Raw genomic sequence first — 144,179 nt, 5'->3', positions numbered from 1 at the left:
ACAACCACAAATTTATCCGAGAACTCCACGAACACGTTGTTCATCATATTCATGAAGTATGCATGAGCGTTAGTCAATCCAAATGACATAACAGTATATTCATACAACCCATACCTCGTAGTAAAAGCAGTCTTTGGAATATCTTGCTCACAAATCTTCAATTGATGATAACAAGAATGAAGATCAATCTTAGAAAACACAGTAGCTCCCTCCAACTGGTCAAACAGATCATTTATCATAGGCAAATACTTATTCTTAATGGTTACCTCATTCAGAGAACGATAATCAACACACATCCTCAAGGTCCCATCTTTCTTCTCCACAAACAAAACTGGAGCTCCCCAAGGTGATGAACTTGGGTGAATAAATCCTTGTGCCTGCAATTCTCTTATCTGCTTCTTCAATTCCTCCAACTCTTGAGGAGGCATTCTATACGGTCTCTTTGTAATAGGTCTAGTGCCTGGTATTAAATCAATAAGAAACTCAATATCCCTATCCGGTGGCATACCTGGCAACTCCTCTGGAAACACATCTGGATAATCTCTCACAACTGGCACCTCTTCCAGGCTACCCCCCTTAAGAGAGTTCACCTGCACCTGATGACGCTTATACTTACATACATATTTGATCCTCTTCCCTGCTGGTGCACTGAGAGTAATAGATCGACTGGCACAATTAATAATACCTTGATATTTGATCATCCAATCCATTTCCAAAATAATATCCAGACCTTGTGACTTCAATATAATCAAATCTATAGGAAAAACGTGCTTCCCAATAGACAAAGGCATCTGAAAACAACCCAAGCTTGCTGCCATCTCAGCCCCCGGAGAACTTACTAGAATAGGTGACTTAAGTACTACGGCAGGAAGCTTATGTTTATCCACAAATACCCGTGATATGAATGAATGTGATGCACCAGAATCAAAAAGAACAAGCACATGTATTGAATTGATCAAAAACTTACCAATCACTGCATCAGGTTCATTGTAGACCTCCTCCACATTAACATGGTTGACATGACCCCTTTGGATGGGGTTTGGCTTGCTCACTCCTGAATTCCCATTACCATTCTTGCTCTCTGGACAAGCATTGGAGTAGTGGCCCATCTGCCTACACTTATAGCACTGAACCTGGCTAATATCCCTCTGCACAAGTATACTCTGGTGGCTCTGGTTATTATTCCCTCCATTACCATTACCATTACCTCTACCGTTGCCATTGTTACTCTTGTGCCCATTGTGATGATGGTGGCCATTATGGTTGTGGCCATTCCCTCCATGATGATTATGTCCATTACCTCCATGATGATTATGCCCATTACCTCCATTACCATGATATGAAGTGCGTGGCTTCTGCTGTGGTCCTGAATTATACCTGTTATTGTTGTTGTACTTCCTCTTGCGATTCTCTATGGCTTGCTGCTTTCCCTCCAGCACAATAGCCTTATCAATCAAATCCTGGCAATTCCTAAAAGTGGCCACTGTCAACTGAAGGCTCAAATCATCATTTAGGCCCTCCAAGAATTTCTCCTGCCTAGCAGCATCAGTGTTAACATCATTAGGAGCATAACGTGCAAGATTATTAAATCCCTCCACATAAGCATTAACTGTGCGACCTCCCTAGCGCAAACTGCGAAACTCCTTTTTCAGATTCATAGCATCAGCAGACACATGTGCAGCACGGAAATCATCCTGAAACTGAGGCCATGTGATAGTAGCAATGGGATAAGTGACCAAGTAGTTGTCCCACCAAGCTGCAGCAGGACCCTCCAACAAATGTGAGGAAAACCTCACCCTCTCTGCATCAGTGCATCCAACCATCTCCAGGTTCCTATTGACTGCACGGAGCCAATCATCAGCCACAATAGGTTCAGGGGAACTGGAGAACCTCTGAGGATTCAACCTCAAGAACTTGGTAAGCATATCCACAGGTGGTAGTGGTGGCGGATTGTTGTAGTTATTGTTGTTGTTCTAGTTATGGACAAGCAACTAGATCAACTGAGCCTGTCCCTGAAGCAACTGCTGCATGTATGGCGGTACGTCATTGTTATTGTTGTCTCCTCCTGCAGTAGTGCGTCTAGTGTCACGCCTCGGCGGCATCTGGTGGGCAAGCATAGATGAGTTATAGATATAATAGGGACAAAGACTATGTATATATAAATGTATTCTACCCATATGCATAATATGATCAAGCCAACAAAACACAACAAACAACAAACAATATTATATATATATAGTCGAATAAATTCGACAAGATATAATTTAGCAAACAAACTACCAACCAAGCAAACAATCTAGTATGTTCATACCACGAAAGTGGGCATAATCAGATACGCTAACACGATAACGTTGCAACATAAAACAAACATGAATGGTGGTCTCAACACTAGTTCCTACTTAACTGTTCGAGATACTTGAGGGGGTTAACTAATAAACAACAAGAAGTATAACTAGTTTATAAAATAATTTACACTCCTATGGCTTTTCTAATCCATTTTCTAGGGTCACGTCCTACAGTCAACACACTGCTCTGATACCATCTGTAACGACCAAATCTCGAAGGGTTTGAGTCTCTGTGCTTACCGTGCTAGTCCCTGGATGAAACTCGCTAGCACACACAGTATAGATGAATACCAGAATAGCAAGTGCATCATTTATTACAACGTATGATCCAGAATGTATAAAATAAAACAATCTGCATAGAACTTGGCTAGCTTTATTCAATCAAATAGCGAAAAGTAGCAGAAAATAACGATGAGTCCCATCATAGCCCACTCGTGATGCTGAGTGCAGACTCGCAGCCCTAACGGTACCTTACTGTTCGTCTGAATATCATGCAACGTGAGACGTTGCAGCCATATAGGTCAATACTTGGAATGTATTGGCAAGTTACACAGGAGTAATAATAAAGCAGACCTACATGTATACGCATAGTATAACAAAAGGAAGGCTTGAGGGTTTATTTTTGCAGAAAGCTGATTTTTTCCTAATAACTACCTAATAGTCAAATTTTTATTTAGTTCTTTTATTACTACAATTAAATACACAAGGTTGAGTTGGCAAAATCAACTCCAACCTACCCTTTATTAAGTTTTCCCACAAATATTATTAAGTGTCACATCTGTCAAGATCATCCAACAACTGTAATGGCAAAGTCGCTCAAAGTTGCCCATAACTGGGGACACGGCTAATAATGATTAGTTTTAATACTCTGCAGAGTTTTGCACACTTTACCCACTAGACTCAACCCGAAGATTGAGACGAAGTCTTTCAGAAGCAGTCACCTCCACCCCTGGCAGCCGGTACACCTACTCATATCTACATCTGCTAGCTTACCTGGGCGAGGATCCCACAACCTACTCAACTAAGCCAGAGCCCATTTAGCTAGTGGTTGCGCATGGAAGCTACTAGTCACTAAGTCTGTCTGATCTTTTTGAGCCTGGGCGGCCGTCCACCTACATTCAGAGGGTATAAACCATGATGTTCTTGAAACCACCCATCAATACCAGTTCCGCCCAGAGGTGAGTTAAATCCTTAATTACTACTCAATTTGTTATATATATAATCCTCACATAAGCTCAATGAACACACGAACCACCCCCGTCTACAAAGCATAGCAAACTACAACTATCACGATTTGCAAAGATGGGAAGATAGCTCAACAGCATAGCTCAAAATATAACAATCCTATAATGCATAAAGTTATAGTGTGATATATACTACAATGCATAGAAAAACAATAGGTAAAGGATGATCAACATGTAACTTGCCTTGGTTCTAGTTCAAAAGGTCACACTCCTGACAATAGCTCGCGTCGCACTCCGGACAATCTACACATTTCACACAAAGAACAAATCAATCACCGAAACATGAATAGAACCAAAACAAAACCAACAGCAAGAAAACCATTTTAAAACTCAACAACAGAAGCTTAACAGCACCTAAATTGCACTATGGTCACAACGCAAAAAGAAACACTCGATTCCGATAAACGCTTTGAAAGTTACGGCCACCGGAAGATTTAATTCAAACTCAAACGAATTCAAATTTGAAAAGTGCAAACATGTGAGATTTTGGTACTGTGATAAAGTGCTGGTTTTTGTGAGTGCATAGGAAAAAAATTACCTAAATTGGAGCTTCAGACTAAAAGATATAGCTAGTTGAAAATCTGAAAATAAAACAAAAAGAAAAGCAACAGAAAACATCTCTACTGTAGCGACTTCTGTGCGTGTCCTGTAGCACTGCCACGTGGCAGCACGGGATTGGTGGAAAAATTCCTGCACGTGCATGCTCACCGGAAATAGAGGAACAGTAGTGGCGGTCTCAGGCGTCGGCGGTGGAGCTTCTCCGGCGGGTCTCCGGCGAAGTTGAGGGGGTGGACGGGTGCGGCATTGAGTGGCGAAGGCGGTGGTGGTGTTCGGCGATGGCGATGACCTCCTCTGCGGCTGCGGTGGCGGGGTCAACCGGAAGAGCTCCGGCAGCGGCAGACGTCGGTGGCGGCGGCGTCCTAGTGCTCTGCAGGGTTTCCCGGGGTGTCAAAAGAGTTCGGCGTTGAGTGGGGAATTGAAGGGTGCAAGCGGCTGAGCTCTGCGAGTTCTTACGCCGACGGCAACAACCGGTGAACGGCGGCGGTCGGCGGAGCTCCAAGACGAGATGCGTTTCGCCCTAACCAGAGCGTGCGGCGACGGAGAAGATCGAGGAGGGGATGTGGGGTCTCTCGAGCAGTTGGGCTCGCGTACGACGGGTCAGTGACGCTCGAGGTGGACTAGGACGCGGGGTCGAGTCGGGCTCGGCCTCGGCGTGCACGCGGCGCGGTGTTCGGCTCGGTGAAGAAACATGGGTGCGGGGTGGGGTCCGCTGGCAGCGGTTGAAGGCGCGGGGCGTGCGCGCGTGCAGCGTACCGCTTCGGGCGGTCGGCTGGGTGGGCCGCGCAGGTGCGCTGCTGCGCTGGGGTGCTGGGCCGCGGGCGTTGGGCTGCCCAGTGCGCTGCGTGCTGTGTTTTTTCTCTTTAACGAAAACTACATCACTAAATAACTAAAAATAAAACAACAATATAAAAACTAAATAAAAATACATAGACACATAGTAAAATGTATACTACTAACATAAACTACAGGAACACTATTTCCTCACCTAATGCAATATTTGAAAATTCATTTTATGCAATAGGCCACACAACAGCAACAAAACAGTCAAATAAAATACTTTGGCGACTTTAAAAATTACCAGAGAATATCAGATGAACTGGAAATAATATTATGCACATTATGAACATTTGTAAAATAGGGGAGAAGTCATGTTATCTCCACTCCAATAAATTGCCTTTTTGTTGCATAATGATTTGAATATTCTGAAAAAGGAAAAATGCATAGAAAAATATGAGATGCATATGTATGATCTATTAAGATCCTAATTTAGGAAAATTGGGATGTGACAGTGAAAGACTTCATATAGCAGAAGATGGGCACCGGAGGCCTGCCAGGGGGCCCACGAGGCAGGGGGCGCGCCCAGGGGGGTAGGGCGCGCCCCCCACCCTCGTGGATGGTGGGTGGCCCCCCTCTGGTTGATTCTTTCGCCAGTATTTTTTATTAATTCCAAAAACTGCCTCCGTGAAGTTTCAGGACTTTTGGAGCTGTGCAGAATATGTATATTTGCTCCTTTTCTAGCCCAGAATTCCAGCTGCCGGCCTTCTCCCTCTTCATGTAATACTTGTAAAATAAGAGAGTAGGCATAAGTATTGTGACATAACGTGTAATAACAGCCCATAATACAATAAATATCGATATAAAAGCAGGATGCAAAATGGACGTATCACTACATCACTCTGAAATTCTTTGAACTTTTCAAATGTTTTAGACTTGTTTTTCATCAAGTAAATATATCCATATCTACTTAAATCATCCGTGAAGGTCAGAAAATAACGATACCCGCCACGTGCCTCAACACTCATCGGACCGCATACATCAGTATGTCTTATTTCCAATAAGTCATTAGCTCGCTCCATTGTTCCGGGGAACGGAGTTTTAGTCTTCTTGCACATGAGGCATGTTTCACAAGTATGAAATGATTCATAATCAAGTGATTCCAAAAGCCCATCTGCATGGATTTTCTTCATGCATTTACACCAATATGACCTAAACGGCAGTGCCACAAATATGTTGCACTATCATTATCAACTTTGCATCTTTTGGCATCAATGTTATGAATATGTTTATCACTAGAATCGAGATTCAACCAAAATAGACCACTCCTCAAGGGTGCATGACCATAAAAGATATTATTCATATAAATAGAACAACCATTATTCTCTGACTGAAATGAATAACCATCTCGCAATAAACAAGATCCAGATATAATTGATAACCCACAAGTATAGGGGATTGCTTGTAGCCTTCTTCGATAAATAAGAGTGTCGAACCCAACGAGGATCTAAAGGTAGAATAAATATTCCCTCAAGTTCTATCGACCACCGATACAACTCTACGCACACTTCACGTTTGCTTTACCTAAAACAAGTATGAAACTATTTTGCATGAATAAAACTACGAGTACTTTGCGAGAATAAAACTACGATTAAATTGCAAGGTAATAAAAGTGGATAGCTTTGTTAACAAGAAAGTTTTTTGTACCTAGGCAATCGATAACAAGTACTGGTAATCATTCTTGTAATTTTATATGAGGTAGAGGCATGAGCTAACATACTTTCTCTACTTGGATCATATGCACTTATGATTGGACCCCTAGCAAGCATCCGCAACTACTAAAGATCATTAAGGCCGTGAAACGCAACCATAGCATTAAGTATCAAGTCCTCTTTATCCCATAAGCAACAACCCACTTACTCGGGTTTAAGCTTTTGTCACTCTCGCAACCAACCATAAGCGAATCATGAACATATTGCAAAACCCTACAGTGGGGGCCCCTCACGTTTGAGCAAGACAGAGGGCACCATAGGACAACACCATAAATAAAATATACAATCATACCAACCAAGATCACGATTAACCCACAGGACCAAACGGATCTACTCAAACATCATAGGATAACCATAGATCAGTGGGGTGTTACACCGCTTCATAGAGGGGGAGAAAGTTGGTGTTGACGGTAGTAAGCTTGCTGATGTAGATCGCCGTCACGATCCTTGCCCTGGCAGTGCTCCGGTGCCACCGGGAGAGAGGCCCCCTCCTCCTTCTTCTTCTTCTTCTTCTTCTTCTTCTTCTTCCTTGGCCTCCCCCCTAGATGGGAGGAGAGTTACCCCTCTGGCCCATGGACTCCATGGCGGCGAAGGGGTGGGAGCCCCTCCGAGATTGGATCTCCCTCTCTGTTCTCTTCTGTTTCGCGTTCCCAGATCTGGCCCTTCACCGTTTCTTAAATTCCTGGAGATCTGTAACTCCGATTGCGCTAAAAATTTTACACAATTTTTTCCATAAATTATCTTTCTTGCGCCAGAAGAAGGGCCCCAACCAACTTTCGAGGAGGGCATAAGACACCTGGACGCGCTAGGGGGTGCATAGCGCGCCCTGGTGGGTTGTGGTCACTGTGGGCCCCCGTTTGCGTTGGTTCCAAGTCCCAAAAATCACATATATTCCAAAATAATTCTGCATAAATTTTTATCACGTTTGGACTTCATTTGATATGGATTTTCCGCAAAACAAAAGACATGCAACAAACAGGAACTGGCACCGGGCACTGGATCAATATGTTAGTCCAAATAAATCATATAAAATGTTGCCAAAAGTGTATAAAAGTTGTATAATATTGGCATGAAACAATAAAAAATTATAGATACGACGGAGATGTATCAGCATCCCCAAGCTTAATTCCTGCTCGTCCTCGAGTAGGTAAATGATAAAAAAAGATAATTTTTGATGTGGAATGCTACCTAGCATAAACTTGATCATATATCTAATCATGGCATGAATATTAAGACATAAGTGATTCAGAGCAATAGTCTATAATTTGACATAAAGACATTAATACTCAGGCATCCCAACAAACAATATGTCTTGCAAAATATCAATGCTAAAGAAAGCTATCCCTACAAAATCATATAGTCTTGTCATGCTCTCTCTCTTAACACAAAGTATTTATCATGCACATCCCCAATGACAAGCCGAGCAGTTGGTTCATACTTTTTAACGCGCTTCAGCTTTTTCAACCCTCACGCAATACATGAGCGCAAGCCATGGATATAGCACTATAGGTGGAATAGAGTATGGTGATAGGGGTAAATATAGAGAAGATAAAAAAGTAGAAAGTCTCACACCGACGCAGCTAACCAGGATATGGAGATGCCCATCAATTGATATCAATGCGAGGAGTAGGGATTGTCATGCAACAAATGCACTAAGAGCTATAAGTGTATGAAAGCTCAATATGAAAACTAAGTGGGTGCACATCTAATCCTATAATGAAAAATTCCCACTAGTATATGAAAGTGACAACATAGGAGACCCTCCATATGAAAAACATGGTGCTACTTTGAAGCACAAGTACGGAACTAGCATGCCCCTTCTCTATTTTTCTTTTCTTTTTTTCTTTTTTTTCTTTTTTTCTTTTTTATATTTTTTCTTTCATTGTCCGGAGTCTCATCCCGACTTGTGGGGAATCATAGTCTCCGTCATCCTTTCCTCACTAGGGCAATGCTCTAATTATGAAAACTGATGATCATCACACTTCTATTTACTTACAACTCGATACCTATAAAAATATGACACTATATGAATGCCTCTGGCAGTACCAAGATGTGCAATGATCTAGCGTAGCATGTATGAAAAATGATGAATGGTGGCTGAACCACAACTGCTATGTCATCTATATGATCATGCAAAGCAATATGACAATGAATGCTCAAGTCAATCAAAACAGAAGCGGTGGAAGTTGCATGGCAACATATCTCGGAATGGCTATGGAAAGGCCATAATAGGTAGGTATGGTGGCTGTTTTGAGGAAGATATAATAAGGCTTATGTGTCACAGAGCATATCATATCACGGGGTTTGGATGCACCTGCAAACTTTAGACTGACTCTCGAGGTGAGAAAGGGCAATGCACGGTTGTAACATCCCAAATTTTCAATTTGGAATGTTATACATTAGATCATCATTGCATATCATATTTTATTCCATTTTGGTTGATCCTAGAAATTCTACGCAACTCAAGGACCCACACAGAGAGTTGCGGATTTCATTATTTTCATATTCGAGTTTTTCTCGAATTTTGAAAAGAGGATCGTTTAATTTTAATTATTTTTCTTTGAAATATTTCTTTTATTAAAATAAAAGAGAGAGGATAAAATGACTTCCTCAAAATAAAGAAATATCAAAGATTTAATATTAAAATCAACTAAGTTTTTTTATTCAGAGTTTTGTCGCTATTTTATTTGAATTAGGAAAAATATGTGTTTTTCAAAATTGTATTTTAGGCCCAAATAAATGTTCACCGTCCGGCCTATTTTTAGAGGACGGGGAAAATTTATTTCGGGATTTTTGGAGTCCGTTTAGTATTTCTTCTCTTTCTTTTTCTACACGTCGGAATTATTAAAAAAAAAGTCAAACCGACTTCGGGCCGTACCCGGCAAGGAGACCTCGGGCCGGCCCCTTTATAAGCCGATGTCCGCACCCCGCAGCCCAACCAGCCCCGTCGCCACCCAAACCCTAACCCTAAGCCTCCACCGCCGCTGCTGCCGCCCGCGCCGCCCCGCGCCGCACGCCGCCGCTGCTGCCGCCCGCGCCGCCCCGCGCCGCACGCCGCCGCCGCCCGCGCCGCCGCCCCGCGCCGCCGCCCGTCGCCGCCGACCACCGCCGCCGAAGTCGCCGCGCCACCGCCCGCTGGAGTTCGAGGTAGCGCCAGTTCGTTTTAAAAATAAATAAATAAATAAAACCGATCGGTTTTACTTCGTAAACCCTAGTTTTGGTTTTGTTTAGATTGGTTCGGTTTATTTATTTAGCGGACGTTCATCCGTACGTTCATTTTAACGAACGGTTTTCACCGTTTAGCCGCAGACAGTGAACGTTCGTTCGTTAGCCTGTTCGTCAGTTTTCTTTTTCTCGGATTTTCCGCGATTATTTTCGACCGTGATTTCTGATCCGATTTTCGTTCTAGTATAACTTTTTGCTCGTTTATCGGAATCAGGCGATTCAAGTGCCGAGAGTGTCGTCTTGAAACCCTCTTTCCTTTTAGACAACTTAAACAAGTTTTTGCTACTGTAAAATTTGACTTAAGTCCAGATTAGTAGATGAAGCTTGTTTCTTTCGCCGTTTGAGTTTTGTTGCTTCGTTTGATTTGATTCTTTTTGCAAACCGGAGTTCCTAAGTTGAACTTCTGGTTAGATCTCTTATTTGAGTTTTACCCGTGCCCTTGCTTGATTGATTATCGTATGTTTGTTTGTTTGCGATAGAGTACCCGGAGTGCGAAGCGTGCTACTACGAGTCTCTAGGTTTCGCGGATCATCAGCAAGGCAAGTAACACTTTGATCATACTTCTTTACTACCCAGTTTTATTGCATTAGATCAATCCTCAAACATTTGCATGGTTAGGATCTGAATTAAATTGTGGATTGGGAAGTAGCTGAGGTAGTATCTATTCACCTGTTTATTATCAAACCTTGGGAGTTACTTCTACGTTGCTTATACTGCTATGCTATGCCCGTAGACGTGGATTGGGTTTGAGTGTATCCATGACTGATGTGAGATCATTAAATTAATGGTTAAACTTAAGGTGGCAACTTAACTACACATCTGGGTGGATTGAGGTACCTAGGTATTCCAGTGATTGCCTGTATTTTATGGAAATCTCGGGGTACCGTGTGATTCTCCTATGGACCGCCACCCAGGCTCAAAGGGATCATGAGATTATTCATACTAGAAACTTCCGTGTGCAGCCACAAGCTATTATGGGATCTTGCATAGTTGATTAAGTCGTGTGAACTCTTAAAGTGGTAGACTAGCAGATGTAGGGGATGTAGGTGTACCGGTCTACCCATCGTAAGGTGCTAACGCTTCTGAAAGACTGTGTCTTGGTCATCCGTTTCTCAAACACCATGTAGTGCGAGAAATCCAACGGAGGAGATCGAGTCTTGTGGGGAAAAGTGCGCAAACCTCTACAGAGTGTACAAACTAATCATGGTTAGCCGTGTCCCCGGTTATGGACATCTTGAGTATCTGGTTCTTGGATTATCATGTTGATCTCATCACTCTTAAGATAAATTTGATTGGGTTAATGATTACTTTTAATTGGGATTGAGAGGGGGTTTACCTTCTCAATGTTTTCAACAAACTTGGTAGTTAATAAAATATATTCCTTTGCAGTAGGGAAAAATTGGCTTTCCGCAAAACATATTAACCATACAGCCTCCATCAGCCATATATGCATGTAGTGATAGCATTATTCTGTTCATTACTCTCTTGTGTTACATTGCCAGCATATTCCATGTGCTGACCCGTTTTCGGGCTGCAACGTATCATGTTGCAGACTTTTCAGACGACGAGTAAGGAGCCTTAGGTCGTGGTCTTTCACTCAGTGATGCAGTTGGAGTTGATGGACTCACTTTATCTTCCAAGCCTTCCGCTGTTATCGTATTAGATGGCCTTAAGCCATATTTATTGTAATAAGTTCTCTTTTGAGACATTCGATGTAATAAGTGTGTGATTGCTACTCTGTTATAAATCCTTCAAGTACTGTGTGCGTCAGCATTACCGATCCAGGGATGACACTTATGCACAGAGATCAGACTGTCTGAGGTCTGGTCGCTACAAAGATGGCATCAGAGCACATGCTGACTGTAGGACAGGACCACTAAGCTAAAACCCTAGAGCACTACTCTCTTCTCATTTCTAACTCCTCTCCATTTTCTACTCTTTAGGATGGCGGATGCAAGGATCAAGTTCACGCAACCGGATGAAGACACCCCTTTTGGATGCCACTTGAAGGAAGTCACTAGGTACCTAAACATTGGAATACCAAGCTTCACCGGGACTTACAACGCCACTTTACTAGAAGAGGAGCATTGGATGATTAAAGTTCAAGTTCCAGGAAGAACATTCACGCCAGTCACTGAGCCCATAGAGTTTTCCTTCGATGCACCAACCTGGAGTCTAGGAAAGAGTATGGCAGCTCAAATCACCATGGGACGCATTGGAGAAGTTTACCGCAATGATCTCAAGGATACTATTTATCAGATTTGCGGGCGCCGAGATGAGCAATGGGAGATGATCAGCACCAGGAAGGATAGATCGATGGCCTCTTTCATCCAGGAGTTAAACCAGCACATTCGACACCAGGAGAACCAGATGTGCGCAGGCATGGCGGATTTGAAGAAAGCAATGACAAGGATCACGGAACTGGAGGAAGAACTCAAGGCTACACGCGAAGATTATATGGAGGAAATTGTCGTACTAGTAGAGAAGAATGACGACCTGACCAGGAAGCTAGGAGTTTTCATGGGAGACCCTGCGCCAGGAGGAGGAGATGACGATTCCACTTGCCCGGAGAACTACATCATCATCGACGACACCGACTCGGACCCTGACGATAGCAATGATGACTATGTTGATGAAGCTGGAGCAGATATCATGGAGTCTTCGACCGATCAATTCTAGTAGACCACCATATCAGTAGTAGTATTCCACCATGTATATAGTATAGTCCAAGCACTTTTGTAACGATAGTTCTAGACCGATTGTATCCCCTTTGTTTGATTGATTGAGTGATATGTTTGTGTTTGTCTCATGTGCATATGGGTAGTGTTTTCCCCCTAGACCTCATTCTATTCTGTTTTCTCATCTTTTCTAAACCCAGCAGATGCCTCCGAGACACGACAATGGATTTGCTTTCCCACCGGAGCTCACTCAGTTGATCCAGCAGCAGGATGCTTTGATGCAGATACTAGTCCAGAACCAGAACCAGGGGAACAACAACAACCCACCCCCACCCCCACCAGTTGACCACTTAGCCCGTTTTCTTAGGCTGAATCTGCCGGTGTTCTCTAGTAGCACCGAGCCGATTGTTGCAGATGATTGGCTCCGCAAGATTGAGAGGGAGCTGACTACTTCAGGATGCACAAATGTGGAGAGAGTGTGTTTGCCGCACATCAACTTGATGGACCCGCAACATCTTGGTGGGAGAATTTCATAGTCACTTACCCTATTGACACTGTGACATGGGACCAGTTCCAGCAGGCTTTTCGCACTGCCCATGTTTCAGCGAGAGCTATGGCCATGAAGAAGCGTGAGTTTCGCAACTTACGCCAAGGAGGGCGCACTATTGGCCAATATGTGGATGAGTTTAGTAAGTTAGCACGTTATGCCCCAGATGACGTTGCTACAGATGCAGCTAAAAAGGAGAAGTTTTTGGAGGGACTAAATGATGAGCTGAGCATGCAGTTGATGGTGGCAAATTTTAATAACTATCAGGAGTTGGTGGATAGAGCCCTCATGCTTGAAGGGAAGCAGCAGCAGATTGACAGCCGCAAAAGGAAGTATGGTCAAGGGAAGTACAATTCTGGAGCCCAGAAGAGACCCCATTACACCCCGAACTCGGGAGGACTCGTTCATAACCATGGAGGCCACACCCATAATGGAGGAGGTTCGCACAATCATAGTGGCCCCAAGAATGGTAATGGTAATGGAGGAAGTAGCGGACAGAACTGTTCCAACCCGGCAACACCCGCCAAGAAGGATCTAAGCCACGTTACTTGTTACAAGTGCCAGAAGACCGGACATTATGCCAATGAATGTCCTGAAGCTAAGAATGGAAATGGCAATGGAAGCTTTGGGAAGAAGCCCAACCCTTTCAACAGGGGACAAGTGAACCACGTTAACGTGGAGGAGGTTGAAGCCCAGCCAGATGCAGTAATAGGTAAATTTCTGGTTAAGTCATTTACTGTAGTCGTACTTTTTGATACTGGTGCATCGCATTCATACATATCAAGGGGATTTGTGGATAAGTATAAGTTGCCCACTAGAGTTCTTAAGACACCCATGCTAGTAACCTTACCCGGAGCAGAGTATATGGCAAGCCATGCATGTTTTCAGATGCCATTGACCATAGGTAGGCATGTTTTTCCCTCAGATCTAATATATTGGAGTCGCAAGGTTTGGATGTGATACTGGGTATGGATTGGCTATCGATGTATGGAGGGAACATTGATTGCGCCAGTAAGACGATTTTGCTCACCACCCCAGAAGGAAGAAGGATCAAGTATGTATCCCGGCATGTGCCGAATAGGACTCAGGTAAATTCATTATCAGGAGTTGTACAGGAGGAAGTACTAGTGGTGAAGGATTTTCCGGATGTATTTCTAGAAGAGTTGCCAGGCATGCCACCGGATAGAGACATTGAGTTTTTGATTGAGCTTTTGCCAGGCACAGGGCCAATATCTAAGAGACCATATAGAATGCTCGCAAAGGATTTGGAGGAAATTAAGAAGCAGATTAAGGAGTTACTGGATAAAGGTTATATACGCCCAAGTTCATCACCTTGGGGATCCCCAGTACTTCTAGTGGAGAAGAAGGATGGATAGTTGAGGATGGTTGTTGATTATCGAGGACTGAATGAGGTGACGATCAAGAACAAGTACCCACTGCCGATGATCAATGATTTGTTTGACCAGCAGCAAGGAGCTAAGGTGTTTTCCAAGATCGATTTGCGATCAGGGTATCACCAGCTGAGGATTCGAGAGCAGGATATACCTAAGACAACTTTTACAACGAGGTACGGGATGTATGAGTATACCGTTATGTCATTTGGTCTGACTAACGCACCTGCCTATTTTATGAACATGATGAACAAAGTGTTTATGGAGTTTTTGGATAAGTTCGTTGTGGTGTTCATTGATGACATTCTGGTCTACTCGAAGAATGAAGAAGAACATAAAGAGCATTTGCGTTTGGTACTTGGTAAGCTCAGGGAACATCAGTTATACGCCAAGTTTAGCAAGTGTGAGTTTTGGTTGAAGGAAGTTGGATTCCTTGGGCATGTTATATCCGGGGAAGGAATAGCAGTAGACCCCACCAAAGTTGTCACTGTGACAAATTGGGACTCACCCACGTCAGTTGGAGAGATTCGGAGTTTTCTTGGACTCGCGGGATATTACCGGAGGTTCATTGAGAATTTCTCAAAAATTGCAAAGCCCATGACAGAGTTGTTGAAGAAGGACACCAAATTCAATTGGACTGAGGAATGTGAGGCCAGTTTTCACGAGTTGAAGAGACGCTTGGTTACATCACCAGTGTTGATTCTGCCAGATCAACGTAAGGATTATGAAGTGTATTGCGACGCTTCTCGTCGAGGACTTGGAGCCGTACTTATGCAGGAGGGAAGAGTTGTTTCATATGCCTCACGACAGCTTAAACCCCATGAGTTAAATTATGCTACGCATGATTTGGAGTTAGCAGCCGTAGTGCATGCATTGAAGACATGGAGACATTTTCTCATCGGAAACCATTGTGAGGTATACACGGATCACAAGAGTTTGAAGTATATCTTCACGCAAAAGGAGTTGAATCTCAGGCAGAGGAGATGGTTGGAGCTTATAAAGGATTATGATATGAGATTGCATTATCATCCCGGAAAGGCTAACGTAGTAGCCGATGCGTTGAGTCGAAAAAGTCATGTCAACACACTCATGACCGGAGAGTTACCCAAGGAGTTAGCAGAAGAGCTTCGCGAGCTATGTTTGGAGATAGTTCCAAGAGGTTATGTAGCAGCCTTGGAGATTCAGTCTACTTTGATGGATAAGATCAGAGAAGCTCAGAAGGCGGACAAGGAGATTGCCGAGATAAAGGAAAGGATGAGTAAAGGAAAGGCTAAAGGATTTCGTGAGGATGAGCACGATACCTTATGGTTTGAGGACCGCGTATATGTGCCAAATGATCAGGAGATCAGGAAGTTGATTCTGCAAGAGGCCCATGATTCGCCATATTCGATTCACCCAGGAAATACCAAGATGTATCTGGATTTGAAGGATAGTTTCTGGTGGACCGGAATGAAAAAGGATATTGCAGAGTATGTAGCAGTTTGTGATGTATGTCAGAGAGTGAAGGCAGAGCACCAAAAGCCATCTGGATTGCTACAACCATTGCCCTGAATGGAAGTGGGATAAACTAGGCATGGACTTTATCACAGGATTACCCAGGACTCGTTCAGGCTATGACTCGATATGGGTTGTAGTCGATCGTTTGACGAAAGTAGCTCACTTCATCCCAGTGAAGACCACTTACACCAGTGCTAAGTTGGCAAAGATATACATGACCAGGATCGTATGTCTGCATGGAGTTCCGAGGACCATTGTATCAGACAGAGGAACCCAGTTTACCTCAAAGTTTTGGAATCAGTTGCATGAAACTTTGGGAGCCAGGCTAGAGTTCAGTACTGCTTTTCACCCACAGAGGGATGGACGGACTGAAAGAGTCAATCAGATTCTGGAGGACATGTTGAGAGCTTGTGCGCTAGACTATGGATCTAGTTGGGACGATAATTTGCCTTATGCAGAGTTCTCTTATAACAACAGTTATCAAGCCAGTTTGAAGATGGCCCCTTTTGAAGCCCTGTACGGAAGGAGGTGCAGAACACCGTTGTTGTGGGACGAAGTTGGAGACCGACAGTTGTTTGGACCAGATTTGATTAAAGAGTCTGAAGAGAAGGTTAAGCTGATTCGCGATAGACTCAAGGTAGCCCAGTCCAGGCAGAAGAGTTATGCGGATTCTAAACGCAAGGAGACATTTTACGAAGTTGGAGACAGAGTGTATCTTTGTGTATCCCCACTTCGAGGAGTGAAGCGCTTTGGAGTTAAGGGAAAGTTAGCGCCACGATTTGTGGGACCATACAAAGTTTTGGAACATATGGGAGAAGTTGCTTACAAGTTGGAATTGCCCAAAGGATTGTACGGAGTTCACGATGTGTTCCATGTTTTTCAGTTAAAGAAGTGCCACGCGGAGATGGCTGATATTCCTCTAAGAGATACAGTGCCGTTGGAAGCGATACGGTTGGATAGTGACTTGACATATGAGGAGAAACCAGTCAAGATACTCGAGTTTGCCAGCCGAGTTACGCGCAACAAGGTTATCAAGTTTTGCAAGGTTTAGTGGAGTCACCATACCGAAGATGAAGCCACTTGGGAACGAGAGGAAGACCTACGGAAGGATCACTCTCACCTATTTTCTAGCCAACCCGAATCTCGAGGGCGAGATTCATCTTAAGGGGGGTAGGTTTGTAACATCCCAAATTTTCAATTTGGAATGTTATACATTAGATCATCATTGCTTATCATATTTTTTTGCATTTTGGTTGATCCTACAAATTCTACGCAACTCAAGGACCCACGGAGAGAGTTGGGGATTTCATTATTTTCATATTCGAGTTTTTCTCGAATTTTGGAAAGAGGATCGTTTGATTTTAATTATTTTTCTTTGAAATATTTCTTTTATTAAAATAAAAGAGAGAGGATAAAATGACTTCCTCAAAATAAAGAAATATCAGAGATTTAATATTAAAATCAACTAAGTTTTTTTATTCGGAGTTTTGTCTCTATTTTATTTGAATTAGGAAAAGTATGCATTTTTCAAAATTGCGTTTTAGGCCCAAATAAATGTTCACCTTGCCTGGCATATTTTTAGAGGACGGGGAAAATTTATTTCGGGATTTTTGGAGTCCGTTCAGTATTTTTTTTCTTTATTTTTCTGCACGTCGTAATTATTTAAAAAAAAATCAAACCGACTTCGGGCCGTACCCGGCCAGGAGACCTCGGGCCGGCCCCTTTATAAGCCGCCGCCCGCACCCCGTAGCCCAACCAGCCCCACCGCCACCCAAACCCTAACCCTAAGCCGCCGCCGTCGCCGCCGCCCGCGCCGCCGCACGCCACCGCCACCCCGCGCCGCCGGAGCCGCCGCGCCGCCGCCCGCCGGAGTTCGAGGTAGCGCGGGTTCGTTTTAAAAAAAACGATCGGTTTTATTTCGTAAACCCTAGTTTTGGTTTTGTTTAGACCGGTTCGGTTTATTTATTTAGCGGACGTTCGTCCGTACGTTCGTTTAACGAACGGTTTTCACCGTTTAGCCGCAGACAGCGAACGTTCGTTCGTTAGCCTGGTCGTCAGTTTTCTTTTTCTCGGATTTTCCGTGATTATTTTCGATCGCGATTTCTGATCCGATTTTCGTTCTAGTATAACTTTACGCTTGTTTATCGGACTCAGGCGATTCAAGCGCCTAGAGTTTCGTCTCGAAACCCTCTTTCCGTTTAGACAACTTAAACATGTTTTAGCTACTGTAAAATTTGACTTCAGTCCAGATTAGTAAACGAAGCTTGTTTCTTTCGCCGTTTGAGTTCTGTTGCTTCGTTTGATTTGATTCTTTTTGCAAACCGGAGTTCTTAAGTTGAACTTTCTGGTTAGATCTCTTATTTGAGTTTTACCCATGCCCTTGCTTGATTGCTTATTGTATGTTTGTTTGTTTGCGATAGAGTACCCGGAGTGCGAAGCGTGCTACTACGAGTCTCTAGGTTTCACGGATCATCAGCAAGGCAAGTAACACTTTGATCATACTTCTTGACTACCCAGTTTTATTGCATTAGATCAATCCTCAAACATTTGCATGGTTAGGATCTGAATTGAATTGTGGGTTGGGAAGTAGCTGAGGTAGTACCTATTCACTTGTTTATTATCAAACCTTGGGAGTTACTTCTACGTTGCTTATACTACTATGCTATGCCCGTAGACGTGGATTGGGTTTGAGTGTATCCATGACAGATGTGAGATCGTTAAATTAATGGTTAAACTTAAGGTGGCAACTTAAATACACATCTGGGTGGATTGAGGCACCCGGGTATTCAAGTGATTGCCTGTATTTTTTGGAAATCCCGGGGTACCGTGTGATTCTCCTATGGACCGCCACCCAGACTCAAAGGGATCATGAGATTATTCCTACTAGAAACTTCCATGTGCAGCCCCAAGCTATTATGGGCTCTAGCATAGTTGATTAAGTCGTGTGAACTCTTACAGTGGTAGACTAGCAGATATAGGGGATGTAGGTGTACCGGTCTACCCATCGTAAGGTGCTAACGCTTCTGAAAGACTATGTCTCGGTCATCCGTTTCTCAAACACCATGTAGTGCGAGAAATCCAACGGAGGAGATCGAGTCTTGTGGGGAAAAGTGCGCAAACCTCTACAGAGTGTACAAACTAATCATGGTTAGCCGTGTCCCCGGTTATGGACATCTTGAGTATCTGGTTCTTGGATTATCATGTTGATCTCATCACTCTTAATATAAATTTGATTGGGTTAATGATTACTTTTAATTGGGATTGAGAGGGGGTTTACCTTCTCAATGTTTTCAACAAAATTGGTAGTTAATAAAATATATTCCTTTGCAGTAGGGAAAAATTGGCTTTCCGCAAAACATATTAACCATACAGCCTCCATCAGCCATATATGCATGTAGTGATAGCATTATTCTGTTCATTACTCTCTTGTGTTACATTGCCAGCATATTCCATGTGCTGACCCGTTTTTCGGGCTGCAACGTATCATGTTGCAGACTTTTCAGACGACGAGTAAGGAGCCTTAAGTCGTGGTCTTTCACTCAGTGATGCCGTTGGAGTTGATGGACTCACTTTATCTTCCAAGCCTTCCGTTGTTATCGTATTAGATGGCCTTAAGCCATATTTATTGTAATAAGTTCTCTTTTGAAACATTAGATGTAATAAGTGTGTGATTGCTACTCTGTTATAAATCCTTCAAGTATTGTGTGTGTCAGCATTACGGATCCAGGGATGACACATATGCACAGAGATCAGACTGTTGAGGTCTGGTCGCTACAACGGTACCGTAGAGGCTAGCAAATTGCGGAAAGGTAAGAGTGCGTATAATCCATGGACTCACATTAGTAATAAAGAACTCATATACTTATTGCAAAAGTTTATTAGCCCTCAAAGCAAAGTACTACTACGCATGCCCCTAGGGGGATATATTCGCAGGAAAAGACAATCGCTCGTCCCCGGCCGCCACTCATAAGGAAGACAATCAATAATAAATCATGCTCCAACTTCATAGCATAACGACAGACTATACATGCATGCTTCGGGATTCACAAACCTTAACACCAGTATTTCTACTAACCACAACCATTTACTAGTACCTCCCACATATTCCATCTCTATATCGCAAAACTATTGCAAGGAATCAAACATATCATATTCAGTGATCCACAAGTTTTATGTAGGATTTTTTGACTAACCATGCAAATGACCAATTCCTGTTGACTCTCTAAATAGATATAAGTGAAGCATGAGGGTTTAATTCTTTCTACAAAATACCATGCTCTAATAAATATAAGTGAAGCGAAAAAGCATTCTACAAACAACGGTTTTCTATGTGAAGAGAAAGAGGCAATCCAAACTTCAAATAATATAAGTGAAGCACATGAAGCATTCTATAAAGCCATACTCAGAAGATATAGGTGAAGTGCAAAGAGCATTCTATAAATCAACCATGGACTATCTCATACCAGCATGGTGCATACAATAAAAATAAAAAAAACACAAAAGACGCTCCAAGATTCACACATATCATGTGAACAAAACAAAGACGAAAACATACCGATAATGTTGAAGAAAGATGGGATGCCTTCCGGGACATCCCAAGCTTAGGCGCTTGAGTCTCCTAGGATATTTACTTGGGGTGCCTTGGGCATCCCCAATCTTGAACTCTTGCCTCTCCTCCTTGTCCTCACATCGGGACCTCCTCGATCTTTGATCACTTCATCCACACAAAACTCAATAGGAAGCTCGGTAAGATCCATTAGTATAATAATACAAATCACTACTCTAAGTACTGTTGCAAACCAATTCATATTTTGTTTTGCATTGTAGCTACTGTAATGTAAGTTTTCCGTGGCTTATACCACTGATGTGGCTTGAAGCTACGTCGGTATTTCCCCAAAGAGGAAGGGATGATGCAGCACTGCGACGGTAGGTATTTCCCTCAGTGATGAAACCAAGGTTATCGAACCAGTAGGAGAACCAAGCAACAATACGTAAATGGCACCTGCACACAAATAACAAATACTCGCAACCCGACGTATTAAAGGGGTTGTCAATCCCTTTCGGGTAACGGCGCCAGAAATTGGCAAACAGGCATGAATAAATTGGAGTAGATTGATATATCAAACGCCAAATAAAATAAATAAGAATAAATTGCAGCAAAGTATTTTTGTATTTTTGGTTTAGTAGATCTAAAAATAAAAGCAAAAGAAAATAGATCGCAAAGGCAAATAATATGAGAAAGAGACCCGGGGGCCGTAGGTTTCACTAGTGGCTTCTCTTGAGAAAAATAGCAAACGGTGGGTAAACAAATTACTGTTGGGCAATTGATAGAACTTCAAATATTCATGACGATATCGAGGCAATGATGTCGGGGGAAACGACACCTACGGGATCATGAGGAATCCCTTTTGCTACAGTTGGCAGGCGCGGGGCTGTGGAAAGAGCGGGATTGAGAGATCAACGCGGGGGGATTATCCAGGTTCGGGCCGCAAGTGATGCGTAATACCCTACTCCTGCTGGTTTCTGTTTATCTGGTGTTCTTGGACTAGCTACAAGGCGTGCAGGGTCCAAAAAGTCCGAATCCTCCCCAGTATGCCACGGGCCTCCTTTTATAGACAAAGGGGCTGCCACAGTGGCACACAGGAGGTGGAAAGCTATACAGTGGTCGAGTCTATCCTCTGGCACCGTAGGACAAACACATTTAATGCGCTGCCGACGTGCCCTTCTTGCTTTATCGGGGACGGCAAGGAAGCTCGTCCCAGCTGTCGCCGCCTCGCCTGGCTTCGACGCGCGTCCGAACTGACGAGGCGGGTAGTGCCACACTGGCTGGCTGGCTGCTGAGTTGGTGCGGTGGCAGAGTCTTCATGAAGATCTGCATGCCACCACGCAGGTGCTTGCTGAGTTGGCCTAGAGGCCGCACGTCGCCACGCGGGTGCTCGCCTAGTTGGTAGGCTGGCAGCTGCATGGGAACGGCGGTGGAATCTTGGCAGATGTGGGCCTGGCTGCGGCCCCGCGGATGTCTTCGGCAAGAGTACTCCCGGGGTCCCGGCAAGGGTCTTGCCGCGGTGTTGTGGGCGTCCCCGGCAAGGGCCTTGCCGGGGGGGCCTCGTGGGTATCCTCGGCAAGGATCTCACCGAGGATCTCCATCTTTTGATTCTCATCTAATCTTGCATGTTCTGGGTCTTCACAAAGATCTGCATGCCACCACGGAGGCGCCTCCCGAGCTTTGGTTCCAATGTGGTTGAGGGCATCGGAACTCTCAGGCTTAAGGGTGGCAGCCCGGTTGGTGTTGGGCAAGTTGCCCCGGTAAGGTTCCTGCCGGGGCTGTGGAGGCCGCCCCGGCAAGGGCCTTGCCGGGGGAGTCCATCTTGCCCTTCTACTCTTTGTGTTTCCGGCTTGGCGTTGGTCTGGTCGTCTTGTGCCTTTGCTTCCACTGCCCCGCCAAGCGTGGTCGGGGGCGTGGGGCTGCGACAGCCCGCGCACAAGTAAAGGGGTGCAAAAAGGGACCCCTACTTTTGTACACCGACAGGAGCCCCCGGGCCTGGGGCACATATAAGCACGGGGCGTTATTGGGCCAGGCCCAGAACAGTGCACGGACGCGCGTGCGGCTGAGTTTTTACCGCAGTAACTCCCTTGCCCGCTGCGCTTCCCCACGACCCGCGTTGAATGCGCGATGTGGGGGTCGTGCGTGATGTGGGGCGCATGCGTGGGGCGGTTGCTGCCCTCATGCGTCACATCGTAGTAAATGGTAAAGAGGCGGCCCGCGCCTTCCCCATAAAAAAGGGAAAAACCGCAGGCGCGCTGCTCATTTACCCTCTGCGCCTCTTCCAATATCGAGACCGCCGTTCCTCTCTTCTTCTTCCTCAGGCTCTTGCTGCCCTTTATCCTTCGTCCCCTTTCAGCCGCCATGGCACCGAAAACCAGCAATGCCAAGGGAGCGGCTAAGGACGCCGGGGAGAAGGAGGCGCCGAAGAGCGAGTTGGCGGTGCGGCGGATGCAGCTCGCCTACTTCCCTTCGATGGTCGATGCGGTCCACCTCAGGGACTACTTCAAGCCCTTGTGGGGGTGCAAGACGACGGGGCATCCCGCCACGCGCATCAGCCCCGCCGATTTTGCCCGGGCCGGCCCGAATCGGTATCCCTTCTTCGTTGACTACTTTTCCTGCGGGCTCTGCCCCCTTTTTCTGATTTCTTCAACGACGTCATGCACACCTATGGTTCCACCTTCTGGATTTCACTCCAAATGCCATGGCGTGCATGGCCCTTTTTGCCCATCTCTGTGAGGGTGTTGCCGGGGTGCATCCCAGCACGGCGCTCTTCCGCCACTACTTCTATCCTCGTATCCAGAAGGGAGGCACCATCTCCGGATGTGTCGCCTGGATCCCAAGGAACCAGGAGAAGGGTACATATCTGGAGGGCGCCTAGAAGGAGAGGTGGGAGGAATGGCGGGGCCGGTGGTGCTGGATTGAGGAGGAGGACCCGCAGGAGTTCTGCCGGGTTCGTCAGAGCCCGCCGGTCCGCCACCAGGACTGGAGCGACCTCGATGTCAATGAAAAGAAGCTTACGATTGCCACCACCAGGATCCATCATCTCACCATGGCCGGGCTCACCCTCGAGATGATCGGGGCTGATTTCATTTGTCGCCGAATCGCCCCATTGCACAACAAGGTGAGGCCGGCTTTGGATTTCAGGAACGCGTCCGACATCATGAGGCTCCGAACCGGCCTAAAGCACAACTTCACGGTGATGGGGCACGCCCACTTCTGCCAGAGGCTCTTTCGGCTCGATGTGGGCTGTGACAGCAGGGCTGAGAGGACCGGCAAGGTCGTCAGAGGGCCCTTGTTTGGGTTGCCGGCGGGAGTGGTCCCGCTGAGCAACAATTCTTGCCAGACCGACATCATCGCCATGATGCCGGACTTCAATGCACATGGTCTTGACCTGAGCTGGGCCGAGCTGGAAGCAGAGCGGGTGCAGGAGTTCTTCGACAACCTGTCGGAGAGGTATATCCGTGATGAGCCACTGCTCATCCAGGATACCACCCAGGCGGAGCTAGACTATATTGCCGCCAGGGCGGCGGAGGCGGCGCTTGCCCGGGAGGCCAGCAGCACCGGCCATATGGAGGACGAGGCCGACTCTGCCGCGGAGGAGAAGGAGCTTGCCAGATGGGCGGAGTCTGCTAGGAGGCCAGCAGCGCCGGCGCTGGGGCCCCCCTTGTCGAAGACGCGGGTGACGAGTCGTCTGAAGAGGAGGTGGAGGCCGACGAGCCCCCGACCACAGGGAAGAGACGCGTCCTGTGCCGGGCTGGCTCCGGCGAACCAGTTCGGTCCGGTAGGGCCGCGCAGCGGCAACAGGCCCAGGATCAGTCCGTGCGCCAGACAAGGGCTACGGCGGCGAAGAATGTGGTGAAGGCCACAGTGGCGAAGAAGAAGGCGACCGCCTCTTCTTCGTCCAAGCATCGCCGGACTCCATCCCCTTCCTCTCCTCCCGCAGATGTCGACCTGGAGGTCGACTTTGATCTTGGGTCTCTCAGCCCAAGGAGGAAGAGGAAGGCAGCGGAAGAGGAGGTGGAGGATGAGTAAGTATCCTGCCCTTCATCATCCCCGAACCTTCAGATTGTGCCGCTGTTCTTGACTTGTTTTTATCTTTGTAGGGACAAGGAGGCATTGGCCCAGAGGGTGGCGAAGAAGGCCAAGGCCTCGACGGGCGACAAACCCCCGGCGGGCACTCCGCAGACGCCGGTGCTGGTGTACAGCAGCCCGGACAGCAGCCCCCGGCGTAGCCCTCGCTTCAGCCCCCAACGTGAGTCCATCACGTATTCCTCCACTGATGAACATCGGGGCGTGAGTTCTCGACGCTGACCTTGTCGGGTTCGCAGGAGGAGAACGGCAGCAGGAGGAGCCGCCGAGGGCCACCTCCAACACGCCGCCCCCCTCGACTACGCCGCCCAGACAGGCATCCCCGGCTGCAAGTGCGTTATATCGACTAGAGGGGGGGTGAATAGGCGATTTTTATGAATTCTTCACTGAGGAATTTTCTAGTGAGGAAATTCCTTAGTGAAGAACTACTTGCAGCGGAATAAGTACTCAAAAGTATGCATAGCAGAACACAAGCATAGTCATCATGATGAAATGAAAGCAAGCACAGAGTACAGAAAGCGTAAACACAGGATGAAGACAAACAGACTGAGGAAATTGAACTGAGGAAATTGAGAAAGTCTTCAGTCAAAGTCTTCAAACACAGATATGAACAAGTGCACAACACAGTAATGAGGAAATGAAAGAGTTGAGGAAATAGAACCAGTAGGCTTGGTGAAGACAATGATTTGGTAGACCAGTTCCAACTGCTGTCTCAGTTGTACGTCTGGTTAGGGCAGCTAGGTATTAAACCTGAGGACACACAATCCCGGACACCCAGTCCTGAATACGCAGTCCAGGACACTTAGTCCTCACTGTATTCCCCTTGAGCTAAGGTCACACAGACCTCGCCCAATCACTCGTGGTAAGTCTTCAGGTGACTTCCGAACCTTCACAAACTCAGTCACTCGGCAATCCACAATTTCCTCTTGGATGCTCTAGACCATGACGCCTAACCGTCTGGAAGAAGCACAGTCTTCAAAGGTAACAAGCGACGGATCCACGCAGGATCAATCTCTTCAATGATGCTCAATCACTTGGGGTTTGTAGGTGTTTGGGTTTGGGTTTTCCTCACTTGATGATTTTCGCTCAAAGTCCTCGGAGGATGGGATGCTCTCAATTGACAAGTGTCAGTTTCTCTCGGAGCAGCCAACCAGCTAGTGGTTGTAGGGGGCGGCTATTTATAGCCTAGGGAGCAGCCCGACATGATAAGACATAAATGCCCTTCAATGATATGACCGTTAGGTGGGTAGATATTTTGGGACAGCTGGCGCATAGCACAGCAATGGTCAGAAATTTGAGTATCAAATTCTTCAGGGCTATCATGTTCCTCACTGTGTAGGCAATCCGCACTGGCGAATTCCTAACTCCTTAGTCAGAACAAATTCCTCAGAGACCAGAAGAACTTCGCCTCCGTCACTGAAGAATATGACTGATCTGTATGAGATTTCCAATGGCTTCACTCGAAGGGATTGGTAGGTGTAGGATTTTGAGTTGAGCATCACATGGAAATTTTTCCTTAGTATTTCCTCGACCCCCTTTAACAGTATGGTGTTTCCTATGACTCAAGAAATAGAAAATGAAACTACGAAAACAAAAGTCTTCACGCTTCATGTTCCTCAAACGAATACCAAGTCTTCAAGGTCACACCAATTTCTTCACTTTCAAAGTCTTCAGAAAGTCTTCAGAAATCCAAAGTCTTCAGTCGAAGAAATTCATTTTTAGGGGTCGACTTTCTCTGTAAATATCAAACTCCTCATAGACTTATAGACCTGTGTACACTCACAAACGCATTAGTCCCTTAACCTATAAGTCTTCAATACACCAAAATCACTAAGGGGCACTAGATGCACTTACAATCTCCCCCTTTTTGGTGATTGATGACAATATAGGTTAAGTTTTCAACGAGGATAAACATATGAAGTGTAAATACTGATATTGAGGAATTTGATTGCAAGATATAGAAGAACTCCCCCTGAAGATGTGCATAGTGAGGAATTTGCTTTTGAAGCAATGCACACTTGAAGAGTTGAATCATGGAGATCTCCCCCTATATCTTGTAATTCATACACACATTTGACATATAATATGAAGAATTTGAAATGCATGATGAAATATGGTGATTGATGTAATTCAACATGCGTGCAATAACTTTAACGAGGAATAAGCATGCAGAAGAAACAACAAAAGTATCAGGCCACCATAGAGTTTAAGTTTACAACTCGATCCAACAAAGTCATCAGAAGAACGAGAGTTGTAACTTTAGAAAAAAAATGCCCATAAGATAGACCCGCTTGAAGACTAACTCAAATTTCTCCCCCTTTGTCATCAAATGACCAAAAGGGTCGAAAATGAGGACTAACGCCCCTGAAGAATATCAAGGTGATGAAGGAGCGTCAGCGTTGTTGGGGTCATTTGTTGATGTAGGGCCTGCTGCAGTGTCGTCCAAGTCTTCATGTTCATCAGTGTCACGTGATGAAGAATAGGAGCTAGCCACCAAAGAAGGAACCTTGACCTTCTTGTACTTCTTCGGAGGAGGTGCAGCCCAGTCAAGATCTTGCTTGAGACCCATTTTCTTCAGATCTTCTTCACCATATATGTGCGACAGAACAGCCCAGGTGCAGTTGAGGGTTTCATGAAGGTAGTAGTGGTTTTTCTTCACTGCATTGTGGGTAGCAGTCATGTTGTGAAGAATTGAACCAAACTGACACTTGACCCATTTATGATTGTGATCAACCTTCTGGTGAAGACTGAGGAGAAGCTCACGGTCAGTCATCACCCTGGGTGCTGTGCCTTGAGGATTTTGCCTGGGTGCATTTGCGGCAGAGTCATGGGTGGCAGAGTCATCATTGGTGGAGTAGGATGCAGCCTTGCGAAATTGTCCATCCAATGGACGAATGCCTTCATCAATTACAGCCGTAGCCTTGCCCTTTTCATCAGCTCAGGAAAATGTCCATTTGAGGACTTCAATTGGGGGCATGTAGCTGCAATGGTTCAGTGTATCAGCTTTGTAGTTGAGTGAAGACCTTGTTCTGATGAATCTCATAATCCATGGTGCATAAGGCTTCAACTAAAATGGTGACATTGCAACATTGGCCAGAGTCCTCATGAAGAAATCATGGAAGTTGACGGGAACCCCATGAATGATATTGAAAAGCAGATTCTTCATGATGCCAACGACTTCTTCTTCATTTGAGTCGTGGCCCTTGATAGGACTCAATGTCTTCGTCAGAATGCGATAGACAGTCCGAGGCACATACAGCAATTCCTTCACAAGGAATTTTGTTCTTGGGGCCTGGCCTGGCTTCAAAGGCTTCATCAACACTTGCATATAGTGATCTGTAAGCTCAGGTTCATTGTAGACGCAACAAGCACCTTCAAGGGGCGGACTGAGAGGCAAAGCACGAAGCAATTCAGTAGCTGGTGCTTTGTAGTGAGTGTATTCAGACATCCAGTCCAGCACCCATGAATTCACATCTTCAGAGTCTCCGGTGATGTGCAGAGTTGCATAAAATTGAAGAATGAGCTCCTCATTCCAATCACATATATCAGTGCAAAAATTTAGCAGTATAGCGTCGTAAAGAACACTGAGGACTGGCCCGAAGCACGGCAGAGATTCCATATCCACATGAGGAATGTGCTCATGATCGAAGACTTTGTCTTTGTTGAAAAGCACTGAGGAATAGAAATTTGGCTGGCTGGCAGTACATAAACGCCTCTTCCTAATGCAAGCAGAGTCATATGGGTTGTAATCAGTGAAGAATATGTGCTCGCCGAAGAAATCATCAGCCTTGAATTTTTGCTTCCTTGAGAATGGATCCTTTGGCTTGGGCAAAGGAGTGTGAGTCAGTTGCATGATGACCTCAGGAATCGCAATCTCAGGTTCTTCAGCTGAGGTATTTCTGGTTCCTCTTCAGTGGCAGCATGGTTCTTCAGTTCTTCATTCTCATTTTCTTCAGCACTAGCGGCTGGAATGTCTTCATGAGCTTCATCAGATCCCATTTGAACTGTAGTTGCTGGGGACTGAGGAATTTGCTGCAGTGGAGTGAAGAGTGGAGAATTGGGGTGCTGACTTTCCCAAAAATCATCATTCATCACTGGTGTGGAACAGCCAATGTCTACATATTCTTCTTCAATTTCTTCAACGCCAGCCTCTTCAGCAGTAAACTGAGGCATATGCGAGGAAACTGTGGGGGTTGAAGGGATTTTATCCACTTCAATTTCTTCATCCATCTGCTTTGACGTAGCAGCAGAAGGATTTTCTTCATCAGATCCGCTAGGGATCACATATTCTTCATCAAAAGGGATGATTTCCTTTGATGGCATGGAGGAAACTGGAACAACATCAATTGGGTGAGCAAATGAGCTTGTCAATTTCTTCATCTTCTTCGGTGCTGAAGAATTCGAAGGAGCTGATGCTTTCCTTTTCTTCACTGTTGCACGCTCTGCAGCCTTGGTCTTCTTCACATCTGATGCAGATGGAAGGATTGGAGTTGGAGTAGGCGCATGAGGAGCAGAGGTATGTGGTTGATTTTCTTCAGGCACAACTGATGCAGTTGCCCTAACCTCTTCATTTTCTTCATGCGCACCACTAGTGGGTGCCCTGGCAGTTTCTTCAGCGGCTGGAATGCAGTCATCAGCCCTGGAACTCACATTTTCTTCAGCAGCCTGATTGTCATCAGCGGTGCTGGCATGTTCTTCAGTTGGCTGAGCAGAGGCTTCAGCCTGAGGAATTTCTTGTTGCGATGGGGCTGCAACATTTGAGGTGAACATCTTAGTCAGTGACAAACCTGACTTTGGATCCTTTCCAATCAGCATAGTAAGCATTGAAATCATCGCTGAGGACTTTGATTTCAGATTGGATCTTCAGAAGTTCATCAGTTGTCATAGAGATAACGTTGTTCTTCAGGAATTTCTCCTTCCTGTACTGAGCTTTCTTGAGCTGTCTGGCCTTCTCAAATTTCCATTTTTCTTCTTGGATGAAGGTAGTCAGCATATGACTTTGACCAGGAGTCAGCTTGAAATCAGGCATAGGAGTGTTTGGGTCCTTGTGCCAGAGGTCAATGTAGTCGAGGATCAACTTTGGATCCAAAAGCAGTGGCACATCTGTGCCCTTGGCTCTAGCGGCCCTGACTTGCCTATCTCTGATGATTTTAGCAAGTTCTTCGTCATTAGCTTTGTCTTCTTCAGACGGTACTTGGAAGGCGACCTGCCTCTTGTGAGGACTTGGGCGAGAGCCTCGTCCAGCAGTGGTCTTTGTCTTCAACAGAGATGGTCCTGTTGAAGAATTTGGTGCGGCTGAGGAACTAGCTGAAACTCCTGAGGCAATGGAGATGCCTGTAGTCCTTTGGCACGTGGCAAGATGCACAAGTGCTGAGGATTTGGGCGGAGCAACTGAGGACTTTGGAGGAGCTGGAGCGGCTTGAGGAATTGGCCGTGAGGGCATTGAAGAAGAGGCGCTTGGCTTGTGCGCAGGCTTCTTTGCCATGGATTTCTTCGGCCTTACACAGGCCTCAGCAACAGCAGCAGTAGAGTCTTCGTTGAATTTCTTCACGGCATCTTTTGCCTGTTTGGCCAACTTGGCCTGGCGCTTGGCCCATTCTTCAGGAAAGTCCTCACCGCGCTTGATGCTAGTGGGGATCTGCCTCTTGGCCAGGTGCCAATGGTGGTCTTGAGCATGGAGGAGTAACAACGAATTTCTTCATGTATTTTGGAGTCACATACCTGTACTCCCTCCACTCTTTTGCCCATCTCCTTTCTATCCTCTGAATGTGCACCTTGCGCTGATTTTTATCTTCCTCAGGGGGTGTGCAGTACCCAGCATAAATGTCCTGAGGGATTTCAAAGGCAGTATTGATTTCAGGCCTCTTTCCTCCTTTTTGTGGCTTCTTTCCATCAGCCATTTTCTTCAGTTGAGGAATTTGAACAATTGAACTTTCTGAAGAAGTATGCAACTTTTCTTCGAGGAACGCTGCAAATGAGTTAAGTTGATGAGAACCTAGTGATTCAGCCGCGGACATGAGTACCTGTGAACAAAGTATAGTTGCGAGGAATTTGGAGAGGTCATATGCGTTCTCAGAAGGTTTTTCAAAAAGAACAAGTTTGAGGAATTTGACCAGATGAGTCTTGAAGAATTTCACTAAGCGTTCTTTGTCTTAGGTTCCAGAGTTGTATAGATCGAAGATCCACACAATTGAGGAATCTTGAAGAAAAATGATGCTTAGGGAAACGAATCAAGAATAGATGAGATGTGAGGTGTTTAGTGTGTGAAAAATTTGAAGAATAAACACCTTTGAGGATTTTGTAGAAAACATTTGAATCAAAGAGGGCAGTAAAAGTAACTTTTAATTACCCTGAATGAAGAACACGACGAACTGTGAGGTGGAGAAGTGAAGTTCGTCTATGCAGATCTTCCACGCCCTAACTCGGTGGAGGAAGACGGCTACGGCGGCGGCGGAGTGAAGATTTCCGCGGCCGGCGTGAGTACGGCGGCGACGGGGTCGAGGTAGTGAAGCTCTTCCTCACTGGCGACGATGAAGTAGCAGCGACGCTAGGGTTTGAGAAGCTTGAGCTGGAGAGAGGTCGAGCGGAGTAAAAGAAGTGAGGAAGGGGAGAGGGGGTATTTATAGCCACGGTGAAAAACCGTTCGTCCGAAGAAATTGGACGAACGTGCCCCTGACCCTTCTCATTCGCTTGACATGTGTCACCCACGTATTGAGAAGTGGAGATCGTGTTAGATCGTGGATGAATAGATAAGTATATCGTGGGATGCGGAACGGTTTGAGCGGCAAAGCCGAAAATTTGGGTAAGATAAGTTAAAAGTTCCATTCGCAAATTCTTCAGCTGACAAGGACACACTGAAGATTTTGAACGAGTTTCAAATGGAACGCACATGAAGAATTTGTGAATAGATTGGGTTGAGTATAGCATAGAGGGGGAAGGGTCCGATCACATTCACTTAACAGAAACACCAACTTGAAGAATTAGCCATAAGTGAATGCTGTAGAGGACATAAACTCACATATATATAGCCAATGAAGAAAAATGACGGAAACAGTGAAGACAATGCAAAGTTGAAGAAAATGAACAACTGAGGAATTTCAAAAACTGAGGAAAAACTCAAATTGAAGATTTTCAACTTTTGTGGTGGCGTGACCCACCGTATAAGAATGATGATTTCAGACACCGCGTACAATTGTCGTACGGTTATGAGAATCAAATTCTTCATTAATTTCTTCACCCTTGGAGTGTTATTCTTCATTGATTGAAGGAAAACGTTTCTTCATGTGTTGCACATCTAAGTCATCAATTTTGCATAAGTGTTAGGATGAGTGTCCTTTTCAAAGAACATTCGAAGATTCTAAGATATTTAGCTCACACCGCAACTTGCTAAATCTCTTCTCATCCAAGGGCTTTGTGAAGATATCGGCTAGCTATTCTTCAGTCTTCACATGCTCAATAGAAATGTTGCCCTTCAACACATGATCACGAAGAAAATGATGACGAATCTGAATGTGCTTTGCCTTCGAGTGCTGAACTGGGTTGTGAGCAATCTTGATGGCACTCTCATTGTCACAGAAGAGAGGCACATTCTTCACGTTGACGCCATAGTCCTTGAGAGTTTTCTTCATCCACAGCAATTGAGCACAGCAAGAGCCAGCAGCAATGTACTCAGCTTCAGCAGTAGACAGTGATACGCAGTTCTGTTTCTTCGAGGACAAACAGACCAAAGATCGTCCGACGAAATGACATGTACCAGATGTTGACTTGCGGTCCACACGATCACCAGCATAGTCAGAGTCAGAATATCCAATGAGATCAAAAACCGAGCCCTTGGGGTACCATAATCCTAGTGTTGGTGTGTGAGCTAGATATCGAAGAATATGCTTCACAGCCTTATGGTGTGATTCCTTTGGTGTAGCTTGAAATCGGGCACACATGCAAACACTAAGCATAATGTCTGGCCTAGATGCACATAAATACAATAAAGAACCAATCATGGAGCGGTATACCTTTTGATTGAAGTCAATACCATTTTCATCAGTGCACATATGGTCATTTGTGGGCATAGGAATTTTGACGCCTTTGCAATCTTGCATGCCGAATTTCCTCGGAACATCCTTGAGGTATTTCTCCTGAGATATGAATATGCCATTGCGCTATTGACGAATTTGAAGACCTAAGAAGAATTTCAACTCTCCCATCATAGACATTTGATATTCTTCACTCATCATATAGGCAAATTCATCACTATATCGTTGGTCAGTACAGCCAAAGATGATATCATCAACATATATTTGGCACACAAACAATTCATCATCATATGATTTAGTGAAAAGAGTAGGGTCGAGTGAACCGGGTTTGAAGACTTTCTTCATGAGGAATTCCTTCAAAGTATCATACCACGCCCGAGGGGCCTGCTTGAGGCCATAGAGGGCCTTATTTAGTCTGAAGACTTTGTCAGGATGCTTAGGATCTTCAAAACCTGGGGGTTGAGCAACATATACTTCTTCCTCAAGCTTACCATTGAGGAACACACTTTTCACATCCATTTGATATAAAGTGATATCATGATGGTTAGCATAAGCAAGTAATATGTGAATAGCTTCAAGTCTAGCAACAGGTGCAAAAGTTTCATCGAAATCAATTCCTTCAACCTGTGTGTAGCCTTGAGCTACAAGCCGTGCCTTATTCTTCACCACAAGGCCATTTTCATCTTGCTTGTTGCGGTAGATCCACTTTGTGCCAATGATGTTGTGTTTGCGTGGATCTGGACGATTGACCAGTTCCCAGACGTTGTTGAGCTTGAACTGATGTAATTCTTCTTGCATGGCCTGAATCCACTCAGGCTCCAGAAATGCTTCATCTACCTTAGTGGGCTCTGTGATAGAGACAAAAGCATAGTGCCAACAAAAGTTAGATAAATGTGAAGCTTTTGAGCGTGTGAGAGGACCTGGTGCTTCAATGTCATCGATGATCTTTTCAACTTGCACTTCTTTTGCAACGCGAGGATGAGTTGGTTGTCGTCGAGGAATTTGATCAGCATTTTCTTCAGCAATTTCTTCAGGTGCATTAGGTCGACGTTCTTCACGTTCTGGAATGAATTCTTCAGCATTTTCTTCAGTAGGAATGACATCCTCAGTAGCCTTGAACTTGATAGTTTCCTCAGGTGCTGGTTCATCTATCACAGAGGGTAGGTGCTCTCTTTGCGAGCCATTAGTTTCATCGAACCGCACATCTACAGTTTCAACAACCTTGTGAAGAACGTTGTTGAAGATTCTGTAGGTGTGCGAGTCCTTCCCGTAACCAAGCATAAAACCTTCATGTGCTTTCGGTGCAAATTTAGCATTGTGATGAGGATCTCTAATCCAACATTTAGCACCGAAGACTTTGAAATAACTCACATTGGGTTTCTTGTCAGTGAGGAGTTCATAGGCAGTCTTCTTGAAGAATTTGTGAAGATATACCCTGTTGATGATGTGGCACGCAGTATAAATTGCCTCAATCTAGATGTGACGAGGCGTCTTGTACTCATCAAGCATAGTGCGAGCCATCTCAACAAGAGTTCTGTTCTTGCGCTCCACGATGCCATTCTGCTGAGGAGTATAAGGAGCAGATAACTCATGAGTAATACCAAGTTCATCAAGATAGTCATCAAGACCAGAATTCTTGAACTCAGTTCTATTGTCACTTCTGATGTGCTTGATCTTCACACCAAAGTTGGTTGAAGCCCTCGAGGAAAATCGTTTGAAGACTTCCTGCACTTCATGTTTGTAAGTAACAATGTGTACCCATGTGTAACGAGAGTAATCATCAACAATAACAAGGCCATAGAGAGATGTGTCACTTGTGACAGCTGAGTAATGGTTAGGACCAAAGAGGTCCATGTGAAGCAATTCGAATGGTCGAGTAGTGGTCATGATAGTCTTCGCTGGATGCTTAGCCTTGGTCATCTTTCCAGCTTCACAAGCTCCACACAGGTGGTCCTTGAGGAATTTGACATTTTCAATGCCAATGGCATGCTTCTTCTTCGCAAGCATGTGCAAATTCCTCATGCCTGCATGACCAAGTCGTCGATGCCATAGCCACCCTTCTGAAGCTTTTGCAAGTAGGCACACGGCTGGTTGCGGTCCTCTAGAGAAATCAACAATATACAAGTCTCCTCTCCTAAAGCCTTCGAAGACTTTGGAATTGTCAGCTTCCATAACCACAACACAACGATACTTGCCAAAGACAACTACCATATCAAGATCACAAAGCATTGAGACAGACATGAGGTTGTATCCTAAGGACTCGACAAGCATGACTTTGTCCATGTGTCGATCCTTTGTGATCGCAACCTTACCTAGACCCAATACCTGACTTTTGCCTTTGTCAGCGAAGATGATATGCTTCAGATGCGATGGTGATAAGGGTGCATCTATCAATAGATTCTTGTCACCAGTCATGTGATTTGTACATCCACTATCGAGGACCCACTCAGTGGCTTTGGGTTGATCATCCTGTAGATGAATTAGAGTAGCTTACGAACTTCATATACTTCATCAGTGAATAATATGACATCACAATTCATCAGACGAATTTCATCAAGCAATGCAATAGTTAAAACAGTATGAGGACGTGAGAAATGAAAGTTCATTTCTTCATGATTAGCCTGCGTCCTTTCAGGCACTCTTCAGGTCTCCAGCAAATTCTTCAGACGTTCAAGCACGTCTGGAGACCTGACCCTGCAGAAGAGATTAGTTCTTTTTCTTCACCACCCACATCTGAAGGGGTGGCAAAGAGTTCATCACTCTGCGAGCTCCATACGAGACAGGTGGCATAGAAGCCAATCCATTTTGTTTCACATAAGAGAAGTTAGGGTAAGCATATGAATAAGCAGAGAAATTCTTCGAGGACTTATGAACATAATGATTAGAGGAATAATGCTCATATTCATAGCCCTTGGCTCTTCCCTGCGAAACAGAGTTGTTAGCACGATGATGTTCATATGAGGACTTTGATCCTTTTGAGGAATTTGATCCATGTGAGGAATTTGGTCCGTATGAGGACTTGGATCCATATGAAGAATTTGATCTGGGGTTCATATTCTTAACAGGTGGTGTCATGAGGACATTCACCTGAAGACTTTCAAGGCACTTTTTGGGAACCCGGATTTTCTTCATAGGAGAACCGTCCTACAGTTAGTGCCAACATATCTAGCAAATACTTCACCATTCTGATTTTTGAACAGTTTATAGTTGGATTCAAATGACTCATCAGAAGAATGAGAAGATTCACATGTATAGCCAGGTAAATTAGATGGATCAACAGGAGGTCCCTTTGCAGCAACCCATGAGGTTTTGGGGTACTGCTCAGGCTTCCAATATGTACCATCAGCATTGAGTTTCCTCACAAAGGCAATACCCTCTTTCCTAGGGTTCCTGTTGAGGATTTGCTTTTTGAGCACATCACAAAGAGTCTGATGCCCTTTTAGGCTTTTGTACATGCCTGTCATGTACAATTCCTTCAGCCCCGCATCGTCAGTGATACTAGCAATGTCCTCAGATGAGGAATTAGTGATAGCAGAGACAGTTGAAGAATTTGTAGCATTAGAAGCATTTGAACATTCAGGTGACGAATTAGCAGATTCACGTTCAATGCATTTCAAACATGGAGGAACAAATTCTTCCTGAGTAGCGCTGATTTGTTGAGCAAGTAATGAATCGCGCTCCTTCTGAAGATCTTCATAACTTACTCTTAGCTTCTCAAGATCTTGCTTTCTTTGAAGAAATTCATAAGGAAGCTTCTCATGATCAGACAAAAGAGTGTTATGATGACCTTGAAGGTTGTCAAACCTAGTCTGAAGTCTCTGAAGATTTTCAGTCAAGGTTTTAGTGCGATCCATTTCTTCACCCAACATATCATCACTTTTGTCTAGCATGTTTTGAACTTTTTCCAAAGCTCTTTGTTGTTTAGCGACAAGGGAAGCAAGTTTGACATAACTGGGTCCAAATTCATCATCAGATTCATCATCACTAGATTCAGACAGATAGCATTTAGTTACCTTTTCACCATCTGCCATAAGGCATCGTGAGGAGGATGATGATTCTGGTTCGAATGTCATCGTTTTGAGTGATTCCTTGAAATCCTCAAACCAGGGATCATGACAAGTTCGATGACCTTCATAGACTTCAGAGATACGGTCCCAGATAAGCTTTGCATTGCAAAGATGCATAATGCGCCCGAATTCATCTCTGGATAGGCAGGAACAGATGATATCCTTCACCATGATGTCAAGTCGAGTGTACTTGCGAATATCATCAGCGTCCGCCATCTTGCATAGATCAGTAAGACCAATCTCAGTGACGGTCCACAGCTCGCTGTTCATCGCCATGAGGCGCTTCCTCATCATGGCCTTCCACTTGGGATAGTCATGACCGTCAAAGATGGGGCATGTCACTGTCTTCATACCTGCGGTCGACATAACTAAAAACTCCAGGCGGTTAAACCAAAATCACACAGAACAAGGGAGTACCTTGCTCCGATACCAATTGAAAGTGCGTTATATCGACTAGAGGGGGGGTGAATAGGCGATTTTTATGAATTCTTCACTGAGGAATTTGCTAGTGAGGAAATTGCTTAGTGAAGAACTACTTGCAGCGGAATAAGTACTCAAAAGTATGCATAGCAGAACACAAGCATAGTCATCATGATGAAATGAAAGCAAGCACAGAGTACAGAAAGCGTAAACACAGGATAACACAGGATGAAGACAAACAGACTGAGGAAATTGAACTGAGGAAATTGAGAAAGTCTTTAGTCAAAGTCTTCAAACACAGATATGAACAAGTGCACAACACAGTAATGAGGAAATGAAAGAGTTGAGGAAATAGAACCAGTAGGCTTGGTGAAGACAATGATTTGGTAGACCAGTTCCAACTGCTGTCTCAGTTGTACGTCTGGTTAGGGTGGCTAGGTATTTAAACCTGAGGACACACAGTCCCGGACACCCAGTCCTGAACACGCAGTCCAGGACACTTAGTCCTCACCGTATTCCCCTTGAGCTAAGGTCACACAGACCTCGCCCAATCACTCGTGGTAAGTCTTCAGGTGACTTCCGAACCTTCACAAACTCGGTCACTCGGCGATCCACAATTTCCTCTTGGATGCTCTAGACCATGACGCCTAATCGTCTGGAAGAAGCACAGTCTTCAAAGGTAACAAGTGTCGGATCCACGCAGGATCAATCTCTTCAGTGATGCTCAATCACTTGGGGTTTGTAGGTGTTTGGGTTTGGGTTTTCTTCACTTGATGATTTTCGCTCAAAGTCCTCGGAGGATGGGATGCTCTCAATTGACAAGTGTCAGTTTCTCTCGGAGCAGCCAACCAACTAGTGGTTGTAGGGGGCGGCTATTTATAGCCTAGGGAGCATTCTGACATGATAAGACATAAATGCCCTTCAATGATATGACCGTTAGGTGGGTAGATATTTTGGGATACTGGCGCATAGCACAGCAACGGTCGGAAATTTGAGTATCAAATTCCTCAGGGCTATCATGTTCCTCAGTGTGTAGGCAATCCGCACTGGCGAATTCCTAACTCCTCAGTGAGAACAAATTCCTCAGAGACCAGAAGAACTTCGCCTCTGTCACTGAAGAATATGACTGATCTGTATGAGATTTCCAATGGCTTCACTTGAAGGGATTGGTAGGTGTAGGATTTTGAGTTGAGCATCACATGGAAATTTTTCCTTAGTATTTCCTCGACCCCCTTTAACAGTACGGTGTTTCCTATGACTCAAGAAATAGAAAATGAAACTACGAAAACAAAAGTCTTCACGCTTCATGTTCCTCAAACGAATACCAAGTCTTCAAGGTCACACCAATTTCTTCACTTTCAAAGTCTTCAGAAATCCAAAGTCTTCAGTCGAAGAAGTTCATTTTTAGGGGTCGACTTTCTCTGTAAATATCAAACTCCTCATAGACCTATAGACCTGTGTACACTCACAAACGCATTAGTCCCTTCACCTATAAGTCTTCAATACACCAAAATCACTAAGGGGCACTAGATGCACTGACACCGGCAATGGCTGTTGGGGAATACAGTAATTTCAAAAAAAAAATCCTACGCACACGCAAGATCATGGTGATGCATAGACCGAAAGTGGAAGCGTTATGACAACGCGGTTGATGTAGTCGTACGTCTTCACGATCGACCGATCCTAGCACCGAACGTACGACACCTCCGCGATCTGCACACGTTCAGCTCGGTGACGTCCCACGAACTCATGATCCAGTAGAGCTTCGAGGGAGAGCTTTGTCAGCACGATGGCGTGATGACGGTGATGATGAAGTTACCGTCGTAGGGCTTCGCCTAAGCACTACGACGATATGACCGAGGTGGATTATGGTGGAGGGGGGCACCGCACACGTCTAAGAGATCAATGATCAACTTGTGTGTCTATGGGGTGCCCCCTCCCCCGTATATAAAGGAGTGGAGGAGGGGGAGGGCCGGCCCTCTACTATGGCATGCCCTGGGGAGTCCTACTCGCACCGGCAGTAGGGTTCCCCCCTTCCAAGTAGTAGGAGTAGGAGAGAAGGAAGGGGAAGAGAGAAGAGAAGGAAGGAGGGGGCGCCACTCCTCCCCCTAGTCCAATTCGGACTAGGCCTTGGGGGGGGGGGCGTGCGGCCAGCCCTAGGCAGCCCCCCCTCTCTCTCTCCCCTAAAGCCCAATAAGGCCCATATACTCCCGGCGAATTCCCGTAACTCTCCGGTACTCCGATAAATACCTGAACCACTCAGAACCTTTCCGATGTCCGAATATAGCCTTCCAATATATCGATCTTTACGTCTTGAACATTTCGAGACTCCTCGTCATGTCCCTGATCTCATCTGGGACTCCGAACAACCTTCGGTACATCAAAACACATAAACTCATAATACCGATCGTCACCGAACATTAAGCGTGCGGACCCTACGAGTTCTAGAACTATGTAGACATGACTGAGACTCATCTCTGGTCAATAACCAACAGCAGAACCTGGATGCTCATATTGGCTCCTACATATTCTACGAAGATATTTATCGGTCAAACCGCATAACAACATACGTTGTTCCCTTTGACATCGATATGTTACTTGCCCGAGATTCGATCGTCGGTATCTCAATACCTAGTTCAATCTCGTTATAGGTAAGTCTCTTTACTCGTTCCGTAATGCATCATCTCACAACTAACTCATTAGTTACATTGCTTGCAAGTCTTATAGTGATGTGCATTACCGAGAGGGCCAAGAGATACCTCTCCGATACTCGGAGTGACAAATCCTAATCTCGATCTATGCCAACCCAACAAACACCTTCGGAGACACATGTAGAGCATCTTTATAATCACCCAGTTACGTTGTGACCTTTACACAAGGTGTTCCTCCCGTATTCGGGAGTTGCATAATCTCATAGTCATAGGAACATGTATAAGTCATGAAGAAAGCAATAGCAACATACTAAACGATCAAGTGCTAAGCTAACGGAATGGGTCAAGTCAATCACATCATTCTCTAATGATGTGATCCCGTTAATCAAATGACAACTCATGTCTATGGCTAGGAAACTTAACCATCTTTGATTCAACGAGCTAGTCAAGTAGAGGCATACTAGTGACACTCTGTTTGTCTATGTATTCACACATGTACTAAGTTTCCAGTTAATACAATTCTAGCATGAATAATAAACATTTATCATGATATAAGGAAATATAAATAACAACTTTATTATTGCCTCTAGGGCATATTTCCTTCAGTCTCCCACTTGCACTAGAATCAATAATCTAGTTCACATCGCCATGTGATTTAACACCAATAGTTCACATCACCATGTGATTAATATCCATAGTTCACATTGCCATGTGGCCAACACTCAAAGGGTTTACTAGAGTCAGTAATCTAGTTCACATTGTCATGTGATTAACACCCAAAGAGTACTAAGGTGTGATCATGTTTTGCTTGTGAGAGAAGTTTAGTCAATGGGTCTCCCAAATTCAGATCCGTATGTATTTTGCAAATTTCTATGTCTACAATGCTCTATACGGAGCTACTTTAGCTAATTGCTCCCACTTTCAATATGTATCCAGATTGAGACTTAGAGTCATCTGGATCAGTGTCAAATCTTGCATCGACGTAACCCTTTACAACGAACCTTTTGTCACCTCCATAATCGAGAAACATATCCTTATTCCACTAAGGATAATTTTGACCGCTGTTCAGTGATCTACTCCTAGATCACTATTGTACTCCCTTGCCAAAATCAGTGTAGGGTATACAATAGATCTGGTTCACAGCATGGCATACTTTATAGAGCCTATGGCTGAGGCATAGGGAATGACTTTCATTCTCTTTCTATCTTCTGCCGTGGTAGGGCTTTGAGTCTTACTCAATTTCACACCTTGTAACATAGGCAAGAACTCTTTCTTTGACCGTTCCATTTTGAACTATTTCAAAATCTTGTCAAGGTATGTACTCATTGAAAAAACTTATCAAGCGTCTTGATCTATCTCTATAGATCTTGATGCTCAATATGTAAGCAGCTTCACCGAGGTCTTTCTTTGAAAAACTCCTTTCAAATACTCCTTTATGCTTTCCAGAAAATTCTACATTATTTCCGATCAACAATATGTCATTCACATATATTTATCAGAAATGTTGTAGTGCTTGTCGGTGTCAAAACCGGCGGATCTCTGGTAGGGGGTCCCGAACTGTGCGTCTAAGGCGGATGGTAACAGGAGGCGGGGGACACAATGTTTACCCAGGTTCGGGCCCTCTCGATGGAGGTAATACCCTACTTCCTGCTTGATTGATCTTGATGATATGAGTATTACAAGAGTTGATCTACCACGAGATCGTAGAGGCTAAACCCTAGAAGCTAGCCTATGATTATGATTGTTGTTGTCCTACAGACTAAACCCTCCGGTTTATATAGACACCGGAGGGGGCTAGGGTTACACAGAGTCGGTTACAAGGGAGGAGATCTACAGATCTGAATTGCCAAGCTTGCCTTCCACGCCAAGGAGAGTCCCACCCGGACACGGGACGAAGTCTTCAATCTTGTATCTTCATAGTCCAACAGTCCGGCCAAAGTATATAGTCCGGCAGTTTGAGGACCCCCTAATCCAGGACTCCCTCAGTAGCCCCTGAACCAGGCTTCAATGACGATGAGTCCAGCGCGCAGATTGTCTTCAGCATTGCAAGGCGGGTTCTTCTCCAAATTCTGAGTACCTGTCAAGTACTGTCCGGCTTCCCATGAATGTTGCACTCATTGGCTTCTGCGCCTAATAATGGCTATCCTCCATGTGTCGAGTGAATGCGAGAAGTCAGGACATTTTTACACTTGCCACCCTAACCATGTAAGTAAATCGTCTATTTAAAGAGACGAGGATCCTCAGATCCAGATCACACACCATCCTCCCGCAGCGAGTATCCGTCGGAGCGCGCCCGGAAAAGCCCATCCCATCATGGCCAGCCATCGCAGCTCCTCCTCTCGCTCCCGTAGTCCTAAGCCAAGCAATTGGAAGAAGTGTTCCGTCCCCCACAGCCAATTAGTAGAGTTACAGACCCAGGGATTTCTCCCTCCAGCGTATATGGTCCCCGTTCGAGCCGGACTTGCCACTTACAACGGCGGGGAGCAAGCGGAGAGCTTTCCCAACCCATCCATGGGGGAGCGGGTATGCCTTGTCCCTTACTTATTAAGGGGGCTTTGATTTCCAATCCATCCGTTTCTCCGCGGCTCCTGGAGTTCTACGGTCTCCAGCTGCATAACTTTACTCCCGCCTCCATATTACACATCGCTGGCTACGTCGCCCTTTGCGAGCTATTTTTGGGCTGCGAAGCTCATTTTGAGCTATGGAAGAGGCTATTCTGCCTCGTACCACGTACGCAGGAGGGGTCAATATATCAAGTGGGCGGAGCCGAGATATGGCGCATCGCCGGCACCGGATATCTGTCCGGTACTCCGAAGAAGACATCCGAAGACTAGCCTCCGGAGTGGTTTTATATGGAGGACGTCCCCCTTGCGGACCCTATTCGGATGGGCTTTCCTGAGTTCGACAACGCCCCTTTGAAGAAACGCCGCAGCTGGCGCCCTCGGAGCCCCCAGGAGGAAGATAACGGAGAAGTCCTTTACCTGATGGGCCGGATAAAAACGCTGGCCAAATCTGGATTGACAATAATCGAGGTTATGTCAATATGTATAATGCGTGGGGTGCAGCCACTTCAATATCGGGGACAACCCATGTGGCACTTCAATGGAGAAGACGATGCTACCCGCTGCGGTCATAAGGGACCGGACTCCGTCGCTGCTCTAGCAATAATACTGTCCAATTTATATAAAGGAGAGGAAGAGGAGTTCATCTGCATTAAGCCACGGGATGGATTCTCCATGTAGAAGCCCCCGAACTGGGTGAGCTGCTACTTTTTACTCCGAACCTTCCCGCATTCTTCGTCATAAGTATTTACCTTGCTATTTCATAGCAGGAATTGCGAAAAGCTGTGAGGGCAGCCTGTCTCCACAACCAGAGGACCCTAACCGGGCCCTTGACCCCGGACTCGAAGAAGATCCGGACACATTTGTGGAGCTCATCGACAGGACGTTCTATCAATTAAGTTGCGACAGTGCCTTGGTGGCCATCATAGCCGATTATCCTGGACTGCTCCCTGCATCGCATGTAAGTAAAACCAGAGTCCCAACTTCCGAGAAGGATCCCTTTTTGCACTTCACCTACCGCACACATATGTTGTCTTACAGGGAAGGTCCTCGGGACGCCATGCCGAACCCGCAGTGACTCACCAACAAGGGGCACCAAAACCGGGTAGGCTCAAAAGGAAGGCGGTCAGGACTGAGACGTCGTCGCAGAGGTATGAAAAGGAACCCCGCTCCGTGGTAGTCGTCTTTTAAAATATAATAACGTCCATGGTTCCTAGCAGGAAAAATGCTCGCCGGACCCTATCCGGAGAGCCTGTCGGCCACGCCTCCACCAGCCGAGCTACAAAGTCGGACTTAGAGGCAGATGCTAATGTGGGGCCAACACCGGATGTTCATCCTATAGAGGATGCGGATAGGCTGTCCGCTACGAATTCTGAAGTGGAGAGTGCCATGAATCACATGCGTCGCCGGGCCGTACTCCGCGATGCTTGTTTCTCTCAAGAGGTGTTCGATGCCTTCAACTCAGGAGACGCGTACATCCGAGCTGCTCAAAATGGTCTTGCCAGAGCCACGGACTAGTATGTAAAGGATATACGGGTAAGAAAATCTAATAATTATGTATATCAGTAGCCACTGAGACTTGAAACAGTTGGCACAACTGATTTAAGGATCATTGTTTGCGTAGGTTCTTATTGAGAAGAATACCCAGTTGTCTCAAGAGCTGGAGGAGTGCAAAGCCCAGCTATGGGCCGAAGTTGCCGCAATGAAGGAGTCCGAGAAGGCCCCATCTAGTAACACTTGTTTCTATCGAAAAGAATGACATGTACCAGTTAGTATTCGGCATGCATGCAAATCTAACAATAGATTCTGCAGATGACCCCGGAGTGAATCCGGAGGTCGTGTGGGGGGATGAGCAACATCCTCAACGACAGCTAAAGGCTGGCGAGCGCGTGTTTATGCAGGTTAGGCAGGAGAAAAACGATCTCCAAGATGCCAATACCCGGCTGGGCGTTGAACTGAAAGATGTTCGAGCCCAGCTTGCTGACTCTGTAAAGGAGAATAAGAGGATTCGACGCGGCATTTTTAGTAAGTGCTTGAACGAACTTTTATAGAGTTCGGCGAAGAAACCGGCTAACAGAGTTATATCTGTACGTATGCTGACGGGTCGTCCCGCGGAGGAGATGCCCGGGTCTGCGGGTGATCTTCTGCCAGAGCTCTCACAACTGCACGAACAAGTACGGCAGGTGATGCAGGGCATTGCCCAAGCCTTGTGGCCATCCGCCTCCCTGCTAGGAGGCATGGGGGAGCTTGTAGAGATGCTCAGGGGAGCGCGGCGGCGCTTCCGATTATGGAAGATATCAGCCTGCCGACAAGGTGCAAGGGAAGCCTGGTGTCACGACCGGTTTTTCAATAAAATAATTATTGAGAGACCAATCCCTTTTACGGACCAGCGAGGAAGAATTCCTTCTCACTGGTAGACAATATCTTGGTCATAGAAGAAAAATACCAGGAGTACTAAATATAATACAAGGTTGAGCAGAGACTGCCCAACAATTTATTACATGCGCGCCGCTAAAACAAAACGGCGGATAGGGTGGCAACTACTAACTCACGATAATAACGGTGGTGGAAATATCACCACGAAGCGAGTGATATGATTCCAGAAGACTACAGCTCTTCGAGCGTCGGAGTGAGGCTTGAGAAGACTTATTGCGGGTGGCGGAAGCGTATACAATACAAGTGACCAATATCCGGGATCGCGCAGGACAGACTGGGACTCCTCTAGGCATCAGACGCGCTATCAAACTCTTCATCCAAGAGATCGCCTTCGTCAACATCTGGCCAAATCAACAAGCCAGGTGAGCACTATGAAAGTACTCGCAAGACAGTTCGGACATAAGATATAACAAATGTACACATGAAGCATATGAACAAGTTAACTGGTGCGATTAGACATAACGGTAATAAATACTGGGTGCCAAGCGAGTGTCTGAAAGACTCCTCGAGCGGAAAATGCGGAATATTAATGCGGGTGCCAAACGAGTGTCTGAAAGACTCCTCAAGCGGAAAATGCAGAATATTAATGCGGGTGCCAAACGAGTGTCTGAAAGACTCCTCGAGCGGAAAATGCGGAATATTAATGTGGGTGCCAAACGAGTGTCTAAAAGACTCCTCGAGCGGAAAATGCGGAACAATAATGCCACAGTTGGGCGTCGGGGCGACACCACATAAAGGGCTTATAACAGAAAATAATAGACAGTGCATGCCGCAGTCGGACGTCTGAGCGACATCACATAAAGGGCTTATATTTAAAACAAGTACACGCCACAGTCGGACGTCTGCGCGACATCACATAAAGGGCTTATATCACAACTCATTAATACAATAGTTTGGGAACATAAATTATCACAGGCATGAGACAAAAATAAAGTTAGTCCATCCACAGGAATAACAATAAATCTGGATTTACCACTTGAGCTTGTTCACCGGGGCAAGTTTTGTCACACAGATAGATATGGATATAATTCTTACACTGCTTGATCATGGGTACGATGATTTGGAAAGAATTGACTCTGCAGAGTTTGTACTTGACCACAGCCAACGGATTTCAGTAGTCACGGGGACTAGTTCCGTCTACGGTGTTTTGGAAGAAACACGTCTAACCAGTACACACCCAATTCAACCATCCGAAGCCAGGGATCACCCTCGGCAACTTTCAAGAAAAACCTTGAGACGGGGAGGCTACAACCTCGCGTAGCATGGGATCAAATTTCTATACGCGCGCTATAAGGGGGTGCCCCCCCTCTCGGTCCCAACCGGAAACACCCATGCCCCCTGACCGAATGACTGGCTTTAATCCTGGGCCAAGGTACCATCATTCCGGCCTCTCTGTTTGGTGTGTACACGGAAAGAGGTTACCAACTTACTAAACCGCATCCTGGCAATGAGACATGTGGTAGCACGGAAAGGGGAAAGAACGGTAACGCGGCTCCAACCACGTTAACGTCGGAGAAAGTCGGATGTCGCAAGGCTGGCATGCTACAACAGTACCACCTTGCTGCCATTCATGTCACCACATGATTTGGCCATCTCTCATCAGAGATCATCGCAACTTCGGAACATGCGGAAAAAGATCGATAACGTGGCTCCAACCACGTTAACGTCGAAGAGAGTCGGATGACGCAAGGCTGGCATGCTACAACAGTACCACCTTGCTGCCCTTCATGTCACCACATGATTAGGCCACCTCTCATCAGAGGTCATCGCAACTTTGGAACAACCGGGTCGTTGCCTTACAAGCAACGAGGTATTTACCGACACTCATATGCCACGCACAAACTCTCACGTGAACATGTAAAACATCTGTCATATCAAATGTTCAAAACATGCTTGCCTGGTTCGGAGAAGTCGGAGTCTAGCTCGGCAAAGTTCGCGGCTCCGTCACCTCCCCCGGAACCTACGGCAATCACGAAACGGGTACTAACATGAAAACCAACACATACACAGAGACTTTTCCAAAAAATTCAAATAAATACCATAAAAAACTAGACAAAATTTGAAGATTGTCAGAAAAAGAATCACTCAAAAATACCTTTTTATTAAAAAGTTATAAAGGTTTCTGTCCAGGGACTTATGTGTAATGAAACAGAAAAGTTCCAGGGTTTTAACTGAGAAAACAGAAAACGCTTCGGCTGGGAATGCGCAAGCGCAAAGGAGAAAACGTATTCTGCCCGAAGGCGCCAACAGAAAACGGTTTGCGAATAAAAGAACAGAGGCTGACATGCGGGGTCCACATGTCAGGTTTGAAAAGCTCGCCGGCGCCCGAAGACTGCGGTGGACGCCGGCGTCGAACCACGGCGAGTTAGGAGGAACGGAGGGTACCAAGAGCTTCAGCGTCCTCTTCCGCGTCGGTGGGTGGTGGACTCGTCCAACGGGGAGCACTACGTCGACGGCGACACTTTCTCCGGCGGACGGCGGCTCGGGTGAGGATGGGGAACTCCGGTGGAGGGCTGCAAACTACGAATTGAGGCGCGGGTCAGAACGAGTGATGCAAGGTGAAGCTACTGGCAAGAGAATGGAGGTGGAGGAGCACACACGGGGGCGAATCGGGCTGGATCCCGGGGCGGGTCGCGGCGGCCGGAGTCGAGGAAGGAGACCTCCTCGGGGCTCTTCCAGTGGCTCGGCGTGCTCTAGGGGGAGTGCAGTGCTGGTGGGTGCTCGAGTTGAAGCTCGGGGCCTCTATTTATAGGCAGATCGACGGGGTGGCCGTGAATGGAGAATCTCCGGCGAGCGATTACAGCGGAGCAGTGGATTGGCAGGGGGTTTGAGCGGCCGGGCAACATCAGTGGAGGTTACTGGACTCATTTTGCAGCTAAACGGGGTCGGTCTTGGTGTAATGGCATCGGTCCACGGTGAGGTGACCGCACGGGCTCAACGGCGGCAGAGAGCGCGCTCCGCGCCCTGCGTTTCACGACGAGAGCGGTAGCGCGTTCGGGGGAGTGGAAGGCCACGCGGCGAGCTCCAGTGGTTTGGGCGGCGCTGGGTGGCGTCGTCGGCGCCGTGTCTCCTGCTGGCGTCCACAAAGCCGCCGCCGGCGTCGGTCACGGGGCGGCGCACCTTCTGCGGCTCGTCACCGACGCCCGCAAGGCGCCAGGCGTTCGTGCGGTGCAGGAACAAGAGGGCGGGGATGAGGAGCAAGGCGACGCGGTGGCACTGGCGAGATGGACGTCCGCTTCTGAAGAAAACGACAGCAGCCACTTGACTGAATCTCTGAACTCTGAACTTGACAATGACCATGCACTGCAGGTATTCGACAGGAGGTTTTGGCCATGAGATAAATTTTTCTGGAGCTGTAACTTGGTGAGATGACCACTCAATGCACCCAGAGGCTGCCTGATTTTACTTGGAATTTTTGGAGAAGGTTTGGAATGAATTTCACCAAATTTGGCAAATCTGGTCCAAACTTGCAGCAAGTGTAGTTTGAAAATTTTGAACTGAAGACCAATGGATCTTCATGGTTCTAGGTTGAGGGTACAAGGGACCAGGGAGGAGAGTTGGTTTGGGGACAAAAATCAAAACAGAAAATGGAGTTCCTTTGTAAATCTCCAAGTGGTAGAATAGAGGACAGAAATTTGTTTGAATATAATTTGAATGGAAATAGATACATGGGGAGGTTCAACTTGCTGGATTTGGTGTAACACATGATCCAATGGTGAGGGAAGGGTTAGGAGAGAGCATTTGCACTAGGGTCATGGCAAGAAGGAATTGTTGAAAGTGGCAAAGGACTTTCCAAAAGCCATAGTGCAAAAATTCAAAAAGGTTTTCAAAAGTTATTTTCCCAAGTGAAAAGTATTTTGTCTTGAGTTCAAATGAAAAGCAAGAACCTCCAAGATCAAAGACAGATCTTGGGTGAATCCACATAAAACTTTTTCCATAAAGAAAAAAAATATTTGAGAGGGAGAGTTCTCTTGAAGAAAAATTTAAATCACCTCCCTCAAGTCAAATAAAATCTTTTGAAAAATCCAAATAAAAACTTGGGTGTCACAACACCTACCCCCTTAGGAAAAATCTCGTCCTCGAGATTTCTGCTGATCCTCAAACAGATGTGGATACTCTGCTCGAAGGAAATCTTCCCTTTCCCATGTAGCTTCATCCTCAGTGTGGTTGCTCCACTGAACCTTGAAAAATCTTGTCGTTTTCTGACGGGTCCTCCATTCAGACTCTTCTAAAATCTTTACTGGCCTTTCTCTGTAGGTGAGATCTGGTTGCATATCAATGTCCTCATGAGGTACATGTTTTTCTGGGTTGCTCACACATTTTCTTAACTGTGAGACGTGGAACACGTCATGGACGTCTGACAGCTCCTTGGGGAGGTCTAGTTGGTAGGCCACCGTGCCTCTTCGTGCCTTTACACAAAATGGTCCAATAAACCTTGGGGCTAGCTTCCCCTTAATTTTGAACCATTGCAGACCCCTCATAGGAGATACGCGGAGGTATACGGAATCACCGGGTTCAAAGCTGACCTCACGGTGCTTCTGATCATAGTAGCTCTTTTGTCGGCTTTGTGCTGTCTTGAGTCTGTCCCTGATTTGTTTAACTTTCTCCTCGGCCTCTTTAAGCATGTCTGGGCCGAAGATACGGCTGTCACCTATTTCTGACCAATTCAGAGGGGTACGACATCTTCGTCCGTACAACGCTTCAAAGGGTGCCATTTGCAAGCTGGCTTGGTAACTGTTGTTGTAAGCAAATTCGGCATACGGCAAACTCTCTTCCCAACTGGATCCATAGGTGAGCACACAGGCTCTTAGCATATCCTCTAGGATTTGGTTTACACGTTCTGTTTGTCCATCGGTCTGAGGGTGGTATGCTGTACTGAAAGCCAGTTGCGTGCCCAGAGCTTGTTGTAGGTGATCCCAAAATTTGGAGACGAATTGGGTGCCTCGGTCTGATATTATAGTCTTTGGGACTCCGTGCAAGCAAACTATACGGGAGAGATAAAGTTTTGCCAGTCTTTGTGTGGAGTAGGTAGTCTTCACGGGAATGAAATGAGCAACCTTGGTTAGTCGGTCTGTGATGACCCATATGGCGTCATTTCCGCGTTGTGATCGGGGTAATCCGACAATGAAGTCCATTCCGATTTCGTCCCATTTCCACTTCGGTATCCTGTTAGGCTGGAGTAGCCCTGCTGGCTTTTGGTGCTCGGCCTTGATGCGCTGACATGAATCGCAACAAGCGATGAATGTGGCTATATCTCTTTTCATACCGTGCCACCAAAATCTTTCCTGGATGTCCTTGTACATTTTGGTTCCTCCAGGATGGATCGAGTATGGGGCAGTGTGGCTTTCCGTCAAGATCTGTTGCTTGAGTTCCTCAATGTTGGGTACGCAAAGCCTGTCCCGGTACCATAATGTTCCTTCACTGTCCGTGACGAATTCTGAAGTCTTACTAAGGTTCATTTTCTTCTTTATGCCTTCGATACTGGGATGTCCTTGTTGAGCCTTCTTGATTTGTTCCACTAGGGTGGGTTGTATCTCCAGGTTCGATACGGTGCCCTCAGAGACTAACATCATGTTGAGCCGAGTGAACTCTCGCTGAAACTCAGGCCTCAAAATTTGCTGACCGTCACTGTCCGGGCTGGGGTTTCGACTAAGGGCATCGGCCACTACATTTGCTTTCCCTGGGTGGTAGTGAATACCGACGTCATAGTCCTTGACCAGTTCCAACCAGCGTCGTTGGCGTAAATTCAGCTCTGGCTGTGTGAAAATATATTTGAGGCTCTTATGGTTCGTATATATTTCACAGCGATTTCCCAACAGAAAGTGCCTCCACTCCTTGAGTGCATGTATACTGCTGCTAGCTCCAGGTCATGTGTTGGGTAATTTTCCTCATGTTTTCGCAGCTGCCTGGAGGCATATGCGACAACTTTGCCATCCTGCATTAGCACACATCTGAGACCTTTTCGGGACGCGTCACAATACACTTCAAAGCTCTTGTGTATGTCTGGCACAGTTAAGACCGGTGCGGTTGTCAGCTTCTTCTTGAGTTCTTGGAAGCTCTGCTCACATGCTTCCGTCCATACAAATTTCTTGTCCTTCTTGAGTAACTGTGTTATAGGTTTTGCCACCGTGGAGAAATCTTCAATAAATCTCCTGTAATATCCGGCCATTCCTAGGAAACTCCGCACATCTACAACATTGGTGGGTGGCTTCCAGTCTAGTATGGCCTTGACTTTTTCTGGGTCTACGGCCACGCCTTCTTGGTTCAGTATATGGCCTAAGAAACCAACTTGTCTTAGCCAAAATTCGCACTTGCTAAATTTGGCATACAACTGATGTTTCCTTAATTCTCCCAAAACAATTATGAGGTGCTCATCATGCTCTTCTGGTGTCCTCGAGTAAACCAGAATATCGTCAATGAATACCACTACAAATTTGTCCATGAATTTCATGAACACTTTGTTCATGAGGTGGACGAAATATGCGGGGGCGTTCGTTAGTCCAAATGGCATCACTGTAAACTCGTATAACCCATATCTGGAAGTGAAAGCTGTCTTGGGAATATCTTCCGTCCGTACCTTCAATTGGTGATATCCCGATCTCAAATCAATTTTTGAGAATACCTTGGCCTGTGCGAGCTGGTCAAACAAATCATTTATTCGTGGCATCGGATATTTGTTTTTGATGGTGACCATATTGAGGGCTCGATAGTCTATGCACAGCCTCGGTGTCCCATCCTTCTTTTTGGCAAACAACACAGGCGAACCCCAAGGTGAGGAGCTGGCTCGAATAAATCCTTTGTCCAACAATTCCTTTATCTGCTTCTTCAACTCCACCAATTCTGAGGGTGCCATTCTATATGGCTTTTTATAGATGGGGGCGGTGCCAGGTGCTAGTTCAATGCTGAATTCTATCTCTCGGTCTGGTGGCATGCCTGGTAGTTCTTCCGGGAACACATCAGGGAACTCGCATACCATTGGGACTTTTCTCAGTTCTGCAATGTCCATTTTGTTCAGTTTTGGTTTCTGTGATCGTGGCCTTTCTTGAGCGGAAACTCTTATAGTCTTGCCGTGATGGTGAGTGAGAATCACTGTCCGATTGAAACAGTCGATGAATCCTTTGTTGGTGGTCAACCAGTCCATCCCTAAAATGACATCCAGTCCTTTACTTTCCAACACGACGAGGTTCGCGTGGAATTGTAGTCCTTCGAACTCAATGACCACTCCTTGGCAGTAACCTTGGGTGATTTGCTTATTTCCGGGGGACTTGATGATCATAGATTTTTCCAAGGGAAGTATCAGAAAACCGTGTTGCGAAACAAAACTCTTCGAAACGAACGAATGGGAAGCTCCAGAATCAAACAAAACCGTGGCAGGTACTGTGTTGACAGGGAACGTACCGAGCACGATGTTTGGGGCACTCTGCGCTTCTTCCCTGGTCACATGGTTCAGGTGACCCTTCCTGTGGTTGTTGCTGGGGTTGAAGTTGTTGCGCTTGGGGGCTGGATTGTTCCCACTATTGTTCGGCTTGGGTGCCGAGTCTCTCGGCTTCGGACACTGTTTAGCATAATGCCCTTGTTGACCACAAGCATAGCAGGTGACCCCTGGACGGTATGTGAACTCCTTGTCCCTGGCATGAAACTGTCCGACGGGCCTTGGCTCAGTGGTCGTGGATCTCCTTGCGTCTGTCCTTGGGACCTCAGTCTTGCCTCGGTTGCTGCGGGCAAGAGTCGTCTTGTCCCTCTTCCGCTTACGGATATCTTCTAGACTACGGCGCTCATTCTCCAAGGTGATGGCCTTGTCTACCAGCGTCTTAAAATCCGGAAAGGTGTGCACGATCAGTTGGCATCTTAACGCTGGTGCCAGGCCGTCCAGGAATTTTTCCATCTTCTTGTTTTCTGTCATGTGCTCGTCGTAGGCATAACGAGACAGCTGGGTGAACTGACCATAGTACTCTGTTCCTGACATGCCTCTCTGCTTCAGGTCATCAAACTCTCTCTTCTTGATCTTTAGGATGCTCCTGGGGATGTGTGCCCCACGGAAGCCTTCCTTGAACTCTTCCCAGGTGATGTTGTGTTCCCTGGGATGCATGTGTAGGAAGTTTTCCCACCATGCTGCGGCTGCTCCAGTAAGGTAGTGCGGTGCATAAAGCACCTTCTCATGATCTGAGCACTGAGCAATAATCAGTTTCCTTTCAATCTCACGAAGCCAATCATCGGCTTCCAGCGGTCTGTCGGTGTGAGCAAAAGTTGAGGGGCGAGTCTTCTGTAACTCAGATAACTTGGAATGGGGTTGATAGGGTTCACGGTGGTTTCCCATATTGATGACATGATTCATCATCTCTTGGTGTTGTTGCTGGCTTTGCTCGAAGAGACGGCATACTTGAGACAGTGCTGCTTCGCTGTCTGGTTGGCTGGACTGACCCTGAGTGAAATTGTTGCTGGTCTGTGTCCCGTAAGCCTCTTCTGGCTGATTGGGCATGGAGCGAGTCCACGGGCGAGACATTTTTCCAGTCTGGGGTATTATTTGCAAAACCCATGAGAAAAACTGTGTAGCACAAGAAAATCTTGCCAAGGCGATAATTAACGAGGCTCAAGGTTTTCAAAGAAACAGAAAAGATTTTTCACGGAGAAGAAGTGCTTAACATAAAACTTACATGCGAAAAGCAAACACATGATACAGCACTCAGGATGCGCGTACATATCCTGACATGTTATTTAAAAACTAGCGTACTACTCCGGAAGGCAGCGAACACACCAATACAAACTAGCGCACAGATAAAACAACACATCATACAAGCAGGCATAACACGCGGCTACTCGGTGCTCTCAGTCGGAGATGGTGAAGATCTCCTTCCCCTTGCCGATGGCAAGGCTCAGCGGTCCAGGAGAATCAACCTCCACCTCCTCTCTAGCTGGCTCCTGGCGCGTGACGCTGCGCTGCGGTGATGGTGCGGGGGCGACTGGAGTAGGAGCGATGACTCGGTCGAACTCCTCAGTGGTAGGCAGACGGCGAGCAGTGGCCAAAACGGCCGGTGCATACGAGGCTGAAGACGAGACGAATGTCAGAGGCGGCGCCGTGTGGAGAAGATCCTTCCTGCTGGCAGGACCGCCCCGGACTAAGTCCATGCGGGCAGCCACAAGATCATCTACGAGGTTGTCGAAAGACTTCTCCAGAGCGTTGAGATACTCCACAACCATCTCGAGGGCTTCATCTCGTTCTCCCCGATGGCAGGCGAACGCATAGTGGCTGGTGTAAGGCACATGGCATGGGAGGTAGCGGTAGCGATGAGTCTTCATCGTAGGAAGGATGTCCCGAAGGCGAGCTATCGCCTCGCGGGCAGCCATCTGCATGGCATGCCTCTCCGTAGGCATGGCCCTTCCCATAAAACGGAAGTGACGAGCAACAGAACGTCCTCCCCTGAACTGCACCTTGGCTTGGTGCATAGACACGTCGTCACAGAGCTTGTGCTGATAGAGCGTGAACTCCGGGCGAGCTGCTGGCCCGATCGCGAGCTTGGTGATGGAGACGAGGAGCTTGACAAACCCCTCGGGCACGTTGGTGAACACTCGATTCTCACAGCTGCTGCCAGCCATCTACAAAAGTAGGCAAAAATTCTGAGTAGTCATGTCATAAATTTATGATGACCAACAGAAAATAGCTACAATTGCAAAATGCTAAAAAAGCACAAAAACGCTAATAACCGATTAGCGATCGCACCTAGTGGCTTCCTACAGTCAGCCTGGCTCTGATACCAAGCTTGTCACAACCGGTTTTTCAATAAAATAATTATTGAGAGACCAATCCCTTTTACGGACCAGCGAGGAAGAATTCCTTCTCACTGGTAGACAATATCTTGGTCACAGAAGAAAAATACCAGGAGTACTAAATATAATACAAGGTTGAGCAGAGACTGCCCAACAATTTATTACATGCGCGCCGCTAAAACAAAACGGCGGATAGGGTGGCAACTACTAACTCACGATAATAACGGTGGTGGAAATATCACCGCGAAGCGAGTGATATGATTCCAGAAGACTACAGCTCTTCGAGCGTCGGAGTGAGGCTCGAGAAGACTTATTGCGGGTGGCGGAAGCGTATACAATACAAGTGACCAATATCCGGGATCGCGCAGGACTGACTGGGACTCCTCTATCAAACTCTTCATCCAAGAGATCGCCTTCGTCAACATCTGGCCAAATCAACAAGCCAGGTGAGTACTATGAAAGTACTCGCAAGACAGTTCGGACATAAGATATAACAAATGTACACATGAAGCATATGAACAAGTTAACTGGTGCGATTAGACATAACGGTAATAAATATTGGGTGCCAAGCGAGTGTCTGAAAGACTCCTCGAGCAGAAAATGCGGAATATTAATGCGGGTGCCAAACGAGTGTCTGAAAGACTCCTCGAGCGGAAAATGCGGAATATTAATGCGGGTGCCAAACGAGTGTCTGAAAGACTCCTCGAGCGGAAAATGCGGAATATTAATGCGGGTGCCAAACGAGTGTCTGAAAGACTCCTCGAGCGGAAAATGCGGAACAATAATGCCACAGTCGGGCGTCGGGGCGACACCACATAAAGGGCTTATAACAGAAAATAATAGACAGTGCATGCCGCAGTCGGACGTCTGAGTGACATCACATAAAGGGCTTATATTTAAAACAAGTACACGCCACAGTCGGACGTCTGCGCGACATCACATAAAGGGCTTATATCACAACTCATTAATACAATAGTTTGGGAACATAAATTATCACAGGCATGAGACAAAAATAAAGTTAGTCCATCCACAGGAATAACAATAAATCTGGATTTACCACTTGAGCTTGTTCACCGGGGCAAGTTTTGTCACACAGATAGATATGGATATAATTCTTACACTGCTTGATCATGGGTACGATGATTTGGAAAGAATTGACTCTGCAGAGTTTGTACTTGACCACAGCCAACGGATTTCAGTAGTCACGGGGACTAGTTCCGTCTACGGTGTTTTGGAAGAAACACGTCTAACCAGTACACACCCAATTCAACCATCCGAAGCCAGGGATCACCCTCGGCAACTTTCAAGAAAAACCTTGAGACGGGGAGGCTACAACCTCGCGTAGCATGGGATCAAATTTCTATACGCGCGCTATAAGGGGGTGCCCCCCTCTCGGTCCCAACCGGAAACACCCATGCCCCCTGACCGAATGACTGGCTTTAATCCTGGGCCAAGGTACCATCATTCCGGCCTCTCTGTTTGGTGTGTACACGGAAAGAGGTTACCAACTTACTAAACCGCATCCTGGCAATGAGACATGTGGTAGCACGGAAAGGGGAAAGAACGGTAACGCGGCTCCAACCACGTTAACGTCGGAGAAAGTCGGATGTCGCAAGGCTGGCATGCTACAACAGTACCACCTTGCTGCTATTCATGTCACCACATGATTTGGCCATCTCTCATCAAAGATCATCGCAACTTCGGAACATGCGGAAAAAGATCGATAACGTGGCTCCAACCACGTTAACGTCGAAGAGAGTCGGATGACGCAAGGCTGGCATGCTACAACAGTACCACCTTGCTGCCCTTCATGTCACCACATGATTAGGCCACCTCTCATCAGAGGTCATCGCAACTTTGGAACAACCGGGTCGTTGCCTTACAAGCAACGAGGTATTTACCGACACTCATATGCCACGCACAAACTCTCACGTGAACATGTAAAACATCTGTCATATCAAATGTTCAAAACATGCTTGCCTGGTTCGGAGAAGTCGGAGTCTAGCTCGGCGAAGTTCGCGGCTCCGTCACCTCCCCCGGAACCTACGGCAATCACGAAACGGGTACTAACGTGAAAACCAACACATACACAGAGACTTTTCCAAAAAAAATTCAAATAAATCCCATAAAAAGCTAGACAAAATTTGAAGATTGTCAAAAAAAGAATCACTCAAAAATACCTTTTTATTAAAAGTTATAAAGGTTTCTGTCCAGGGACTTATCTGTAATGAAACAGAAAAGTTCCAGGGTTTTAACTGAGAAAACAGAAAACGCTTCGGCTGGGAATGCGCAAGCGCAAAGGAGAAAACGTATTCTGCCCGAAGGCGCCAACAGAAAATGGTTTGCGAATAAAAGAACAGAGGCTGACATGCGGGGTCCACATGTCAGGTTTGAAAAGCTCGCCGGCGCCCGAAGACCGCGGTGGACGCCGGCGTCGAACCACGGCGAGTTAGGAGGAATGGAGGGTACCAAGAGCTTCAGCGTCCTCTTCCGCGTCGGTGGGTGGTGGACTCGTCCAATGGGGAGCACTACGTCGACGGCGACACTTTCTCCGGCGGACGGCGGCTCGGGTGAGGATGGGGAACTCCGGTGGAGGGCTGCAAACTACGAATTGAGGCGCGGGTCAGAACGAGTGATGCAAGGTGAAGCTACTGGCAAGAGAATGGAGGCGGAGGAGCACACACGGGGGCGAATCGGGCTGGATCCTGGGGCGGGTCGCGGCGGCCGGAGTCGAGGAAGGAGACCTCCTCGGGGCTCTTCCAGTGGCTCGGCGTGCTCTAGGGGGAGTGTAGTGCTGGTGGGTGCTCGAGTTGAAGCTCGGGGCCTCTATTTATAGGCAGATCGACGGGGTGGCCGTGAACGGAGAATCTCCGGCGAGCGATTACGGCGGAGCAGTGGATTGGCAGGGGGTTTGAGCGGCCGGGCAGCATCAGTGGAGGTTACTGGACTCGTTTTGCAGCTAAACGGGGTCGGTCTTGGCGTAATGGCGTCGGTCCACGGTGAGGTGACCGCACGGGCTCAACGGCGGCAGAGAGCGCGCTCCGCGTCCTGCGGTCCACGACGAGAGCGGCAGCGCGTTCGGGGGAGTGGAAGGCCACGCGGCGAGCTCCGGTGGTTTGGGCGGCGCTGGGTGGCGTCGTCGGCGCCGTGTCTCCTGCTGGCGTCCGCAAAGCCGCCGCCGGCGTCGGTCACGGGGCGGCGCACCTTCTGCGGCTCGTCGTCGACGCCCGCAAGGCGCCAGGTGTTCGTGCGGTGCAGGAACAAGAGGGCGGGGACGAGGAGCAAGGCGACGCGGTGGCACTGGCGAGATCGACGTCCGCTTCTGAAGAAAACGACAGCAGCCACTTGACTGAATCTCTTAACTCTGAACTTGACAATGACCATGCACTGCAGGTGTTCGACAGGAGGTTTTGGCCATGAGATAAATTTTTCTGGAGCTGTAACATGGTGAGATGACCACTCAATGCACCCAGAGGCTGCCTGATTTTACTTGGAATTTTTGGAGAAGGTTTGGAATGAATTTCACCAAATTTGGCAAATCTGGTCCAAACTTGCAGCAAGTGTAGTTTGAAAATTTTGAACTGAAGACCAGTGGATCTTCATGGTTCTAGGTTGAGGGTACAAGGGACCAGGGAGGAGAGTTGGTTTGGGGGCAAAAATCAAAACAGAAAATGGAGTTCCTTTGTAAATCTCCAAGTGGTAGAATAGAGGACAGAAATTTGTTTGAATATAATTTGAATGGAAATAGATACATGGGGAGGTTCAACTTGCTGGATTTGGTGTAACACATGATCCAATGGTGAGGGAAGGGTTAGGAGAGAGCATTTGCACTAGGGTCATGGCAAGAAGGAATTGTTGAAAGTGGCAAAGGACTTTCCAAAAGCCATAGTGCAAAAATTCAAAAAGGTTATAAAAGTTATTTTCCCAAGTGAAAAGTATTTTGTCTTGAGTTCAAATGAAAAGCAAGAACCTCCAAGATCAAAGACAGATCTTGGGTGAATCCACATAAAACTTTTTCCATAAAGAAAAAAAATATTTGAGAGGGAGAGTTCTCTTGAAGAAAAATTTAAATCACCTCCCTCAAGTCAAATAAAATCTTTTGAAAATCCAAATAAAAACTTGGGTGTCACACCTGGGCCATGGTGAAGACGCGCTATACCAAGGCTGACCCGAACCACATGGCCGAGGTCGGACCTGTGGGGTCTGATGGGAAAGAGATCCCCGTCAGTTTAGTGTATGACCAAGTGAAATTAGCCCCAAAGTATTCCCAACAGGATTGTAGGCTAGATAGCCTGTTGGATGGTATAGAAGAAGAATTTAGTCAGTCTAAGTGACTGTGTACTTCAAGTGACATATATTGTCCCTAGCCGGATTGTAAATCATTTGTCATGGCGGACCTTTTCGCTTCGACCTCTGGACCCGGCAGTCCGGAGTGTATCCGAATACCCGCTCAGTTAAGTAAAAACCGGGGTACGCGTGGAAACCAGGCGTAGGGGTCATAATTGCTTGAACAGACAAGTACCCAACTAGCTATGTTATATTACATGGATAGTAAGAAACATCTTCCAGGGAGAATAGTTCCATTAAGGGTTCCTTTCCTTGGGTACGCATGCATTAATGTGCATGTCTGAACTGCGAAAAGAGACGCGGGATATAAACATCTGGGGGCATGTGTTACAATAAATAAAAGTCATCTTTTGTTCACCGACTGAATATTCCCTTAAGAACGCTAGCTTTCGGCTTCACCCAGTCTGAGGTACACATCCGGCTGACCCGATAGTAACAATCGCAGAGGTGCTTCCCTTATGCCCTAGCCGAATTAACGGGAACGTAGGGCATAAACACAAGAGCCAGGCAACCCAGCTTGGCCAAAACTTAAGTCATATCGATGCATATAATGGCGAAGAAAAGGTACATGTGGAAAAGTAACACATGTGCGGGGGGCATAGAGCCCGGATCATAGTTATATTAAGCTTCTGTAGAAGAAGCCCCCAGGTATAATGAGCACGCCTAGCGCGTCAAGATTGTGTAGTCAAGACACATTTTAAGCTTTTAAGGTTGTGAAGAAAAAGGGAAGAAAGAAAGAAAGAAAAGACAGATAACAGATATATAAAAAATTGATGGAGGTAAGGAGATGAACACAGAGTCCGGCACTAGGCGTAGAACCTTCCGAGTCTGGCTGCGTTCCATGGGTTTGGCTCGAGTCGATTGTCCGATGCATCCCGCAGATGGTACGCTCCACCGGTCAGAACTTTGTCAATAACGAAGGGACCTTCCCATTTGGGCTTGAGCTTGTTCTTTTTCTTCTCCGGTAGGCGTAGAACGAGTTCGCCAACGTCATAAGTTTTGGCCCGTACTTCTCTGCTTTGATACCATCGAGCCTGTTGCTGATAGAATGCGGAGCGGGCTTTTGCCACGTCACGCTCCTCCTCCAGGGCGTCCAAACTGTCCTGCTGATCAAGCTCAACTTCTTTCTCTTCGTACATGCGCACTCGAGGTGAGTCATGAATTATGTCGCAGGGCAGTACCGCCACTGCGCCGTACACCATAAAGAACGGTGTGTATTCGGTGGTGCGATTCGGCGTGGTCCGCAGCCCCCATAGTACGGAGTCGAGCTGCTCGACCCAGTGCGTATCTGATTCCTTCAAGGATCGCACTAATATGGGTTTAATGCCGCTCATAATGAGACCATTTGTCCGCTCGACCTGACCGTTTGTTTGGGGGTGATAGACGTAGGCATAATCGAGCTTAATGCCCATGTTGCGCACCAAGTTTTTACCTCGTCGGCTGTAAAGTTGGAGCCGTTACCGGTGATGATGCTGTGGGGGACGCTGTAACTGTGTACAACCCCGGATATGAAGTCTATCACTGGTCCGGACTCGGCCATTTTAACTGGTTTGGCTTCTATCCATTTGGTGAATTTATCCACCATGACCAATAAGTATTCTTTCTTATGGCTTCCCCCTTTAAGGGGTCCGACCATATCAAGCCCCCAGACCGCAAAGGGCCAAGTAATGGGGACTGTTTGGAGAGCGGTAGGTGGCATATGGCTTTGGTTTGCAAAAAGCTAGCAACCGACGCAACGTTGAACGAGGTCATGTGCGTCCGCTCGGGCCGTCGGCCAGTAAAAACCTGTACGGAAGGCCTTGCTTACAAGGGCCCGAGCTACGGCGTGGTGGCCGCCAAGTCCAGCGTGAATTTCTGCCAAAAGTTGCCGTCCTTCCTCTCCGGAGATGCACCTTTGAAGTACTCCGGTAGCGCTTTTCTTATAAAGCTCTCCCTCGTGGACCTTGTAGGCTTTAGACCGCCGCACAATGCAACGTGCCTTGTTTGGGTCCTCAGGGAGTTCTTGCCTAGTTAGGTAGGCCAAGAAGGGTTCTGTCCATGGGGCGATGACAGCCATAATCACGTGGGCTGAAGGCATTATTTTGGTGGCAGAGCCTCCGATTATGTCAGAGTGTACGGTATCTGGTGTTGTGGCCAGCTCCGGACTGTTGTTGCCGGTCTCTCCTTCCCATACCACGGATGGCTTAAACAGCCTTTCCAAGAAGCTATTAGGTGGGACAGGGTCGCGCTTAGCACCGATGTGGGCGAGGATATCCGCCGCTTGATTGTTTTCCCGGGCCACATGGTGGAATTCAAGCCCCTCGAACCGAGCTGACATTTTGAGGACGGCGTTGCGGTATGCCGCCATTTTTGGGTCCTTGGCGTCAAAGTCTCCATTTGTTTGAGATATTGCTAGGTTCGAATCCCCACGCACCTCTAGGCGTTGAATGCCCATGGAGACTGCCATCCGGAGACCATGCAACAGGGCCTCATATTCTGCTGCATTGTTGGAGTCTGTGTATAATATTTGGAGTACGTATTGGACTGTATCTCCGGTGGGGGAAGTCAGGATGACGCCTGCCCCCAGACCAGCCAGCATCTTAGAGCCATCAAAGTGCATGATCCAATTGGAGTACGCGCCGTACTCTTTAGGGAGTTCGGCTTCTGTCCATTCGGTGACGAAATCAGCCAGTACTTGTGACTTAATGGCTCGCCGTGGTTGTATGTTATGTCAAACGGGAGGAGCTCAATAGCCCATTTAGCAATCCGGCCCGTGGCATCGCGGTTATTTATTATGTCATTGAGTGGTACTTCAGAGGCCACCATAATTGAACACTCTTGAAAGTAGTGTCATAATTCCGGGATGCCATGAAGACCGCGTATGCTATCTTTTGATAATGTGGGTACCGTGATTTGCATGGAATGAGGACAGTGGATACATAGTATACCGGCTTTTGAAGCGGGAACTTATGTCCGTCCGTCTCTCGTTCGACGACAAGCACTGCGCTTACAACTTGGTGTGTTGCCGCTATATATAACAGCATTGGTTCGCCGACATTTGGCGCGGCCAAGATTGGGTTGGTGGACAAAACGGCTTTTATTTCTTCCAATTCGGCCGTGGCCGCATTCGTCCACTCGAAGTGTTCGGTGCATCGAAGAAGGCGATAAAGGGGTAGTGCCTTTTCTCCTAATCGGGAGATAAAGCGGCTTAAGGCAGCCACGCATCCAGTTCATTTCTGGATTTGCTTGAGGTCTGTTGGGATAGCCAACTGTGATAGAGCTCGGATTTTAGCTGGATTTTCTTCAATTCCTCTGCTGGAGACGATGAAGCCCAAGAGCTTTCCGGCGGGCACGCCGAAAACACATTTTTCCGGATTGAGCTTGATGTCATATGTTTGGAGATTGTCGAACATGAGCCTCAAGTCGTCTATTAAGGATTCGACGTGTCTGGTTTTAGTGACCACGTCGTCTACGTATGCCTCCACTGTTTTGCCAATTTGTGTTTCCAGGCATGTCTGAATCATGCGTTGATAGGTTGCACCGGCGTTTTTGAGCCCGAAAGGCATGGTGTTAAAACAGAAGGGGCCGTATGGAGTGATAAATGCCGTTGCGGCTTGATCGGACTGCGGCATCTTAATTTGATGGTATCCGGAGTATGCGTCGAGGAAACACAATGAGTCGTGTCCTGCGGTAGCGTCGATAATTTGATCGATGCAGGGGAGGGGGAAGGAATCCTTGGGGCAAGCCTTGTTAAGGTCCTTGAAATCGACACATAGGCGCTAGGATTTGTCCTTCTTTGGTACCATCACCAGGTTTGCTAGCCAATCCGGATGTTTTATTTCTCTAATGAATCCAGCCTCAAGTAACTTGGCTAGCTCCTCTCCCATGGCTTGTTGCTTAGGCTCGGAGAAACGCCGAAGAGTCTGCTTGACCGGCTTGAACCCCTTTAGAATGTTAAGGCTATGCTTGGCCAGCCTGCGTGGGATTCCTGGCATGTCTGAAGGATGCCAGGCGAAGATGTCCCAATTCTTGCACAAGAACTCCCGTAGTGCGGCGTCTACTGTGGGGTTTAACTGTGCCCCGATGGATGCTGTTTTTGTAGGGTCCGTTGGGTGGACTTGGAATTTGACTATTTCGTCCGCTGGCTTAAAAGAGGTGGACTTGGGTCTTTTGTCGAGTATCACGTCGTCCCTGTCCACTGTGGAGCGCAACGCAGTTAGTTCTTCGGCCGCAAGGGCTTCGGATAACGCCTCGAGGGCTAGTGCGGCGGTTTTATTTTCGGCGCGGAGTGCTATGTCCGGATCACTAGCTAGAGTGATGATTCCATTGGGCCCGGGCATTTTGAGCTTCATGTACCCGTAATGGGGTACAGCTTGGAAGATCGTGAATGCCTCCCGCCCTAAAAGGGCGTGGTATCCGCTACTGAACGGGGCCACTTGGAATGTGATTTCTTCAGACCTATAATTCTCCAGCGTGCCGAATACCACATCTAGTGTGATTTTTCCTGCACATCGTGCCTCCCGACTAGGGATGATTCCTCTGAAGGTCGTGCTGCTTTGCTCAATGCGTCTCTTGTCTATTTCCATTTTTCGAAGAGTCTCCTCATAGATGAGGTTTAATCTGCTGCCACCGTCCATGAGCACTTTGGTAAGCCGGAAGCCGTCCACAATTGGACTAAGGACCAAGGCGGCTGGTGCTCGGGCTGTTCAGAATTTAGGTTCGTCACTGGCATTGAAGGTTATAGCCGTATCGCTCCATGGATTTATTGCTGCCACGTGGCAGACTTTGGCAAGGCTGCGGAGTGCTCGCTTGTGCCTATTATTTGAGGCGAAGGTCTCGAAGACTGTCAATACTGTATTGTTATTTTCCACGGGATGGTGCTCTGTTGTATTGTTGATGAGGATATCCTCGCCACTCTTGGCCACCTGCCGGAGTATCCAACATGCTCTAAGGCTATGTGTTGGCATGGTATCCGCTGTACTGTGAATTTTGCATGGCCCATTGAGCCATCCCTCCAATACGGCTCCACGCCCTGTAGTGGGCTTTTGTTTCTTTGTAATTGGATCAGGTGACTTACGAGAGTACACCCTTTTAGTTCGGACGGGGGGTTTAGTGAGAGCCGTAGGATCCCAGAATTGTGTTTGGGTTTTCCAGGCGCCTTCCATCGGACAACACTTCTGTACTATGGCCGCCAAGTCAGAGAAGTGTGCTATGTCATGGCGACTTATGGTGTTGAGGATTCCCTTGTCCGTGCAATTTTTGAAAAAGAATCAAATTGCGTCTTCCTCGCGACAGTCCTTAACCTTTCTCATTACAAGGAGAAATTTGGCCCAACAGTGATGTACTGTCTCTTGGGGCTCTTGTCTAATGTGGGAAAGATCACTTATATCTGGGTCGGTGGGTGGATTTAGGTCCGAACCCTGACCCGCTCTGAGACCCAGGGGCGGAGGAGTTTCTGAGCTTGGCAGTTCGGGCTCCGGGATGTTGCCCAATAGATCTGGCCCGCTGTCTGATTCTAGGTTCAAAGCTTGGGCCATGTCCTCCCATAGACGGGTATCCGGCTCGGAGAGCTCGGGAATTCGGACATAGTTTGTCCTCAAGATAGAGGAAGAATCGCTGCGTTGCTCCTCCACCAGCGCTATTTGATGGGTGATCGGCGGAGAGTTAATCTCCCTTTGGTCGGGTTTAAGCCCGATCCGATCATAGTCCGTAGCGACTCCCAAGGCGGCGATGCGATCCAAGAGCTCGTTCAAGGAAGAGAGCTCCATTGGATCCATCTGCTCGGCGAATCCCGAGCCGGCGTGGGGGCTGTTTTTGATGACCCGAGAAGTCATCGTTGTCGGTGTCAAAACCGGCGGATCTCGGGTAGGGGGTCCCGAACTGTGCATCTAAGGCGGATGGTAACAGGAGGCGGGGGACACGATGTTACCCAGGTTCGGGCCCTCTCGATGGAGGTAATACCCTACTTCCTGCTTGATTGATCTTGATGATATGAGTATTACAAGAGTTGATCTACCACGCGATCGTAGAGGCTAAACCCTAGAAGCTAGCCTATGATTATGACTGTTGTTGTCCTACGGACTAACCCCTCCAGTTTATATAGACACCGGAGGGGCTAGGGTTACATAGAGTCGGTTACAAGGGAGGAGATCTACAGATCCGAATTGCTAAGCCTGCCTTCCACGCCAAGGAGAGTCCCATCCGGACACGGGACGAAGTCTTCAATCTTGTATTTTCATAGTCCAACAGTCCGGCCAAAGTATATAGTCCGGCAGTCCGAGGACCCCCTAATCCAGGACTCCCTCAGTAGCCCCTAAACCAGGCTTCAATGACGATGAGTCCGGCGCGCAGATTGTCTTCGGCATTGCAAGGCGGGTTCTTCCTCCGAGTACTCCATAGAAGATTTTGAACACAAGGATCGTGTCCGGCTCTGCAAAATAAATTCCACATACCACCGTAGAGAGTATAATATTTCCACAAATCTAATCTGCTGACAACTTTTCATAACATGACAACACGCCATGGCCCGGTCATTATTCGAACCGTTTTTCTCGACCAGCTACTGCACATATTGCGAGGCGGTTTTCTTGGCACGTCTTGTCGAAGCAGAGATCGTGTCCCCTTATCACGGGATCCTCATCAATACGGGTGTGGGTAACCCAACCGTGCCATCAATCACGGCGCTTGGGGAATAAGCAAGTTTGCCAGGCGAGTGGGGAGGCGCACAGTTTCTACCGCCCTTATAAAGGGACAAGGACTCTTCCTCTTTACCCACGCCTTCTTCTTCCTTGCTCATCCATCCTCGCGCACTCGAGCTCCAGCGCCCAAGTTCGCACTTTCTCCACAAAACCACTCCAAGCATGTCCGGAGCGGGAGGCAAATGGATGGTCTCCTCCGTTACGGAGGAGGACATTACAAAGCTCCGGGGAGCCGGATACCTGGCCGCAGATATCGCGCACCGGCTCCCAGATGCGGGACAGATCGTCCCCACCCCTGAACCCCACGAAAGGGTTGTATTCCCTACCCATTTCGTCCGCGGGCTGGGATTTCCCCTCCATCCATTTGTTCGCGGGCTAATGTTCTACTACGGGCTGGACTTCCATGATCTGGCCCCCAATTTCATCCTCAACATCTCGGCGTTCATCGTCGTGTGCGAGGCCTTCCTCCGCATCAAACCCCACTTCGGCCTGTGGCTGAAGACCTTCAACGTTAAACCGAAGGTGGTGGTTGGCCAGCAAGCGGAGTGCGGAGGCTCCATGGTGGGCAAGATGCCCAACGTCACCTGGCTTGAAGGCTCCTATGTGGAGACCGTAAAGGGGTGGCAATCGGGGTGGTTCTACATCACCGAGCCACGCGACACCAACTGGGTGGCGGCCCTCGAATTTTGATCCGGCATCCCCATGCGGCTCACCTCCTGGAAAGAGAAGGGCTATCCTGGGGTTCATCGGTGGAGCTGACTGGACTCCAGAAATGCGTTCAAAACATGGTAAGCAAGAAAATCAAGCTTGTCAATGTGGTCCAAGTCATGCTCTTCCGCCGGATCCTCCCGTGTCAAAGACAGGCATTCAATTTGTGGGAGTTCGACTTGGCTAAGCACCAGACGCTGTGAGAGCTCTTCGACACGACGCACCAAGACATATGGCAGGTGTTGTTCAAGTCCGCCGAGGTACCTCCTCCCCTTACCGAGGATCGCGGACTCAGCGTGAAGCGCCATGCCAATCCGGTAAGCTCCTTATATCTCATAAGATGTTTCTTTCCCCAGTATAATCATGTGAGGATCTAATCCTCCATGCCATTTAATAGGACTGGGTCGCGACAGCGGAGCAGATTGATTGTCCGACCCCACTGTCCGAAGATCCAGCAAGGGATCTCTTAACGGAGATGCTGGTTCCGGCGCCCTACGAGGCACCTGAGAAGAAGGCCAAGAAGAAGGCCACGGGGACCAGGAAAGGTCTCCGGCACAAGCTTGTATCGGACTCACCGTCCGATAACACTGCAGCACCATCCTCCCACGAATACGAGGAGGAGGAAGAAGAAAGTTCTCCCCCCAAGCCGGGGGAGACAAGAAAAGGAAGGCCGCCTCGTCAGGGGAGGCCGAAGGGTCCAAGAAGGGAAGGACTCATATTCTGGACTGCTCCACGGCGGCCGCTCTTAGCGACGATGAGTGGTTACCCAGGGACAAGCCCCTGGCGAAGTCATGAGTATCCGGATACCATAACAATTCTTGGTATGTTTTATTTTATTGCTTCTTATCATGCCGAACATGATCATGCAGTCCGTCCAGAGCCCATATCGACGTATCCTCTTCGGAGGAGTCTTTGGGCTCGTCAGAGATGAAGAGCGATTCACTCCCGACCGCCTCCTCCCCCCGCCCTACGGATGACGTCGAGGTGTTGTCTCAAAGGGCACTGAACCGAGGGGAGACAGTTCCGGAGGCGCCCCAAGGCGACATTCCAGGCGGTGGGCGCACGAGGGGCAAAACTCCCATGGGCCCTAATGTCGGGGGCAGCAAGTCTGGCCCCCGGCCGAACACTGCGCCGAAGCCTCTAGTGGTTCCGGATTCTGTCAGGCGACCCCTCGCAAAGGGGGGCAAGCCGTCCGTGCCGATGGCCTCTATCCATCCAGAGGCATCTGACAATTTGCTGGAAGCGCTTCATGGCGCTTCCATTGATGAAGAGCACCGCACTATCATGAGTGCGGTGATCGAGAAGGTTCGGTCCACCAAAAGCGGACTGACTGAAGCCTGTGCCAGCCTCCTAACAGGCTTTGAGGTAAGTAATCAAATTATGAGAAAATGTTACAGCATAGACAGTAGCACCTAATGCTCTGTTTGGTGTTCGCAAAGAAAAGCCGAACATAGGATCAAATAATAATCACAGGAGTCTAATCAAAATATGTCTATGTGAATAAGAAGGCTTCGCTGCTGGCCGCTGCTGCTCGCACGGCGGAGGTCGCCGCACTGAAGCGGGACCTTGAGCGGTCCAAGGAAGACCTCGGCCTTACCAAGAGGCAGCTCGAAGAGAACAAAGGTAAGTAATACCCCGTCTGTTTATTGATAAAGAAAAAAGAAGGTGGTTTGTTAGATCACAGGATCGCCATGAATTTTACTAGGGGCCACGACCGAAGTGGCGGCCCTAAAGAAGGCACTGTCTGAGGCTGAAGGCAAAGCGGCCATGGAGCGCGCCGAGCGCGAGAGGCAAGAGGCCCGAATCGGTGAGGTGGAGCAAGAGCTCTAGGACTTTGTCAAGAAGTATGAGTCCTTGGAGCGTGACTCTAAGATGCAAGGGCCCGAGCTAGCGAAGGCCCTCGAGAACGCACAAAATGCCAAGACCGAAGCCCAAAAGGCCCTCCAGGAAATTCAGGCGGTCAAGAAGATAGCGGCGGGTAAGGCATTCATTATGCAAAGCAAGCATGTGAAGGAAACTTTACTTTTACTTACCCGAATTCAGAGCTCTCCAGGAGCGTTCGCATATCTGCCCCGCAGTGTGTCGGATGCCGCGGAGTTGTACCGAGCCGAGGAAGGGAGCTTGATGGAGAAGTTGTTCTGGTCTTAGTATACTGGGACCGAACATCTGATGCCCTTGAGCGACCAATTGAAGCAACTGGTCGAGCTTCACAAGGCGGCCGAACTGGCCATGAGGGGCCTCGTAGTCCGGATGTGGCCTGGCGAGCCCCTGCCTGGCAGCTATTTCGGCCTGGTAGGGCGATTTGTGAAGGCCTGCCCATGGCTTGAAGCCATAAAGCGGTCCGTCTGCATTGAGGGTGCACGCCAGGCTTTTGCCTGGGCCAAAGTGCACTGGGCGAAGATGGACGCAGAAAAGCTGGTGAAGGAGGGGCCGCTGGAAGGCAAGGAGCATCGCCACCCCGAAAAGTATTATGACAGTGTCCTGAGGGATGCTCGCCTTGTGGCAGAGGAATGTGCTAAGGATGTAATATTTGAATGAATGTACTCATGTGATCCTGTAATATGAAACGAGTTCATGTGTGCTATGTAACGCTTGTTAATTTAAAATATTACCTTATGTGCGGCCATTTATAAAATTTGAGAGTTGGTGAGTCGTCGGCTTCTGCCCACATGTAACTAGTACTGAGGTGTTCGGGATAAATCTGATCACTCTTTATCCCAATATTGGGTCCTTCGAAGGAGGTGTTCAGCACACGAACCAGACAATCGGACTATAAAGCTTCATCACTCTCACTTGGCCATAGAAGTCTACAATTTAAATTTTGGCGAAGCCCCTAGTATTCGGAAGGCCGAACTTGGGTCGCTATGTACGCCTAAATCGGGAAAGGCCGATTCCTCGCCTGAAGCGGAAAAAATATTTAAGGATTTGAGACATCTCGAACAGCGACCAGCTCTCGCCGCATCATGACAGTCAGTTTTTGGCTTTCTCTACTGAGGTGCTCGTCCGGAAGAACCAGGACACAATCGCAGTAGTTCTCCCAGTGCTACCTTAGCCGATATAGCGGAACGTAAGGTACCAAAACATGGGAGCCGGGCAAACCCAACTATTGACCCAAGACATGATTCAGAGCTGATGCATATAATGGTATAAGTTCGAGGTGCCGCACTGTCGAAAGTGTTCGGACTTTTCATGCCGTATTATGGGGTACACTGAAGCCCCTGACGCACTGAACGTATCAGAATGTACGGGTGCAATTTGTCGTAAATAAATAGACAGAAAAAAGAATGCAATAATGAGCTAATGCTTGTACATTGTTATTTAAATGATACGTCAAAGCGTATGCATACATGTAGTGCAATAAGTAAAAAATAGGACTATTTGACATGTCCTATCCAAGGGCAAGCTGCGTGTGGGTATGCAAAACAGGTATATCGATCATTATCAGAGACCACCTGAGGATTCCCTTGTACATCAAAGCCTCTAGCTTCCTTGGTTCTTCCTTCCCATGACGGGTCCGATAATCAGTCGATCGGAGAGGGCCTTAAGAGAATAGGGGCCTGAAAGGAAGAAAATGTTAAAGGTATACGGTGTTGGGAATCGTAGCATAATTTAAAATTTTCCTACGCTCACCAAGATGCATCTATGGAGTCTACTAGCAACGAGGGGAAAGGAGTGCATCTACATACCCTTGTAGATCGCGAGCGGAAGCGTTCCAATGAACGTGGATGACGGAGTCGTACTCGCCGTGATCCAAATCACCGATGACCGAGTGCCGAACGGACGGCACCTCCGCGTTCAACACACGTACGGTGCAGCGACGTCTCCTCCTTCTTGATCCAGCAAGGGGGAAGGAGAGGTTGATGGAGATCCAACAGCACGACGGCGTGGTGGTGGATGTAGCGGGTCTCCGGCAGGGCTTCGCCAAGCTTCTGCGAGAGAGAGAGAGGTGTTGCAGGGGAGGAGGGAGGCGCCCAAGGCTGTAGGTTGCTGCCCTCCCTCCCCCCACCTTTATATAGGCCCCCTTGGGAGGGGGGCCGGCCAAAACCCATCTAGGGTTGGGGGGGGGGGGCGGCGGCCAAGGGGTGGAAAGGGGTTGCTTGCCCCCCAAGGCAAGGGGGAAGCTCCCCCCCCTTAGGGTTCCCAACCCTAGGCGCATGGGGGGACGCCCAAGGGGACGCCCCAGCCACTAAGGGCTGGTTCCCTTCCACTTTCAGCCCACGGGGCCCTCCGGGATAGGTGGCCCCACCCGGTGGACCCCCGGGACCCTTCCGGTGGTCCCGGTACAATACCGGTAACCCCCGAAACTTTCCCGGTGGCCGAAACTTGACTTCCTATATATAATTCTTCACCTCCGGACCATTCCGGAACCTCTCGTGACGTCTGGGATCTCATCCGGGACTCCGAGCAACTTTCGGGTTTCCGCATACATATATCTCTACAACCCTAGCGTCACCAGACCTTAAGTGTGTAGACCCTACGGGTTCGGCAGACATGCAGACATGACCGAGACGCCTCTCCGGTCAATAACCAACAGCGGGATCTGGATACCCATGTTGGCTCCCACATGCTCCACGATGATCTCATCGGATGAACCACGGTGTCGAGGATTCAATCAATCCGTATCCAATTCCCTTTGTCAATCGGTATGTTACTTGCCCGAGATTCGATCGTCGGTATCCCAATACCTTGTTCAATCTCGTTACCGGCAAGTCTCTTTACTCATACCGCAATGCATGATCCCGTGACTAATGCCTTAGTCACATTGAGCTCATTATGATGATGCATTACCGAGTGGGCCCAGAGATACCTCTCGTCACACGGAGTGACAAATCCCAGTCTCGATCCGTGCCAACCCAACAGACACTTTCGGAGATACCCGTAATGCACCTTTATAGTCACCCAGTTACGTTGTGATGTTTGGCACACCCAAAGCACTCCCACGGTATCCGGGAGTTGCACGATCTCATGGTCCAAGGAAAAGATACTTGACATTGGAAAAGCTCTAGCAAATGAAACTACACGATCTTTTATGCTATGCTTAGGATTGGGTCTTGTCCATCACATCATTCTCCTAATGATGTGATCCCGTTATCAATGACATCCAATGTCCATAGTCAGGAAACCATGACTATCTGTTGATCAACGAGCTAGTCAACTAGAGGCTTACTAGGGACAGGTTGTGGTCTATGTATTCACACATGTATTACGATTTCCGGACAATACAATTATAGCATGAATAATAGACAATTACCATGAACAAAGAAATATAATAATAACCATTTATTATTGCCTCTAGGGCATATTTCCAACAGTCTCCCACTTGCACTAGAGTCAATAATCTAGTTCACATCACCATGTGATTAACACTCACTGGTCACATCACCATGTGACCAACATCTAAAGAGTTTACTAGAGTCAACAATCTAGTTCACATCACTATGTGATTATCACTCAATGTGTTCTGGTTTGGTCATGTTATGCTTGTGAGAGAGGTTATTAGTCAACGGGTCTGAACCTTTCAGAACCGTGTGCTTTATGAATATCTATGTCATCTTGTGGATGCTACCACGCGCTATTTGGAGCCATTTCAAATAATTGCTCTACTATACGAATCCGGTTTACTACTCAGAGTCATCCGGATTAGTGCCAAAGTTCGCATCAACGTAACCCTTTACGACGAACTCCTTTCCACCTCCATAATCGATAAAATTCCTTAATCCACTAGGTACTAAGGATAAGTTCGACCGCTGTCATGAGATCCTTTCCCGGATCACCATTGTACCCTCTTGACCAACTCATGGCAAGGCACACTACATGTGCGGTACACAGCATAGCATACTATAGAGCCTATGTCTAAAGCATAGGGACGACCTTCGTCCTTTCTCTATCTTCCGCTGTGGTCAGGTCTTGAGGCTCACTCAATACTCACACCTTGTAACACAGCCAAGAACTCCTTCTTTGCTGATCTATTTTGAACTCTTTCAAAATCATGTCAAGGTGTGCTGTCTTTTGAAAGTATCACAGGCGTCTTGATCTATCTCTATGGATGTTGATGCCCAATATGTAAGCAGCTTTATCCAGGTCTTCCTTTGAAAAACTCCTTTCAAACAACCCTTTATGCTTTCCAGAAATTTTACATCATTTCGGATCAACAATATGTCATTCACATATACTTATCAGAAATGTTGTAGCGCTCCCACTCACTTTATTGTAAATACAAGTTTCTAACAAACTTTGTATAAACACAAAAACTTTGATCACCCCATCAAAGCGTATATTCTGACTCCGAGATGCTTGCTCTAATCCATGGAAGGATCGCTGGAGCTAGCATACCTTTTAGCATCCTTAGGATCGACAAAACCTTTCTGATTGTATCACATACAACCTTTCCTCACGAAAAACTGGTAAGGAAACTTGTTTTGACATCCATCTGCCAGATTTCATAAATGTAGCTAATGCTAACATGATTCCGACGGACCTAAGCATCGCTACGGATGAGAAAAAAAACTCATTGTAGTCAACTCCTTGAACTTGTGAAAATACTTTTTGCCACAAGTCGAGCTTCATAGAAGGTAACATTACCGTCCATGTCCGTCTTCTTCTTAAAGATCCATTTATCTCAATGGCTTGCCGATCATCGGGCAAGTTCACCAAAGTCCATGCTTTGTTCTGATACATGGATTCTATCTCGGATTTCATGGCCTCGAGCCATTCGTCGGAATATGGGCCCACCATCGCTTCTCCATAGCTCGTAGGTTCATAGTTGTCTAGCAACATGACTTCCAAGGCAGGATCACGCATTACTCTGAAGTAGTGCGCATCCTCGTCGTCCTACGAGGTTTGGTAGTGACTTGATCCGAAGTTTCATGATCACCATCATAAGCTTCCACTTCAATTGGTGTAGGTGCCACAGGAACAACTTCCTGTGCCCTGCTACATACTAGTTGAAGCGACGGTTCAATAACCTTATCAAGTCTCCACCATCCTCCCACTCAATTCTTTCGAGAGAAACTTTTCCTCGAGAAAGGACTCATTTCTAGAAGCAATTACTTTTGCTTCCAGATCTGAAATAGGAGGTATACCCAACTGTTTTTGGGTATTCTATGAAGATGCATTTATCCGCTTTGGGTTCGAGCTTATCAGCCTGAAACTTTTTCACATAAGCATCGCAGCCCCAAACTTTTAAGAAACGACAACTTAGGTTTCTATAAACGGTGTCGTCTCAACGGAATTGCGTGGTGCCCCTTTTAAAGTGAATGTGGTTGTCTCTAATGCCTAACCCATAAATGATAGTGGTAATTTGATAAGAAACATCATGGTATGCACCATATCCAATAGGGTGCAGTTATGATGTTCGGACACACCATCACACTATGGTGTTCCAGGCGGTATTAATTGTGAAACACTTTCCACAATGTCTCAATTGTGTGCCAAACTCGTATCTCAGATACTCATCTCTATGATCATATCACAGACATTTTATCCTCTTGTCACGACGATCTTCAACTTCATTCTGAAATTACTTGAACCTTTCAATAATTCAGACTAGTGTTTCATCAAGTAAATACACTCAGCATCTACTCAAATCATCTGTGAAGTAAGAACATAACGATGTCCACTGCATGCCTCAGCACTCATTGGACTGCGTACATCAAAATGTATTACTTCCAATAAGTTGCTCTCTTGTTCCATCTCACTGAAAACGAGGACTTTCAGTCATTTTGCCCATGTGGTATGATTTGCATGTCTCAAGTGATTCATAATCAAGTGAGTCCAAACGATCCATCTGCATGGAGTTTCTTCATGCATATATACCAATAGACATGGTTCGCATGTCTCAATCTTTTCAAAAATGAGTGAGTCCAAAGATCCACCTACATGGAGCTTCTTCATGCGTTCTACACCAATATGACTCAAGTGGCAGTGCCACAAGTATGTGGTACTATCATTACTATCTTATATCTTTTTGGCATGAACATGTGTATAACTACGATCGAGATTCATTTTAGGTGCAAGACCATTGAAGGTATTATTCAAATAAACAGAGTAACCATTATTCTCCATAAATGAATAACCGTTTTGCGGTAAACATAATCCAATCATGTTCAACGCAAACACCAAATCTCGATGGTAGAGGGAGCATGCGATGCTTGATCACATCAACCTTGGAAACACTTCCAACACATATCGTCATCTCACCTTTAGCTAGTCTCCATTTATTCCGCAGCTTTTATTTCGAGTTACTAACACTTAGCAACCGAACCAGTATCTAATACCCTGGTGCTGCTAGGAGTACTAGTAAAGTACACATTCATTTAACGTATATCCAATATACTTCTGCCGACCTTGCCTGCCTTCTCATCTACCAAGTATCTAGGGTAGTACTGCTTCAGTGACCGTTCCTCTCATTACAGAAGCACTTAGTCTCGGGTTTGGGTTCAACCTTGGATTCTTCACTAGAGCAGCAAACGACTTGCTGTTTCATGAAGTATCCCTTTTGCCCTTGCCCTTCTTAAACTAGTGGTTTTACTAACCATCAACAATTGATGCTCCTTCTTGATTTCTACTCTCGCGGTGTCAAACATCGCGAATAGCTGAAGGATCATCATAACTATCCTTGATATGTTATAGTTCATCATGAAGCTCTACTAGCTTGGTGGCAGTGACTATGGAGAACTATCACTATCTCATCTGGGAGATTAACTCCCACTCGATTCAAGCGATTGTGGCACTCAGACAATCTGAGCACACGCTCAACGATTGAGCTTTTCTCCCTTAGTTTGCAGGCTTAAGAAACTTGTCAGAGGTCTCATACCTCTTGACGTGGGCACTAGTCTGAAATCCCAATTTCAGTCTTCGGAACATCTCACATGTTCTGCGACATTTCAAAAACGTCTTTGGTGCCACAATTCTAAACCGCACTGAACTATCACGTAGTCATCAAAACGTGTATGTCAGATGTTTCGTAACATCTACAGACGACGCTGAGGTTCAGCACACCGAGCGGTGCATTAAGGACATAAGCCTTCTGTGCAGCAATGAGGACAATCCTCAGTTTACGGACCCAATCCGCATAATTGCTACTACCAACTTTCAACTAAATTTTCTCTAGGAACATATCTTAACCAGTAGAACTAAAGCGCAAGCTATGACATAATTTGCAAATACCTATTTGACTATGTTCATGATAATGAAGTTCATCTGATTATGAACTCCCACTCAGATAGACATCCCTCTAGTCATCTAAGTGAAACATGATCCGAGTTTAACTAGGCCGTGTCCGATCATCACGTGAGACGGACTAGTCAAGATCGGTGAACATCTCCATGTTGATCGTATCTTCTATACGACTCATGCTCGACCTTTCGGTCCTCCGTGTTCCGAGGCCATGTCTGTACATGCTAGGCTCGTCAAGTCAACCTAAGTGTATTGCGTGTGTTCCGAGGCCATGTCTGTACATGCTAGGCTCGTCAACACCCGTTGTATTCGAACGTTAGAATCTATCACACCCGATCATCACGTGGTGCTTCGAAACAACGAACCTTCGCAACGGTGCACAGTTAGGGTGAACACTTTCTTGAAATTATTATAAGGGATCATCTTACTTACTACCGTCGTTCTAAGCAAATAAGATGCAAAAACATGATAAACATCACATGCAATCAAATAGTGACATGATATGGCCAATATCATCATGCTCCTTTGATCTCCATCTTCGGGGCACCATGATCATCTTCGTCACCGGCATGACACCATGATCTCCATCATCATGATCTCCATCATTGTGTCTTCATGAAGTCGTCACGCCAACGATTACTTCTACTTCTATGGCTAACGCGTTTAGCAACAAAGTGAAGTAATTTACATGGCGTTATTCAATGACACGCAGGTCATGAAAAATAATAAAGACAACTCCTATGGCTCCTGCCGGTTGTCATACTCATCGACATGCAAGTCGTGATTCCTATTACAAGAATATGATCAATCTCATACATCACATATATCATTCATCACATCTTCTGGCCATATCACATCACATAGCACTTGCTGCAAAAACAAGTTAGACGTCCTCTAATTGTTGTTGCAAGTTTTTACGTGGTTTGTAGGTTTCTAGCAAGAACGTTTCTTACCTACGTATGACCACAACGTGATTTGCCAATTTCTATTTACCCTTCATAAGGACCCTTTTCATCGAATCCGTTCCGACTAAAGTAGGAGAGACAGACACCCGCTAGCCACCTTATGCAACTTGTGCATGTCAGTCGGTGGAACCTGTCTCACGTAAGTGTACATGTAAGGTCGGTCCGGGCCGCTTCATCCTACAATGCCGCCGAAACAAGAAAAGACTAGTAGCGGCAAGAAGAATTGGCAAACTCAACGCCCACAACTGCTTTGTGTTCTACTCGTGCATAGTAACTACGCATAGACCTGGCTCATGATGCCACTGTTGGGAATCGTAGCATAATTTAAAATTTTCCTACGCTCACCAAGATGCATCTATGGAGTCTACTAGCAACGAGGGGAAAGGATTGCATCTACATACCCTTGTAGATCGCGAGCGGAAGCGTTCCAATGAACGTGGATGACGGAGTCGTACTCGCCGTGATCCAAATCACCGATGACCGAGTGCCGAACGGACGGCACCTCCGCGTTCAACACACGTACGGTGCAGCGACGTCTCATCCTTCTTGATCCAGCAAGGGGGAAGGAGAGGTTGATGGAGATCCAACAGCACGATGGCGTGGTGGTGGATGTAGCGGGTCTCCTGCAGGGCTTCGCCAAGCTTCTGCGAGAGAGAGAGAGGTGTTGCAGGGGAGGAGGGAGGCGCCCAAGGCTGTAGGTTGCTGCCCTCCCTCCCCCCCTTTATATAGGCCCCCTTGGGAGGGGGGCCGGCCAAAACCCATCTAGGGTTGGGGGGGGGGGGCGGCGGCCAAGGGGTGGAAAGGGGTTGCTTGCCCCCCAAGGCAAGGGGGAAGCTCCCCCCCTTAGGGTTCCCAACCCTAGGCGCATGGGGGGAGGCCCAAGGGGGGAGCCCCAGCCCACTAAGGGCTGGTTCCCTTCCACTTTCAGCCCACGGGGCCCTCCGGGATAGGTGGCCCCACCCGGTGGACCCCCGGGACCCTTCCGGTGGTCCCGGTACAATACCGGTAACCCCCGAAACTTTCCCGGTGGCCGAAACTTCACTTCCTATATATAATTCTTCACCTCCGGACCATTCCGGAACCTCTCGTGACGTCCGGGATCTCATCCGGGACTCCGAACAACTTTCGGGTTTCCGCATACATATATCTCTACAACCCTAGCGTCACCGGACCTTAAGTGTGTAGACCCTACGGGTTCGGGAGACATGCAGACATGACCGAGACGCCTCTCCGGTCAATAACCAACAGCGGGATCTGGATACCCATGTTGGCTCCCACATGCTCCATGATGATCTCATCGGATGAACCACGGTGTCGAGGATTCAATCAATCCGTATGCAATTCCCTTTGTCAATCGGTATGTTACTTGTCCGAGATTCGATCGTCGGTATCCCAATACCTTGTTCAATCTCGTTACCGGCAAGTCTCTTTACTCGTACCACAATGCATGATCCCGTGACTAATGCCTTAGTCACATTGAGCTCATTATGATGATGCATTACCGAGTGGGCCCAGAGATACCTCTCCGTCACACGGAGTGACAAATCCCAGTCTCGATCCGTGCCAACCCAACAGACACTTTCGGAGATACCCGTAATGCACCTTTATAGTCACCCAGTTACGTTGTGACGTTTGGCACACCCAAAGCACTCCTACGTTATCCGGGAGTTGCATGATCTCATGGTCCAAGGAAAAGATACTTGACATTGGAAAAGCTCTAGCAAACGAAACTACACGATCTTTTATGCTATGCTTAGGATTGGGTCTTGTCCATCACATCATTCTCCTAATGATGTGATCCCGTTATCAATGACATCCAATGTCCATAGTCAGGAAACCATGACTATCTGTTGATCAACGAGCTAGTCAACTAGAGGCTTACTAGGGACAGGTTGTGGTCTATGTATTCACACATGTATTACGATTTCCGGACAATACAATTATAGCATGAATAATAGACAATTACCATGAACAAAGAAATATAATAATAACCATTTATTATTGCCTCTAGGGCATATTTCCAACATACGGGTCCTGAAGCGGTTGAGCCGCATTGTGGGGCGTGCCATGGTCGTGCCTCCGCCTATGCCCGTGGTATCTTGAGTGCGTAATTATGTACGCGCGGCACAAATTTTGCCGCTTGACTGGGCTAGGACGGAGGCTGACTTGCTAGGCGAGCTCGAAACGTGCCTGGCGATCCTCTTGCAGGGTACTCCGGACTCGCTTGAAGGTGTCTGGGGTCTTTTTTGCCGAATTAGCGGTTTGCCTCATAAGGCTGCTTTGCGCTTCTGCTGCGAGGGCGCAGTGTGCTCCTCCGTACGGAGCGAGTGTTCTGTGTTTCCATTGACTGTTATAACCCCACGAGGTCCTGGCATTTTGATCTTGAGGTATGCATAATGTGGTACCGCATTGAATCTGGCGAATGCGGTTCGTCCGAGCAGTGCGTGATAGCCACTGCGGAAGGGGACGATATCGAAGATTAACTCCTCGCTTCGGAAGTTGTCTGGAGATCCGAAGACCACTTCCAGTGTGATTGAGCCCGTGCAACAGGCCTCTACACCTGGGATGACACCTTTAAAGGTGGTTTTAGTGGGTTTGATCCTCGAGGGGCCTATACCCCTTTTGCGCACTGTATCCTGATAAAGCAGGTTCAGGCTGCTGCCACCGTCCATAAGGACTCGGGTGAGGTGAAATCCGTCAATGATGGGGTCAAGGACCAATGCGGCAGAACCACCATGACGGATACTAGTGGGGTGGTCCCTGCGGTCGAAGGTGATCGAACAAGAAGACCATGGGTTGAACTTTGGGGCGATTGGCTCCATCGCACAGACGTCCCTAAGTGCACGCTTCCGTTCCCGCTTGGGAATATGGGTTGCGTATATCATGTTTACCGTTTTCACTTGGGGAGGAAATTTCTTCTGTCCTCCAGTGTTCGGCGGCCGAGGCTCCTCCTCGTCATCGCTATGCAGCCCCTTTTCCTTGTTTTCGGCATTCAACTTGCCAGCCTGTTTGAACACCCAGCATTCTCTGTTGGTGTGGTTGGCTGGTTTATCGGGGGTGCCGTGAATTTGACACGAGCGATCGAGTATGCGGTCCAAGCTGGACGGGCCCGGATTGCTTCTTTTGAACGGCTTTTTCCGCTGACCGGATTTAGAGCCACTGAATCCGGCATTAACTGCCGTGTCTTCGGCGTTGTCGCCGTTGTTGCAGCGCTTGTGTCTGTTGCGACGTGGCCTGCCGTTGCTATCTTTGGCATCTGAATTGCCAGGGTTTCTTGATGTGTTGTTGCTGTGAGCCAGCTAGCTGTCCTCGCCCGCACAAAAGCGGGTCATGAGTATCGTGAGGGCTGCCATGGACTTCGGCTTTTCTTGGCCGAGGTGTCGGGCGAGCCACTCGTCGCGGATGTTATGCTTAAATGCCGCTAAGGCCTCGGCATCTGGACAATCGACAATTTGGTTCTTTTTAGTTAAGAACCGAGTCCAGAATTTCCTGGCTGATCCCCCTGGCTGTTGAGTTATATGACTCAAGTCATCGGCATCCGGTGGTCACACATAAGTTGTCAAGGAATGCGTCGTCCAAATTCTCCCAACTGCCAATGGAGTTTGCCGGCAGGCTATTGAGCCAATGCCAAGCAGGTCCTTTGAGTTTTAGTGGGAGGTACTTGATGGCATGTCGATCGTCGCCGCGGGCCATGTGGATGTGGAGGAGGAAATCTTCGATCCATACCGCGGGGTCTGTTGTACCGTCATATGAATCAATGTTCACGGGTTTAAAACCCTCTGGGAATTCGTGATCAATTACTTCATCAGTGAAGCATAGGTGGTGTGCGGCACCTCTGTGCCGGGCTATATCACGACGCAGTTCATACGAGTCTTGTCTGCTGTGTTCGGCCCGGCCGGATTTGCTTTTAGTATATCCGGCGTGACGGTTGTCGTCACGCGTTGAGGCACGTCCTCGTGATCCGTAGATCGATCTTGCATGTCCTGCTTTGTTTTCCAATACGTCTCGCAGGTCCTGCGTGTTACCCCGGGCCTTGGTATTTTTATTTGACTGGCGGGGGGGTGCGGGCTGGACTTCGGCCTAATATGCCGCTTTGTCTCGGCCACGAGGTGGCCGGTCAGCCGCGTCATACGCTGGAAGCATAGGCTTTAATGCTTCCTCCTCGAGTTGGGGTAGCAACCTGCGCTTTGGGTAACTTTTGGTTGGGTGCTCGAGTTCGTATTCCTCGGCTGCTAGGACCTCAGTCCATCTATCCGCTAGTAGATCCTGATCAGCTTTGAGCTGTTGTTGTTTTTTCTTCAGGCTTTTTGCTGTGGCTATAAGCCGGCGCTGAAAGCGCTCCTGTTCAATGGGATCCTCAGGCACGATAAATTCTTCGTCGCCGAGGCTCACCTCGTCTTCGGAGAGAGGCATGTAATTTTCATTCCCTGATTCTCCATCTGCTGCCTGTTCCTTAGGGCTAGCTTGCCCATCCTCCCGCTCGAGGCCTGGCTGGAGGGGATTGTCTTCGTCTTCGGCACTATCCACGATGTTATTGTCTCTTGTGCCGGTATCACCGTATTTGCTATGGCGGGGTTTAGAGCGGCGCCGTTCACGCCGGTGCTTGGATTGCTTCTCGAGGGGATTGTCCTCTGTTGCCTTATTGCCATCGCTTTCTTTGGGGGTGTCCACCATGTATATATCATATGATGAGGTGGCGGTCCAGCACCCTGTGGGCGGTGGTTCATGTTCTTCTCCTACATCGTCGTCCATACCGTCGATGTCTTCGGAGCCGAAATCAAGCATGTCGGTTAAGTCATCGACAGTGGCTATTAAGTGGGTGGTGGGTGGGGAACGAATTTCTTCGTCGTCCGCTTCCCACTCAAGCCGGACACAGTTCGGCCAAGGTCCTCCCGACAAGGAGAGAGACCTTAATGAATTTAGCACATCGCCCAGGGGCGAGTGCTGAAAGATATCAGTGGAGGAAAAGTCCATAATTGGTGCCCAATCAGATTCGATAGGCACTGACGCGGGCGGTTCGGAGCCCGTGGCCGGGGACGAATCCAAGAGTCCGGCAACACAGGTCTCGTAAGAGGTGAAGTCAGTATTCGGCTCTATCGCCACTGAGTGTGCGGCCTCCGTGGCAGGGTCCATCTACCCGTCCTCGGACGGCGCAGTCTGCTCCGGATTGAGGGCCGGAGTAGCCACAGGTGTGATCTCCCAAACAATGTCTGATGGCAGAGCTAAGCATGCTCGTCATGATTGTGCGGCGCACCTGACATGGGCTCGACTCCGTCAAAGTTCAAGTCTCCGCGGATGTCAGCAGTATAGTTTAGGCTTCCAAACCGGACCTGACGGCCAGGGGCGTAGCTCTCGATCTGCTCCAGATGGGCAAGCGAGTTGGCCCACAGTGCGAAGCCGCCGAATATGAAGATCTGTTCGGGGAGAAAAACCTCACCCTGGATAGCATCGTTACCGATGATCGAAGGAGCCATCAAGCCTTATGGTGACGGCACAGTGGAACTCTCAATGAAAGCACCAATGTCGGTGTCAAAACCGGCGGATCTTGGGTAGGGGGTCCCGAACTATGCGTCTAAGGCGGATGGTAACCGGAGGCGGGGGACACAATGTTTACCCAGGTTCGGGCCCTCTCGATGGAGGTAATACCATACTTCCTGCTTGATTGATCTTGATGATATGAGTATTACAAGAGTTGATCTACCACGAGATCATAGAGGCTAAACCCTAGAAGCTAGCCTATGATTATGATTGTTGTTGTCCTACAGACTAACCCCTCCGGTTTATATAGACACCGGAGGGGCTAGGGTTACACAGAGTCGGTTATAAGGGAGGAGATCTATAGATCCGAATTGCTAAGCTTTCCTTCCACGCCAAGGAGAGTCCCATTCGGACACGGGACGAAGTCTTCAATCTTGTATCTTCATAGTCCCATAGTTCGGCCACAGTATATAGTCCGGCAGTCCGAGGATCCCCTAATCCAGGACTCCCTCAATCGTCGGTGCAACGGCCGAATGGGCGGTCATGACGAAGCCGCCTAGTCGGAGAGTTTGGCCTACAGCCAGGGCTCCCCCAGAGGTGATGTTGTCCTTGACAACAAGACGAGCCATCAAGCCTTATGATGATGGCACAGTGGAACTCTCAATGAAAGCACTAATGTCGGTGTCAAAACCGGCGGATCTCGGGTAGGGGTCCCGAACTATGCGTCTAAGGCGGATGGTAACAGGAGGCGGGGGATACAATGTTTACCCAGGTTCGGGCCCTCTCGATGGAGGTAATACCCTACTTCCTGCTTGATTGATCTTGATGATAGATGTATTATAAGAGTTGATCTACCACGAGATCGTAGAGGCTATACCCTAGAAGCTAGCCTATGATTATGATTGTTGTTGTCCTACAGACTAAACCCTCCGGTTTATATAGACACCAGAGGGGGCTAGGGTTACACAGAGTCGGTTACAAGGGAGGAGATCTACATATCCGAATTGCCAAGCTTGCCTTCCACGCCAAGGAGAGTCCCACCCGGACACGGGACGAAGTCTTCAATCTTGTATCTTCATAGTCCAACAGTCCGGCCAAAGTATATAGTCCGGCAGTCCGAGGACCCCCTAATCCAGGACTCCCTTAGTGCTCCCACTCACTTCCTGTAAACACAGGCTTCACCTCAAGTCTGTATAAAACTATATGCTTTGATCAACTCATCAAAGCGTATATCCCAACTCCGAGATGCTTCCACCAGTCCATAGATGGATTGCTGGAGCTTGCACATTTTGTTAGCACCTTTAGGATTGACAAAACCTTCTGGTTGCATCATATACAACTCTTCTTTAAGAAATCCATTAAGGAATGTAGTTTTGACATCCATTTGCCAGATTTCATAAAATGTGGCAATTTGCTAACATGATTCGGACAGACTTAAGCATTGCTACGAGTGAGAAAATCTCATCGTAGTCAACACCTTGAACTTTGTCAAAACCTTTTTCGACAAGTCTAGCTTTGTAGATAGTAACACTACTATCAGCGTCCGTCTTCCTCTTGAAGATCCATTTATTTCCTATGGCTTGCTGATCATCGGGCAAGTCAACCAAAGTCCACACTTTTCTCTCATACATGGATCCCATCTCAGATTTCATGGCCTCAAGCCATTTCACGGAATCTGGGCTCATAATCGCTTCCTCATAGTTCATAGGTTCGTCATGGTCAAGTAACATGACCTCCAGAACAGGATTACTGTACCACTCTGGTGCGGATCTCACTCTGGTTGACCTACGAGGTTCGGTAGTAACTTGATCTGAAGTTACATGATCATCATCATTAGCTTCCTCACTAATTGGTGTAGGAGTCACAGGAACAGATTTCTGTGATGAACTACTTTCCAATAAGGGAGCAGGTACAGTTACATCATCAAGTTCTACTTTCCTCCCACTCACTTCTTTCGAGAGAAACTCCTTCTCTAGAAAGGATACATTCTTAGCAACGAATGTCTTGCCTTCGGATCTGTGATAGAAGGTGTACCCAACTGTCACCTTTGGGTATCCTATGAAGACACATTTCTCCGATTTGGGTTTGAGCTTATCAGGATGAAACTTTTTCACATAAGCATCGCAACCCCAAACTTTAAGAAACGACAACTTTGGTTTCTTGCCAAACCACAGTTCATATGGTGTCGTCTCAACGGATTTAGATGGTGCCCTATTTAATGTGAATGCAGCTATCTCTAATGCATAACCCCAAAATGATAGTGGTAAATCGGTAAGAGACATCATAGATTGTACCATATCTAATAAAGTATAGTTACGATGTTCAGACACACCATTATGCTGTGGTGTTCCAGGTGGCGTGAGTTGCGAAACTATTCTGCATTGTTTCAAATAAAGACCAAACTCGTAACTCAAATATTCTCCTCCATGATCAGATCGTAGAAACTTTATTTTCTTGTTACGATGATTTTCCACTTCACTCTAAAATTATATGAACTTTTCAAATGTTTCAGACTTATGTTTCATCAAGTAGATATACCTATATCTGCTCAAATCATAAGTGAAGGTCAGAAAATAACGGTACCCGCTGCGAGCCTCAACACTCATCGGATCGCATACATCAGTATGTATTATTTCCAATAAGTCAGTTGCTCGCTCCATTGTTCTGGAGAACGGAGTCTTAGTCATCTTGCCCATAAGGCATGGTTCACAAATATGACCTAAACGGAGTGCCACAAATAAGTTGCACTATCATTATTAACTTTGCATCTTTTGGCTTCAATATTATGAATATGTGTATCACTACAATTGAGATCCAACAAACCATTTTCATTGGGTGTATGACCATAGAAGGTTTTATTCATGTAAACAGAACAACAATTATTCTCTAACTTAAATGAATAACCGTATTACAATAAACATGATCAAATCATATTCATGCTCAACGCAAACACTAAATAACACTTATTTAGGTTCAATACTAATCCCGAAAGTATAGGGAGTGTGCGATGATGATCATATCAATCTTGGAACTACTTCCAACACACATCGTCACCTCACCCTTAACTAGTTTCTGTTCATTCTGCAACTCCCGTTTCGAGTTACTACTCTTAGCAACTGAACCAGTATCAAATGCCGAGGGGTTGCTATAAACACTAGTAAAGTACACATCAATAACATGTATATCCAATATACCTTTGTTCACTTTTCCATCCTTCTTATCCGCCAAGTTCTAGGGCAGTTCCACTTCCAGTGACCAAGTAGAAGCACTCTGTTTCAGGCTTGGGTCTAGCTTTGGGCTTCTTCACGGGAGCAGCAACTTGCTTGCTGTTCTTTTTGAAGTTCCCCTTCTTCCCTTTGACCTTTTCTTAAAACTAGTGGTCTTGTCAACCATCAACGATGCTTTTCTTGATTTCTACCTTCGTCGATTTCAGCATTACGAAGATCTTGGGAATCGTTTCCGTTATCCCTTGCATATTATAGTTCATCACGAAGTTCTAGTAACTTGGTGATAGTGACTAGAGAACTCTGTCAATCACTATCTTATCTAGAAGATTAACTCCCACTTGATTCAAGTGATTGTAGTACGCAGACATTCTGAGCACATGCTCACTAGCTGAGCTATTCTCCCCCATCTTGTAGGCAAAGTACTTGTCAAAGGTCTCATACCTTTTGACATGGGCATGAGTCTGAAATACTAATTTCAACTCTTGGAACATCTCATATGCTCCATGGCGTTTCAAAAACATCTTTGAAGCCCCGATTCTAAGCCGTAAAGCATCGTGCACTAAACTATCAAGTAGTCATCATATCGAGCTGGCCAAACGTTCATAACGTCTGCATTTGCTCCTGCAATCGGTCTGTCACCTAGTGGTGCGTCAAGGACATAATTCTTCTGTGCAGAAATGATGATAATCCTCAGATCACGGATCCAATCCGCATCATTGCTACTAACATCTTTCAACTTAGTTTTCTCTAGGAACATATCAAAAATAAAACAGGGGAGCTAAACGCGAGCTATTGATCTACAACATAGATATGCTAATACTACCAGGACTAAGTTCATGATAAATTAAAGTTCAATTAATCATATTACTTAAGAACTCCCACTTAGATAGACATCCCTCTAATCATCTAAGTGATCTCGTGATCCATATCAACTAAACCATGTCCGATCATCACGTGAGATGGAGTAGTTTTCAATGGTGAACATCACTATGTTGATCATATCTTCTATATGATTCACGTTCCGAGGCCATATCTGCATATGCTAGGCTCGTCAAGTTTAAACCAAGTATTCTGCGTGTGCAAAACTGGCTTGCACCCGTTGTATGTGAACGTAGAGCTTATCACACCCGATCATCACGTGGTGTCTCAGCATGAAGAACTGTCGCAACGGTGCATACTCAGGGAAAACACTTGTACCTTGAAATTTAGTGAGAGATCATCTTATAATGCTTCCGTCGAACTAAGCAAAATAAGATGCATAAAGGATAAACATTACATGCAATCAATATAAGTGATATGATATGGCCATCATTATCTTGTGCCTTTGATCTCCATCTCCAAAGCACCTTCATGATCAACATCGTCACTGGTGCGACACCTTGATCTCCATCGTAGCATCGTTGTCGTCTCGCCAACTATTGCTTCTACAACTATCGCTACCGCTTAGTGATAAAGTAAAGCAATTACATGGCGATTGCATTTCATAAATAAAGCGACAACCATATGGCTCCTACCAGTTGCCGATAACTCCGTTATAAAACATGATCACCTCATACAATAAAATTTAGCGTCATGTCTTGACAATATCACATTACAACATGCCTTGCAAAAACAAGTTAGACGTCCTCTACTTTGTTGTTGCAAGTTTTACGTGGCTGCTACGGGCTGAGCAAGAACCGTTCATACCTACGCATCAAAACCACAACGATATTTCGTCAAGTATGTGTTGTTTTAACCTTCAACAAGGACCGGGCGTAGCCACACTCAATTCAACTAAAGTTGGAGAAACTGACACCCGCCAGCCACCTGTGTGCGAAGCACATCGGTAGAACCAGTCTCGCGTAAGCGTACGCGTATTGTCGGTCCGGGCCGCTTCATCCAACAATACCGCCGAATCAAAGTATGACATGCTGGTAAGCAGTATGACTAGTTGCGCCCACAACTCACTTGTGTTCTACTCGTGCATATAACATCTACGCATAAACCTGGCTCGGATGCCACAGTTGGGGAACGTAGTAATTTCAAAAAAAATCCTACGCACACGCAAGATCATGGTGATGCATAGCAACGAGAGGGGAGATTGTTGTCCATGTACCCTCATAGACTGAAAACGGAAGCATTATGACAACGCGGTTGATGTAGTCGTACGTCTTCACGATCGACCGATCCTAGTACCGAACGTACGGCACCTCCGCGATCTGCACATGTTCAGCTCGCTGACGTCCCACGAACTCATGATCCAGTAGAGCTTCGAGGGAGAGCTTTGTCAGCACGACGGCGTGATGATGGTGATGATGAAGTTACCGGCGCAGGGCTTCGCCTAAGCACTACGACGATATGACCGAGGTGGATTATGGTGGAGGGGGGCACCGCACATGGCTAAGAGATCAATGATCAACTTGTGTGTCTATGGGGTGCCCCCTCCCCCATATATAAAGGAGTGGAGGAGGGGGAGGGCCGGCCCTCAACTATGGCGCGCCCTGGGGAGTCCTACTCCAACCGGGAGTAGGATTCCCCCCTTCCAAGTAGTAGGAGTAGGAGAGAAGGAAGGGGAAGAGAGAAGAGAAGGAAGGAGGGGGCGCCGCCCCTCCCCCTAGTCCAATTCGGACTAGGCCTTGGGGGGGTGCGGCCTACCCTAGTCAGCCCCTCTCTCTCTCCCCTAAAGCCCAATAAGGCCCATATACTCCCCGGCGAATTCCCGTAACTCCGGTACTCCGATAAATACCCGAACCACTCAGAACCTTTCCGATGTCCGAATATAGCCTTCCAATATATCGATCTTTACGTATCGAACATTTTGAGACTCCTCGTCATGTCCTTGATCTCATCCAGGACTCCGAACAACCTTAGGTACATCAAAACACGTAAACTCATAATACCGATCGTCACCGAACGTTAAGCGTGCGGACCCTACGGGTTCGAGAACTATGTAGACATGACCGAGACTCATCTCCGGTCAATAACCAACAGCGGAACCTGGATGCTCATATTGGCTCCTACATATTCTACGAAGATCTTTATCGGTCAAGCCGCATAACAACATACATTGTTCCCTTTGTCATCGGTATGTTACTTGCCCGAGATTCGATCGTCGCTATCTCAATACCTGTTCAATCTCGTTACCAGTAAGTCTCTTTACTCGTTCTGTAATGCATCATCCCACAACTAAATCATTAGTTACATTGCCTGCAAGGCTTATAATGATGTGCATTACCGAGAGGGCCCAGAGATACCTCTCCGATACTCGGAGTGACAAATCCTAATCTCGATCTATGCCAACCCAACAAACACCTTCGGAGACACATGTGGAGCATCTTTATAATCACCCAGTTATGTTGTGACATTTGATAGCACACAAGGTGTTCTTCCGGTATTCGGGAGTTGCATAATCTCATAGTCATAGGAACATGTATAAGTCATGAAGAAATCAATAGCAACATACTAAACGATCAAGTGCTAAGGTAACGGAATGGGTCAAGTCAATCAGATCATTCTCTAATGATGTGATCCCGTTAATCAAATGACAACTCATGTCTATGGCTAGGAAACTTAACCATCTTTGATTCAACGAGCTAGTCAAGTAGAGGCATACTAGTGACACTCTGTTTGTCTATGTATTCACACATGTACTAAGTTTCCGGTTAATACAATTCTAGCATGAATAATAAACATTTATCATGATATGAGGAAATATAAATAACAACTTTATTATTGCCTCTTGGGCATATTTCCTTCAAGGGCATCCACCACCGAGCCCACACATATGGAGGAGGAGGGGGAGAGCTTGGGTGCCGATGGTTCTGCCCCGGCAACGAATGTTGGAGGGGAGGGCGCCACTTCTTCCCAGCCTAGTGCAGGTAAGTTGTTTGTTTTCTGTTCTTGTTCTTTCTTCTTCTTTTTGAATCTTGACCTTGGCCCCATCTCATCCTATCTTCTTGGTATCCAGATCCTTCCTCGGCGGACCGGGAGGATATCGACATCGTTATCGAGGAGGTCGCCAGGGACGCCGAGGCCGAGGCCAACAAGATCGCCGCCGAGGAGGCCGCCAAGACCGCCGCTGGAGAGGCCGCCAAGGAGCCTGCCAGGGAGGCCAGCAAGGGGCTTGCTGGAGAGGTCGGCAAGGCTGCTGCCGGAGGGGCTGGTGAGGCCGCCGCAGGGGAGGCCGGCAAGGCTGCCGCCGAGGAGGAGGAGGTGGCCAACGATCAACAACCTTCCCCTCCGGCCCCCTCCCCGGGCACGTACCTGAAAGTGGGTGATAGCATGTTCGTTCACCTCCCAGGGGCGGCGGGCACCAGGGCGCCAGCAGAGGGGGAGGTGTATGAAGACGAGGTGCTTGCCACCGCTGGTCTTCAAGTTGTTGACGAGCCGAGCCCCGGTGATGGCGGTTCCCAAGAGGAGCAGCTTCTCCGAGCCATGAACGCTAACTTCTAGAAGCTCCAGGCACTCCACCGCACGTGCTCCGACAAGGCGAAATCCAAGATGGCAGTGGTGGACAAAGCGGAAGCAGATTTCAAGGAGCGCGTCACTGAGATGCAAGCCTGACTCCGCGACGCCCACCGGGAACTGAAGGAGATCCAAGACGAGCTGGCCGAGCGCAAACAAGAGCTCCTCCTGAAGCAAGCTAACATCAAAAAGGCCCAGGAGCTAGTGAAGGAGCAGGCCGCCAAAGATGAGCCCGCTCGACAACTGCACCAGGCTCTGCTGAACTCCCAAGAGGAGGACCTTGCCACCCGTGAGGAGGAGCTCGCCGCAACACTCTATGGCAAGGATGAGGAGATCGAGAAGCTTGTCGCGCAGCGGACTCAGGAGCTGGAGCAGAGGCACAGGGAGGCGCTCAATGCCCAAGCCCTGGTCCACGCCGGCAAGGTGAAGGAGCTCGAGGTGGAGCGGGATGGCCTGAAGAGACAGGCCCTCGAGGTGGCGAAGGAGAAGGACACGCTCAACGACGCCTTGGTGGAGGCGCAGGCCGCCGTCCTCGGCAAGGCTGAGCAGTTCTCCAAGGCCAACGACTCCATCAAAGACCTGAAGCTGAAGCTGGAGGGTCTTGAGGGGACGCTTTCCGAGGTCAGGGCCTGGGAGGAGACCCTGACCAAGGACCTGGAGAAGGAGAGGCAACTGCGGAGGAATGATTCCGCCAACCACGAGGATTTCGTGAAGGGCGAAAACCTCTGGGTCAGCAGCCTCGCCGACGTTGCCGGCAGGATCACCACGAAGCTGGCGGCCATGGGGATGCCGAATGTGAGGTATGCCCCGGAGCCGAACGTGAGCCCCAACGCCAAACTGACCCTGTTCTTCGAGGGCGTTCTTGGAGCCCTGGAGCAATTCCGCTCCAACAGAGCGACCTCTCTGGCCAATGAGGCCCGGAAGCTTTGCCGGGGTGCCCTGACCAAGGTCCTCACCAAGGTGGCGTACTGGAAACCCAACCTCGACTTCGACACCGTGCTGGAGAGCTTGCCGGAGGACATGGACCTCGCGGCGCTCGAGGAGCGTATCCAGCCCATCATCAGCCGCGTCGATGGAGTTCGGTGGATAGAGGGCCAGCGCCGGGACTAGGCACCCCGTTTCTCATCGCCGCTGCAGGTTCATGACCAAGACAATTTTTATCTTTAGTTAGAACCGCAGCGATTATCTGATGTAATATAACTATGCAATGCTTCAGTATCACGCATGCCATCTTCCCGTTAGACCTTTCTTTGTATGTTTGCACCCTACGTTTGTTGAGATAAGGTTGTCGGCACGTAAACCCATGCCATCGTGCTTTGAGGACGGATCCTTAGCACCCTGCCGGAAGGGCGCTTGCTGCCGGGCAAGCCACCTTGCCACTGCCAGCGCGGTCGCTTGAACTGTCGAGCAGACTCGAAACAGGACAAGAGCGCTGCTGGTAGCGGGTAGGCCACCTTGCCGTTCTCAGCGCGGCTGCATGAACTGTCGAGCGGACTCGAGACAGAGACAAGGGTGTTGCCAATAGCAGAAGGGTCCCATTGCGTGAAGGTTTCCCGTACAAGGAACGAGATCTTTTGGGGAGGATAGACTTATATAAATGAAATTAGCTAAAATTTCGCATGACTTAGCTTTTTGGGGCCACGCGGATGGCCGTCAAGGCTACGGACGGCATCAAAGGGCGGTTGATCAACGTCGCCCTCTCCCTTCGAGCCATCCTCATGAAAGAGTCCCCGCGTCAGCTCCAAACCCAGATTTCCATGGCCTGCGCCCCCTGCCTGGCGCGCCAAAGATGTCGGGGGAAACGACACCTATGGGATCACGAGGAATCTCTTTTGCTACGGTTGGCGGGCGCGGGGCTGTGGAAAGAGCGGGATTGAGAGATCAACGCGGGGGGGGGGGGGGGGGGGTTATCCAGGTTCGGGCCGCAAGTGATGCGTAATACCCTACTCCTGCTGGTTTCTGTTTATGTGGTGTTCTTGGACTAGCTACAAGGCGTGTAGGGTCCAAAAAGTCTGAATCCTCCCCTAGTATGCCGCGGGCCTCCTTTTATAGACAAAGGGGCTGCCATAGTGGCACACAGGAGGTGGAAAGCTATACAGTGGCCGAGTCTATCCTCTGGCACCATAGGACAAATGCATTTAATGCACCGCCGACGTGCCCTTCTTGCTTTATCGGGGATGGCAAGGAAGCTCGTCCCAGCTGTCGCCGCCTCGCTTGGCTTCGACGCGCGTCCGAACTGACGAGGCGGGTAGTGCCACGCTGGCTGGCTGGCTGCTGAGTTGGTGCGGTGGCAGAGTCTTCATGGAGATCTGCATGCCACCACGCAGGTGCTTGCTGAGTTGGCCTAGAGGCCGCACGTCGCCAAGCAGGTGCTCGCCTAGTTGGTGGGCTGGCAGCTACATGGGAAAGGCAGTGGAATCTTGGCAGATGTGGGCCTCGCTATGGCCCCGCGGATGTCTTCGGCAAGAGTCTTGCTGGGGTCCCAGCAAGGGTCTTGCCGCGACGTCGTGGGCATCCCCGGCAAGGGCCTTGCCGGGGGGTGGGCCTTATGGGTATCCTCGGCAAGGATCTCACCGAGGATCTCCGTCTTCTGATTCTCATCTGATCTTGCATGTTCTTGGTCTTCACAAAGATCTGCATGCCACCATGGAGGTGCCTCCCGAGCATTGGTTCCAATGTGGTTGAGGGCATCGGAACTCTCAGGCTTAAGGGTGGCAGCCCGGTTGGTACTGGGCAAGTTGCCCTGGCAAGGTTCTTGCCGGGGCTGTGGAGGCCGCCCCGGCAAGGGCCTTGTCGGGGGAGTCCATTTCGCCCTTCTGCTCTTTGTGTTTCCGGCTTGGCGTTGGTCTGATCGTCTTGTGCCTTTGCTTCCTCTGCCCCGCCAAGCGTGGCTGGGGGCATGGGGCTGCGACTGCCCGCGCACAAGTAAAGGGGTGCAAAAAGGGACCCCTACTTTTTTACACTGACAAATGATCATTATATAGGCATCACGTCCAAGATTAGTAGACCGACTCCTGCCTGCATCTACTACTATTATTCAACACATCGACCGCTATCCAGCATGCATCTAGTGTATTAAGTTCATCGAGAAACGGAGTAATACAATAAGAACGATGACATGATGTAGACAAGATCTATTTATGTAGAAACAGACCCCATTATTTTATCCTTAGTAGAAACGACACATACGTGTTGGTTCCCCTTATGTCACTGGGATCAAGCACCGTAAGATCGAAGGCACTACAAAGCACCTCTTCCCATTGCAAGATAAATAGATCAAGTTGGCCAAACAAAACCCAAATATCGGAGAAGAAATACGAGGCTATAAGCAATCATGCATATAAGAGATCAAAGAAACTCAAATAACTTTCATGGATAAAAAGATAGATCTGATCATAAACTCAAAGTTCATCCGATCCCAACAAACACATCGCAAAAGGAGTTACATCATATGGATCTCCAGGAGACCATTGTATTGAGAATCAAACGAGAGAGAGGAAGCCATCTAGCTACTAACTACGGACCCGAAGGTCTACAAAGAACTACTCATGCATCATCGGAGAGGCACCAATGGAAGTGGTGAACCCCTTCATGATGGTGTCTAGATTGGATCTGGTGGTTCTGGACTCAGCGGCGGCTGGAATTGATTTTCCTCGACTCCCCTATGGTTTCTGGAATATTGGGGTATTTATAGAGTAAAGAGGCGGTCCGGGGGCACCCGAGGTGGGCACAACCCACCAGGGCGCGCTTGGGCCTCCAGGCGCGCCCTGGTGGGTTGTGCTCCCCTCGAAGCAGCCCCAGGTGCTTCTTCTGCCAATTGGTTGTCTTCTGGTCCAAAAAAATCCACAAAAAGTTTCGCTATGTTTGGACTCCATTTGGTAATTTCCCGCGATGTAAAAAACATGCAAAAAATAGCAACTGGCACTTGGCACTATGTCAATAGGTTAGTACCAAAAATGATATAAAATGACTATAAAATGATTATAAAACATCCAAGATTGATAATATAACAACATGGAACAATAAAAAATTATAGATACGTTGGAAACGTATTAGCATCCTCAAGCTTAATTCCTGCTCGTCCTCTAGTTGATAAATGATAAAAACATAATTTTTATGTGGAATGCTGCCTAACATGTCATCTCATATTCGTTTCTTTATAGCATGGACATTTGGACTTTTATGTTGTTCAAAGCAATAGTCTAGTTTTGACATGATAACTTAAATACTCAAGCATATCAACAAGCAACCATGTATTTCAAAATATCAACGCTAAAATAAGCTATTCCTAGCCCATCATGCTCAATCATTGATCCATTCATGAAACATACTCGCATATTAACTACACCCAATGCTCAAGTACGATCATAGTGCCCCCTAGTTGGTGCTTTATAAGAGAAGCTGGAGACTCAAATTCAAAAATAAAAATCGCATAAAGTAAAAGAAAGGCCCTTCGTGGAGGGGAGTAGGAATTTGTAGAGGTGCCAGAGCTCAAAGCGAAAAATTTAGAGATAAAAACATTTTGAGAGGTATACTTTTCCCACCGACAAAAACGACTTAGAGTTCCCAACACTTTCCATGCTAGATATATCATAGGCGGTTCCCAAACAGAAAATAAAGTTTATTCCTTTTTCCACCATACTTTCACTTTCCATGGCTAAGCGTATCCACGGGTACCTTCCATACCAACACTTTCCAAGGAATTTATTATTTGACAACATAAAGTAAATTCATTTTTCTTTTCGGGTCTGGGCATCCCTAATACCTTTGCCTTATTCTTGTGCAATGACAAGTGAATAAACACTCATCGTGAGAATAACACATCTTGCATGGAAAATATTAGCCACCCCTCACCGCCTCGCGAGCGGTACGAGCACACAAAATAGAAATTTATTTTGAATATTAGAGATGGCACATACAAATTTGCTTAGAACAGCAAAATAATACCGCATATAGGTAGGTATAGTGGACTCATGTGGCAAAACTGGTTTAAAGGATTTTGGATGCACAAGTAGTGATCATACTTAGTGCAAAATGAAGGTTAGCAAAAGATTGAGAAGCGACCAACCAAGAAATGAATAATCTCATAAGAAGCATAATTAACACCGAATAATGCACCACAAGTAGGATATAATTTCATTGCACAACTATTGATTTTAGTGCTAGCATAGGGAATCACAAACCTTAACACCAATATTCTTACTAAAGCATAATTACTCATCAAGATGACTCACATATCATATCATCATATCTCAAAACTGTTACTAAGAATCAAGTTTATTTTTTCCAATGATCTTCATGAAAGTTTTTATTATATCCTTCTTGGATATCTATCACTTTGGGACTAATTTTCTTGTGTTGCTTATGACAAGCTCAAACAAATATAAGTGAAGATTATGAGCGTAAAAATTCTTTCACTCAAATTAATTTAAGTGAAGCAAGAGAGAATTTCTTGAAAATTTTACTAACTCTCAAATAAATCTAAGTGAAGCAAGAGAGAATTTCTTCAAAAATACTAAAGCACACCGTGCTCAAAAAGATATAAGTGAAGCGCTAGAGCAAGTCCATAGCTCATAAAAATTTAAGTGAAGCATAGAGAGCAATTCTAGCAAGTCATGGCATAATTTTGGCTCTCTCAAATAGGTGTGTCCAGCAAGGAATCAAGACTTAAAACACAAAATAAAAAAAGCAAAGACTCATATCATACAAGACGCTCCAAGCAAAACACATAGTATGTGACGAATAAAAATATAGCTTCGAGTAAAATACCGATGATCATTAGAAGAAAGAGGGGATGCCACTCAGGGCATCCCAAGCTTAGTTGCTTGCTCTCTTTGGATAATAGCTTGGGATGCCGGGGCATACCCAAGCTTAGGCTCTTCTTACTCCATATTCCTTCATCCATCGTAAGATAACCCAAAACATGAAAACTTCAATCACACAAAACTCAACAAAACCTTCGTGAGATCCGTTAGTATAAGAAAGCAAATCACTACTATAAGTACTATAGAAAACCAATTCATATTTTGTTCTTGCATTATATCTACTGTATTCAAACTTTTCTATGGCAAAAAGCTCATCAAAGGAAACCATAGAATCACCATAACAAGCACACAACGGAAAGAAAACATAATCTGTCAAAAACAGAACAGTCTGTAGTAATCTGAATATTTAGAATACTTATGGAACTCCAAAAATTCTGAAAAACTTAGGACCACGTGAGAAATTTGTATATTAATATTCTGAAAAAATAATTGGTGTTTTATCACACTCTGGTTAAAAAAGAGAATTGTTTTCGTGAGCGCAAAAATTTCTGTTTTTTAAGCAAGATCAAACAACTATCACCCAAGAAGATCCTAAAGGCTTTACTTGGCCCAAACACTAACTAAAACAAAAAAAACACAATCATAACGTTAGCATAATTGTGCTAACACTCAAGAACATAAAGCAAAAAGCAAAAATAAATTTTATTCATTGGGTTGCCTCTCAACAAGCGCTATAGTTTTACGCCCTTAGCTAGGCATAAAGCAAAGGATCTAAGTTATTTCATCTTTGTTTCAAGATCCATAAGATGCCCTCATGATTGATTCATAAGGTGGCCTAATTCTTGTTATAGGGAAGTGTTACATACCCTTCCTCAAAGGAAATTGGAACTTAATAATGCATTCTTTCATATCAATCATGACACCAATAGTGCGTAAAAATGGTCTACCAAGAATAATTGGACAAGACGGATTGCAATCAATATCAAGAACAATAAAATCTATGGGCACATAATTCCTATTTTCAATAATAAGAACATCATTAATTCTTCCCATAGTCTTTTTAATAGTAGAATCCGCCAAGTGCAAATTTAAAGAACATTCTTCAATATCGGTAAGACCAAGCACATCACATAAAGATTTCGGAATTGTAGAAACACTAGCACCCAAGTCACACAAAGCAAAGAACTCATAAATTTTAATCTTGACTTTGATAGTAGGTTCCCATTCATCATGTAATTTTCTAGGAACTAAAACTTCTGATTCCAACTTTTCTTCTAAAGCTTTCATCATAGCATCAACAATATGTTTAGTAAAAGCTTTATTGTGTTCATAAGCATGGGGTGAATTTATCATGGATTGCAACAAAGAAATACAATCAATAAAAGAGCAACTACCATAATTAATGTCTTTGTAATCCAAAAGAGTGGGCACATCACTAGTTAAAGTTTTTACCTCTTCAAACCCACTTTCATCAATTTTCTCAACAAGATTTTCACCCTCCGAAATATCGGGATGCCTTCTAGCTAAAGTTGAATCTTCTCCAGTCCCTTTTTAATCAATCTTAACTTTACTAAACAAGGAATTAATAGAATAAACACGAATCATTTTAGGATCTTCATCACTTTTATAAGTAATCACTAGAAAACGCTTTTTCTAAAAATTCTCTTTTAGCTCTAAGCATAGCGGTTCTTTTCTTAATTTCATCCATAGAAACATAAAGAGCTTTAATTGATTCCTCAACCTTAGGCACAAAAATTTTCATCTTGATATTTTCCACATCATGAGAAATTCTATCAACAATTCTAGACAAATCATCAATCTTATTCAACTTTTCTTCTATGGTAGTGTTGAAAACTTTTTGCGTGTTGATAAATTCTTTAATATTATTCTCAAGATCAGAGGTTTCCTATTATTATTATAAGAAGGATTTACATAGGAATTACCATAATTATTATATGAATTACTAGGACAAGGCCTAGGATTAAAATTACCTCCATAAGCATTGTTGTTGAAATTATTTCAAGAGATAAAATTCACATCTACGGCATCACTATTTTCCTCAATCAAAGTAGACAAAGGAATATCATTGAAATCAATAGGAGCACTCTTACTAGCAACCAATTTCATAAGAGCATCAGCTTTTTCACTCAAAGAAGAAATTTCTTCAACCGAATTAACTTTTTTACTAGTAGGAGCTCTTTCGGTATGCCATTGTGAATAATTTGCCATGATATTATCAAGCAATTTGGTGGCTTCACCTAAAGTAATTTCCATAAAAATACCACCTGCGGCGGAATCTAAAAGATTACGAGAAACAAAATTCAATCCCAAATTTTTGTATGATCATCCAAAGATTTAACCCATGAGTTGGGCAATTCCTTAGCATCATTTTCATCCTTTCCCAAGATTGCGCGACATGATCATGTTCAAGTTGGTTGAAATTCATGATCTAGGTTCTAAGGGAAATAATTTTTGCGGGCGGAAAATAATTATTGATAAAAGCATCTTTGCACTTATTCCAAGAATCAATACTATTGCGAGGCAAAGAAGAGAACCAATTTTTTGCAGAATCATGCAAAGAAAACAGAAATGTTTTCATCTTCACCACATCATTGTCCACATCTTTTTTCTTTTGCATATCGCATAATTCCACGAAGGTATTAAGATGGGACGCGACATCCTCATTAGAGTATCGGAAAATTGATCTTTCATAACAAGACTCAGCAAAGCAGTATTAATATCACAAGACTCCGCACTAGTGGCGGGAGGAGCAAGCGGAGTGCCAATAAGATCATTGTTGTTGGTATTTGAGAAATCACACAACTTGGTGTTCTCTTGAGTCATGATGACTACGCAACAAGATTGCACTAAAAAACAGATCCGGCAAGAAAATGGCGAACGAAAAAAGAGGGCGAATAAAAACGGCAAATTTTTGTGAAGTGGGGGAGAGGAAAACGAGAGGCAAATGGCAAATAATGTAAATATGAGATTTGTGATTAGGAACCTGGTATATGTTGAAGATCCTCCCCGGCAACGGCGCCAGAAATTCCTTTTGATGCGGCTTGAAGCTACGTTGGTATTTCCCCAAAGAGGAAGGGATGATGCAGCATAGCGATGGTAGGTATTTCCCTCAGTGATGAAACCAAGGTTATCAAACCAGTAGGAGAACCAAGCAACAATACGTAAACGGCACCTGCACACAAATAACAAATCGCAACCCGACGTATTAAAGGGGTTGTTAATCCATTTCGGGTAACGGCGCCAGAAATTGGCAAACGGACATGAATAAATTGTAGTAGATTGATAGATCGAATGCCAAATAAAATAGATAAGAATAAATTGCAGCAAAGTATTTTTGTATTTTTGATTTAGTAGATCTGAAAATAAAAGCAAAAGAAAATATATCGCAAAGGCAAATAATATGAGAAAGAGACCCCGGGGCCGTAGGTTTCACTAGTGGCTTCTCTCGAGAAAAATAGCAAACGGTGGGTAAACAAATTACTGTTGGGCAATTGATAGAACTTCAAATAATCATGATGATATCCAGGCAATGATCATTATATAGGCATCACGTTCAAGATTAGTAGACCGACTCCTGCCTGCATCTACTACTATTATTCCACACATCGACCGCTATCCAGCATGCATCTAGTGTATTAAGTTCATGGAGAAATGGAGTAATGCAATAAGAACGATGACATGATGTAGACAAGATCTATTTATGTAGAAATAGACCCCATCGTTTTATCCTTAGTAGCAACCATACATACGTGTCGGTTCCCCTTCTGTCACTGGGATCAAGCACCGTAAGATCAAACCCACTACAAAGCACCTCTTCCCATTGCAAGATAAATAGATCAAGTTGGCCAAACAAAACCCAAATATAGAAGAATAAATACGAGGCTATAAGCAATCATGCATATAAGAGATCAAAGAAAGTCAAATAACTTTCAAGGATAAAAAAGATAGATCTGATCATAAACTCAAAGTTCATCTGATCCCAACAAACAAACCACAAAAAGAGTTACATCATATGGATCTCCAAGAGACCATTGTAATGAGAATAAAACGAGAGAGAGGAAGCCATCCAGCTGCTAACTACGGACCCGAAGGTCTACAAAGAACTACTCACGCATCATCGGAGAGGCACCAATGGAAGTGGTGAACCCCTCCGTGATGGTGTCTAGATTGGATCTGGTGGTTCTGGACTCAGCGGCAGCTGGAATTGATTTTCGGTGGCTCCCCTAGGGTTTCTGGAATATTGGGGTATTTGTAGAGTAAAGAGGTGGTCCAGGGGGCACCCGAGGTGGGCACAACCCACCAGAGCGCACCTGGGCCTCCAGGCGCGCCCTGGTGAGTTGTGCTCCCCTCGGAGCAGCCCCTAGGTACTTCTTCGGCCCATTAGTTGTCTTCTGGTCCAAAAAAATCCACAATAAGTTTCGCTGCATTTGGACTCCGTTTGGTATTGATTTCCTGCGATGTAAAAAACAGCAACTGGCACTTGGCACTATGTCAATAGGTTAGTACCAAAAAATGATATAAAATGACTATAAAATGATTATGAAACATCCAAGATCGATAATATAATAACATGGAATAATAAAAAATTATAGATACGTTGGAGACGTATCAACCACCGATAAAAATCGATAGTTTCATCAAAACAAGCAAAACAATGCATCAAAAACAGAATCTGTCTTAAACAGGACAGTCTGTAGCAATTTGAATATCTACCATACTTTTGTTACTCCAAAAATTCTGAAAACTTTGGAAAAAATAAACAATTTGTATAGCAATACTATGCAAAAAGTTTTAGAAACTTTCGACGTTCCAGTAAAAAAATGTAAAATCACGCACTACAGCCAAAGTTTCTGTTTTTGCACCGCACATACCAACAAGCAATCTAATCATCCTAAAGGCAAATCTTGGCACATTATTTTTTATAATACAATGGATTTGTACAAGGGGATAATTACTTCTGTTGAAAAGTTTCTGTAATCGAGATTCACAAAGTTTCCATGGGCATGAACAAAGTTCAAGGACGTCCCCCACTTCAACGGTGCTCGTCTTTCTCACTTTCACTTTTCTTTTTGTGAAGTTTTAGGTTCCCCTCTATATATTTTTTGTTTTTAAACTTTATAAAAGACAGAAGAAAATGACTCTCTAAAACTTCCGGGCTATCTCCCTGGCAGCGCTTTCTTTAAAGCCATTAAGCTAGGCAAAAAGTGCTCATGTAACGGATCCACCTGGATCCCAAGGTATATCAAAGCCAATTTTAATTAACAATGATTTGTATTTTAGAAATGAGCACAAAGCAACATAAATCATGCAATGAAGAAGTCTAACTCTCTTCCTATGCACCAGCATGTCATAAAAGAACAATTCATGCACATCAAGTAAAGGCCAATACATAGCATAAGCAGTTTCTTGCAATTCTATCGTGTTGGAAACATAGAGAGGCGGAGATGTAGTTCATGTCTCATAATAATTGCAAGCAGGTGCAGCAAGCACATGCATTTTATATTGATCAAAATCATCATGTGCAACGGTAAAAGGCAACCCATCAATATAATCCTTAATAACTGCAAACTTCTCTGATGTAGTATAGTTTGGAGAATTCAAAAAGATAATAGGACTATCATGTGTGGGTGCAATAGAAACAATTTCATTCTTAACATACGAAACTATAGCGAATTCATCTCCATAAGCATAATTCATATTGGCATCATGGCCACAAGCATAGCAAGCATCAAGTTCATCAAAAAGGGATATTCCAAAAGAATCAACGGGATCATAGCAATTATCATAGCATTCATCCTTCGGTAAGAACGAAGGGACATTAAACAATGTATGAGTTGGAGGGTTACTCTCATTAGAAGGTGGGCACGGGTAGCTAATCCGCTCTTCCTCCTTTTGTTCTTCACTCTCCTCATCATTTTTTCATCCAATAAGCTCACAGTTTCATCAATTTCTTCTTCCATAGACTCATGCAAAATATTAATCTGTTCTTGGACAACGGAGCAGTCCTCAATATATGGTTTAATATAAGCATTAGAAGAATAATTTTCATAGCAATATTTAAGTATGGCAAAATTTTCAGATTTGTAAAGAGTAGCATCATACTTTTCAAATAAAGAAGCAATTTCACAAGCACCCTTAAAAGCAACAAATTCTTCAATTTGTTCAACATCATAGTAATTATAAACACTTTTGGCATAAGAAGATACGATTGCATTATCCTTAAACTCACATTGGAAGGGAAGGTGTTTTTTCGGGTCTTCAGAACAACAAGTAAAATCATGTATTTCACATAAATTCAAAGCATTGCAATACAAACTATAAATATGATGTCATAAAAGTTTTCCTTTTTGAGATAAATGGTGTCTCACATAATAAGCATGCTCATTTAATGTTTTCCCTCAACTAAGCTAGTTGGGTTTTCACCACGAGCACAAATGGATCGAAGATGATCCAAGTAGAAAGCTTCAGTAGTATGATAGATTTTGGGTGGTTCTTCAACCATTGGTTTAGCGGGTACAACTAATTGTTTTTGGTATTTTGCGTTTCCTACCCATAACTAAAGATAGAAAACAAGAGCACAAAATAAAAACTACTTAGTGATAAAGCAAACAAGCTCACACGAGAATATTCACCCCACGCTATTGCTCCCCGGCAACGGCGCCAGAAAAAGGTCTTGATAACCCACAAGTATAGGGGATCGTTTGTAGGCTTCTTCGATAAATAAGAGTGTCGAACCCAACAAGGAGCTAAAGGTAGAACAAATATTCCCTCAAGTTCTATCGACCATCGATACAACTCTACGCACACTTTACGTTTGCTTTACCTAAAACAAGTATGAAACTATTTTGCACGAATAAAACTATGAGTACTTTGAGAGAATAAAACTACGAATAAATTGCAATGTAATAAAAGTGGATAGCTTTGTCAACAAGAAAGTTATTTGTCCATAGGCAATCGATAACAAGGACCGGTAATCATTCTTGTAATTTTATATGAGGGAGAGGCATGAGCTAACATACATTCTCTACTTGGATCATATGCACTTATGATTGGACCCATAGCAAGCATCCGCAACTACTAAAGATCATTAAGGTCGTGAAACCCAACCATATCATTAAGTATCAAGTCCTCTTTATCCCATACACAACAACCCACTTACTCGGGTTTAAGCTTCTCTCACTCTCGCGACCCACCATAAGCGAATCATGAACATATTGCAACACCCTACAGTGGGGGCCCCTCACGTTTGCGCGAGACGGAGGGCACCGTAGGACAGCACCATAAATAAAATATATAATCATACCAACCAAGATCACGATTAACCCACAGGACAAAACGGATCTACTCAAACATCATAGGATAGCCATAGATCATTGGGAAATAATATATGGAGTTAAGCACCATGTTTAAGTAGAGATTACAGCAGGGGGAAGAGGTGTTACACCGCTGCATAGAGGGGAGAAAGTTGGTGTTGACGGTAGCAAGGTTGTTGATGTAGATCGCCGTCACAATCCTTGGCCCGGCGGCGCTTCGGCGCCACCGGGAGAGAGGGGGAGAGAGCCCCCCTCCTTCTTCTTCTTCCTTGGCCTCCCCCTAGATGGGATGAGAGTTACCCCTCTGGTCCATGGCCTCCATGGCGGCGGAGGGGCGGGAGCCCCTTCGAGATTGGATCTCCCTCTCTGTTTTCTTCTATTTCGCGTTCCCAGATCTGGCCCTTCACAGTTTCTTAAATTCCCGGAGATCTGTAACTCCGATTGCGCTGAAATTTTTACACAAATTTTTTCCACAAATTATCATTCTTGCACCAGAAGAAGGGCACCAACCAACTTTCAAGGAGGGCATAAGACACCTAGGCACGCTAGGGGGTTTCCGGCGCACCCTGGTGGGTTGTGGTTACTGTGGGCCCTCGTTTGCATTGATTCCAAGTCCCAAAAATCACACATATTCCAAAATAATTCTCAGTAAATTTTTATCGCGTTTGGACTTCATTTGATATGGATTTTCTGTGAAACAAAAAACATGCAAGAAACAGAAACTTGCACTGGGCACTGAATCAATATGTTAGTCCAAATAAATCATATAAAATGTTGCCAAAAGTGTATAAAAGATGTATAATATTGGCATGAAACAATAAAAAATTATAGATACGACGGAGACGTATCAATAATGTTCATGCTCAACGTGGGCACCATATAACAATTATTGAGGTCTAAAACTAATCACGAAGGTAGATGTAGAGGTAGCGTGCCAACGACAATCACATCGACCTTGGAACCATTTCCAACGCGCATCTTCATCTCGTCCTTAGCCAATCTTTGTTTATTCCGCAGTCCTGTTTCAAGTTACAAATATGAGCAACCAAACCAGTATCAAATACCCAGGAGCTGCTACGAGCATTAGTAAGGTACACATCAATAACATGTATATCAAATATACCTTTGTTCACTTTGCCATCCTTCTTATCTGCCAAGTATTTGGCGGAATTCCGCTTCCAGTGACCAGTCCCTTTGCAGTAGAAGCACTCAGTCTCAGGCTTGGGTCTAGCTTTGGGCTTCTTCCCGGGAGTCGCAACTTGCTTACCATTCTTCTTGAAGTTCCCCTTCTTTCCCTTGCCTTTTTTCTTGAAAGTAGTGGTCTTGTTAACCATAAACACTTGATGCTCCTTCTTGATTTCTACCTCCATGGACTTATGGATTGCGAAGAGCTCGGGAATTGTTTTGTTCATCCCTTGCATATTATTGTTCATCATGAAGCCTTTGTAGCTTGGCGGCAGTGATTGAAGAACTCTGCCAATAACACAATCATCTGGAAGATCAACTCCCAGCTAAGTCAAGTGATTGTAATACCCAGACATTTTGAGTATGTGTTCACTGACAGAACTGTTCTCCTCCATCTTCCAGCTATAGAACTTGTTGGAGACTTCATATCTCTCAACCCGGGCATTTTCTTGAAATATTAACTTCAACTCTTGGAACATCTCATATGCTCCATGACGTTCAACACGTCTTAGAAGTCCCGGTTCCAAGCCATAAAGCATGCCATACTGAACTATAGAGTAGTCATCAGATCAAGCTTGCCAGACGTTCATAACATCAGCTTTAGCTCCTGCATCAGGCCTCTCACCTAGCGGTGCATCAAGGACATAATTCTTCTGTGCAGCAATGAGGATAATCCTCAAGTTATGGACCCAGTGTGTGTAGTTGCTACCATCATCTTTCAACTTATCTTTCTCTAGGAACGCATTAAAATTCAGGGGAACGGTAGCTCGGGCCATTGATCTACAACATAGATATGCAAAACTATAAGACTAAGTTCATGATAAATTAAGTTCAGTTAATCCAATTACTAATGAACTTCCACTTAAATAGTCATCCCTCAAGTTATTTAAGTGTTCCATGACCAAAATCAACTAAAACATGTCTGATCATCACGTGAGATGGGGTAGTCATCAATGGTGAACATATCTATGTTGATCATATCTACTATATGACTCATGTTCGACCTTTCGGTCTCCAGTATTCCGAGACCATGTCTGTGCATGCTAGTCTCATCAAGTTTAACCCAAGTATTATGCATGTGCAAAACTGTCTTACACCCGTTGTATGTGAACGTAGAGTCTATCACACCCGATCATCACGTGGTGCTTCAAAACGATGAACTTTGGCAACGGTGTATACTCGGGGAGAACACTTTTATCTTGAAATTTAGTGAAGGGATCATCTTATAATGCTACCACCTTACTAAGAAAAATAAGATGTATAAAGGATAAACAACACATGCAATCAAAATATGTGACATGATATGACCATCCTCATCTTGTGCTTTTGATCTCCATCACCAAAGAATCGTCATGATCTCCATCGTCACTAGCTTGACACCTTGATCTCCATCGTAGCATCGTTGCGTCGAGGTCGTCACGCTAACTATTGCTTCTACAACTATCGCTAACGCATAGTGATAAAGTAAATAAATTACATGGCGCTTGCACTTCACACAATAAAGATACAACCCTAAAGCTCCTACCGGTTGTCGATATTAAAAAACATGATCATCTCATACATCTACATATATCACATCATACCTTGACCATATCACATCACAACATGCCCTGCAAAACAAGTTAGACATCCTCTACTTTGCCGTTGCAAGTTTTACGTGGCTGCTGCAGGCTTCTAGCAAGAACCGTTCTTACCTACGCATAAAACCACAACGGTGATTCATCAAGTTTCTGTTTTAACCTTCTTCAAGGATCGGCTGTAGTCAAATTCGATTCAACTAAAGTAGGAGAAACAGACACGCGCCAGCCACCTTTATGCAAACCTAGTTGCATGTCTATCGGTGGAACCGGTCTCATGTGCGTGGACATGTAAGGTTGGTCCGGGCTGCTTCATCCCACAATACCGCCGAATCAGAATTATACGTTGGTCGTAAGCAGTATGACTATCACCGCCGAAAACTCTTTGTGTTCTACTCGCGCATATCATCTACGCATAGACCTGGCTCAGATGCCACTGTTGGGAAATGTTGCATGGAAAACAAATTCTATGCACACGCAAGATCTAACAAGGAGATGCATAGCAACGAGAGGGGGAGTGTGTTACATGCCCTCGTAGACCGTAAGCGGAAGCGTTTCACAACACGGTTGATGTAGTCGAACTTTCTTCGCGATCCAACCGATCTAGTACCTAACATACGACACCTCCGCATTCAGCACACGTTTAACTCGGTGACGTCCCTCGCCTTCTTGATCCAGCAAAACGTCGAGGTATTAGATGAGTTCCGTCAGCACAATGGCATGGTGACGGTGATGGTGAAGTGATCTCCGCAGGGCTTTGCCTAAGCACTACGAAAATATGACCAGGGGTGAAAACGGTGGAGGAGGGAGCCACACACGGCTAACAATTGATCTGGTGTCTGCTAGGCGCCCCTCCCATATATATATATATATATATATATATATATATATATATATATATATATATATATATATATATATATAGGTGGGAGGGAGGGAGGAGCAGCCATAGGAGGCACCCAAGTAGGAGGAATCCTACTTGGAGTCCCTCCCAAGCCGTGCCCCATGCCATATATAACTCAGGGGGAAAGAAAGAGGGGGAGAGAGGGAAGGAAGTGGGAATCCTAATCCACACTTTCCTTTCCCTCCTCCCTTTCCTTCTCCTCCTTAGGCCGGCCTGCTATGGGGGTGCACCAGCCCCTTGTGGCTGGTGCGTTTCCTCTCTTGGCCCATAAGGCCCGTATCTTTTGCCGGGGGTGCACGGAACCCCTTCAGGTGACCCGATAAGTACCCGGTACCCCCCGAAACACTTCCGGTGTGTGAATACTATCGTCCTATATATCAATCTTTAACTCTCGGCCATTTCGAGACTCCTCGTTATGTCCGTGATCTCATCCAGGACTCCGAACAACATTCGGTCACAAAATCACATAACTCATATAACAATATATCGTCAACGAACGTTAAGCGTGCGAACCCTACGGGTTCGAAAACTATGTAGACATGACCGAGACATCTCCCGGGTCAATAAACAATAGCGGAACCTAGATGCCCATATTGGCTCCTACATATTCTATGAAGATCTTTATCGGTCGAACCGTTATGATAACATACGTAATTCCCTTTGTTCATCGGTATGCTACTTGCCCGAGATTCGATCGTCGGTATCTTCATACCTAGTTCAATCTTGTTGCCGACAAGTCTCTTTACTCGTTCCGTAATACATCACCTCGTGACCAACTCCTTAGTCGTTTGCTTGCAAGGCTTCTTGTAGTGTGTATTACCGAGAGGGCCCAGAGATACCTCTCCGATACTTAGAATGACAAATCCTAATCTCGATCTATGCCAACTCAACAAACACCTTCGAAGATACCTATAGAGCATCTTTATGATCACCCAATTACGTTGTGACTCAAGATGGCAACGGGGACGAAACCCACCGGGTTTTGCTTGCACGAACCCATCCCCACGAGAAAATCGCAAACCCATCCCCGTCCCCACCAACGTGCGCGGGGTTAAATTTTTGCCCGTCCCCTAAACCCGTCGGGTTTTCAAAACCCACGGGGAACCCGTCCCCATGAGCAGTCAATGAAAACAACAACATTTGAAAGAAGAACAGGAGCATATTACAGCAGCAGGCGACGGCTGGGGGACCTAGGTTTAGGTTTAGGTAAGAGAGGCCTGAAGAGCGAGGGACACTGCAGCGATCGGGCGAGGGGTTGGTTTGTACTTCAGGGCCTCGACATTGTGGGGCTCGGCTGCTCGGGCACTGTGTCTTTGGGCCACTTGAGTCAAGATGGATTGGTGCATGCTAAATAATGTATTTTGACGGGTTTTGTCGGGTTTCGGGTTCGGGTAGTACTCAAATGAGTTTAAACCTGCGAAACATGCCGGGTTTTATAATGTACCCACGAGCAGCCCCACGGGTATAGAAAGTCGCCCATCCCCGTCCCCTAATAGGATAAAAACCCACGGGGACACGGGTTTCGGGGCCCCATTGCCATCTTGAGTTGTGACGTTTGATAGCACACAAGGTATTCCTCCGGTATCCGGGAGTTGCATAATCTCATAGTCGAAGGAATATGTATTTTACTTGAAGAAAGCAATAGCAATAAAACTGAACGATCATTATGCTAAGCTAACGGTTGGGTCTTCCGGCCCTATCTCGCCCATGTAGTCGAAGTAGGCGACGAAGACGGTGCCCCTGGCACAGTCTCCAGCAGCGGGATGGGCAGCGCGGCTACGCCGGCGACGCGTCCATGGCGGAGCTCGGGAAGGTGTGGATCTGAGGAGGGGAAGGTGGAGAGGAATGAGTGGGGGGGGAGGGGGAGTGGATGAGAGGGGGAGAGGGAATCGAGGGGGGAGCGGTGTCCTTATCCCCCCCCCCCCGTCAGTGTGGCAGCGCGGGGAGGTGCGCCCGGTCTGAAGGGGATGAACGGGAGCGCCCCGGTCGGCTGAACAGGGAAAGGAGGCGACCGACGGAGTTAGGTGGGTTGGCTGAGTGGGAGTGGGCCGAGGCCCAGGGGAGCCAGGGAGTTTTTCTATTCCTTTTATCTTTATATTTTGTTTTTCTTTTATATTGTTTTCTTTTAACAGCCTCCAATTGCATTTAAATAAGCCACCAAATGACTTTGCAAATATATGGAGGTGGACAAAACAAATACTAGGAAAAGTTGAGCCCTGCCACAAAATTTTTGGGAGGCTTTTGAAATGTTTTGGATTTTTCACAAATTAGAAAAGCATTATAAATTACTATTTTGCCATGTTTTAAAAGTTTCAGGACATTTACTTATTTTATAAAAAATGGTTTCTCCACCTATATTACTTATGATTTAATTGCCACACCCAGAACATTTTAGTTTTGACAATTGAAAACTTTTATAGTTTGATTTGATTTTGAATTTGAATTCGAATAGGACTTGAATCATCGTGAGATTAACAACAGTAGTCATGGTGATGTGGCACATTAGTAGAGGGTTACTGTAGCTTAACTATCCGGGCGTCACAATTCTCCTCCACTACAAGAAATCTCGTCCCAAGATTTTAGGAGGTAGGAGATAAAACGGGGTATTCATCACGAAGACAATCCTCGTGTTCCAAAGTGGCTTTATCTTCAGAATGATTTGACCACTGAACTTTAAGTAATTTGATAGCCCTCTGATAGTGCGACGTTCAGCTTGAACGAGAACGCGGATAAGATGCTCTCTGTAAGAGAGACCATGTTGCAAGGGTTGAGCTTTATAAGCTATGTGGTTGTTGCAATAAGACTTGCGACTCAAGGCATCAGCCATCACATTAGCCTTGCCAGGGGTATAAGAAATACCGTAGTCATAGTCTGTTATTGTTTCTATACTTCGTTGCTGACGGAGATCTAGATCTAGCTGAGTAAATAATTACTTCACACTTTGATGATTGGTGAAGATCTCGCAACAAGTACAAAAGGGAAATGCCGCCACAACTTTAATGCAAATTTAACTGCAGCAAGTCCATGTCATTGACTGGATTGTTCTTTTGGAAAGATATCATGAAATTCCCAAACGACTGGAGCATTTTCAATTCTCACCAGAGGAGAAGCGTTTGACGCATTCAAGGAAGAAATTCGTGCTTCGGCATTACAAAAAAGATGAGCATGGTAGCTTACTATCTCACTCGAAGGATGTAGTAGATGGACGGTTTTAGTGGCGCAAATGATAGAAGCAGTATGTGTTTTCAACCATTCTATTCCAAGAATGAGGTCGATATTGGACGACTTCAAAGCAATGGGGGAAACATGGAATTCCAGCCCTTCAATTTCAAAGGGGACGTTGGGACTAACCATGGTGGTTCGACATTGGCCTGTGGAATGCGTCTTGGAATTCTGGCCAAGTGATGGCGGTTCCAACTTGTAAGGAACGCATGTGGCTGTCCAACCATTGAGCAGCGGGACCTTTCAGGTAATAGGCCGCGATGGTGACATAGTTGGCAGGGGGCTACATTAGCAGACTCCAACTCAAAAGTGATGTCATGGAGCCAGTCATCAGCATCAAGGGGCTGAATTGAGCTACGATAGCTGACAGAGTTGAGGCATGCAAAGTCTTGCAGAGTCATTGGGGCTGGTTGTTGATTCATATTGGGACGCGGGAACTGAGCCACAATTCCTACCATGAACTGGCAATTCAGCATCAAACTGTTGTATCATTCCAGCCATGTATTCGGGCGGTCACGACCAGCAGGTCTAACCATCCTTCTTAAATGCAACAGGGGGTAGTTTAGCAAAGGGATGGAGCAAGTGTATGGAGTCATTCATGAGGTAAACTGAACAATGAGCAAGGGCGCAGTATGTACAAGGCAGTAGTCATTGAAGACATACCGATACATATATGGAGCCAATTACATGTTGTTCATATGAGTTCGGACAAGAGAAACATAATAGACATACTAGGCGGCACGTATGCACGCGATGGAAGGATTCAACCACGGGGCATAGCCAAGGCTACATCAATGTCATGGATAACCTCTGGAGCGAGGAATTAGCAAGTGACGACGCAGGGTGCCCTCGATAAGAGGATCCTGCGGTCAGTGAACATTGAGAAGTAGATCTTGGCCCTCAATTCGAGAAAGGCGTAATCCAAATCTCCAGATGGATGTGATCACGAGAACCTAGGATAGAGTTAGCAAAATTATTTAACCCAAATAGAAGAGAGATCAGACTCCCAGCATATAGATGAGGAGTAAAAGATCCTAATACCACCCAATGGTGACGTGGGCCCGTAAGCCACACAACCATGTTAGTAAATTAGTTTTTCAAAGAGTAGACTCAACTTCGGCCAAGCAGTTGGAAAGGGGGATCCTACAGGCACTCGGCTCTAATACCGACTTGTGACACCCCCGATTCAATCGTACACTAATCATACACGCAAATGTGTACGATCAAGATCAGGGACTCACGGGAAGATATCACAACACAACTCTAGACACAAATAAAATATTAAAAGCTTTATATTACAAGCCAGGGGCCTCGAGAGCTCGAATACAAGCTTGATACACAAGAGTCAGCGGAAGCAACAATATCTGAGAACATACATAAGTTAAACAAGAATGCCTTAAGAAGGCTAGCACAAAAAAGCAAGGATCGAAGAGGCAAGGCCTCCTTCCTGGGACCTCCTAACTACTCCTGGTCGTCGGCGGGCTCCAAGTAGTAGTAGGCACTCTCGGGGTAGTAGTAGTACTCGCCAGGGGTGGCATCTGGCTCCTGGGATCCACCATCTGGTTGCAATAACCAGAAATAAAAAAGAAGGGGGGAAGGGGGAGTAAAGCAACCGTGAGTACTCATCCAAAGTACTCGCAAGCATCAGATCTAAACTAAGTATGCATTGGTATCAAATGGAAGGGTTGTGTCTGTGGACTGAACTACAGAATGCCAGAATAGAGGGGAAGGCCTAGCCTATCGAAGACTGGCATCTTCAAGCAGCTCCAAGCATCTTGCAGCATGTAGAAGAGTAAAGAATAACAGTTTATAATTAACAAGCATGTTATAGAATTAATGCCCAGAGATCCTTCCTCGACTCCCTGCGAGGAAGCAATCCCGGGGCCACAGATCCATCACATATAAAGTATCCATTTCTAGTTGTATAAGATCAGGATACAAGTCTGAACGTCCATTACCGTGGACACAACTATTAATTGATAGATAATCTTCCCTGCGGGGGTGCACCACGTTTTCCAACATGCTTGATTACTCTGGCCGGACACACTTTCCTGGGCCATGCCCGGCCTCGGAAGATCAACAGGTCGTAGCCCTACCTAGGCTCAGCAGAGAGGTCCCTGCCGGTCTTCATCCTAAGCACTCCAGGGTCTGGGCCCATCGCTCGTTGCACTCCGGGTCGTTGTGTGCATGGTGGATACCAGCACCTCCTCAGATGGCCAGCACGATCCGACCGTGCCACAATGCTGAACTGAACATCTGACAAAGCTTCGGCTGATACTATGACATCGAGGCCCATAACTATTCTCGCGTGGTGGTTAGTGCGTAAAGGCCAGAGGCCAACTCAGAACAAATACCCAAACCTGTTAGTGCATTATTAAAAGAAGTGACGGCTGTAGGGACAAGTCCGGAGCTATCACCCCCTCCCAGGTGATACTGCCAAACAGCCAGCCGCCATCGTAACTCCTCGGGTGCTCTTCGGGCCAGCCCGACTTTCACCAAGGTCTCCAACAAGTCAAGGTAACCGTGTGTCGAAACATCAAGGGGAAAATCCAAGGAATCACCCTCGGTGAATTCCACTCGATGTGTGATAACCCACAAGTATAGGGGATCGCAACAGTTTTCGAGGGTAGAGTATTCAACCCAAATTTATGATTCGACACAAGGGGAGCCAAAGAATATTCTCAAGTATTAGCAGTTGAGTTGTCAATTCAACCACACCTGGATAACTTAATATCTGCAGCAAAGTATTTAGTAGCAAAGTACTATGATAGTAGTGGTAACGGTAACAAAAGTAATAGTAGCAAAAGTAATATTTTTGGTGTTTTGTAGTGATTGTAACCGTAGCAACGGAAAAGTAAATAAGCGGAGAACAATATGTGAAAAACTCGTAGGCATTGGATTGGTGATGGAGAATTATGCCGGATGCGGTTCATCATGTAACAATCATAACATAGGGTGACCCAGAACTAGCTCCAATTCATCAATGTGATGTAGGCATCTATTCCGAATATAGTCGTATGTGCTTATGGAAAAGAACTTGCATGACATCTTTTGTCCTACCCTCTCGTGGCAGCAGGGTCCTAATGGAAACTAAGGGATATTAAGGCCTCCTTTTAATAGAGTACCGGAACAAAGCATTAGCACATAGTGAATACATGAACTCCTCAAACTATGGTCATCACCGGGAGTGGTCCCGATTATAGTCACTTCGGGGTTGCCGGATCATAACACATAGTAGGTCACTATAGACTTGCAAGATAGGATCAGGAACTCACGTATATTCATGAAAACATAATAGGTTCAGATCTGAAATCATGGCACTCGGGCCCTAGTGACAAGCATTAAGCATAGCAAAGTCATAGCAACATCAATCTCAGAACATAGTGGATACTAGGGATCAAACCCTAACAAAACTAACTCGATTACATGATAGATCTCATCCAACCCATCACCGTCCAGCAAGCCTACGATGGAATTACTCACACACGGCGGTGAGCATCATGAAATTGGTGATGGAGGATGGTTGATGATGACGATGGCGACGAAACCCCCTCTCCGGAGCCCCGAACAGACTCCAGATCAGCCCTCCCGAGAGGTTTTAGGGCTTGGCGGCGGCTCCGTATGGTAAAACGCGATGAATTCTTCTCTCTGATTTTTTTCTCCCCGAAAGCAAATATATAGAGTTGGAGTTGAGGTCGGAGGAGCTCTAGGGGGCCCACGAGGTAGGGGCGCGCCCTAGGGGGGCCCACCCTCATGGACAGGGTGTGGGCCCCCTGACGTGGATTTTTCTTCCAGTATTTTTCTTATTTTCCAAATAGACGTTCCGTGGAGTTTCAGGTCATTTCGAGAACTTTTGTTTCTGCACATAAATAACACCATGGAAAGTCTGCTGAAAACAGCGCCAGTCCGGGTTAGTTCCATTCAAATCATGCAAGTTAGAGTCCAAAACAAGGGCAAATGTGTTTAGAAAAGTAGATACAACAGAGACGTATCAACTCCCCCAAGCTTAAACCTTTGCTTGTCCTCAAGCAATTCAGTTGATAAACTGAAAGTGATAAAGAAAAACTTTTACAAACTCTGTTTGCTCTTTTTTTTGTAAATATGTAAAGCCGGCATTCAAGTTTTCAGCAAAGATTATGACTAACCACATTTTCAATAACTCTTAGGTCTCATGTTTACTCATATCAATAGCATAATCAACTAGCGAGCCATAATAATAAATCTCGGATGACAAGACTTTCTCAAAACAATCATAATATGATATAACAAGATGGTATCTCGCTAGCCCTTTCTGAGACCGCAAAACATAAATGCAGAGCACCTTTAAAGATCAAGGACTGACTAGACATTGTAATTCATGGTAAAAGAGATCCAATCATAGTCATACCCAATATAAATTAATAGTAATGAATGCAAATGACAGCTGCGCTCTCCAGCTAGTGCTTTTTAATAAGAGGGTGATGACTCAACATAAAAGTAAATAGATAGGCCCTTCGTAGAGGGAAGCAGGGATTTGTAGAGGTGCCAGAGCTCTGTTTTGAAATAGAGATAAATAATATTTTGAGTGGCATACTTTCATTGTCAACATAACAACCAAGAGATGGTGATATCTTCCATGCTACACACATTATAGGCGGTTCCCAAACAGAATGGTAAGGTTTATACTCCCCTCCACCAACAAGCATCAATCCATGACTTGCTCAAAACAACGAGTGTCTCCAACTAGCAACAGTCCCAGGGGGAGTTTTGTTTGCAATTATTTTGATTTAGTTTGCATAAAGCATGGGACTGGGCATCCCGGTGACCAGCCATTTTCTCGTGAATGAGGAGCGGAGTCCACTCCTCTTGAGAATAACCCGCCTAACATGGAAGATAAGGGCAGCCCTAGTTGATACATGAGCTATTCGAGCATACAAAACAGAATGTTTATTTGAAGGTTTAGAGTTTGGCACATACAAATTTACTTGGAACGGCAGGTAGATACCGCATATAGGAAGGTATAGTGGACTCATATGGAATAACTTTGGGGGTTTAAGGGATTGGATGCACAAGCAGTATTCCCGCTTAGTACAAGTGAAGGCTAGCAAAAGACTGGGAAGCGACCAACTAGAGAGCGACAACAGTCATGAACATGCATTAAAATTAATAAATATTGAGTGCAAGCATGAGTAGGATATAATCCACCATGAACATAAATATCGTGAAGGCTATGTTGATTTGTTTCAACTACATGTGTGAACATGTGCCAAGTTAAGTCACTTAAATCATTCAAAGGAGGATACCACCCCATCATACCACATCACAACCATTTTAATAGCATGTTGGCACGCAAGGTAAACCATTATAACTCATAGCTAATCAAGCATGGCACGAGCAACTATGATCTCTAATTGTCATTGCAAACATGTTTATTCATAATAAGCTTATCAGGAACGATGAACTCATCATATTTACAAAAACAAGAGAGGTCGAGTTCATACCAGCTTTTCTCATCTCAGTTAGTCCATCATATATCATCATAATTGCCTTTCACTTGCACGACCGAACGATGTGAATAATAATAAGAGTGCACGTGCATTGGACTAAGCTGGAATCTACGAGCATTCAATAAACAGGAGAAGACAAGGCAATATGGGCTCTTGGTTAAATCAAGAGTAATGCATATAAGAGCCATTTCAACAATTTAATCATGGTCTTCTCCTATCGACCCCCAAAGAAAAGAAAAGAAATAAAACTATTTACACGGGAAAGCTCCCAACAAGCAAAAAGAAGAATGGGAAATCTTTTTGGGTTTTCTTTTTAATTATTACTACTACAGCAAGAAAGTAAACTAGCTTAAAGCTACTACTAATTTTTTTTGGTTTTTTTAAGGTTTATTAAACACACAAGAAGAAAGCAAGAAAAAGAAAAATAAACTAGCATGGATGTTACAGTGAAAAAGTATGAGCACCGACATCTAGCAATGAGTGTGTGTAAGCATAATTGCAATGTCGGTGAGAAATACGTACTCTCCCAAGCTTAGGCTTTTGGCCTAAGTTGGTTTATTGCCAAGGATGGCCTGGCGGATATCCGTAGGTGTAGCTGGGGTCGTACTGAGATGAAGAGGACTCTGACTACCACTGGCTGGCAGTCATCTCCGGATCCCAAAAGTAATCAGACTGTCGTGGAGGCTCAAATTGTGGTTCCGGCTCCGGGGCTGGTGTAGGGTTCCGGTAGGCTTGAATGGCCGCCCACGGAACGAGATACGGACCTTCAGATAAATTAAACAAGGAAGGAGCAGGCAAGGTAATAGTCTCAGGGTGATGTTTATCAAAGAACAATTTGTATTTAAGTTCCCCTTCCTTATTCTTAACAATAAAGTCATGCGCTAACATACTCTTATAATCTAAATAAGCATTGGGCAGCAATTTTTCTTCTTTCTCATAGAGCCTAATAGGTATGTTATAATGCGCAGCTAGGCGTGAAGCATAAATACCTCCAAAGATGGGACCCTTAGTACGGTTCAGACTTAACCGTTTAGCAATAATACCGCCCATACTAACAGTGTTATCGGAATATAAACCATGGAGCAAAATGATAATATCAGGAACACTAAGGTTTCCACAGTTTCCGCGACCAATTAAGCAACGACTAGCAAATATAGCAAAGTAGCGTAAAACAGGAAAATGTATGCTAGTGATTCTTGCATCGGAAACCTTCCTGGTTTCCCCCATAGTAATAGTGTCAATAAATCCATCCACATCCTTACAATGTGGTTCATCTAAGGTACCCTCGAAGGGTATTTTGCAAACCTTACAAAATTCATCTAGTGGCATCTTCTTAACAACATCATATAAATGAAACTCTACTGAAGGAGGTGATTCCTTAGGAAAATAGTAGAAGTTTTGCACAAAAGTATTGGTGAGTAAGAGATACTGATGACGTTGGTCGCGGAGGAAGTCGGTGAGGCCAGCATTCTCAGCCAATGAATAGAAATCATCATAAATCCCAGCTCTTCTTAAGAAATAATCGGAAGGCCATCACGACCGGACCTCCGCGGTGTGAGGCAAATTATATTTGGGCCTCTGTGCTTCTTCATTTTGCTTTTCCTTCGAGCTTCGGCTCGATGAGCCCCTAAAAAATCTCTTCATTATTTTCTGAAATATTCTGAAATTTTTAGTAACTTCAAACAAAAGTGAACCAACCTTAATAAAATTGATAGCAACTACTCCTACAAGTGCCTAGAGACTATATCATGCATTAGAACTACTTGGAACCATATAAATTTGACATGCAAGCTCAAGAACATGGTCACCTAGGCAGCACAAATTTGCAATGAATAAAGCACTAGAACAAAAACTAATTGGACCAATGGAGGAGTCACATACAAAGGAACAATCTCCCCAAGCAGTTTTGTGAGAGGTGCTTTGAGAAAGGAGATCAAAAATCGCAGCAAAATGAGCTAGAACTCGTGCTTGAGCTGGATATTGGTGTTTGTGGGAGGAAGAAGGAGTGTATGGGTGCAGGAATAAGTGGAGGAGGGCCACCATGGGCCCACAAGGCAGGGGGTGCGCCCAGGGGGTAGGGCGCGCCCTCCACCCTCGTGGGCAGGTGCTTGCCCCTCCTGTTGTGTTCTCAGTGCCAGATATTCCCAAATATTCCAGAAAAAATCATATTCCATTTTCAGGGCATTTGGAGAACTTTTATTTTTGGGGTATTTTTATATTGCACGGATAAATCAGAAAACTGACAGAAAATACTATTTTAACTTTATTTCAACTAAATAACAGAAAGTAGAAAGAGGGTACAGAAGGTTGTGCCTTTTAGTTTCATCCATCTCATGCTCATCAAAAGGAATCCACTAAAAAGGTTGATCAAGTCTTATTAACAAACTCATTCCGAATAACATGGGACCGGAGAAATTTTGATTAACACTATGTTACCTCAACGGGGATATGCACATCCCCAATAATAAGAATATCATATTTCTTCTTGACAGTAGGAAGAGGAAATTCAAAACCTCCAAAAATAATCGATGGAATTTTTCCAATAGAATTGATATTGTGAACTTGAGGTTGTTTCCTCGAAAAGTGTACCGTATGCTCATTATCATTAACATGAAAAGTGACATTGCCCTTGTTGCAATCAATAACAGCCCCTGCAGTATTCAAAAAGGGTCTTCCAAGAATAATAGACATACTATCGTCCTCGGGAATATCAAGAATAACAAAGTCCGTTAAAATAGTAACGTTTGCAACCACAACAGGCACATCCTCACAAATACCGACAGGTATAACAGTTGATTTATCAGCCATTTGCAAAGATATTTCAGTAGGTGTCAACTTATTCAAGTCAAGTCTACGATATAAAGAGAGAGGCATAACACTAACACCGGCTCCAAGATCACATAAAGCAGTTTTAACATAATTTCTTTTAATGGAGCATGGTATAGTAGGTACTCCTGGATCTCCAAGTTTCTTTGGTATTCCACCCTTAAAAGTATAATTAGCAAGCATGGTGGAAATCTTAGCTTCCGGTATCTTTCTTTTATCTGTGACAATATCTTTCATGTACTTAGCATAAGGGTTCATTTTGAGCATATCAGTTAATCGCATACGTAAAAAGACAGGTCTAATCATTTCAGCAAAGCGCTCAAAATCCTCATCATCCTTTTTCTTGGATGGTTTCGGAGGAAAAGGCATGGGTTTCTGAACCCATGTTTCTCTTTCTTTACCATGTTTCCTAGCAACAAAGTCTCTCTTATCATAACGTCGCTTCTTTGATTATGGGTTATCAAGATCAACAGCAGGTTCAATTTCTACATCATTATCATTACTAGGTTGAGCATCATCATGAACATCATCATTAACATTTTCATTAGGTTCATGTTCATTACCAGATTGTGTTTCAGCATCAGAAATAGAGATATCATTTGGATTCTCAGGTGGTTCGGCAATAGGTTCACTAGAAGCATGCAAAGTCATATCATTTTTCTTCTTCTTCTTTTTAGAAGGACTAGGTGCATCAATATTATTTCTCTGAGAATCTTGCTCAATTCTCTTAGGGTGGCCTTCAGGATACAAAGGTTCCTGAGTCATTCTACCAGTTCTAGTAGCCACTCTAACAGCATAATGATTTTTCTTACTATTCATTTCATGGAGCAAATCATTTTGAGCCTTAAGTACTTGTTCTACTTGAGTGGTAACCATAGAATAATGTTTAGTAATGAGTTTAGTTCACCTTTAACTCTAGCCATATAATCACCCAAGTGTTCAATCATATAAGCATTTTGTTTTAATTGTCTACCAAAATAAGCATTGAAATCTTCTTGCTTAACCATAAAGTTATCAAACTTATCCAAGCATTGGCTAGCAATTTTAGTAGGAGGGATTTCAGCTTTATCATATCTATAGAGAGAAATTACCTTTACTACCCGTGTCGGGTTATCAAGACCATGAGTTTATTCAATAGGTAGTGGATTAAGATAATATGTTTCTTCAACAGGCGGTAGATTAAGACCATGTATTTCTTCAATAGGAGGTAAATTCTTAACATCTTCAGCTTTAATACATTGTTCTTTCATAGATTTCTTTGCTTCTTGCATATCTTCAGGACTGAGAAATAGAACACCTCTCTTCTTCGGAGTTGGTTTAGGAATATGCTCAGGAGCTGGCTCAGGAAGTGTCCAATTATTTTCATTTGTCAACATATTATTCAATAGAATTTCAGCTTCATCTGGTGTTCTTTCCCTGAAAACAGAACCAGCACAACTATCCAGGTAATCTCTGGAAGCATCAGTTAGTCCATTATAAAAGATATCAAGTATTTAATTTTTCTTGAGAGGATGATCAGGCAAAGCACTAAGTAACTTGAGAAGCCTCTCCCAAGCTTGTGGGAGACTCTCTTCTTCAATTTGCACAAAGTTGTATATTTCCCTCAAAGCAGCTTGTTTCTTATGAGCAGGGAAATATTTAGCAGAGAAGTAATAAATCATATCCTAGGGACTACGCACACAACCAGGATCAAGAGAATTAAACCATATCTTAGCATCACCCTTTAATGAGAACGGAAATATTTTAAGGATATAAAAGTAGCGAGATCTCTGATCATTAGTGAACAGGGTGGCTATATCATTTAATTTAGTAAGATGTGCCACAATAGTTTCAGATTCATAGGCATGAAAAGGATCAGATACAACCAAAGTAATTATATCAGGATCAACGGAGAATTCATAATCCTTATCGGTAACACAGATAGGTGAAGTAGCAAAAGCAGGGTCAGGTTTCATTCTATCATTAAGAGATTGCTGCTTCCATTTAGCTAATAACCTCTTGAGTTCATATCTATCTTTGCAAGCTAAAATAGCTAAAGAAGCTTCTTTATCAAAAACATAACCCTCAGGAATAATAGGCAAGTCTTCATCATCACTTTCATCAATATAATCAGTTTCAATAATTTCTTTCTCTCTAGCCCTAGCAATTTGTTCATCAAAATTCACCAAGTGGCACAGTAGTATCAAGCATAGAAGTAGTTTCATCATAAGTATCATGCATAGCAGAAGTGGCATCATCAATAACATGCGACATATGAGAACGAATAGCAGAAGCAGGTTTAGGTGTCGCAAGCTTACTCAAAACAGAAGGTGAATCAAGTGCAGAGCTAGATGGCAGTTCCTTACCTCCCCTCGTAGTTGAGGGATAAATTGTTGTCTTAGCATCTTTCAAGTTCTTCATAGTGTCCAGCAGATATAAATCCCAAGTGACTCAAGGAATAGAGCTATGCTCCCCGTCAACGGCGCCAGAAAATAGACTTGATAACCCACAAGTATAGGGGATCGCAACAGTTTTCGAGGGTAGAGTATTCAACCCAAATTTATTGATTCAACACAAGGGGAGCCAAAGAATATTCTCAAGTATTAGCAGTTGAGTTGTCAATTCAACCACACCTGAATAACTTAATATCTGCAGCAAAGTATTTAGTAGAAAAGTAATATTATAGTAGTGGTAACGGTAACAAAAGTAATAGTAGCAAAAGTAATATTTTTGGTGTTTGTTAGTGATTGTAACAGTAGCAACGGAAAACTAAATAAGCGGAGAACAATATGTGAAAAACTCGTAGGCATTGGATCGGTGATGGAGAATTATGCCGGATGCGGTTCATCATGTAACAATCATAACATAGGGTGACCCAGAACTAGCTCCAATTCATCAATGTGATGTAGGCATCTATTCCGAATATAGTCGTATTGCTTATGGAAAAGAACTTGCATGACATCTTTTGTCCTACCCTCCCGTGGCAGCAGGGTCCTAATGGAAACTAAGGGATATTAAGGCCTCCTTTTAATAGAGTACCAGAACAAGGCATTAGCACATAGTGAATACATGAACTCCTCAAACTATGGTCATCACCGGGAGTGGTCCCGATTATTGTCACTTCGGGGTTGCCGGATCATAACACATAGTAGGTGACTATGGACTTGCAAGATAGGATCAAGAACTCACGTATATTCGCGAAAACATAATAGGTTCAGATCTGAAATCATGGCACTCGGGCCCTAGTGACAAGCATTAAGCATAGCAAAGTCATAGCAACATCAATCTCAGAACATAGTGGATACTAGGGATCAAGCCCTAACAAAACTAACTCGATTACATGATAGATCTCATCCAACCCATCACCGTCGAGCAAGCCTACAATGGAATTACTCACACATGGCGGTGAGCATCATGAAATTGGTGATGGAGGATGGTTGATGATGACGATGGCGACGAATCCCCCTCTCCGGAGCCCCGAACGGACTCCAGATCAGCCCTCCCGAGAGGTTTTAGGGCTTGGTGGCGGCTCCGTATCGTAAAACATGATGAATTCTTCTCTCTCATATTTTTCTCCCCGAAAGCAAATATATAGAGTTGGAGTTGAGGTCGGAGGAGCTCCAGGGGGCCCACGAGGTAGGGGGCGTGCCCCCACCCTCGTGGATAGGGTGTGGGCCCCCTGACGTGGATTTTTTTCCAGTATTTTTCTTATTTTCCAAATAGACGTTCCGTGGAGTTTCAGGTCATTCCGAGAACTTTTGTTTCTGGACGTAAATAACACCATGGAAAGTCTGCTGAAAACAGCGTCAGTCCGGGTTAGTTCCATTCAAATCATGCAAGTTAGAGTCCAAAACAAGGGAAAAGTGTTTGGAAAAGTAGATACGACGAAGACGTATCAATGTAATCATCAAGGTGAACGTAAGAGGAACCACCCTCGAGGTTCACACTTGAGGTGTTGCACATCAGAGCCGTATCGGGAATGGTGAAGGAGGAAATCACCCTTGTTGACCACGACCGAATAGCTACACTACAGAGTTATCATCAAGAGTGCGTTATGAGGTTTCACCCTCGGCACTCGATAGTAACTATGCAGAGTCTTACAACAAAAGGGGGTGAGGTGCTGTGTCGGTCTCTGGTCATCGATTACGTTGATCGAGTCATCGATGATGGAGCAAGGGCAACAAGGACAAGGTGGGGTCACTGATGGATCACTATCCAACCTATACTAAGCAATTTAGGATAAGCAGGTAGGTAACAATAGCAGGTTACAAAAACATGCCATGCATCAGAATAGGAGCAATCAAATTCTGTAGCAAAATCTAATGCAAGCATGAGAGAATGGAATGGGCGAAAGCGGGATGATCGAAGGGGGGGCTTGCCTGGAAGCTCCGCTGAAAGGGAAGAAGGGTCGTCGAAGACGTAGTCGATCACAAGGGCATCAGCAGCGGTCTCGAGGTCTATCGGAGAAGAAGAGAAGGAAGAAACAGTAAATAAAAAGAAAACAGATGCATGACATGACAATAAGCACTGATAGGGGTGAACTAACACAAGGCTGCATGATACCGGCGAAGGGGAAAGCATCCGGGAAAGTTTTCCCAGGGTTAGGCATTTTTGGACAGATGAAACGGAGGGGGAAGGTTGCATGTTTTCTATGCTAGGGACATGTGACAGACGAACGGAGGGCATATTCCAATTCGTCTCGTCGTTCTGAGCAACTTTTATGTATAAAACTTTTTCATCCGAGTTGCAGATTATTTTCTATGATTTTTCAAAGTTTTAGCAATACTTTGAAAATATTATTAATTCGAAAATAAATAGGAAATTGCTAGGTGCACCCGGTGCAGTGCACCCAGCAGTGCACCAGAGGATGACAGTGGGTCCAGGGGGTCCCAGTTGACCCAATCAACAGTCAACTGTTGACAAGTCAAAACTACAGATGGGGCCCAGGTGTCATTCACACATATTCAGCATTTTCTTTCTTTTAGTGGATAATTAAAAGGGGGGGGGGTCCACCTGTCATAGACTAGTGTTTTAATAGATTTAGTTAACTAGCTAATTTAGCAGTGGGGACCCACACGTAATAGACTAGTTAGAGGACGTTAGTCTAAAGGATGATTAGCACCTAAGCTAATCAAGGGCCGGCCCGTACGGGAACTGGCCTTGGGCCCTTGCTGGGGCGTGCATATGCGGGGCACAAAGGCCATGGCCTGGGCGAGCGAGGTACCAACAGAGGCTGTGGGCGCGCGCGATGCAGGAGCAACATGTGGCGGGCGGAGCCGGCGACTCGGCGAGGCTGTGCGGCAGCAGCAAGCAGCAGCTGCGCTCAGGGTAGCAGCAGTGAGCAGGCGAGGGCGGAGGTGCGTGGGGCGGCGCACTCGGAGCCGCGGGCAGCAGCAAGCAGATGTAGTAGCGGTGGCAGCGCAGCAGCGGGCACACGAGGACGCGACGGGGAGTACGCGATGATGGGAGCGCAGCGGCCAGCGATATGCGGCAGTGCAGGCGAGGCTGGAGTGGGGATGTGTGCTCGCGGGCGGCGGTCGAGGGCGCGACGGCAACCGATGGCAGCAGCGGCGGCTGGTGAAAGCGGGCACGAAGGGCGCGGTGAGCAGAGCTCTCTGGCACCGCGGTGGCACGACAACGGATGGCCGCGGCGCGGCCGGCACGGAGCAGCAAAGCTCGGCGCATGGGCGAACGGGGCGAGGGCGGACGCGAGTAGCGGTGGACGTGGTTGTAAGTGCGCGAGGCACAACAGCAGCAACCGCACACACTTATGCGTATGCACGGTGTTCGGGCACGATGGAGAGGACGGCCTACGGCATCCAAATGAAGGGGAGGGACAGAGGGTTTGGACGGGAAGCTCACCACGGAGGCACACGAAGGCCCGTTGGTGGCTTAGGAGCTGTAGAGGCGACGGAGTTGACGACGGCGGCGGTGACCGAGACGGACAGAGGTTGAGGACGGGGAAGCAACGGGCGTCCTGGTGGCTTCCGGCCCGATCTCGCCCATGTAGTCTAAGTAGGCGACGAAGACGGTGCCCCTGGCGCGGTCTCCAGCAGCAGGGTGGGCAGCGGCGACGGCTACGCCGGCGACGCGTCCATGGCGGAGCTCGGGAAGGTGTGGATCTGAGGAGGGGAAGGTGGAGAGGAATGAGTGGGGGGGGGAAGGGGGAGTGGATGAGAGGGGGAGCGGCGTCCTTATCCATCCCTGTCGGCGTGGCAGCGCGGGGAGGTGCGCCCGGTCCGACAAGGACGAACGGGAGCGCCCGGGTCGGCTGAACAGGGAAAGGAGGCGACCGACGGAGTTAGGTGGGCTGGGTGGGTGGGAGTGGGCCGAGGCCCAGTGGGATCCAGTGAGTTTTTCTATTCCTTTTATCTTTATCTTTTGTTTTTCTTTTATATTGTTTTCTTTTATCAACCTCCAATTGCATTTAAATAAGCCACCAAATGGCTTTGCAAATATGTGGATGTGGACAAAACAAATACTAGGAAAAATTGAGCCCTGCCACAAAAAGTTTGGGAGGCTTTTGAAATGTTTTGGATTTTTCCCAAATTAGAATAGCATTTTAAATTACTATTTTGCCATGTTTTAAAAGTTTCAGGACATTTACTTATTCTATGAAAAGATGGTTTCTCCACCAATATTACTTATGATTTAATTGCCACACCCAGAACATTTTAGTTTTGACAACTGAAAACATTTATAGTTTGATTTGATTTTGAATTTGAATTCGAACAGGATTTGAATCATCGCGAGATTAACAACAGTAATCATTGTGATGTGGCACATTAGTAGAGGGTTACTGTAGCTTAATTATCGGGGCGTCACAACTCTCCTCCACTACAAGAAATCTCGTCCCGAGATTTTAGGAGGTAGGAGACAGAACGGGGTATTCATCAAGAAGACAATCCTCGTGTTCCCAAGTGGCTTCATCTTCAGAATGATTTGACCACTGAACTTTAAGTAATTTGATAGCCCTCTGACAGTGTGAAGTTTAGCTTGAACGAGAACGAGTATAAGATGCTCTCTGTAAGCGAGACCATCTTGCAAGGGTTGAGCTTTATAAGCTATGTGGTTGTTGCAATAAGACTTGCGACTCAGGGCATCGACCATGACATTAGCCTTGCCAAGGGTATAAGAAATACCGTAGTCATAGTCCATAATTGTTTCTATACTTCATTGCTGACGGAGATCCGGATCTAGCTGAGTAAATAATTACTCTAGACTTTGATGATTGGTGAAGATCTCGCAACGAGTACAAAAGGGAAATGCCGCCACAACTTTAATGCAAATTTAACTTCATCAAGTCCATGTCATGGACTGGATAGTTCTTTCGGAAAGATATCTTGAAATTTCCAAACGACTGGAGCATTTTCAGTTCTCACCAGAGGAGAAGCGTTTGACGCATTCAAGGAAGAAATTCGTGCTTCGGCATTACGAACAAGATGAGCATGGTAGCTTACTATCTCACTCGAAGGATGTAGTAGATGGACGGTTTTAGTGGCGCAAATGATAGAAGCAGCATGTGTTTCAACCATTCCATTCCCAGAATGAGGTCGATATTCGACGACTTCAAAGCAACGGGGGAAACATGGAATTCCAGCCCTTCAATTTCAAAGGGGACGTTGGGACTAACCATGGTGGTTCGACATTGGCCCGTGGAATGCGGCTTGGAATTTCGGCCAAGTGATGGCGGTTCCAACTGGTATGGAACACCTGTGGCTGTCCAACCATTGAGTAGTGGGACCTTTCAGGTAATAGTCCGCGAAGGTGACATAGTTGGCAGGGGGCTACATTAGCAGACTCCAACTCAAAAGTGATGTCATGGAGCCAGTCATCAGCATCAAGGGGCTGAATTGAGCTGCGGTAGCTGATAGAGTTGAGGCGTGAAAAGTCTTGCAGAGTCATTGGGGCTGGTTATTGATTCATATTGGGACGCGGGAACTGAGCCACGATTCCTACCATGAACTGGCGATTCAGCATCAAACTGTTGTATCATTCCAGCCATGTATTCGGGCGGTCACGACCAGCGGGTCTAACCATCCTACTTAAATGCAACAGGGGGTAGTTTAGCAAAGGGATGGAGCAAGTGTATGGAGTCACTCATGAGGTAAACTGAATAGTGAGCAAGGGCACAACATGTACAAGGCAGTAGTCATTGAAGACATACCAATACATATACGGAGCCAATTACACGTTGTTCGTATGAGCTCGGACAAGAGAAACATACACTACAAAAAATACACTTCCGTGATGATACGTGTTTGTCACAGTAGGTCACGTTTTCTGTCATGCATGTATATCCATGACAAATTTATGACAGAATCAAGATAGTCATACCTGTGCTGTCGTAGAAGTGTTCCATGACATTACCAAAATTATCGTCACGGAAGTGTCCACTTCCATGACAATAAATCGCGCGTCACAGAAGTGCTTTCGTCAAGGGTGACCGACACGTGGCATCCACCGTAACGGAATGCCGTTAAGCTATCTGGTCCAGTTTTGGATCCGATAACCCGTTAACACCCTCGACCAATGGGGATTTTCCACGTGTAAAATCATCATTGGCTGGAGGAAACACGTGTCGGCTCATCGTTGGGACAGATGTCATCCACTCATTGGACCCAAAGCGCCTATGATACGTCGACATGTGGCACGGCCCCATAGAGGCCCATTCCTATGAAAAGGCCGGCCCATTTGACTTGGTAAAAAGGTGGCGGGCCGGCCCACGGCAAGCCTGTTAATGGCCTGTTCGCATATAGCCCATTTATAGCCCGCTAACCCAGGGCCCGTTTACGGCCTATCCGAATTAGGACCAGTAGCGTCATCTGGGCCGTCCAATATAATCCAGCCCGTTTTAACTTCCGGCCCATGTATGGCCCACGACATTTCGATCCATATGAGTCCCTTTGTAACTGTTGGCCCATTAATGGCCCGTGGTGATACCGGCCCGTAATGAACAGTGTATCGCTTTATACCCATTAGCGGTCCATTATTCCATTGGGTCGTTTCTAGCCCGTGTTACCTTTTGGCCTTCTGAGGGCCCATTTATTCTTGGGATCATTTCCAGCATTCGGTTACTTACGGCCCGTTACTGGCCTTTTCTGCTTGTGGGCTAAATTCAGCGCGTGGATAAAGTCGGCCCGTTAATCTGTTTTGCCATTTTCATAGCATCATCAAATACGGCCTATTAACGGCCCGTTATGGTCAGCGCATAAAACGTACGATTTCCACTCTAGCCCGTTTATGGCCCCTTATACAGCCCGTACAAGGCCCATAGATGAGACGGCCCGTAGAAGGCCCATGGATCCTACGGGACGTAGAAGGCCCATTGACCCGACAGCCCATAGAAGGCTCATTGATCCGACGGCCCATAGAAGGCCCATGGATCTGCTGGCCCATAGAAGGCCCATGGATCCGACAGCCGATAGAAGGCCCACGGATCCGACAGCCCATAGAAGGCCCAGGAATCCGACGGCCATAGAAGGCCATGGATCGTCCGTCCTGTAAATGGACCATGGATCGTACGGCCTGTGGAGGGCCATGGTCACTACAACGTTTGGGTGAGTTGGCCCCCGTTTGAATGATATAGCATATTCAAAGAATTATCCTACTCTATACTATCACCTCTAAAAAACATACACTATACAATAAAGAGACTAAGGCATAGAAACGTAAAATAATCCTACACTATACAATAAAGAAATTACAGCAGATTATACCCACTGGGCATTATGGTTTGGCACCAGTGATAATAAAGCATACACAAACACCAAATTACATACACTGGGCAAATACAACTCATACATCATGGACGCGCATCAACATAACTTACCATTTGAACTATAATCTCTTCAGAAAATAGGATTGGCCGAATTTAGATAGCACAAATTTCAGTCTGCAAAATATCCAATTCCTTCGTTGTTACCTTAGTGTCTTGTTTCATTTTTTTGACTCATGCATCTAATACCTGCATGTCCAGTCTCAACTTGTTGATTGTACATTTAGAATCATGTACACGTTGTCTTGCCACCTCTAGTTGATGCTTGAGAACATCAGCACATTCCAATTCCAATCCATAATCATTCGGTAACGGCCATGCCGCACTGCTCGCAGATCTTTGTGTTGATGTCACTTCATCCTGAAATGTTTCTGTAAGTACACATGACTAGGGCAAAAATATAGTTACAACAGTGAAGCGAGCAAGACAGACTATTTTGTACACGGCAAAACAAGACTAACAATAATGTTACACGTCATGAAGCATAAGCAGGTGATATTTTAAAAATTATAAAAAAGGTAGTCTATGCAGCCTGCATACAGAAATCTCTCTTAGCTCACCAGAGGAGCATGATGTTGGGGCCCAATCCAAAACACAAACAAGTTACAAATTTAGACAGCACGTTGCGTAGAAGTAAGCAAGGAGTTGGCCATTCTGTAGCTCAATTAAAGTCTTAGGGAGCATAATGAACAGCAGATGATTTCATACAAACATACTACAGCAAGCAAAACTATGCAATCATTAGACTAGTATAAACTAGATTGTGAGCCTCATTCAATAATAGTTGGTTAATAGACTTCAAAGCTTCAGGCACACTTCGGCAGAGTAATTAAATGGTAAGGCCTTTAATGATGTCAACTAATAGTTATACAAGTACCCAACATCAGGCATCATTCTTTGGGCATCTCATTAACTGAGGACAAATAAAGCAATTGAAAAGAGCAAATTAACTATGCCTGAAACAAACAAGGAATTGAATTGTTGAGTTGGATACAGTGACTTACCTTAACAGGTTGAAGAGGCTCAGTGCAGCTCCTACTTCTCTTGCAAGGCTCCCTCCTAACATCTTGTACTTGGAAATCCTCAATCTTATCTTCATTGCACCCCCTCTGCAAGGTGACACAAACTAGTTACTCGTCTCCTTGGAAGATAAATATGCATACTTTCCAGTCTATGAACACAAAAGGATGAGATTATAACAAAACAACACCACATAATGAAACATGCCGCATCTCTTGCACTTGCACACAATGAAATGAGCATTTACTATGTCTGCACTATGTAAAAACTAGGCATACCTTCGAACTGGATCTCCAGGTACTCTTGGAGAGCCTACTTTAGTGTACAGCCAAACCTTTATGTCACCTATGAGTTAGGAAAGGCCCCACTACAGCAGCCCTTAGTGTTTAAATCGTTGACAAGCTCTGTTAGAGTGTTAGGTCAAGAACAGTAAGTAATCAAAGCAAACAATCCTAGTATGGTTGGCTGATGCAAACAAGCAATTGAACAGATGTGTGAGCAAATCTTACATATCAAGAAAAGAAGCAAAGAAGGAGGCTTAAAGACCATCACTTGACTGACCAGATTTAAGGGGCATTTAAACATCATGTGCAATGTATGAACTAACATAAACATTGCATATTCCAGATTCTACAATGGAATGCACATGTATTAGGTTATGCCATGTATGATGATGCCTAAATGTACACTATAGCAGGCATGAGTGATTCATAATTGCACGCACAATTGAATTGCAGGTTAAGGGCCAGTTCTATTCCGCCTTTTCAGGGCTTATTGTCAAAATAAGCCATAAAAGATGCAAAGAAGTCATTTTGGAGTTATGGGCTTGGGCTTAACTAATTTCGCTTTTGGAGGGGGTGTTTCGGGTAGAACCTCACTAAAAATTGATGGGAAGGGGAATAGTGAAATGACTCTGTTGTCTGCCTATATTACACTCGAAATGCAACTGGTGACGCCCGCGTCACACCTCACCCTCAAGTAAAAACAAACACGCAAGCGTTCATTGCCCTGCCCGCTTGCATCTCTTCTCCCCTTTCCCTCTACCTCGATCCCCTGCCTGCAGCACTAGGGTTCCTCCAGCAAGCCGTCGCCACTGGTCCCATCTGTCCTGGTCCTCGACGATGCTCTGTCCAGCTAGGCTACATGGTTGGCGGGTAGGGGCAAATCTCCCTGGCTGCTCCTCCCTCTGGTGCCGCCCCTCATTCTCATGGTCTCCAACAGCTGCTCCACTGTGGTTCGTCCAACGCACTACTCTGGCAGGCGCTGCACAACTACGGCTGATGCCACACTGCGGCAGAAGGCACCTTATTCCCCCTCCCCACCTCCCAGGCCGTGGCCTTGAGGTGCTGTTAAAGGATGAGCTCATCCAACAAGGTGAGGATCTCCTCTGATTTTTAGCCAAATTTTCATTCTGATCCACTATACGATGAATTTCTATGAGCTGCTTCTGCTGCTGCTATATGATGCATTGCTATGAGCTGCTCCTGCTGCTGCTATATGATGAATTGCTATGAGCTGCTGCTGCTATATGATGAATTGCTATGAGCTGCTGCTGCTATATGATGAATTGCTATGAGCTGCTGCTGCTATATGATTAGTTGCTATAATCTGCTCCTGCTGCTGCTGTATGATGAATTGCTATGAGCTGCTCCTGCTGATGCTATATGATGAATTGCTATGAGCTGCTCCTGCTGCTGCTATATGATGAATTCCTATGAGCTGCTCCTGCTGCTGCTATATGATGAATTGCTATGAGCTGCTCCTGCTGCTGCTATATGATGAATTGCTATGAGTTGCTGCTCGTACATGATGAATTGCACACTGCTGCTGCAGCTGTTGCTGCTGCTGTATGATGAGTTGCTATGAGCTGCTGCTGCTGCTATATGATGCTTTCAGGTGCTGCTGCTATATGATAATAACCAGCCACTTGGACCATCGAATTTCAATAAATAATTGTTCTTCATTTAAATGTGGGTCATGCGTTTTTCGTTTAAATTAGGCAATGGGATCTCTATGGAAAACATTGACCAAAGTAGATTGTGCCAAGTAGATGGTATCTTTGTATTTGCATTTTGAGCAAATAGTGATGGTCTATTTTCCTATCATATTAATTACTGCACTGGGTTCAATTTGTGATGTTTGCAAGTCAAATTAATTTTCATATGGGCAGAAAAATGAAAAAATATAATGCAATCTAGACTTTTCACTGATCATACCAAAGATAAGCTGAAAATGCAATGAAAAGAACTGGTTGGCTTATTACATGGAGCTTATATTCACATGTGCTTATTTTCTTAGGATAACTCGTAATAATTGTCCCTAAGAAACTTGGCCAATAGAACTCACATACAAATAACATGTCACGATGATTGCAATGGAGGAGTGACGTACCATAGCACACTGTATAGGCTCACCGCTGGCTGTCCTTTTTTTGCGATGTTCCATGAAATTGCCACATACATCTTGTACTTTTTCATTGTATAACCTATCTGCAAGTTGACACGGCTAATTTCAGACATCTCTACATGATAATACATTGCATATCCCTTGCGCATATTTAAACCACCAATTAATGATTGTGTGCGTAGCATAAACTAGCCATGACTCTGTGTGCTGGACTAGCAGGCACTCTAAGGGAGCCTAATGTAGTGTACCGGAATTCCTACATGCCACCTACGATTTTGTGTAATGTACCGCCTCTGTTCCTAAATATATGTCTATGTAGAGATTCCAGTATGGACCACATACAGATGTATATAGATGCATTTTCGAGTGTAGATTCACTCATTTTGCTCCGTATGTAGCCTATAGTGGAATCTCTAGAAAGACTTATATTTAGGAACGGAGGTACGAGGTAGTATCATGTATGACATCTACATATCTAATTTAGCAGCCAATTGTAGAAATCATTGTCTGTACAAAGGGATTACTGGTCAAAAATCCTAGCAAAGCACGCTAGCAGGCACAGAACAATACAAGAGAGAGAGAGACACACACTTACAAGATCATAGCAATGCCTCGGTCCAGGATCTTGGTTGGCCAAGCTGTTAGATCCAGAAGAAACATCGTCCTTGTAGTTTTTGCCAGCTGCATAACAGGTAATAGCGACCTGTTAGTATATTTGAAGTACATCGGGCAGGTGATGCTGGATGGGTTTAAAGGTGACAAGTACCTAGGCCGTGGCAGGTGCTTGGCATCTTGCCAGACGGTGGGAATCAGGTTAGAAACGCCAAGGGTGATGACGCTGCACTGGCTGTCGGGGTCCGATAAGGAGATCTAGAACCGTCGAGTAGGGTGTTTGTGGAGCGGCTCCGGTAGGGTGGACTACGGTGTGGGCGAAGCGGATCTGTGGCCGTGGACGAGGGCGTAGGTGAAGCTGCTCCAGTGGTTGGGTTACGGATGGTGTCGGCGATGCGGATCTGCGGCTGTGGACGGGGCGTCAGAAGCTGCTCCGGTAGGTTGGATGAGGGTGCGAGGAAGCAGATCTAAGGCCGTGGACTTGTGAGTTGGCAAAGCGGCCCCGGTAGGGTTGAAAATGGTATAGGCGAAGCTACTCCGGTGGGTTGACGATGGTGTCGGCGAAGCGGCTCCGGTAGGTTTGAGGAAGGTGTCGGCGAAGAGGATCAGAGGCCGTCGACCGGGGCATCGGTGGGGCGGCTCCGGGGGGTGTGGACGAAGCGTCTCTGGTGGGGAGTATGAATGAGCCGCTGCAGATGCGCTGCGGTTGACGAGAGTACCGGTGAAGCAGATCCGGCGCCGTGGACAAGGCCGACACTGAATGGGCTGTGGTACAGTGGTGGATGAGCAGTCTACTTGTTTCTAGGGGAGGTGGGAGGGGTAGATGCGGCCGCAGAAGCAGATCCGGCGAGGTGGACGCCGCTAGCAGTGAATGGGCTCTGGTACGCCGGTGGATGAGCAGCCTAGGTTTCGAGAGGGGAGGGGAGAAAGGCCGATGAAGTACGGAAGGCGTGATGTGAGATGCTCTGGTGCTGTGGAGTTAGTCGTTTTTGCGGGAGGGGGAGAGGAAATGGGGGTGCCGTGTAGTGGGGGGAACCGGAAGTTACCAAAGCAGCCCCGACCTATTATGTAGATGAGGGCGGTATTGTAACTGTTGGTCTCCGTGCACTAAGGACAAAAGGGGAATTTCGCATGCTAAAGACTAAGGTGGCGGAAATTTTAGAAGGAGGCGGGAGATTTTGCCGCCCGCGGGATCGTTCGTATCCAGTTTCAACTAATTTTGGACCGTGCTAGCGGGAAGGTCATGCGAGACTGTGTACACGGGGAACGCCTCAGCAATTAATAACTGGTGTGAAGTCCACCCCAGAAAAAAAGACAATAACTCGGGATGATGCGCCGATAACTTGGACATTCACACGGGCGCGACTAGTCGTACGGGTGTAGTGGCGCGTTCACAAAAAAGGGATCAAACGCTCAGCCTATGTATTTCTCGTGTAAATAGATAATTTAGTGCAATTGGTTATTTACTTTAAACATAGTGCATTGATGTGTTAGTGTAGAGGCGCACAAAAAGAAGGGATAATTAGATTTATGCCCCTAGTTGTGTCCCACTCGTCTGTTTTACCCCTAATTCCCAAAAGTCACTGGTTCTGTCCAAGTAACTTTGCTCCTATTATGCTTTTGCCCTTTGACCGTTTGACCATCAGTTTGAAAACTTCATAACTAATTCATACTAAATCAGAAAAATGCAAATAAGATACCAAAATGTTTAGAAAAACATCACCTATATGTTAGTGTCATTTGCATTCATGAAAAAGTGTTGGAAAGTGCCCATCCGAGTTTTAGCTCTTATGCTACCACGATGAATAGTAAAATATAAAAAAGTTCAAAAAAAACTAAAATAAAATTGGTGGCAAAGAATGACAAATGTTTTAAGTGCCTGCCATGTTTCATCAGGGAATAACATTCGCGGGTGCTGCGGCAAAAAACAATCAACACTCCAAAATAGATTATTATTTTTGCCACGACTTCCACGAATGTCGTTCCCTAATGAAACTTGGCAAGCACTTAGAACACTTGTTGTTCTTCGCCACCATATTTTTTTGAATTTTTTTAGAGTTCACTATTCATGGTGGTATCAAAAGAGCTAAAACTCGGATGTGCACTTTCCAACACTTTTTTCATGAATGCAAATGACACTGACATATAGGTGATGTTTTTCTGAACATTTTGGTATCTTATTTGCATTTTTCTGATTCAGTATGAATTAGTTATGAAGTTCTCAAACTGACGGTCAAATGGTCAAAGGGCAAAAGCATAAGAGGAGCAAAGTGACTTGGACAGAACCGGTGACTTTTGGAAATTAGGGGTAAAATAGACGAGTGGGACACAACTAGGGGCATAAATCTAATTATCCCCAAAAAGAAATGGATATTGTAGTCCGCTACTTAAAAGTGTTACCTCATATGATTACATAGCCTCCATTTCATAAATTGCGTACCCGTTGAATTCATATATGAATATTACATATATTACTTCATAATAGAACCTTAAATCATCCAAGACTAATGATTTTGAATGCAAGAGTAACAATGGTGCATGTACATGATAGCTACATTGGTTGTTTGAAGAAACATCACTGTAACTTTGGCATGCACAACTAAAAAGGTTTATTTAAATAGAAAAAATGTGATATGTGAGTGTCCAATCTTTACAGCGTTGAATCGATATTGTACCTTTGGCCACGATACGAAGTAGATACTGATTTATGTTCAAGCGATGCACGTCCACGATCACTAGATAGTGATACGTGAATGAATTGTGCAATCTCTCTCACACGCATACATATCTCATTTCCCTGTGGGCATCGGAATCACACACACGCACTTCATGTATTTCTGTCCCTCCGTCAAGGTTAGAATTCGTCTTTCTACCCCGTCCTACAAGTCTCTCACACAGAAACACACACGCTCTCTCTGTCGAACACGCCTACCCCTTTAATTCCGCCCACCCACAACCACTAATGTCTCAAAGTATAATAATGTCTCTCACACATATGCCTAAGGTTAACTCGAGTTCCGGAACCATATGAATACATACAATGGGATTCCAACAGAGCACCTTTTGTTTTGAGATTTCGCTCTCTCTCTCTCTCTCACACACACACACACGCGCGCGCGCGCGCACACACACACACATTGTTTCTCGCTTCATTTTTTCTGGCACTTGCATGCACAGAATTTTGTTTATCTTCGTAATGCTTTAAGTATGCCTCGCACAAATGCTATCTACCTATCCCTTAATATAGCTAGATATGTGTCACACAAACTCCTTCTCCCTACTAGCAAGATGCCCATGTGTTGCACCGAACATCAAGATGCATTAGTATGAGTAGTTTATCTTGTGGGAGAAATGGATGAACGAGGGAATGCCTTATTTGCAAATGCAGAGAGGGCGGTGGGTATCTTTTTGCAAAATTGCCACAGTTTCCTTCCTATCCATCGAGTATAAATTGGACGGCCTATATTGCAGGATGGCAGGAACACCATCATCACCAACGCTGTTTTTTATAAGAGTAGGGATATGTAAGTGTCACTGCCCCCCCCCCCGACACACACACTCACACCCACACAACCACACACACACACTTCCCAACACCGAAGGAGTAGGGTGACTCCTCGATCTTGATACTAATCTATCGACTGGCTTCTCTCTCAAACACACACACACACACACACACACACACACTACCCGACACCGAAGGAGTAGGGCGGCACCTCGATCTTGATAGTAATCTATCTACTCCTCTTTCAAACACACACACACATACACACACACTCTCTAGTTGTGCCTCTGTGCCTACTGCGCACACTCTCGATACGTCTTTCTCTCCCTCCCCTCCCCCACCCCAACAATGACAGTAGAAAGGTGACAACTCGATCTGACCGTAATCTGTCAATTGGTTTCTCTCTCGAACATTGTGTCTCTGTGCCTCGCTCAGTAGCCCCCTCGATATGTAGACTTCTCTCGCGCGCACAGTTGTAGTGACGATGACGCTGAACCCAGTGTGCCTCGTTTTTACCGGCCTCATGTGATAGTTTTCACCCTGTTTTCTATTAATTAACAAGGCAACCTTTTCTTTGTTACTACTAGTGAATCTAAAATCATTCGGGGCAGACATAAAATATATCACTTCAACCCAATTATCATAGTAACTATTTTAAAAGAAACTAGCTAGATGCCCGTGCGTTGCACGGAACATCAAGATGCATTTGTATGAGTAGTTTATCTTGTGAGAGAAAAGGATGAACGAGGGAAGGCCGTATTTGCGAATGTGGAGAGGGGTGTGGGTATATTTTTTCAAAATTGCCATAGTTTTCTTCCTATCCGTTAGATATAAATCCGACGGCCTATATTGCAGGATGGCACGCACACCATCATCACCAACTCTGTTTTCTACTCCCTCCGTTCCTAAATATTTGTCTTTTTAGAGATTTCAACAAGTGACTACATATGGAGCAAAATGAGTGAATCTACACTCTAAAATATGTCTACATACACATCCGTATGTGGTAGTCCATTTGAAATCTGAAAAAGACAAATATTTAGGAACGGATGGAGTATAAGAGTAGACATGGAGATATATCTCCATCATGGTCTACAACAAAAATGTGCTGGACTGGTTAGCGCTGGATGCTCGCAACGCGATGACATGAGTTCGAATTCTGTCTTTCACTTTAGAATTTTATATTATATATTACTTATTTAATATATACTTCTTTCGCTACTGTACTGACAGTGGAACCCACAAAGTACTTAGAATACAAGATTAAGGATGGACTTGTTTCTTTTTAACTTTCTATATGAAGCTATAGCCACCCTGCAAGTCACGTGTACACTGTACATGCAATTAACTTTTTATAGAGGGACAATCATACATGCAATTAACTCAAATGGATTGGATGTCACTCTATTATTTCCATCATAAGAGCATCTCCAACGGCAGCCGGCAAATTTCCTCCCGCTTCCTTCCGCGGAGGACGACATGAAACGCTAGCGGCATACATTTTCACAACTCTAACCAACCAGATGAAATTCATGCAAACACGGACTGATTTCATATAAGCATGAAGGATTTTGTATAAAAAATCCGGATCTTCATATAAACATGGTGGATTTCATTACATTTACATGAACTAAGTGGTGTCAATCCGGCTGTCTTGGTATAATTAATACTCCCTCCGTCCAAAAATACTTGTCCTAGAAATGGATGTATCTAGACTTATTTTAGATATAGATACATACAATTTATCCATTCTTAGAACAAAAATTTCCCGCTAGCTAGAGAGGGAGTACATAATCTAAATGGCCGCCCGTGGATCCCTTTGTCTTCCTCATGTCCGGCAGACACTTTGCGGGGTCGACGAAGGTCCTCAGAAGAGACGAAGAAGCAAAGAAACCACCTGAATGCGCAGTCATCGCCTCGGCGGTGGCCTTCATGGGACCCAAGTGGCGGCGGCCTCCCGTGTTCTACTTCTCCTCGATGATGGCGGCGGACACGGAGAAGCTGGCCACCAACTCGTCGCTCTCCACGCACCCGGCTTCTGTCTCTGCCTGCATGGCGCTGCCGCAGGCACGGGAGGCGTGCCCATAGACACGGGAGGCGCGGCACCGCAGACACTGGTGGCGCGGTACGATGCGGCAGCGACGACGCCCGTGCCGGCATGGAGCAACTTGCCACTCCTCATCGAGCTGAACTGGAGCGGCGAGTTGCTGGACCACGCGCCTGCTTGGGGCGGCAACTGGCTCCGTCGGGCCAAGCGAGGTTGGTGAAGCATCGAGCAGCCTCGCCCGTATCTGGAGGGCTCGGTGGGCCACCCGGCCGGGTAATATGCCGGAGAACGGCTCCTCGGAAGCCATCGGAAGAGTGGAGAAAATGGTGAAGGAGGAGATGGGGGAGCGGCGGAGGGGTGTGATTCTTGCCCGCTGTCTGTCTGGCCTCGTGTAAATAGAGGGCGGACGGTAGGAGCTTGGCCAGCGTCTGGCCTCATTTAAACTGAGGGCGGACGGGAGGAGCTCGGCCGGTGTTGCGTTTAATTCCGGCCCGCTCATGAACAGACGTGTGGCCGGAGTAGGTTTCTCGGTTTGCATGTGGGTTTAACAGAGGGGTTTGATGGAGGCGAGGAGGCGTGTTCAGCCGGGCGTGCAGCGGGCGGTGCAGTACTATTCGATTTGACAGCGGGCGGCGCAGTTCCTGATACGACTTTAATGCAGACGAGGGAGGGAGTAGCGGTTCCCAAAATGTTGAACGACCAGTGCATCCTCCTTCAATTAATGCATGAGGGAAGTAATGGGAGGAGGACCGGGAAAAGAGGATGCACGATGTGAATGCAACGCATGCAGTTTGCCCTCATATAAAGGCGCCCCTCCATTCCAATGCATCTACCACATTGTACGCACCTAAGCATTTGCCTAAGCACCTACACTAAGCGCAAAAGAGCTCACTCCAGACCCATGGCAGCGATGCGCACGAGCGGCCAGCGGCTGTGCTAGATGGTCCACGACGTCGGCCTGTGGCATGGCGCCGAGGATCATCTCCAGACGGTGTTGGAGACAGGCTGGTGGATGGCCGCCGTCGACGCCAACTACGACTCTCAGTTGGACCAGATGATCATTGCCACCACCATAAAGTTCACCGTCATCAAGAAGCTCGCGGACGACATCATCGTACTCCTCCAGCCCGTGCACCCGGGCTCCTCATTGCCTGCCACCCTAATCGGCCTCCATGGCCGGAACCTCTTTCAAGCACTGGTGGCCCTGTGACTGCCCGCCGACACCACGAAGAATGCCCACCTGGAGGTCGCGCTCGCCGCGAGGCGCCTCGCCCTGCAAGAATTCGTCGACCTACACATCCACGTGTATGAGCAAAATCGTGTACATAGGTATCTACAAGGCCAGTGAGGACGCTACGATGTTGGCCTTCCTCAACCGGCTGGAAGCCTTGGATGCCTTTGCTGAGAAGCACCTCGACCTCGCCACAAAAGCCGCCGCTCCTTAGCCGCTGGTCGGTGGCCCTGCGCACTAAGTTGAGGAGGAGGATGTCGTACATTGATGGATGCATTTTTCTTCTTGCCTTCTGTAACCACCACTACGATCGCATCATCATCGTGGCCTTAATTCTTATTGTGCTCTTGCATTCTCGTTCCAGTCAATACTGACATGTGCGATCCCTTTGCTTAATTATATCCATCACTGTAACTAGTACTCCATCCGTCAATTTATAAGTTGTGCTTACCTTTTCCTTCAACTTCGTGCAACGCGCGGGCATCTTGCTAGAAACACTAGAACATGTTGGACCGCGTGTGACCAAACCGACGATGCGCCAACCTAGTGTTTCCAATCGTTATTTCTATCAATCGATCGTGCCAAGGAGCAGAACCAAAATGTTACAATTTATACATGTTTCTCTACTCCTACTCCTATAAAAGACTCCGTTGGCGATGGTGGTGTGTCTGCCATCCGTCGTTTCTGACCATTAGATCTGCATCTAATGACTGTGAGGTAAGTTGTGGCATTTTTGCAACAATATCCCACTTCTCTGCTCCAATTTGCAGAAAACCCCTTATTATCTTGAAAGCAACCACATCCCTCCCTCACCTCATCAAAACAGCCTGAGAAATAAATTTTGAGTGAAAAGTACTCCCTCCGTTCCTAAATATTTGTGTTTCTAGATATTTCAATAAGTGACTACATACAGAGCAAAATGAGTGAATCTACACTTCAAAATATGTCTATATAATCCGTATGTGATAGTCCATTTGAAATCTCTAAAAAGTCAAATATTTAGGAATGGAGGGAGTAATATATTTGGAGTATATCAAAACAAGAGTGATTTCTTTCAAGTTTGTGAACAAGTACTACTATTCTACTACTTTGGATCCGTCACAACGCACGGGCACATTGCTAGTAAAAGGAAAAGGCCTGCCGCGTTCGCGTCGCACTCCCCCCACACATGCCCGGGAATCGGGAGTACTCCATGGCCCGTCCGGCACGACACATAGCTTAGGGAAGGTGTGTTGCCTAGCATTTTCAATTTCATGTGGGACCGCCGTTGAGCAAACCGACTATTGGCAAACCGCACCCCGCCCGCCGCCGGGTTGGAAAACAGAAACGAGGGGAAGATCTAGCTGTAGCACGGAAGCCAAGAAATTTGGTGTCAGATGGGGCTCGTTGATAGAGTAGGAGCATTCCGTACTACTTTACTCCTACTAGTACCAAGTTTGTATTATACAACTAGTACTACCACTATACAACTAGTAGGTACGTGCACGACACAACATCGTAGGAACAAAAAATGGGAAGATCTTGTTTTGGGTGATTTATCTTTTTTTCTGTCAACGTAGTATGAACAATATGATGTGGGGGCACCCATGAAGCTTATGTGGCTTGGTTGCATGGCTACGAAAGGTTAGAGAAAAATAAATAGATAATGTCTTTAGAGTGCACTCCACTAAACAGATATACTTTGGATCCATTGCAACGGGCCGGCACATCTATATCTATACCCCCTATATAGTGTGTGAATAACTTTGAAAGTTGGTCGTTGGATGAAGCCAATCCGGCGGTACAAAGATGGCAAATCCGAGCACTACTGGCTGTTGGATATCATCTACATTCCACCAGATTCTGCCACATGTAGAATCTAGAAGACTCCATGGTTGAACTTCATTCATGACTAACTTTGCCACAACTAAGCTTAGGCAAAGTGTGTCTGCCACAAAAAATGTGGCGAACAAAATGGCCACCACAAGTGTGGCAAGATTTGGCAAGAAGTTGAGTCTATGACATGTGGACCATGTAGTCAGAAAAGTGTGGCAAGCCGCAAGTGTAGCAATGAACCAAACACATGCCTGGTGTGTTTGGTAGGGTGTATGAAGGGTGCATGATCCCAAGAGTTCCCTTCTTGACCCATTTTTGGGTGTTTGGTAGAGTGTATGGAGGGTGCATGAGTCCACACTAGATTAGCACAAATACACTAGAAGCATGCATGAAGAGAGCATACATGAAGAGGGGTGTTGAGTTGAGCATGCATGAAGAGGGAACAACTATGCTGAGACGAGAACGCAATCAAACACACTTGTGGCACGCCTAAGCTTAGACGTGGCAACCTTAGGCTGCAAACCAAACCATAACTTTGAAAGTTGGTCGTTGGATGAAGCCAATCTGACGGTACAAAGATGGCAAATCCGAGCACTAGTGGCCGTTGGATATCATCTACATTCCACCAGATTCTGCAACATGCAGAATCTAGAAGACTCCACGGTTGAACTTCATTCATGACTAACTTTGCCACAACTAAGCTTAGGCAAAGTGTGTCTGCCACAAGAAATGTGGCTAACAAAATGGCCACCACAAGTGTGGCAAGATTTGGCAAGAAGTTGAGTCTATGACATGTGGACCATGTAGCTAGAAAAGTGTCGCAAGCCACAAGTGTAGCAATCAACCAAACACATGCCGGCAAGCCTAAGCTTAGGCGTGGCAACCTTAGGTTGCAAACCAAACCATAACTTTGAAAGTTGGTCATTGGATGAAGACAATCCGACGGTACAAAGATGGCAAATCCGAGCACTACTGGCCGTTGGATATCATCTACATTCCACCAGATTTTGCCACATGTAGAATCTATTAGACTCCACATGTAGAAGCATAATGCACAAACCACCAGAATCTCATGCATGCAATGCACGTGTACCTTACTAGTAGTTGGTAGTAGTAAGAAACAAATTCCATGTTTGGCATGAGCTCGTACTGCGGGAGCACCACAAGGCCTGCCGCAGGAGTTACATTTCCCTCTCGGGGCCCACGGGACCGAACTTCAGTGGCTTGGTGCCCGACCTATGAGTCAATGACATGCGGACCTTAAATGCGGCTGGCCCACATGTCATTCTCATGGTGGTGGTGCGGTTCGCGACTCACTCGTTCGAGATGAACCGGCCGATGGTGGCGTGGCCGTGGCGAGGGTGCCACAGCTGGGCGTCAGGGCGTTACGAGCCGCTGGATGAAAATTCGATGGTGCGGGACGTGTGGTGTCATGGGTTCGCGCGGCTTTGTGGGAATCGCGTGTGGCCGTGGTAGAAACTTGATGCTCGCCGCATTTAAGGTGGCCCACATGTCATGCACACAAAGGCAGAGGGGCGGTGCAGCCGAGAGGGCTGAGGCGCACGTCGGGGGACGTGGTGCCGTGGGTTGGAGCGGCGTCGTGGGAATCGCGAGTGGTGGTGGATGAAACGTGATGGTCGCCGTAGTTGAACTTCCATGGACAAGCTGTCATGTCTACAGACACATGCATTGCATAACGGTCACTGGAAGGAGTAGTAGAGAAAGCTAGGTGGATAAATAGTTCCTTATAGTCAAGCGGACCCACGCTACTACTTGTTCCAAAGATATGCACACCATCGAAATAGTCCATATATATCAACATACATAGAGAGGGAATATATTTTTTACAAGAGAGGAAATAGTTCATCCATCCATAATGCCCTGCTGCTGGTGCAGCATCTTCTTCTTCTTCTTCTTCTTCTTCTTCTTCTTCTTCTTCTTCTTGTTCTTGTTCTTCTTCTTCTTCTTCTTGTTCTCATTTTCTGTGGGAGACGGCTTCGCAACAAGCTCTCTGGACCTTGCAGCTATCTCGAAACTCACACGGGCATCGAGGGCAGCATATTTTATCCACTCGTACGTCAAGGGATAATTCTCCCATCCAGACGACCTTAATGCCAGCGTCTCATCACCCTTCTGAAGATTTGTTCCTAGCACAAAATTTGCTACGTCGAATAGGGATGGTGTCGGTTTATCACAATCTTCTACAGGAATTTTTATTCTGGTTTGTAGATTAGCGATGCTTTTCAAATCAAGGTTGTACGGCTCCAACTTTTGTTTGTCCTCTGTGATGGCTGCCCCACAGAAGTATATGTCCTCCCGAGACAAGAAGTCGTGAAGCTCACCTGGTATGGAGGGCGCGTGTATGATGTGGTACACCAAAACATCATCTTCGAGGCATAGCTGAAGGACATCGGCGTGTTAGATCTTCCCAGTGGCACGCTCTGTGTACTCTGCGTCGAGACCGATGACATTCATCTCCACCTTTTGGAGGGAGTTGGATACATTGTTGATCCACTTCCGAACAACCCTTGGGTGGCCGGCGACTGTGGCAACTATGCTCAACGAGCCTTCGACGAGGACATGTTGGACGCTAAAAACCTGCATCTCGATCTCTTTCGCCATTTGGAACCGCTGGACCAGAGGGCTATGGTTTGGAGAATTAGGATTAGATGGCTAGTCTAACTGAAGAAGATGATTATTTATAAGGGCTGCGGAATTACTCCAGGAGGATGTGAAGAGGTTAAGACAATGTGAATGAAGTGTGGTTTGGATGCAAATGAAGATCAAGGAGTAGTGAAAAAGCCAAGGAAAATCGGTTCCCGATGGAGAAGTAAATGGGGGTAAAATGGGAGAAGTTATGCGCATGCATGAGGAGAGGTGCGGTGGTTTGACTGCTGCATGCAATGGATTGGACGGGCTCTTCAGTTGCCTTTTCTCTTTCCCACGCGCACAGAGTGGCCCACTTGCATGCTGCAGTTTATTGGCTGGAGTCTGGCTACAGCTGCTCATGCGTATGCTAATTAATGCTGTGAATGCGGGGCATGGAGGGAAATGGGCGCATGCAAAAGGGTATATATGCAGACTAATTAGAGAAATACTGAAAAAAGTCATGCGCAGACAAAAGAGGACCGGAGGGAGTACTACTCATGTTCCTACTACGGTTAAGGAATATGCGGTTATCCTCAAAAAATAAAAGTCCTTCGCGCTTCCGCATGCACGAGAATTTGGTTCTGCTCGCAATATGGATGATAGCTAGAGGATGAAGTGAACCCAGAGGCATGCTAGCACGGGAGTATACTCATGTTCCAACTACTCGTACTAGTAGTAGTAGTACAACTATGGTACACTTGATGGTCAAAATACTATTATTCATCAGGTCCTCACAATGAAGTGACAAGACCCTGCGCCCGAGGTGACACCAGTCCAGGCAGCGTGTCCGGGTTACCAAAGTCAGCCTCACCTTGTGCACTGTGCAGTCACTGCCACCGCCGCTGTATAGCATGCCTCGCCTCGTCTCCCTCTCCCCTAGCACCAGTCCATCTCCATCACCGTCTCGCCGGAGATCCTGCGGTTACTCTTCATTGTCTCACTGTGCCCCCGCATACCCTCGCCTCTCTCGCCTCCCCTAGTACCACTATTCCCTCGCTAGCCGCTCCAGCACCGACAGCTTCTCCCCCGTAAATCAAGCCCCCCAAAACCCCACCTTCCAAACTCCACCATGGCCGAACACGAACCGTGCAGGATCCATATGAGCCGCGATTGGAGCAATCTCCCCAGTGACATCCTCGACCTCTGTTGTTTGTTGCATGCTCGAGGGGCATGCACACGGCCATCATCGAAGCGAGGCCAAAGCTTTTCAAGACACC

The sequence above is a fragment of the Aegilops tauschii genome, chromosome 6 (genome assembly GCF_002575655.3).
Source record: "Aegilops tauschii subsp. strangulata cultivar AL8/78 chromosome 6, Aet v6.0, whole genome shotgun sequence".
Lineage (NCBI taxonomy): Eukaryota > Viridiplantae > Streptophyta > Magnoliopsida > Poales > Poaceae > Aegilops > Aegilops tauschii.
Note: the sequence above shows the minus strand (reverse complement) of the source record.